We start from the raw sequence: 125,598 nt of genomic DNA, 5'->3' as shown, positions 1-125,598 counted from the left end.
TTCCCGCATCTTCTCTTCCCCCCTTCTCCTTTCCCCCATCTACTCTTCTCCTCCTTCTCCTTTCCTCCCTCCTTCCCCACCCCATTTTCTTCTCCCATCCTTCTCCATCCCATTTTCTCTTCCTCACCCCATCTTCTCTTCCCCCCCCCTCCTTCTCCACCTCCACCCCCACCCCTCTTCTCTCCCCACTGCCCTCCTCCTCCTCCTCTCACTTCTTTCCCCCACCAACTTCAAACTGGAGCTGGTGCCCCATAGCACAAAGGGCATTACCACCCTGCTCTGTTACAGCTCTGAATTAAGGGCTTAATGGTTGGAGTACAAGAGTAAGGAAGTCTTACTACAATTATACAGGGCTTTGGTGAGACCTCACCTAGAGTACTGTGTACAGTTTTGGTCTCCTTATCTAAGGAAGGATATACTTGCCTTAGAGGGGGTGCAACAGACGTTCGCTAGATTGTTTCCTGGGATGAGAGCATCTCTAGAGTTTAGAAGAATGAGAGGTGATCTCATTGAAACATATAAGGTTCTGAGGAGGCTTGACAGGGTAGATGCTGAGAGGCTGTTTCCCCTGGCTAGAGAGTCTCTCTCTCTCCCCAGCCCCCCTCCTCCAACCCCTCTTCTCTCCCCACACCCTCCCCTCTTCTTTCTCCCCTTTTTCCATCCTCCATCAACCCCTCTTCCCCCGGAGGAATTTCTTCACCTCAGGATTGTGAGTCTTTGGAATTCTCTACCCAAGAGGGCTGTGGATGCTGAGTCTTTGAATATGTTCACAGCTGGTACAGATTTTTGCAATCTAGGGGAAATCAAGGGATATGGGAAAGTGGAGTTGAGGTCGAAGATCAGCCCCGATCTTATTGAATGGTGGATCAGGCTCAAGGGGTCCTCTGGCCGACTCCTGCTCCTATTTCTTATGTTCTTATTGTTGAAAAGGAGAAATCTGCAGGGCTATGGGGAGAAAAGTACGAGTGGAATCGAGGAATATGGGGGGAATCGAGGAATATGGGGATCGGGCAGGAAAGTGGACTCGAGGTCAAAGATCAGCCATTAACTTAATGAATGGTGGAGCAGGATCGAGGGACTGTATGGCCTACTCCTGCTCCTATTATACTCTTATAGCAAGGGAGTGGGACTCATTGGATAGCTGGAGGAGCAAAGGGATCTAGATAGGGGTACAGATACACAAATTACTAAAAGTAGCCACGCAGGTTATTAAGGCTATAAAAAAGGCAAATTAAGCACGAGTTCATTTCTAGAATTGAAAAGCAGAGAAGTTATTTTAAACTTGTATAGAACCTTAGACCACAATTGGAGTAACTGTGCCTAGTTCTGGTCTCCCTCTTACAGAAAGGATATAGATGCATTGGAGAGGATACAAAAAAGATTCACAAGGATGATACCAGAACTGAGCAGGAAAGGCTAAACAGGCTGTGGCTCTTCTCACTGGAAAAGAGAAGGCTGATGTGTGACCTGATTTGAGGTCTTCAAGATAATGAAAGCTTTTGATAGGGTAGATGTAGAGAAATGTTTCCACTTGTGGGAGAGTCCAAAACCAGAGGTCATAAGAGTCACTAATAAATCCAATAGGGAAATCAGGAGAAACTTCTTTACTCAAAGGGTAGTAAGAATGTGGAACGCACTACCACAAGTAGTAGTTGAGGCAAATAGCATAAGGGGAAACTAGATAAGCACGAAGGAAAAAGGAATAGAGGGCTATGCTGACTGGGTTAGATGAAATAGGGAAGGAGGGAGTGGACGAATGGCCTGTTTCCGTGCTGTAGTTTCGTTGTAACCCGATGTAGCTCTTCCAGAGAGCCGGCACAGGCACGACGGGCTGAATGGCCACCTTCTATGCTGAATGATTCTTCTGTGATTCTAGCTGGTAGAAGCTCTATTACAAACATGTCATAAACTGTAAGATATACTACAGGAGTACACATGGTATGATCTAAGCACAGATTGATGGAGAAAAGATTCTTTTTACCCAACTTGTCTTTCAGAACACAATTGTCGGGTTTTTTTAAAAATTAAATTAAAAGTCACGGTACCAGGCTCCATTTTTGAAAAAGAATAGAAATAATTGTCTTTCTGTAAATATCTCTTACACATTAAACACTTATGAAAGCATTGAGGCAAAGGCAAGAAGTAGTTACTTATGGCATAGGAGACCTATTAGAGATAGTTAACAAAGGTGCCAAAACAATCACATTAAAATTAACTTACACAGTTCAAGTGCTCTGTCGCACAATAAGGCGTGATATCTTCTCCAAGCTGCTTCCCCAATGACTTAAATAACAGGGAATAAGAACAAGGTACAGAAGTATAATTAATCATAAACCTTCCTAACCAATATTTCTTGACTCCTGATAGTAAGTGTCCCTCTTCAAATGGCACCAAGTTACATACATGTTAATTCACCAGGTTTGTAAACAGGAGTGAGCAATGGTGCAGCAACCAAGATTGTCAAGTGTTAAGTTGACAATGTAATACTTGCCTTTATATTGCACCTCATCAGGTCAAAACATCTTAATAAATTACCTATGAAGTGCAATGAATGTTGTTGAAACTATTTGCATCCCACAAAACAGCAATGAGATGGAGGGCCAATTAACCTTTTTTCTTGGTGGTATTGGCTGGGGGACAGGTGTTGTTCGTTTTCAAATTATGCCATGGGATCTTTAACATCCATCTAAAGACAGTTGCGACTTTAGATTAAAGTTTAATCCATAGCACAACATCTCTGATAATTTAAGTTGACAGTATTGAGGGAATACTGTATTAAGTGCTCAAGTCCTGGCGTAGAACTTAAACCCATAATCCACAAAAAGTGTTACCAACTAAACCAAGCTGCAACCAATGGCGACAAGCTACAAGTACCAATTACCCAGTTTGAATTTTGAACGGCTAATCTTTAGTCCTCAGACGACCCAAAAGATTTTTTGTTGTCATGAATCGACGTGAGTGTTGGGGAATGAAACCTCTCTCAATTTTTGCACCCAATGTGAAATAAAGCACTCCCACTCATGTTAGATACAGGGTAAACCTCCCTCTATTATGTCCCAACAATGTGCCTTTCACAAGAACACCAACTAGTGCACCAGTGTGTGCCCCTTCAGTTTCCTGCACCGTTCTTGTAAGGATATTTTGTGCTGTGCACCCATCCGCTAATAACCAAATGGAAGTTGCCCATATTTATTTCATTTAAACCCTTATAATCCAGGTAAAAGAAATGACATTTAGTCTGTCAGCTTGACTGAAGTTAAAACCAGTATCTAGGGGTGAAAAGGCATCACTCTAAACCCACTGCACCACCTTGTGCTCAGACTCTTGGTGCTCTTAAGCAAAAACTGCATAAGTGTTTGAGATTCCCATCAGCAACAGCACAATATTCAGATATCATTAGTCATTCTATTAGTGTACTCCTATGAGGTAGTTATGCCGGCAGACATTTTCAAGTACCAGTGGCAGGAAGCTGTTGTTGGGTTTTGGATTAGGGCAGAGCCCAAGCAATACTGATTTGCTACCTAATTTTCCCAATTCTGAGGCAGTGCAACCACAACAGTGGCAATCAGACCAGGTAGAACTTGGTCCAGTTTCTCCTGTTGAAAATTCTACGTCCTGGGCAAATATGGCCAAGATCACAGCAGGACAACCCCAACCAAACTTAGTAGGAAAAAGTTTGCAATGTTAAAAGGAAAATCTACTAATCACATAGTTGACACTTACCAACTGTAGTTCTTCATTATTTTCCATACAGCGCCTGAAGAAAATTGAAAATCAAATCACGAGTTTAAATTTGTTACAAAAAAGTTGCAGTTGAGGGGAAAATTCCCAAGTGGCAATGGATATGCTACCACCGGTCATTCTGCTACATATTGTTTAAATATACAGAATCATCCTCCAAAATGTAGCTCCTCCCATTTTTTTTCCAAGTCAGTAAGGGCATAACTCAAAGTTGAGTTTTTCCCCTCTTACTGCAAGCAGCCATTGGCTGCGTTGAGATTGTGAGTAGTTATCTGTCATTGGATGATGTCACACTACTTGCTACTGCTAACTAAACTACTTTGGGGAAAACTAGAAATATCACAGCAGAAGGAGTTTTGAGAGAGTTTGGAAAAAAGTTTTTTTTTTTGCTAGCAGCTTAAAAAGGGAAGGAAAACCTACAGGCATTTTTTTCCCCCCCAAATATAGCACTATAAAGATATTACCTAGTCAGAAACATACCTAATTCTCTGACCTCCCAGTAGGGTTGCCAATTCTGGTTGGACATATTCCCGGAGGTTTCATTGCACAATCTCCTGCCTCCAACAGCCCCACCCCCCACATTTCTGCCATTGGTTGTCCAACATCCTCATGGGGCACCGCCTTCCCACGCCCATTGGAAAGTAAAGACTCATTACCCAATTGGATGATTCTTGGCCGACAGTCAAACTGCCTTTTCTCCTGCATCCCCAATATTTTTTATAACTAATAACTGGAAGTGTTCAAAGAAAATAAAATAAGTTTTTTTTTTAATGCCCCTATGATTTTTCTCCTGGGTGATCACAGCAGTGTCCAGATGATGAATCTTAAATTCCTAGAGAAGCCAAGACAATCCTGGAGGGTTGGCAACCCTACCTCCCAGTGATCCACCATTTTGAATCTCAGCCTCTCAGCAACATCAATTACAAGGAGGGTCCACATGCATCCAAAGGTGAGTCCACCCATTTCTATGGGTCTTTAGCACTTTAGACTGGTCTGGGAGCCAAGTAGGAGTCATCCCAGAAAAACGTACTACGGCAAGGGGTTCTTTAATGTATGAGGCTCTTCCTGTTAATGGGAATCTTACATAATGCAGTGTCACAATACAATTCTTTTCCCTCCCCTCCACAGTCCAATGAGTAAGATAATTCACACCAATCTGCAATTTGATTAACGTGTTCTTTTAAAGTGTTCTTTTAAAGTGTGCCTACATAATATTTTTGTATTTCATTTTACTTCCATGCCACTACAATAGGCAAATATAGCTGGTCAGATTGGCAATCCCATCTCAATTGAGGTTGTAATCTTGTGCGCTTTAAGGGAAATAGTCTCACCGTTTTAATGCATCAAAATGTGCCAGGTTGACGTAACAATGCCTTGTCAATCTTCACTTCTCTGGCTTGTGATTGGGTAAGAACATAGCTAATCAAAGCCAAAGTCAGATTTCAGCACTCCCGGGTCATGTAGAAATGGGTTGATACAGAATGAAGCTCTCTGTAACTATGCCCCAATGTGCCAGAGTCCTAACCTCAAGAAAGCACCCTCTACTGCACTAGTGAGACATTTATTTTGCCTTTCCCATCCCATCCCTTCGTCTGACTGAGATCGCCAATTGATACTGAATTAGGATAGTTTAGATGGTGAGCCCTTACCCACAGAACTGGATTGAGGTTTACCCAAACTCATTTCATATAGACCTTTTCAACAGCCAGTGCTTTCATCCCATCAGTCTGGGCTGGATTTGAACTGTAGGTGAAAAGTCAACGTCCGTAGCCCTTTAGAATTTTCTGAAGTAGATGAAGTTGCCCAGATGACTAAACACTCTCCTTCCCCTCCCAAAATCATATGAAAAGTTCTTATCTCCCAAGTAACAAATAAGCACAACCCCATTTTATTCTGCTCATCAGAAAATGCAGGCAGATTATATTGGACTAACTATGGATAAAGAACGAACTGGAACAAAAAAAAAAATTGAACTCATCTCTTTAAAAACTCTAACTTGAAATTAATGTGCATTTTGTTTTCAGGCAGATTCTGACAGCATGAACTTCAGTTGATCCAAACAACGCATGCATCAGACAATATTTCACAAACACACTCTCCACATAAACTCAAGAAAGAAACCATTTATTCAAAGTTTTGTAAACAAATCAGAGGAACAGAAACCATGGTACCATGCAGCATCTTCTTCTTACAGTTTTACAACACAGGTGTAACATTTCAGAAGCACAAAATCCATTGCAATTATTTAACATGGAAAGAACCAACCCCAGCCCTCCCTAAAAAGCTGCACACAGAGGCTGAACTATGCTCATCTTGTTTACATGACTAAATTTGCCAATTACAGAATAATAGATACCTGAAAGCAAGTTAGAAGTGCTGTAATCTAATGGAGTGCTTCAGAAGATGTTATGAACCACAAAATGAAGTGATTGACCAGAAGGTAGATCAAGAATGAGCTGTATAACTCACTCCCAGTTATCAGTTATCTGATTGTTAACCACTCATTTAAAAATGCAACATTTTTATATATAGCATTCCACAGTGTCCACTCAATAGCTTTGATGGGATCCCACATTTCATGGAATTGTATTACAACTCCTATTGAGGACTACCTCAACCCACATTAAGTTAGACAGGTCATAAGGTTGTGCCTGCAGTGATTTATTGGGTTATTTAAGGGAGAATATATTGCAGTATTTTACTTTTTAAATCATGAGATTATGTCTAAAAAGGAAAAATGCATTATTTCTCTACCCTCTGAAATTCAAATTTTTGCTCCGATCATAATTATAAATCTTGTAAAGTTCAAACTTTGCAATCAAATTCATTACACCTAATAATGAACATTCTAACTCTAAAGATTTGAAATTCATGGAGATAGTATATTGCAATACATTTCTAGTCTGTCTATGTTTTCCAAGGCTGCAATTTGTGTATTCACAATATTTTTTGCCACATGCTTCAACAGTAAATTAGAGGGTTATACATTTCTTTTGTACAATGTAAAAAATCTACAACAGTCACTTTTAAAAGTGATAGTGCAACATTTTACTGCCTGCTGACTTATACAGAGGATAATATAATATTGAAACCTTTGTTACAATTTTCAGTTCCACAAGAGTGGCTATCTGTATCTCACAAGGAATGAAAACCATACCAAAACACTAACATGTGTTTGGTTTATATTTTATTTAATGTCAGTTTGTGTTACAGACATGAGAGCCAATCTTCACCGAGCAAAGTAGATCAGGAGATGTCTAATGTCTAATTCATTAAAAAAAAACTCATTAGTACTCTACCCTCCCTTAAAGTAGTAATAACAACCACCCAGGAGGGTCATTCCGTACCACAGTTTTCAAGATGGTGACCTTTTCTTTCTATCACTATGTTTCAGACTTCTGCTGTTACTGCTCCCTTAGATCCAGCAACTTCTCCACAAAACAGACTGCTCACTCCATACCTGTCTGTAGGTAGCACTGTCCAAGTCTCATTACTGTCCCTGGTTTTTATTTACATAGCAATACACAAGTTGATGGAAACAACAAAAGGAACGTGTGTGGAAATCAATATCCAAACTATGCTTCCATTGAAGACATTTTAGATGAGTTTCATTTGCTGAATTGGGGTCGTCAGTCACAGCATTGATCTATACCTTTTTCTTATGTGTGTTAAAAAGTTAGAATGCCTTCAATTCACCAGAATAGACTCTCATCACCTCTCCCAAAGAACCAAGAGACCATATTTACTGTTTTCACAGCACAATGCAAAAAAACTTCCCTCTGAGCAAAATTAAATCTTATAGATGGCTATACAAGGCAAAATGTTTCAGCTAGTTAGTTGCTAAGTTTTATTGTTTTATATATATATATATAGTAAATTTAAACAGATCAGATCTCAAATGCTACTTTGATTAACCTGAATATAGCAGATTACTGCTAGTCTGGACAGTCATTTTGCTGATTTTATTTTTTGTAATGGTTTAGTGAACTCTGATCCTTTCTCAAAACAAAAACTAATATAAAATCTTCAAAAGTACAAAATATACAAAATAATGTACAGAGGTAAATTAAATTCCCTCCCCGCCCCCGAATGTTTGCAATTATAAATCAATCTAAACAATCTGCTTATAATCTTTAAGAAATATTAGTCTGTATCACTTCCTTCTATTTCACCGGACATTAACACCAGAAGTTCTCAAATTTATCAAGTAATGCACTTGTAAAAAGAAAAGGCCATGGCGTACTGTACAACGATTTTGCGTTATTGCGTTGTCAGAATCAAGATTCCTTCCATAGCTTTTAAACCTGGACTCGGTCTCATGGCACACAGTTACAAACCATCAGCTGCAAAGCGGCGATTTTCATGTACAGCAGGCATATTGTCCCCTGGAAGGTCTTGCTCCTCCTCATCTACCATTGGAAATAAGAGAACCAACAGAATTAGAAAATGTAGCTTCAAAAATACTGTTTTATTAACATTCACAAAATAATACTTTTTTAAAAAGTAAAAAAAATTCGACCAAAATTCTAACTCTTGGATCAAACATCCCTTCATTCTTGACTGAAACAAAGAAAAGGATATAAACCCAAAAAAAAAGCAAAATTCAACTGTAATTAGAATTTGGAGATTCTTTTCTCTACCCCCTCTTCGTGGCTCTAGCACCCCAATGGTTATTAATCATGTGTGAGCTTAGGTTGTGAGCACTGGCAGGATAATCGACCATGGAGGGAATCACAACAAAGCCGGATTCTGTGATTATCCAATGTTTACATGTGCATGCGTTCCAGTGGGGACCACTGAATCACAAATCAGGAGCAGAAACCCTGCAGTTGCTTTTCCTTTCTCAACCTGTGAACACTGAAGCCAACGGCAGTGCACCTAAAGCTATCCAGCTGACGTTCTCTAACTCAGCACAGACAGATTGAACCTGGGGCCTTCTTGGCTGCTATGACTAAGTACTAGACCAAGAATGTTCTTATCCACTGAGCCACTTGAGAACTCAATTAAATTGAAACCTTGCTAGTATCCGAAGAGAGTACAGTAATACAATAGCCACTGAAAGTAAGGTAATTATATAACATTTACTACAGTTATCTAATCAATACAACTGATAATTGCTCATAATACAATGCTTTGGAAAGCAATCAAGACAAGTTACAATATAATGGTGGGAACTAATAGTTTCTGAATATTGTCACATCCTACAATTGCACCTTATAATGGTAATCCCTAGATGGCTATAATTTAAAATGCATTCAGCTCTCAATGAGGTCTAAGGAGTCCTATAAATGAGGACAAGGTATATGATCACAACCCTTTGTGTGTTCATTATGGGCCCGATGTTAGCAGCGCTGCGGGTTCTCGGCCGGGGGGCTATCGGGCGCGTGGGTAACGCGCCTGGTGAAATTAGTCTGCGTCCCGCGCGATCGTAGCAGACAATCCACTAATTGGATCCACTTACCTTGCCTTCCGGGTTCCCCACTGCTGATCTGCGCGTTGAGCGGGCTGCGCATGCGCAGTAAGATCTGTCAGCTGGAGATGCTCTATTTAAAGGGGCAGTCCTCCACTGACAGATGCTGCAACAAATGGCAACAATTACAGCATGGAGCAGCCCAGGGGGAAGGCTGCTCCCAGTTTAATGATGCCTCACTCCAGGTATCAATACATGGGGTGAGGAGGAGGCGGAGGACAGAGATCTTCCTCCTGGCAGGCGGGAGGAAGCGGCCTGCCTCTGCCACCAGGAAGGCCTGGCTCGAGGTGGCAGAGGAGGTCACCAGCGCCACCAACATATCGTCCACCTGCATACAGTGCAGGAGGCGCTCCAATGACTTCAGTAGGTCAGCCAAAGTGAGTACACGTAGTCTTTCCCCTACACTCAGTCTGCCACATCACTGCCCCCACCCCACATCTCCTTCAGCACTGCCAACACTACTCTGTCACATCACCCCTCACACCCATTCAAACCTCATCCTCATCCTCATCTTACCTGCATCTACTCACCTCGCCAGTACTCATCCCGCCACTACCACTCAACCCAATCCTCATACAATCTCATGGCTATCTCATACTCACCCTCTCGTGCATCTGTCATGGCCAGCCTCACTCAACCTGCCACCACCTGTGCTGCAGCCACAGGGCATGCATCACATATGTGCAGTAGGCAGCGTAAGGCAAACGTGTCGTGAGCATGAAGGGGATGCACATGGGTGTTTGAGGGTTTGTCATGGGTGTTACTTATATTGAATTTCAGAACAACTCACATTACATATTATATTGGCACCACTACTGCCATGTCTTCGCGAATCCTGTCTGGTTTGTGCAATAATGCCCGCTCCTGAGGATCATTATGAGGACCCACAACTGATGCCACCCATTGTGTCACTGCAGAGTGGGTGTAGGTGTATTTGCAGGGCTCTTCTGCGCAGACGACAGAGACATCGGCGATGCCCCCGGTTGCACCCTGGAAGGATGCGGAGAAGTTGTTGAGGGCAGTGGTGACTTTGACAGCGACAGGTAAGAAGATGGTGCATGGGCCAGCCAGGAGCAGCTCGGCATGAAAGAGGCTGCAGATGTCCACGACTACATGTCGAGTGACTCTGAGCCTCCGTGTGCACTGCTGCTCAGAGAGGTCCAGGAGGCTGAACCTCTGTCTGTGGACCCTGTGGCGAGGGTAGTGCCCTCTGCGACGCATCTCTTTCTGCGGTAGCCCTCCCTCCTGCTGTACAGGTGGATGTGTCACAGCACTCTGTTGTGGAGCTCCACGTGTCAGAGGTGGACGGCGTGGATGGCGAGGCTGGTGAGGCTGTTCGCCCTCCGAGGAGGTCATGACTGCAGCTACGGCGGCCCCCATCCGTAAGATGTACATCTGAGGGTCCGCAAGGTAGGTACATGTCTCCGGACCCTGGGGTAAGTGTGCAGGTTGGTGACTTTGACTGTCAGGAGGAGGGTGGTGGAGGCCAAACTTTGTCCCAAGTGACAGAGTGGCCTCCTGCAATGGGTGAGGGTCTCCCCCCGCCCCCCCACCTGTCAAATGGACCTTTGCAGCTGCCACAGGCTGATAGCTGCAACACGTCCATTTGACCTGGGAGTGTTTCCCCCAGTGTGGGAAACAGTCCCATTTTGTTCTAAAATCCCACATAATCCCTTAATCAGGTCAGTTAATGACCTGAAACACCTAAATAAATACTGTCAAGTGGCATCCCGCTGGCTTTAATTGCCTGCAGGATTCACACCAGCGGGGGTTGCGCGCGAATGCCAGCGCGTCAGCGGGGAACCCGGAAGTGCGCGGGTTCGGGGCGGGCTCCGGTCCAGCTCCGGAATTCTCCGATTTTCGGAGCCCCCCCCCCCCCCCCGCCAGAAACGCACCCGATAGCGGGTGCTAAAATAGAGCCCTATATATCAGTTTAAATGAGACTGTACCCCAACCACTGCCTCCCAATAGCAAATCAGTAGGATGGGATAAGAAGTTGGCATCTACATTCATCACCTCCTTCCAATGGGAGAAGATTAGGAATTGGCCAAGTGAACTCGCATAACATCACTTCACTGTGCAGTAAGTTAGTAAACTAATGCACAAGACACAAACTGAAAATCTATAGCCAATTTAATCCCTCAATTTTATGTAGTCTTTGTTGTTAGTTTTTAAAAAATCTATTTATTCGTTCTTATTATTCATTCTCAGGTTGTGGGGTTCGCTGGCAAGGCCTGGACTAATAATCCAGAGAATGTGAGTCCAAATCGCACCATAGCATCCAGAGAACCCAAACCCAGCCCCAAAAAAACCTGGAAATAAAAAGCTGGCACCAGCAAAAGTGACCAAGAAGCTGTCAGACCAATGCAAAAAATCAATTGGTTCACCAATGTCCCCAAACTAGGGATGGGCAATACTTTCTAATCACCATATATAAAAGGAAACTATTACCTGCTGTAAAATGTTTACCCCTTTTAAAATACTAAAAGCATAAGAATCCCTTTTTAATTAGCTCCCACTATCCTGGTTTACATTTATAGGATCTATGTGCTGTTGTTTTTAAACTAAAAAAAAAATGAAGCTTTTGAGCCACCATTTGACCAACAGACCCTGCCACATTGTGCATCAATTCTATTTTGATGCACAAACTAAAACAAACCTGTATTTTTAGAAAAAAGTCTGATGCAGATGTACCCAGTGGAGACCACTCTCGCTCCATCTGAAATGATGGAATTGCCCCTTTTTTTGTCTTCAATTCAAGGTCTTGTTCCACACACCTAAATGTCTGACATTTTAGATCAGGACTCGTGAACTGAGTGGAAAAGCACCTTTGCCACCTTTAGATGCTGATCCAACCAAATATAAGTGGAGCTCACGGAAGGAGAGCAGACGCAAGGGACGGCAACCCCAACAAAACATTCCAGCAGTTCTGTTACGTGCAAGTGCCAAGGAACAGTCTTGCGGGAAGTCTGCATTCAGAGATCAAACGCTTTGTCCAAAGAGCCACCGCAGCTTTTGATCCATACACTAAGGAATTCTCCTGTTGACTATTAGCAATTTAAGATGGACTTTGACAGCAAATGGGTAAATTTATCACTTGGAAACTGGTACACACAATGGATATTGCTTGTAAGACAGTAAACAACTGACTGAAGTTACTGTCCTTATTTGGTTGGTAAACATTAAATCAGAAAGCAGCTGCTCCCAGATTTCTAACGATGTTACTTTGTAAACCAGCTGCTAGAAGACACGCAAGAACGGCCAAGTTGATTCAAAGCTGAATATTCCCCCATCATAGAGGAGCACCTTGTCCTCCCCTCAGCAGCTTAACCAAGACTGGCAAAAAGCAGTTTCTTCAGGCACAGGGAATTACTGAATCCCAGGAGTAAAAATTCAGAGCAAGCTCCAAGAATCTTGCACTGCTCTGTCTGTCACAAATCCGCTTGCAGTTCACTCGTTCAACAAGCAATTGTTGTAATCAACATAAAAAGAACAGGATTTCATCTTTAAAATTGTAAATTGCAAGTGGCCACAACATCAGGAATAGATTTAGTGTCTCCCGGTTGAGAGATCAGAGGTGGCAGAGTATATTTAAGGTGTCAAATAGCTTTTAGGAACCATGACACTAAAGTCTGCAAAATCAATGGAGAAAACAAATTTAGTTGTAGAAAGCCAAGACTAATGGCGTATATACTCTGATCAAATGGATCATAAGGGTGCAGTTCAGTAAAGTATTTAAAATAACTAGTAGCAACAAAGTTCCCATAGGAAATGTCGGTTCTCTACAACCAACAAATCAGTTGTCTCCTTATGATGTTGTCGGTGTATCTCGAGTGGCTTTAGGTTAGGAGGACAACTAGTTCCATATAACAGCCATGCCAGATTCAGACAGCTTCTCGAGGGACTATAGATCTATGAGTCAAGGCTGAATAGGCCACTGAAAGTCTTTAAGCATTAATCCCATGGTCCACCCTGAATTTCACCAGGGTAACAAGAAAGGAGCACCATACATGTACATTTTCAGAGTAACAGTCTACAAATGGAATGCAGTATAGATTTGCCAAAGGATTTCTCAGGTAATCTTAGTCTTATAACAGTAAGTGGGCAGTTAGAGAAGATGTAATAAACCTAAATAATGTCAACAGAGCATAAATGGAGAATGAACAAAAAAAATAGCATCCATCCTCTTAAATGTACAAATACTAAATGATTACTCTCTGCAAGTATTATTAACCATAGGAACACACGCACCAGTGATAATCCAAACAGAATTGACATTTTCAAGATAAATGAGATGATGGTGTCGGCCAGGCTAAAAGGGGTCAAACCAAATACATCCCCAGGAATGGATGTTTATTTACGCTAGGGTACTAAAAGGAGACAAGAGATGAGAATGTCATGCTTTGAACTGTACAGTGCTCTGGTTAGATCACTCGGAGAACAAGGGTACACAAGGGAGACATTCAAGCCTTGGAGACTGTCCAGGGAAGAACCACAAGACTAAATCCTATCAGAGGACTCAGTTATGAAGAAAGATTGGAGAAACTTTGACTTTTTAAGCCTTGGAAGGAAGCAACTGAGAGGTGATTTTACACAAGACTAGCCAATCTCCAGTGGCATTACTAATGGTGGAATTAGCAGGAGTAGGCAAGGCTGCATACACAGGTCAGGGATGATTAGGCATGTTGCCAAAGGATTTCTCAGGTAATTTTTCAGTCTTACAACAGTAAACGGGCAGTTAGAGAAGATGCAAGAAATCTAAATGATGTCAACAGAGCATAAACGGAGAATGAGCAAAGAAAATAGTATCCATCCCCTTAAATGTACAAACACTAAATGATTACTTTCTGCAAGTATTATTAACCAGAGATGATGATAGGAACACGCGCACCATAGTGATAACCCAAACAGAATTGACATTTGAGATAAATGAGATGAGGTGCCGGCCAGGCTAAAGGGGGTTAAACCAAATACATCTCCAGGAATGGACGTTTATTTACTCTAGAGTACTAAAGGAGACAGGAGATGAGAATGTCATGCTTTGGCCAAAGTTAAACACTGGCATAAAAAGGGGAGAAAAACTACAGCATAAGAATAGAAAACAGAAGCAAAAATTAGGAAAATGTTTTGTAACTAAAGGGAGTACTCTTGCACACACATACACCCCTTCTCCAAAGACTCACTCAAGGCATTTTCACTCTGGACAATAAATTTGAACACTCTCTGATTCAATAGTTCTCAAACTTTATCACAGCCTGAATGCCACAAAAAGCTCAATCTCTCACACCCCACTAATTAAGGAAGCTGGTAATGGAAGGTCTGCAAAAAATGTCTCTCCTCTTGCAGTTCATTATTGTTTTGCTCTCCTTTCCCTTCTCTATCCTCTCGCTTTTGACTCCTTTTACATTTTACTTTCTTTTTCTCATCTTTCTTTCTGCTTTTACCTGAACAGTTTGCTTTTCACTCTTCTGGGGGTGCTGCACGTGAGGACAAGGGAGCCCAAGCAAACTCTGAAGCCCTGCTCCATGGCAGGTTCAAAGGGAGGATTGAGCAACAGGTGATCAACGGCAGAGGGAGCAGGGCTTCAAAGGGAGCATTGAGCCACAGGGTATCATCAAGGGACTTAAATGTAGGGGGCACGATTAAGAAGTTTGCAGATGATAAAAAAATTGGCCGTGCGCATCTTAGTGAGGAAGAAAGCTGTAGACTGCAGGAAGGTATCAATGGACTGGTCAGGTGGGCAGAAAAGTAGCAAATGGAATTCAATCCAGAGAAGTGTGAGGTAATGCATTTGGGGAGGGCAAACGAGGCAAGGGAATACACAATAAATGGGAGGATACTAAAAAGGTGCAGAGGAAGTGAGGGACCTTGGAGTGCATGTCCACAGATCCCTGAAGGTAGCACAACAGGTAGATAAGGTGGTTAAGGCATATGGAATACTATCCTTTATTAGCTGAAGCATAGAATATAAGAGCAAGGATGTTACGCTAGAACTGTATAAAACACTAGTTAGGCCACAGCTTGAGTACTGTGTACAATTCTGGTCACCACATTACAGGAAGGATGTAATTGCACTGGAGAGGGTACAGAGGAGATTTATGAAGATATTGCCAAGGCTGGAGAATTTTAGCTATGAGGAAAGATTGGACAGGCTGGGTTGTTCTTTTTGAAAGAGGAGGCTGAGGAGTGATTTAATTGAGGTGTACAAAATTATGAGGGCCCTAGATAGAAAGGACTATTTCCCTTAGCAGAGAGGTCAATAACCAGGGGGCATAGATTTAAAGTGATTGGTAGAAGGATTAGAGGGGAGCTGTGGAAAATTTTTTTCACCCAGAGGATGGTGGGGGTCTGGAACTCACTGCCTGAGAGGGTGGTAGAGGCAGAAACCCTCAACTCATTTAAAAAGTACCTGGATGTGCACCTGAAGTGCTGTAACCTACAGGGCTACGGACCAAGTGCTGGAAAGTGGGATTAGGCTGGGGGCAAATTTTCGGCTGACGCAGACACGATGGGCCAAACGGCCTCCTTCTGTACCGTAAATTTTCTATGATTCTAACAGCAGGGGGAGCAGGGCTTCAACAAGCACGTGCTGTCACCACATTGCTAGTTTATTTTCCCGAGACTGAGTGAAAGCAATAATCATAATAAAAGCTAGGCTGAGCCAAGTCTGCGGGAAACCAGAACTTGTTAATAACACTTGTGATGAAAGCCTCTCTCTATATAAGCTAGTCCACAATCTGATCCTGTGGTTTTGCTTATTTGAAAATAGTTGCATTTTTTTTGAATAATGTGGCTGGATCGACAGCAGAGAGCTCCTTCAGCAACAGCGCATCCTTTGCCTAAAAAGATGCTGATGTGCACTTGGGAAGTTTCTGCAGAAGAAAAGCACAACACAGCAGGGTCATCACCTGTCCAACCACAACCAGCATCCCCAGACCCTGACCAGTGTGGCAGCTGAAGGGGCAAAACATCAACTCCCCACATTTACTGCTGGTATTCAACTAAACAAACGGTGGCACTGCCGGCAGTGCCTTGAAACGACCAGGAGGGGCAAAGAGGCAGCACAGAGAGAGGGAATTACAGTAGCAGCGGGAATAGAGCAGAAGCTAGCTGGGTCAGTGCATGTCCCAGGCCCCACTTAACCATTGTTTTTTCCCAGTCAGACAGAAGCTGTTCCATTTAATGGGTCGATACACCGGCTGGGAAGTGGGGGTTTAAGAGAACAGGAAGCAGGAAATTGAGAATCCAGCGCCTATTAAATGTTGGTTGGGCCTTACCCATGCGACGGTTACTGTGGGACCTTTGCCGAGCTAGATTTCAGGTGAATCAGCTTGTTTCAGCCAATACAATATGCAATTTTAAAAAAATATATATAGCTAGTAAATTGTATAGAGAAGGTAAGTCTGGAATATTATTTCAAATTAAACCATGGCATAGGGATAAAGAGCAAAGGTTCAAACCAATAAAGGGGAATTTTAGAACTGATCATCAGGAAGTTCTTAAGATGGGTCAATATTTGGAATGGGCTTCCACTGGGCGACTGGAGGCAAAAGCTCTAGAATCATTTAAGTCAACAGTTGGATGTTATAATGGGATGGATGTGGGGGAGAAGTAGAGACGAGCAGTAGGCTCTTTCTTGACTGCCGAGCTAAAATGGCCTTCCTCTGTATCTAAATTGTGATCCCAGAGGAGAACTTTAAAAGCTTGACAACATACACAGGAATGGGTGATACATTTTTGGCTAGACCCTCAAGGTATAGTGTGTATGAAGACTGGATCATTTTTCATTTTGACAATCTTTTTATTGCATCGATAAATCTACTCATTCTTAAACACAAATCATGGGATGGAAATTGATTTGTTGAAGTATTATATTTCTCAGCATCAAGATATTGCAACAAAAAGAATGCACAAATAAATGAAAATTATGATATCAAGCTTGTTAAATGTTTCAATGTACCATCCACAAGGGGCAGCTTTGAAAGTCAGAAAAAAATGACGATCTGGGGAAAAATAACCAATGGAATTAAGGATCTGGCCCCAATCTGGCACCATGCCCATTTGGCATAAAACACCATCTCAAATTTCAACAAATGATTACACTTTTAAAAAAAAAATAAACAGAATCCACATTCATTGAGAAGGTAGATACAATGGAATCCAGTTATAGTAACTGTTTAGCTTGTAACCCCAAATACCACTAAAAGTGAATGTACAAACGATTATACTGCCAAGCAATGCTGTTCAGCATTCACCAGCACTTTAAATAGACGGGCACTGAGCAGCAGATTAAAACAATTTTTTTTTTTTTTAATTGCCATTAAAAGCACCAAAATGGTCAACGGGAGGGGAATCTGAGGAGCGCATCAGGCTGAGCAACTGATTAATCATTTGTTTACTGTTCTGCTAAGCACCCCCTGTCAGTGCAAACAGTTGTACAGTCGCTGAGTTATCCTCAGGATCCCTCATTACCCATTCATCTGCTAACAGTGCAATCATACGCCAACCTCAGGGTCCATTCATATGCAGACTCCTGTAGTTCATTAATGTGTACAATTCAGGTAATTATCTTTCAGCAGAATGGGAGGTGATCATTACAACCAAACTAGGCTGATTACTATAAATGCCGGCAATAATAAAGCATAAAGTGTTTCTGGAAAGCAGATTTTGATTATAAACGAATAAGTACTACAATCAGTACATCAAGATTGCACGAGATATGGGACTGAATTTGGTGCAATGCCATTTGCCAAGATGACTAGGAAATCATCTTGAATTAAATAGAATTCCATTTTTGAGAAGGGGAAATTAACCTAATGGTGGGGGAAATTATTTTGTATTAAACACAGGGTAGACTCAGTTATTGTGCTCATGATTCCACAAATTCTCCTCTCTCCCTCCACCCCACCCATTTTACTGATTCTTCTAACGTTTTATTAATCGATCTTTAACTTTATTTACGGCTAAATAACTTGCAAGACAAAATAACTAGTAAAACCAATGAACGAAATAGTCAAGACACAAAGACAGAATAACTTCACCAAATTCAAAATGACTACAATGATTAATGCGAAAGCATTATGCACATTACATTCAAACTAGTTACACTAGTGGAATGCAGCTAGAAATATAGGAGATGGAAAGATGGTGAAAAAAAGATAGAAAGAAAAAAAATGATGCCATCACATTTTTGAGGGGCCGTGGTTTGCATGCAGGTATCAGTGGGAAAACTGACCATAGGCAGACTTAAACACATGCAGAGAAGCAGATGCCAACATGCAGACAAAACTGAATCTAAATCTAAACGTGTTATCTGCATGATTATATACTTTAAAGAGACCATTATCCATTTGCTAGACTTGCAAATTGGTATACAATGCTACCAATTTATCTAGGTGAGAACGAGAAAGGATTTAAAAAGTAAGCTTATCTGGGCATTTGGACATACTAGAGGGCATTTAATCCATCACGCACTCCCCCTTTAAGTATTTTTAAAAATCTTTCCTTTATTTATCTTGTTTAGATACCCCATTTGTGCAGATCCCATCAGGGAGGTTAGGCAGGCAACTTGTATATCTTCTAATGGCCAGAAGTACAAGAGCAGGCCCGAGTAACTGCCTTCCTTTCCAGTCTGTCTGAAAGGAAGTGCTCGACCTATTATAACTCCTTACCGTCTCCCCACCCCCCCATCCCAGTCAGCTAAGGAAATAGTTATTATTTCCCTGCACTTTCAAAAAGGGAAAAGTAGTAAAAATAAAATGTTGTTTCCTTAAATCAACATCGCAAATTATACTAAGAATCAATCTGAATTTTTTGTGTCTCTACCCAATCCATGCAAGGAGACAATACTTCATCTCTTGTCAACACTATGCAATCTCAAGGTAGTAAGATGAACCACAGCCATATCCAAAAGTTTGACCAATGCCATTCTGAAGTGAGATGTTAAGAGATGCCAGTCACGTAATGGAGACACAGATGCTGCCAGGTTTTTCACTGCAATGACAGCAAGGCTTGCTTCGTACAACATCTCACCTAGTGGCCTCACAGATAATCTGAAACAGTGAACTCTGGTAGGTGGATTGTGAAACCAGACAATATCTATAAATAAAAACTCACATTTTCCTGCGTCTCCAAAATAGGTTGTTAGTTTATTGTCTGTTCTGTCCTTTTACCCATTAGAAACTGAGTTGAGATTGCCCAAGCTCATTTCAGACAGAAAGATAAAGAGAGAAAGGGAAAAAAAAAAGACTCCCTTAAAATACCACAGAGAAATTTAACCAGCATGATAAAAATAGCAGAAAAATGAAAGAAAAAAAAACAAAACAGGTAGAGAGAGAGAAAAAAAAGAAAGAAACAGGAAAGGAGAGAAGGAATGAAAGAAGGAACAAAAGGAGGGGGGAGAGTGAGCGAGAGAGAGAGAAAGAGAAAAAAAAATCAGTCAGGGCTGGATTCAAACTAGTCCCAGGAGGAATGGCTGAGTTCTGACACCATCATTTATACCTCAAAATAGGTGTTTATATGAAGCAAGGTACGGTTTGGTGGGGGAAGAGGAAAAAAGAGCAGGCAGGATAAGAAAAAAAAGTATTCTAAAATTAGGACTGACCACCTCACCTGATGGCTACTTGGTTGGTCGCTATAAGTTTGCAGATGTTTTCTTGAATTTGACTAATTAGAGCCACAGTGTGATAAAGTGTATATATGGTTTTAAATATAATAAAAGGCAACAGATTGGAAAAAGTACACCAGTCTGGTTGAAAATGACCTGCCCCTTTGGAGCCCTAAAGCAGGTATTCAGCAGATAACACACTCAGATTTAGCACAGCTCAGTTTCAAGGAAATAAGGCCCAAGCTCACCTTGGACGTCTTCTTCCCCACCATCACCATCCTCTTCCTCATTGTAGGCCAATTCGGCCTGCTTGTCTGCCTCGTACTCACCCACATTACCATCATCCCCATTATAATCCGCCACTTTAGAGTCATGCTGCGGATCAGCTGGGGATTCATTTTCATCAAAGAACTGGCCTGAGGAATCCAAGTCAGAAGCGAGAGAGAAAGCAGAGGGGGAGAAAAAAAAGAGACAGAAATCCATATTGAAAATGGAGAACAAAAGAACTCTAATTGTTATCTTTTTAAAAAAGAGGGTGCCAACAGAAACTGGACTATCTCAAACCTTTCCTTTTTGAATTTCCTGGAGTTTCAATCATATTTCATCCATGTGCTCATCGGGGCTAGTGCACATGATGCAGCACAACAAAAATCATCAAAAGCATGGGGTAATGGACTAAAATCACAGGCAAGTGGCAGGGTTTAAATTTCTAGTAGCCCCTTAAGCTTTCCCCTTTTAATCAGCAACAATGTTTTAACATGCTGGTGTTCACTCTTGAGCAGGCCGAGAGAGACAGAAGGCAGTTTCCAGCTGGTTAATACAGCAGTTTCTTGTACAGTCGGGCACTGTTTACAGTTAGAATTTGAACGAAAGTACCAGTGAGTGGAGTGGAGCCAAGCCAAAGTGAATGCACGACAACTGTACAAGCAGCAGGAAATTTCCTTCACTCCTTGGCAAGTTGAGGGAAGCAGAACACCGGTACTGAAACACCGTGATTAAAACTAAACTATACAGAATTAACAGCACAGAAACAAGCTATTTGGCCCAACTGGTCTATGCCGGTGTTTGTGCTCCACACGAGCCTCCTCCTACCCTAAACTGATCAGAGAAAAACTCAGTCAATGTTGTTCGATTAATGCATCAAGACAGATAACTTGCCCTAATCATGGCTCGAATGCTTAAGACTTTTATTGATGGGCTGGTAGAACAGGGAAGGGAGATTGGAAAGTTCACCCCATTTTCCAAACCTAAAGTGGTAGTTTTTTTTTTAAAAAGGGAAAATTGTGCTCAAGATAGTATTCATTTTTACCAAATATTATTACTGAAGCTCAGAAAAAACACATTTTAATCTGGTTGCTTAAATGCTTGCCACTAGCTCTGGAGGAAGTGCAGAGAGCAAGTGAGATCTGCTCAGTAACTACTTCGCACTGATTTATACCAACAATTGTGCCTTGTAAAGATTCCGGTGTCTAATATGCATAAAAATGACACACACACACGTTAAGTCAGAGATTGCAGTCGCTCTCTTACCCATCTCTGCTGTATTCATATTGCTGTTTCTCTCCCTCCTCCTCCTCCTCCTCCTCCTCCTCCTCCTCCTCCTCCTCCTCCTCCTCCTCCTCCTCCTCCTCCTCCTCTCTCTGCCTGTAACTTTTTTTTCACTTCCCTGTCTTTTCCTTCTCTCTTTTTGGGTGGTGGGTAGTGTGGTAGGGAAAAGAACTACAGGCTGCATTTGGGGTTGGAGGTTGCAGGGAAAATGTAGCCTTCATTGGTTCTCTTCCCACTGCCTCCCCCAAGCGCTCATGCTTCCCCCATCCCTTCGCTCCAATCGTGTCCCCTACCCTTCCCACCACACCCTCACTCCCATCAGGACGTCTACCTCTTCTCCTTTGAATGAGCCACTCAACCTTTATCCTCCCCACTTCTTGCTCCGCTATCACTCACCTCACCCGTAACCCTCCCACCATTCTCAATTGCTCTTTGCAAGGGCAAATGGCGAGACCCCAAAGGCCTCATCTTCAAACAGTTTCCCTCAAAGAGAATTTGTTTGCTTTCCAAATTCAATTAATAAAAACAAATTAGAATAAGGAAAGAAACCATTTGCCTTTCTCTGTATTTGTATCTCTTCACAGTCACACCCACATCTCAGGTGTTAGAGAAATTAGGATCTATCTCATCGCTCTAACCCGTAACATTGATCTTTTGTCAGCAAAACATGGGAGAGATAATTACAGGGTTCCAAAATTCAACTTTTTTTTTTGAAAACTTATTACATGAAGACATACTTTATCCCCCTCTCTGTTTCTAAAGATTACAGAACACAAGTCAAAGGCTACAACAGATGTGTAATCAGAAGCCATTTTCCCCCTCACACAAACTTTAAAAAAAAACTTCCTATGAACTTTACTTCAGTAAAGCTTTTGAAATTTGTCAGCTAGCTTTTCTTCAAATCATTTTGAAAAACTTGAGTAGAAACTAAAGAAAGATATCCCTTACTGTAGCTGAATGAACTGTAAAGATGCATCCTGGGAAATTAGGAATACTGCATATGCTCAGACTAAGCAATCCAATCTGGGCAAAAGTGTCAACTCCAAGCCCAGGCTTGTGGAAGAGGCCAAAACCTTCAAGTAAAAACTTTAATGAAGGCATTAAAAGACACAAAAATTGATCAATTTGTTCAACATATTGTGAAATGTATAATTTCTTTATTTTGGTTAAACCTCTATTTTGGGCATTGGAAATTTTTGTTAAGGAAAAAAGGACAGATGAAAAACATTTTCAGAAAGCATTGAGAATTCAGTGAACCCAGTGGCTAGACTGCACAGTGACAAGTTTATTTAGTCATTTTCCATTATAAAATGTGGGCACAAGAATCTATAATGGAAAAGTTAATACAAAGTGACAAAAACATGACAACGGGAAGTCAAGTGGCACAGAGAACATTTATATATTTACATATACACACTCACCATTTTATGCCATACACACCATGCTGTGTAGTCAGAAAATGGTGATAATTTCAGCTAGGAGACCACTCCACCATGAAAAAGAGCCAGCCACACGAGGGGGAAGTTTATTTGAATGCGATGGGTTCTGCATTTCATGCCATTTAATGGTTCCATCTTGTAGCCAATTTTAGATGTTTTCATTTGTTTAATGGCATTTAAATATTTATTATGGAAAATGTCTCACTTGTTCCCCCTACTGTTTTACTTAGTGAAATCACACACCCTTTAAAGGCAGTCTTCTTTTAAGTATCATCTCCTTTTCCAATCAGCTGATTCTGGACTCACTGTAAAAGATGCTCTCTCTCATCACACGACAGTCACACAGAAAAATGGCAGCCAAAATGTTTGCAGGGATGGAAATGTGAATTCAGGATCAATGAGGAAACTAAAAAGAACCTTTAAAGCATACGGAATATAACAATTTAATTGACGAGAAATGTCGTCAAGACTAAGACATTCTCTGGAGATGGCGTAACTGTCATTTTTTCATATAATTTAAAAGTTTGTGGGATATACTTGAATATAGAACAATTATTGTTATACTGGCCTTAAACCATGCAAGGCCACATAAATATATGTCCCCAGCTAATCTATTATTCTATATGGGTTAGACTAGGATATCGTTCACTTCCAAACTTGATAGCTAGAGATGTCTATCTATATCTATTTCGAACATATTGTGCACACTTCTTGGGTACCTTGTCTATTATAAATGTGGATGTAGCAATTTATAATAGAAAATGACTTTGAAAACTTGTCACACTAATTGTACCAGTGGGGGCACTATAGCACCATCATTGGTGGGAGGGAGGATGTAATTAGTTTGACAAGTTTACATAGTCAGTTTCCATTGTAAGTATGGACATGGGGCATAGGAATTTATAATGGAAGAGGTAGACAAGTGTGCACGTTATAAATAGATACAGACATCTCCATCAAGTCTGGTATTGAAGGATATTCTAGTCTAGTCTAAAAATAAGGACAGAATTTATGACTGTAAATTAAGTCTGCTCTTGCTCTTAATTATCTCCTGGACTCTAAACTTGCTTCACCTAATGTCTATTCTTGGTCTCAACTTCCCATGTTCAACACCAGGGACCATCGACCACACTGTCAACTTTTCCATTGTAAATCCCAATGTCCAGGCATTAATTACACTTTCCGGCCAGTGAGGTGCTGCACTCACACCACTGGCAGGAGGGTGTAATTACACTTGACAAGTTTACACAGGCAGCTTTCATTATAAAAAAAGTCAACACAGAAATTTACAACAGAAATGAACAAAAATAAGGATAGAATGTATGACTTTAAAATGGATTACATCTGCATGCCCTGGTCCAATTATCCCTGAACCTCTAACCCTGCATCACCTGAAGACTATACTTGGTCAACTTCCCATGTTCAATTATATTATAATAAGTCTTGCATACATAATGCAATTCCTGTCATACTTATTTCTTGTCACATCTGTCAATCATGATTACATTTACCCATCATTTTACTTATCTTATTGAGATTAGTTGCCAAGATAGACAGTGGCATCGCATATTTATCTTTGAGACCTCCTAGCTACGTGCCCAAGATGTCAATGCTGTCCACAGCATTGAAGCTGCTAAAATTGGGCCCGTAGCCCACCATTACTTTCCCATCCAGCCCTCCACCGCTGTTCCTGCCACTTACTAGGGCAGAATTGTACCTCGAGCCCCAAATGTTCTCCCATCCCTGTAACCAGGCCTCAAAACCCCGGCCCCGCCCTTCAAATCGGCTCTTGCTCAGTCAAATTTAAGCACTTTTAACATTTTCTGTTGATTTTTGAAGAACTCTTAAGCAAGTAAATCCTCTTCCCAAAAAAAGGGGAGGACAAGGCAGGATTTCTTAACAAGGTTTCCTCAGCAGTGACGTGGCAAAACTTTAGTTAAAATAAATACTCTGACCATGCATTTTATTTGAGGTTTGTCTAGTGTACGGTTAGGGAAGCCTCCAATTTAAAATACATACTTAGCAGGGGGAAACCCTTTTCTATACTACGAAGTGGAGGGAATCAATTCTGCTTCATCCCTCTCACCTCCATTTGCACTCGCAATCGCCTGGAGAACCCATACATCCCCCGTCTCCCAGCTCCCTACCACCTCTCGCCCCGAGTGCCTGAACTTTCCAGCTGCCTCTTGCTACTCTCCTTGTTGAGCACCCATGCCTTTACAGCCACTCCCCACTGCCAACCCAACCCCCCAAAAACCTCCTTTCATCAGCAGTATCCCACAACCCCCTTTTTAATTTCCTACTCCCCAGTATTCCCAAATCCTGCAGCCGCCATCCAAGTGCTGCCACACCCCAAACCTACAGTCCCTCGCCAAACCTGGCAGCCCTCTCCAATCCTATAATCTAGGACATCATTTTTATTCAGGGAAAATAATTAGCACAATGGAGCCTCTGTAATTAATCTTTCATAACAGAACCTGGTTTTTAAAATGAAATATATATAAAACCAAATTCTATTATGAAACTACCCAAGCTAATTTATCACATACTCAAATAGCCTGAAACTCTCATCATATCTACCACCAGGCAATGTGAAGTCCTCAAGCAAATAGGTACATAGGAACAGGAGTAGGCCACTCAGCCCCTCGAGCCTGTTCAGTCATTCAATAAGACCGGCGCTGATCTGGATCTTAACTAACTACCTGCTACACAGCTCATTTCTAGACCCATTTAAACGTAGCAGCTTTGAAATGTGATACTGCTGTAAGTGGCAATAAATCAATCCTAAAAAGGTACTCTTCAGCCCACAAAAATCAGGGAGAGGTTTTCCTCTTTACAGTCTTTTGCTACCTGCTGGGATAAGTCCAAGTTGGTTGTAATACAATTTAATCTGTTGTGGAACAGTTGCTGTAACTCCCTGTGGATTTATTGAATTGATGCAAAATTGCAAGGTGCAGCTGCAGCAGCTTTTGGTATAAGGTGATGAAGGCGTTCCTTAAAACAGTAATGATTCTTGCTATGGTGATCAAGTTATGGTGTTATACAGGACTAGACCACATGGCAATATGTTTATTAATTCAGCACAAACCACTGGTTCTGGGATCTAGTCTGCCTCATTATAACTCTCCAACTCACTGATGCAGGGAGCCAAATGCAGCGTGCTCTGGTTTCCCGAGGATTTTGTCTGGGCATGGGCGTTGAATCCTTCTCCAAGGGAGGAGTTCCCAATGAAAATGGCACGAACAGGGACGACGCCAGTATACGTTGTGGTGGGTTATCCATCCTCTATAATGGGTGGGGGTGCTGAGAACACAAAGGTGGGCTCACCTGGAGCTGCTTTCTTGGGTTATGGTTTGCGAGGCTACCTATTGTCTCAGGGAAATACTTGTGCTTCATTTTAACCAGTCCTCAGCAAGTATAGTCCAAAGGATATTCACTGATGACTAGCGCAGCAATTGCTTCACTGGTGCTGCTCCAGGCATTGCTGGGACGTCTAAGCAGTGGGATCCCTGTTTGAGGGGCGACCTCCATTTACCGAACAGCTACCTCCTTTGAGAGATGGGTGTAATCTGATCTTAATTTACATAGAATTTGGTGCTGGTCAGTACTCACAATGGCAAATAGAGGTTCAGTGTAAATTGGTGCTGGAGGTTTTCTCTGTGCCAATGAACTCTCACATTAAGGGGCATAAAAGGGTTCACATTCCCAATTGCTGTCTGTACACGGTGGCATCATGTTACAGGTAAGTGTCCAGTATAGGCTCAAGTTAAGCCCTTGGCACATGTAATGCCGACGTTTCCCCAACATCCATCAGTACCTGTGTCAGACTCAATTGGACATGACTGATTTTTCAGTCTTATACACTTGCCTAGTTTGTGCTGAATAACAGAGGAAACACAGTGCAGCTGTTCCTTATGGATATGGTTCTACGTAACCAAGGCAAGTTTGACAAGTCGTGGTGTCATGTTATTTTGCAACTAGTCTTTTACACAACAATGATAAATGTCAATGATTACAAATGGATGTTGAACTTTGCACAGTATTTAAAATCTTTGGCAGATGTTAGTGCAGACATATAACCCGTCTACGGGGACACAGTTTATTTTTGATGCAAGTGACATATTACTTGGTCAGTGCCAAAAGGCAAAATGAATAACCACATGCTCTGTATGGAGTGTAAAACTTCAATTTGTAACATAGCCCTGTAAAGGTTAATGCCCTTCTTTGTTTTTTGTTTCCCACTTGCTTTAAATACGATTGTCTAGGAAGCACAAGACTGGTTACGGGCATCACTACAGGACCTAAACAGCATAGCTTCCCTTTCTTTTGTAAGCTTGTCCTGTAAGGACAGACAAGTATGATATGTTTGGAAGCTTGTCATCTGATGATAATCAGTGTGGTCACCCAACTCTCCAAAGAAACATGAAAAGATACAGAAAAACCCAGGCTGCCTGGATAAATTAGCAGGATTGTTGATACACTCGTCTACTGATCTAACCTACTCCAGTAGACAGGCTGAAGACTTGAACCAAGTTTTTGATGGCAAGTAATCCGACACAAGGAGCAAAGAATCACTGGCTGCTGAAAAGTAAACTGATTTAATGACACAGGAGATACGCGCGCCAACTCTCTGCAACATTTGTGTGTGTCCTCAGTGCATGGCTTCCCAGAATCTATCAAGCTGGTTATACTAGTGTTGTGCAGAAAATGAAGAAGAATCCTAGTTCATTATAAACACTGTAAACATCAAAAGCAACAGAACTTAAAACTGATTTCTTGCTATCTTGATATTAATGATAAATCAATTTTAAAAATACTGTCTCCCTTAAAATGTTCAAATTCATGATTTTTATGTTCTGAAAGAACTGACTATATTTGTAGTGACATTCTGTTTATTACATTTTAACATGGCAATTAACATGTTACGAAAAACGGGTGCCACTACACAGGAGTAAAAGGACTAGTTCCCCATTAAATGCATACGTTGAAATTAATACACAGATGATGACAGGATTAAAATATATGACAAACAAAGAAATACCTACCTTGTTGACCTTTAGGATGCTCTCCTGGTTCATTTGCTTTCTCGCGTTCTTTCTCAAAAAGATTTGGCAAGGCTTGGCCAGGAGCGAAACGTACAGCTTGATTAGGCGGTGGCTGCATAGCAGGTTCCTTGGCTAAATGATGCATTAGTTTTCCTTGATGTTCTTTATCTGGGGCTATATTTGTACATTTTAGGAAGAGGAGAAAGATCAGAATCAGGAAGAATCCAGGTGATATTGGAAGGCTGATAACGCTGAGTCCCAAGGACATCAGTAACATTTCTGTACTGAATCCAATATATTCAGAATTTCCCGCAGACTGCACTCCAACATGGAATTGTTCCCTGTCCATTATTTTATGTAAATAAAATACAAAAGCCTAGATTTTCCAATTGGGGTGTATCTGACAGGGTGGAACTTCTTCCCCCGAGCCCTGGCCACCAACACATGGAGATAGTGGAAGCCCTGCCAAAATCGGGGCGGAGAATATTAGTGGCAAGCCTCAGAGACCTGATGCAGCACCCGTGGGTGCCAGCAACCTCAGAGCTACCGCTAACATTTTAAAACCTTCTTGCCATTTTCTTCTTCCTTCAGGGTCCCGTGCTTGGCAACGGGTGGACAGCCATGGCACAGGAGCTCGAAGCTGGCACCAGTATTTTGGTCCCTAACAGGCAGCCTATGGGTCCAGCTCTCTACTGCCAGCAATGCCAGGAAATACGTCGCAGGCAGGCTCATTCTATGTTGCTGAGCATGCCTGCTGGGAAATGGGAGGTGATGGTGGGAATGCTGTGCAGCAGGTTGTACGACAAGGTGATAGAAGGCGGAATCACTCTGCAGCAAGAAGCACAGGTTTTAACAAAATCACATTGGCATCTGAATATGGATTATGGACTGGGATTTCACTGCAAATCACTGCCATACCAGAGTGGCATTCTAGTTCAAGTTGGTGCCATGAACTGAGACAACCAAATTGGGAATGAGTGATTTAGAGGCATGTGTGTGTAGATGCTAAAGTAATTTCCTTATCATTTGAAGGAGACAAAGACCAAAACACTCTACAGAAGACTCGTTTACCTGGTTGGTGATTCTGAGGTTCTCCAATTTCATCTGCTCTGATACCAAGGTCTTCATCTTCTGCAATGGCTGGTTCCCCATGGTCTACAGGATTTGGAATACTTAGAACAAATGGTTTCACGATTTTTACCATGTTTTTCTGGTTATCATATGGGTCAGCAGGGTTTTGGGGAACCTGCATAGCCGGACCCCTCTCAAAACGACGGACAGACTTCACTTCAGTGTCCACAAACAGCTTGTCTCCAGGAATCCCACCACTCCTAGACACTGGTTTCTCAATTCCTTCAAAGATCATTTTGTTTTTCTTGTGATCTAAGGAAAGAATTTATTTAGTGTAAAGATAATCATTTTCCGCCTCACCCATTTTAACTTGTGTGCATTTAAGACTAATACAGATAAAATTAAAATATAAATGATCCTATAGGGCGAAGTTGTAGTACCTTCCGATACATATACACTGCTATCCTACTTTTAGGAATACCTGGCAATTATCTGAATATTGAAAGCCATATAAAAAAAAAGTTTTGGGAGAAAGGGGAGAAAAGGAAAAAAAAACAAATGCCGATGAACAATTTAAAATAGTGTACATACTTGCGTACAAGACAACCCATGCACAAGATAACTCCACTACCACTTTCAAAATAACCCCCCAAAAAAATCTACGAACCACATATGATATCCTCGTCACCAGGGCTCCACAATGAGTAAGAAATTTGATTTAAATGCACACAGACTTTTTCAAGTGCTCGCAGAATGGAAAGCTGTGCGCAAGTGGGAGCTGGAGAGAGGCAAGTGGTTGTGGAGAACTCGGACTAGCCAGGACACACAAAACTGAGCTAGTTCCATGCACCACAGTGGCTTGAATATAAGAAGCCCCCAGCCCAAATTTTCAACCAGTGGCCTAAATTCCTAGTCTTGTGGTGCAAGTGTGTGAGAGATTGGCCTATTTAGGGAAGACACGAGACCTGCATGCCCCGTGGCAAGAGGCTTTCATCAAGGATACCTGGAGAACCATATCCATCCTCAGCACGGAGTTTGAGCAATGCGCAACCTTGCAGCGGAGAACCTGGCTTCTAGGTTGAAAATTGTTCAAATCATTTGACAGGACAAGATTTTGCATGAAAGAAAAACTAAAATTACAATTTTAGTTCAGAATATGATAAAAGACCCTTTGAGATCTGATTGTAATAGTATTCAGAAACACACAAACATGGAATTTCCCCATTAGTAAGCTGGCACTAGCATGTTAAGTGCTAGTTTGTTCCCATGCAATTCACGTCTACATTGTACAGCAGAATTAAAGATCTAAACACAGGCCACAGCACTCTGACACCATGGAGTGGGAGGTGTGTTAAGAGTATTGGCTGCAAAATGAAATATGCTTTTCACTATATGATCAATCATTCCAACATTGTTAATTTAATATCCCAGGATCTCATCATTCCTGGTCTCCTGCACTACCTTCACTCACCACCCCCTCCCCCAAAAAGTACCCATAATTATTAGCAGTGCACTGCAAAACTAACTGGACCTATGATCAAACTATAGAGTGCTCTAGTCAGACGGCACTTGGAATATTGCATCCAGTTCTGGTCACAAGAAAGAAGAGAGACATTCAATTGCTGGAGGCAGCGCAGGGAAGAGCCTGGAGGCTGATCCCCAGTGTCAGGGGTACAAGTTATGAGGAAAGACCAGAGAATCTTGGACACTTCAGCCTGGAAAGGTGGCGAATGGGAGGTGATCTTATCAAATGAAATAAGATTGTTATGGGTATAGAAAAAGTTAAGCCAGAATATTACCTTAAATTAAACAGTGGGAGTAGAACTAGGGAACACAAGTTCAAACTAGAGAAGGGTACTTTTAGGACTGATTAGGAAATCTTTCTTCATAGAGTGATTAATGTGTGGAATAAACTTCCAGATAAGAAGTGGAGGCAAAAATGTGTGAATCATTTGAAGATAAAAAGATCTTGCATTTATAAAGCACCTTTCACAAACTCAGAACATCCCAATGTGCTTCACAACCAATGAAGCACCTTTGAAGTATCATCACCGTCTTAATGTAATCCAATTTGTGCACAGCAAAGTCCCAGAAACAGCAATGAGATAATGACATGATAATGAGCTGTATGGCCTTCCTCATACATAAATATCTTGTTATTTTATAAAAACTGCTTGAATTCCATATATTATTTTTATAAATTTTCTCACTTGCAGAGTATTGCCACAAGGTGGCAGTGAGTCTACAGTCTTTTGCAGCAATGGTTTGCATATGGCCCTCTCCCAACCCCTTCAGGTTCAATGTGGAGTACTACACAAAGCACTCTCAAAACTGCACCCAAATTCATTATGAAGTTAATGTGTGTTAAGTAAAGTTTTCATACTTTTGGCAGGCTCTTTGTCAAGTGATGACAATAAAACATGAATTATGAATGGGTTTGACAGGTTAGACATGAAGATGTTTATACTTGTGGGGAGTCCAAAACTAGGGGCCATAAATATAAGAAAGTCACCAATAGATCCAATAGGGAACTCTGGAGAAATGTCTTCAGCCAGAGAATGGTTAGAATGTGGAACGTGCTACCACATAGAGTAGTCAAGGTAAATAGCATAAATGCATTGAAGGGGAAGCTAGAAAAACATGAGGGGAATGAAATAGAAGGATATGCTGATAGGGTGAGATGCAGTAGGGTGGGAGGAGGCTCGTGCGGAGCACAGACCAGTTGGGCCTGTTTCTGTGCTGTAAATTCTATGTAAAGTCCTTTTTCTAAGTTTGTAAACAAACTGATTTAACTTTGAAACTATCATTTTGACCCACTACACTAGGAGATGGAAACAAACAAATCTAATCAGCTGATGGAATGTCATTCCATATAAAATATTCCATATTTTCATTTTTGTAATGGATTCCAGTTTGTCAGTGACAATGTAATTTAGCCAGTCTGCTCTCATTTTGAATGTTTCAAAGAGACGGGTTTAGAAGTCTTGCACACTGTGCCTCAAGCAGGACGCAGAAATCTGAGGAAGCATAAACCTGGGCTACTGCTGTAGCCAGTTATGGAGCATCAGAGTCTTCGTATTTCTAGTTGGAGTACACTGAGGCTCGTGAGCCAACCAAGAGAAAACAAAATCAAACTCAAAGCAAAAATCCGTGAGCATTTATTTAAGAAGAGAGGAAGAGAGGAAAAGTAATGTAATATTGCTGTTAGAATCAAAGGGAGGCAAAAACTGGACAGTACAACACTCCGACTTCACCAACTAGTCACATGGTTAGGTCGCTAGCGTCTAATGGAGCGGTGGTGTGGAATAGTAGAGATGATTTTGTTTGATAGCGCTCCCGTGAAGTGCCTTGCAACGTTTCACTACGTCAAAGGTGCTATGTAAAGGCACGATGTTGTTGTTGCAGTACAGGGGTGAGACTGCACTTGCACTTTCCCCAACGGAAATTCTATTTACTCCAATGCTAAATGACCTGGGGAAACGCCAGCTCACGACTTGGGACGTAACTGGATAAAGAAATTGATCTTTTCTCCCCCCATATGCTCCACTTCAATCGTATAAATATACGTGAAAGTTACATGAATTTAATATGAAAGCCTCTTCCTCTTTGTACATACCAAGGAAACGGTCCATGGGTTTAGCTTGTTCATTTTCTTCTATCCCGGGCATGCCAGCATCATCATCTGCTTTGCCCAGATCTGTAAAAGGCAATACTGGAATTTTAGCAGCATAATCATATTTTAAAAAAAAATCTATATATCATTTGTTTAAAAACAATAATTTAGGTGCAAAATAGTGATCAAGTTGACGGATGCTTTAAAAAAAAAATTTGCTTTTGGAATGTGGGCGATGCTGGCAAGGCCACATTTACTGCCCATTCCTAGTTCCCGAGAAGGTGGCGGCAGGCCTTCTCCTTGAACCGCTGCAGTCCTTGAGATGACGGTGCTCCCACAATGGTGTCAGGCAGGGAGTTCCAGAATACTGACCTAGGCACTATGAAGGAATGTCACGATGGTGTGTGACTTGGAGGCGATGGTTTTCACATGTTACTGGTGTTGACCTGCTTGGTGGCAGACACCCGCAGGGGAGCGAGATGTAGTCTAAGTAGCCTTGGTGAGATGCAGCAGTGCAAGCTGCAGATCGCACACACAGCGTTCACAGTGCGGCGGTGAAGGGGATGGATAGAGTCCAGTGGCAGGGGCATCGATCAAGCAAACTACTCTCTCCTGGATCTCTGCACTCCTCCAACTTTGGCCTCTTGCATATCCGCGATTTTCATCGTTCCACCATTGGCGACTGTGCTTTCAGCTGCTTGGCCCTAAGCTCTGGAATTCCCTCCCTAAACCTCTCCGCCTCTCTACCTCTCTCTCCTCCTTTAAGATGCACCTTAAAACCTACCTCTTTGACCTTGCATTTGGTCACCTGTCCTAATATCTCCTGATGTGGCTCGGTGTCAAATTTTGTTTGATAATCGCTCCTGTGAGGCGCCTTGGAACATTTTACTATGTTAAAGGCACTATATAAATGCAAGTTGTTGTTGTTGGATGGTACTGAGCTTTGAGTGTTGTTGCACCCATCCAGGCAAGTGCTGAGTATTCCATCACACTGCTAACTTCAGCCTTGTAGATGGTGGAGTGTTTGAGCGGTTAAGGGTCGTACTGCTAAATAGAATCTCTCACTTTTTAAAGAAAAAACACACTTTCAGCATCCAAAAAGGTAACCTATGTGTGGAGGCGGAAGATGTGGGTATGGTTCTTAATGAATGCTTTGCACCTGTCTTCACAAAAGAGGGGGACGATGCAGAGATTGTAGTTAAGGAGGAGGACTATGACATCCTGGCTGGGATCAACAGAGAGGAAGTATTAAGGGGTTTAGCGTCTTCGAAAGTAGATAAATCGCCAGGACCGGATGAAATGTATCCCAGGCTGTTAAAAGAAGCGAGGGAGGAAATTGCGGAGGCTCTGAGCATCATTTTCCAATCCTCCCTTGCTACAGGCGTGGTGCCGGAGGATTGGAGGACTGCTAACATTGTACCGTTGTTTAAAAAGGGAGAAAAGGATAGACCTAGTAATTACAGGCCAGTCAGTCTAACCTCAGTGATGGGCAAATTATTGAAATCAATTCTGAGGGACAGGATAAACCATCATTTAGAAAGGCACGGATTAATCAAGGACAGTCAACATGGATTTGTTAAGGGAAGGTAATGTGTAACTAACTTGATTGAATTTTGAGAGGATATAACAAAAGTCGATGAGGGTAACACATTTGATGTAATCTACGTGGATTTTAGCAAGGCTTTTGACAAGGTCCCACATGGCAGACTGGTCAAAAAAGTAAAAGTCCATGGGATCCAAGGGAAAGTGGCAAATTGGATTCAAAATTGGTTCAGTGGCAGGAAGCAAAGGGTAATGGTTGACTGGTGTTTGTGTGACTGGAAGGCTGTGTCCAGTGGGGTGCCGCAGGGCTCAGTAGTAGGTCCCTTGCTTTTTGTGGTATATGTTAATGATTTAGACTTAAATGTAGGGGGCATGATTAAGGAGTTTGCAGATGATACAAAAATTGGCCGTGTGGTTGATCGTGAGGAGGAAAGCTGTAGACTGCAGGAAGATATCAATGGACTGGTCAGGTGGGCAAAAAAGTGGCAAATTGAATTCAATCCAGAGGAGTGCGAGGTAATGCATTTGGGGAGGGCAAACAAGGCAAGGGAATACACAATAAATGGGAGGATACTGAGAGGTGTAGAGGAACGTTGGATTGCATGCCCACAGATCCCTGAAGGTAGCAGGACAGGTAGATAAGGTGGTTAAGAAGGCATATGGGATACATTCCTTTATTAGCCGAGGCACAGAATATAAGAGCAGGGAGGTTATGCTAGAACTGTATAAAACACTAGTTAGGCTACAGCTTGAGAACTGCGTACAGTTCTGGTCATCACATTACATGAAAGATGTGATTGCACTAGAGAGGGTACAGAGGAGATTTGAGGATGTTGCCAGGACTGGAGAATTTTAGCTATGAGAGAAGACTGGATAAGCTGGGGTTGTTTTCTTTGGAACAGAGAAGGCTGAGGGGTGATTTAATTGAGGTGTACAAAATTATGATGGGACTAGATAGAGTGGATAGGGACGACCTATTTCCCTTAGCAGAGGGGTCAGTGACCAGGACTCAGATTTAAAGTAATTGGTAGAAGGATTAGAGGGAAAAGCTGAGGGAAAAAATTTTCACCCAAAGGGTGGTGGGGGTCTGGAACTCTCTGCCTGAAAGGGTGGTAGAGGCAGAAACCCTAATCACATTTAAAAAGTACTTGGATATGTACTTGAAGCGCTATAACCTACAAGGCTACGGACCAAGTGCTGGAAAGTGGGATTAGGCTGGGTAGCTCTTTCTCGACCGGCACAGACACAATGGGTCAAATGGCCTCCTTCTGTGCTGTAAATTTTTCTATGTTTCTGTCAGGCACTCCCAGGTCAGGTACAGCATACACAGTAAATTTCCCTCTGCTCTGCCCTAAACAATGCGTTTTAACCTCTACCTCGGAACAGCACCTCTACTAATATGATTTTTCCACTTCTCCCACCAAGTACTTTTGAGACAGCTCAGCTCATGCTGAACCGTGGGCAATTTTGTGTCAGACACACTCACCCACTAGGAAATGGACTGTAACTACCAAAACGTGTTTCACTTGCAACCTGAAAGAGAAACTTTATGTACTACAAATTGGAACACCAAAACAGTTAAAGTTACCGTGAATATGTCACACTTACAAACCTGTGGCTGTAACTTATTCCCAGCGCAAACAGCCTCCTGGTAATGCCCTGCATAAAAGCTGGTGTGTTAACAAAGCTGGTGTAGATGCTGCAATTATTGGAACAAAGACACCAGATTTTGCAGAACAATGAATGTAACTGGGATTCTCCCTCATACTGAAAACAAAGTAACCAAAGAAAATCTTGTAGAACTGAATCATCTTAAGTTTGCATCAGACACACAGCAGGACTTGATACTTTTACCAAAATGTAAGCCACAGAGTAAAGCTGTGTTTATAACTTATGTGGTCAGGAAGGCAACTTACACAGTTCACTGGTGGTTTGTCTCAGTTTTTTTTTAAAACTTAAATTGAGAAAGGTGAAGGGATAAGGCTCATAGAACAAGACACCACCAAGGCTGAAAAGGGCAAGAAGGAAGCAACAGGAGGAAGGAAAAACTGAAGGGAGGCAGTTCCATTAAGGAAGGAATTGCACAATTTAGAAGCCCTGAGAAAGTACACGTTAGAGCAGGAGACATACTGATTTCAACACAGTGAGAATGTATGGAGGAGTATTTGTAGCTTAGGAAGGAAAAAAATAAGCACCATAGGAGAGGGGGAGGAGATTACCAGATGACGAATTTTTGTGTTGTCAAGGAGTGCAAGGGACATGTTAAGAGCATCTCCAGAAGATGGAAATGGGAGTCCAGTCTTGGACAGACATGAGCTATAATCGAGTTAAAAATTGAGAGGAAAAGAACGTTTGGCATGAAAGAGAAAACCAACTTCTTGGAGGCAGCTTTAGCAATAGAGATTTGGGAATTCCATTTAAGAGCAGGGGAGATATAGTGAGGCTAAAGATGGCAACTAATGGAAAAGTACTTGGATTGTAGTCAAAGGTTAAGAGGTGCAAATTTCGCAAGAGATATGAAGAAACTGTCAAAGTGATGCAAGAAGAAATGAATAAGCAACGAGGCGCAGAACAGTTGGTCCATTGTCTGCGACGTCTCAGCTAATTCCCAGCACTTGTGGAAATCAGATCAGATGTAGCAAAATCAGGTGGGAAAACACCAAAAGATACTAATAAAAGTTAGGCAGGATAAAGATGTCATTGGAATATTTGTATTTAATGTTTGGATAAGAATCAAGTATGCAACAGTCACATATTTAACCAAAATGCCTCTGCTCTCAGGTGTATGGAACGAGGACTTCGTTGCATGCTAAGTTGCTGTGTAAATGAATGTTCCATCTGTAAGTTGTATGGAGTCAAATGTACTATGAGAGAGACTTGAATATTTGCTCATCAGAAGGTCATTGGATTATTATTCGTTCCACTCTTTTTTTCCATCAGCAAGTTTTCATTTTTGTGAAACATCACACACAGAGTCACGGTCACAAAGTCCATCACTTTGCAAAGGTGACTACCCATAGTGTAACTACAGATCTAAGAGGGAACGAATTACCCAAAAATTCTGGTCAACAACTTGCTGGAGTTTGTAGTTTCATTATAACATTTTATTATAAAAGTATCAGTAATGCAATCCCACTTCATGCCTGAAATGCTGTTAAAAGTGTTCTGTATGTAACTTTTATTTTACGTACAATTCAATTTTGCAATATAAATGGAGCAATAATAGGTCCAAAGATCAAATTAGTTTTTCCAAAGCTCAGTTACACAAACACCAAAAACAAATCATACCCCAGAGGCAAACTGCACTGAATCTATGAAATCAGAGTGTTTAGTATCTGCACACAAAAACAACTATTCAGACGTGTTATCTGACAGGCAGTAGTTCCGTTGCTAGATTACATAACTGCACTATTTATTTAGAAGTCTCTCTTACGTGGTATTTTCTTTTCATTGTCTAGGTGAGGCTGCAGTTCATTTCCATTATTAAGATTGATGCTGGGTTTGTTATTCTCAGTTGTCTGCTGCTCCACCTCAGAATTTACTTTTGCTTTGTTGAAATCCCAGTCAGATTTCCGAGGATTAGCCACTTCCTCCTCCACTCTGGGCTGTGAAACCAAAGCAAAGAAAAATGGTAGATGCGATTAAAGGCAGAGTAACATTAGCAGGTGTCAACAGTGCTCGAGACACTTGCTCAGCAGACAGATTTCCATTGGCTCCAACATTCTGTTTGTCAAGGCCTTCTGCTATGCATCTTTGTGTCCTGCTTGGACTCCCAAGCGATTCAGGAAATGCTACTGAAAGGAGAGGTCATTCTCAAAACCGGTCTATTCATTATAATGGCAGTTGAATGCGTTCAGAGTAAAAGCAAGGTTAGAATTGCCCCTCCCTGTCTCTAACCTCCTCCAGCCCCACAACCCTCCGAGATCTCTGCATTCCTCCAATTCTGGCCTCTTGCACATCCCCGATTTTAATCGCTCGGTCGTTGCCAGCTGTGCCTTCAGTCATCTAGGCCCTAAGATCGGGAATTCCCTCCCTAAACCTTACTCTCCTCCTTTAAGACACTCCTTAAAACCCACCTCTTTGACCTCACCTGTCTTAATATTCCCTTATGTGGCTCGGTGTCAAATTTTGCTTGATAATGCCCCTGTGAAGCACCTTGCTACATTGAAAGGTGCTACATAAACACAAGTTGTCTGACTTCCAGGAGCATTCCCTAAATTTTCCGTACCGTGACAAGAAACATCAGTGCACATGCACTCATGTCTGGAAGCCAGGAGAGGCAACAGAAAGGTGTAACAGATCAGAGGAGGTGATCAGAAGCATGATAGGGCATCAATAAGAGAAGGGAATCAGAGATAGGTAATATATGGACATGGAAAATAATGCATTGACATCATTGTCTTTTTGTTTTTCAATTAGATTGCACAGTTCAAATGTGATTTATTACTGTACCACCTAGGAGGCTACTTCTAAGGATATAAAAAAGCAGATGGGGATGGCCCATCAACACTCACCTTATCCAGAAGGTTCAATCTCATGCACCTGCCTCCCCAACTGGGACCAATGCTAACTCCTGGGGAGAGGAATACCCTGGGAAAATCCTCCCCAACTCCAGAAACCCATCCAAACATGCTTCAGGAGACCATCAAAAATGACAAATTGTGTTCTCATTCTTAACTTCAGCAGCAGGAGAGTAATTTGGGCACGTAAAACATTGAGTTCTTACCTAAACAGCATCTCCCCTCAAGATTCCCCAATCTGCCTGTGGGGGAAGTGGCTGGGTTTTACTCAGCACAAAGACATTAGTCAGATCTGGAAATCACGTGAGGAGCTGTAGGTATGAAGTCTCATTCCATTGCACTGAAGCTCCATAATTAGCACTTTGCGTGCATCTTAAACATTGCGTAGAGGGGTACTTGACTGCAATTAATCCAGTTTTTAACAACTGAAGTTACATACCATATAGCAGCATGAAATGAAGCAAATATTTACCATTATCAGTTGAATGGAACTGAAAACATTGCTCTACAAAACTGTGCAGCTTACCTGGTTTTGTTTATTGGGATCTTCTTGGCGTTTTGCAGACTGGTCACGCACTTTCCCTAAAGTCATTATCTTTTCTTCACATTGCTCCTTAAGTGCACTGATCTGCTGACCACATTGCAGGCTGCAAGACAACAGCCCCAAGAACAGTAAGCAGTGCTCACAAAACAGCAACTTGGATTTCTAAAGCACTTCAGATGCAGGAAGACATCTCAAATTGTTCCTGAATTCACCCAACAAAACAAATAGGCCGATTTGGCTTCAATGGGAGCCAACTCGAGCACGGAACTATAAAACAACAGTGCAAATACACTCAACACTGGAAACAGCAACTGAGTTTACAAAAAGCAACACTGCTGCTGGCAAAAGCCATGGAAATGTTTGCATAGAGAACATACTTCTATTAAACTCATGGTAAAACTGTCAGGATTCTAATTAACATCAATGAGCTTTCTCATATCTTAACAAGCTGCCAGCAATTCATTTATTCACTGAACTGGAGAGAATAAAATCCATTGTGGACAGAGGTCAGATACCTGTAACACGCAGATATTCCACCTTTCTTATTCCCTCCAATGTTTAACTCTTTGGAGGTACATTTTCACACCACCCCTCTCCTCCCCTCCCGAAAATATATAACATGTATTCTACGGATACTGCAGTACATTAATATACACGATTCACCCTCCAGCAAATTCCCCATCGGGGCTAAGATTGCAAGAGGACAGTCTTTGCGGTTTTAAACAGAAAGGCAAACAGAAACTGGAGGGAGGTTCCGCATGCTGTCCTAACAGAAGGTACATTGAAGCGTTGGTCTGAGCATCCCCATACCTGGTGAATGGTACGTGACACTTTGTGCCCATGGTGATTCTATAAGCGGGGATTTTTCCTTCTTAAATCAATTTTTAGCCCCAATATAACATGAAGTAGGAATCCACGGTTCCCTATGGTAGCAATGGTACTCTGCTGATAATATACGAGTCTTCCAATCTATCCAGAGGGACAGATCACCTGTGCTACATTTTAACTCCCAGTGTTGCAGGCAACCCTCCGAGATGCACTGCCCCAGTCAGGAAGCTTGCCTGTAACACTGGGGGTCAGGATGATGCAGCTAGCTTAGAGGATCTAGACTTGTAAAGATGCAGGCTATCTGGGTAACCAAGTTTTTGGAGAGAGGGAAAGAGAGAAAAGAACAAAAAGGAAAGGGAGAATATACAAATGAAAATATCAAACATAGTTCTATGAGTACAGAGAATCGACCTTATAATATATTCAACAGATCTTTCTTTCAGGTGCATGAAGCAGCAAGATGCACACATCTTGGAAATTTCACAAGACACACCATTCCAAAGAACTAAAATTCTGATATTTGGCATTCTAAAGTATGATACTGTGCTACGATTACCCGGAAATGTTCAGATAACAATTCAAGTGGGTCCTGTCTTTGCATTTTTCAATAAGCACTAAAACTGCATCAACTTTTCAGTGGTCCTAACACAACTGCAATTGTACAAGGAAATGGATGTCATGTTTATTTTATAAATATTCCCAGGTTGTAGTCTGCACTGAGAAATGCCCCTGCAATGTTAACGGAATGCAATTAATGCTTTCTACTGCTTTGAACAGATCTGCCGCTGTGCTCCACTGTCTCCTGAGATTATAGCATCTGTTGCTATGCGACCATTAGAACGGAGACAGACTAAAGATGCCGGCAATGGTGAGACACTCTGCAGCAGCTGGCAGATTTGAATGTATTCAGCCTCAGACAATGACAGGTAATCTAGCTAAGAGTAATTCAAATCAGAAAACTGCTGTGTTGCAGATGAGACTGATCATTACAACTCTGACCAGTCTAATGCCAATGAAGCAGATATAGAGGATGGAATTTCAAGAGTTAAATAAAAGGAGAGATGCTGTAAAATGGGTTATTTCGGCATGAGTTTTATTTTGACAACTGCATCTGGCTTTTTGCCACAAAAATAAAATCCATGTAAAAATCTGTATTGAAAATAATCTTACTGGTAGGTACAAATATCAAAACACAAAAACCCTTAGCTCCCTCTAGTGAAAAGTTGATCTGTACAAACTACATATTTGACATTCATTGAGAAAGTATTTAGTGCTTTAATACCTGCTTCCAGAAATGATTAAGTATTTAATGTCAGTCACTTATACACTAATTACCCTTCTTTTGTGGCACATGCACAGAATCATCCACAAGGACTTTGAAAATCCTCAATTTGCATCATTAACAACCACTTATTGTTCTTTTTCTACTGAATAGCCAACTTTATCCCCACCCTTTTTTTTAAAAAGAGAAAGCCAAATTTATGCATTTCTTCTGAAAATAGCAAATATGCATTTTTTTCTTGCAACTGGAGTTGAGCCAAACTTACTAGTTCTGGTGGAACACTATCAAATTTGGTAAGTTAAATAAAACCATAGTATTCCAGTAGCATAGCTATATTTACTGTAAAATTCACATCTGCATTTTCCCACATAGCAAGTTCTTTTGAACTGGTTTAGGAGGCAGTGCCAACCCAAGGTAGAACATTTCTTCATGCACAGGGAGGGGGAAAACAATGGTGAATCAGTGAAATACATGAGGTTACAACACACAAACATGCCATTCGCCACAACCAGTCGTGTCAGTGTGTACCCTCCACGCAAGCAAATAGTTCTGATCACATTTACCCACCCTGTTCCCGTATCTTTTCAACCCCTTTTCCTTCACCCACCTTTCCAACACCAATTAGCATGTTTCTGTGTTGTAACCTCATGTATTTCAATGATTCACCATTGTTTTCACCCTCCCTGTGCAAGAAATGTCCTACCTCTGGTTGGCACCATCTCCTAAACCAGATCAAAAGATGTGGGAAAATGACATTTATAAAATAAATGTGTATATAAATGAGTCAAACATAATTTACTTTTTTTTTTGTACTAGTCAAAAGTGAAGGATATCAGTGTTGAGGTTTTAGATGACGCGCTCTACTTGCTGCACCCAGTGTTAGAGCAGCATTAGGTTGAAATTATGCCATCTTATTTTTGTTTATAACCCCTGTAGCCAGCAGAGAAAGGGTTTTCATCTCACCATTCTGGGCTGGATTCAAACCAAGGTCCTATGGTAAAGGTTAGCATTCCAACCTACTGTGTTATCCTATGGGACACATTAGCTTTAACTCCTAAGCTATTTAACATACATGGGAATAAATTCAGGCAACTCCTGATTGTTGCATCAGTTACAAATTTACACAGTGTTTAGATGTAGGAATTTGACTGAACCAAGATGACGCGATCATTAACTGAATTTATTTATATCATTTTGGTTAAGCATCCATTGTCGCGCAGATAAGACAAACTAAGCAGCTGTTGATTTTATTTGAAAACACATTATCTTTTTATGAAACCACTGATACACAAGAGGAATAAAGTCCCAAACTAAACAAGAACACTGGACTTACAACAGAACACAGTAGAAAAATAGATACACATTGGGGCCAGTTGCATGAGAAAATCTATCCAGTTGGGCACTTTAAAGTGGTTATCAACTATCAACTAATGCTATTTATCTGTTAGAACAACTGTTCACCAGTTAACTTCAGTTTTGACTAAGTTGGTGTTGGACAGGTTTAGGTTGTGTTCTGTCTAATCCTAATCATTGCCTAATTCTTGTTGACACAAGATGTATACATGAAGCTAAAAAAAATATTGGGTTTTTTCCCCTGAAAAATAGATAATAGGAGGTTCTGAAATAATTATGAACCTTAAAGTTAACACATGAAACCATACAGTACTGAAGTAGGATTTTCAAAAACCTGGTTGATTACATTAAATTATACATTTAATTAGGTGATATCTACTTATGACGACACCAATCATCAAAACCACTGGCATATGTGATGGCTCTCAGCTAAATTACACATTTTATACCTGCATAATAAAATCACAGGTACTGTAAGTTATCAGGTTATTTGAAAAATAGAGCAAACACTGCAGGGTACCATCTAACATTGCAACTATCGATCTCAGATGGTCATCAGTGGATTGTAATGGGTAACTCTCAGACCAGAGTTATAACACTAGTTGTGTATGTTCCAGACTTCATAAAACAGCTCGAGATCATTTTTAAATGTTAGGAGAGCCAGGAGTGGGACTGTATTTTCCAACATTAAAAAAAATCCACACATTTTAAAAAAAAATCCAGCCAGGCCTGCAGACCTTTAAAAAGCAGTTTCGAACAGGCTGAAGTTATACTCCAAGCCAATACAAACACAAAGTGCTGCCTATACAGCCACCTGGCCAGGTCACACTGTTTGACCTTAGTGTGTTTAAGTGTCGGGCAATTATAAAGCCACTTTCACATCTTGGGTATACCTGAAACCACTTTGTGCCAACAGGAAAGTACTAGAAAACTGTAACCTAAAATTTCAATTTAGTATTCAATCATGAACTGTTACATTCTACAGTTGATATTCCCATGGTTCTGACAAGACAAGTCTGTGTGTTCTCCTGAGTACTTGATAAAGTATAGATAGAGATATGATCATCATAATTTTCAATCAGTTTTGTAAATTGAGTTTTGGCCACCTCTTTTCAAGAAGTTAATCAGTACAGCTTTAATCCATTTTTATTAAAAATTCTCTCCTGATCTCATTTCAAACTTGCAAATTTTGTATTTACATCCTCTACTCAACACTAGCAGAAGTCAAAATAATCTGCTTATATCCACATTCTTTATTCTTATCATTTTAAAGAACTGAATCGCATCCCCTCTTAATCTGCTCCCTCGCCTCAAATGAAATCAAGACTATTTCCATCAATTTATCCTCAAGTATACATTGTACTTCCTTCAAAATCAGATGGTTTTATTATGTAACAACCCATTTCCCTGGTTATATTATAGCATTCATAAGCAATATTCTCCAGCAGTTACAAGGTCATTTATTCACACCCTCCCCACAATCACAGAACAAATATTTATTCACAAGTCTACCTCATACCGTTTGCAGGATTTGGTTACACATCAATGCTTTCTCAAAGCACATATACAAGTATTAGCTACTGATGTTGAAAATACACTAATGCATGTTCCTCTGTCACCAACACTTGCAATTCCATTAATATTGATTTTTGCATCATTCTTTTAATGCATGCAGTTCTCAGATAGAAAGGAGCCAGAGTAAACATTTCACCCTTCCCCCTTCTATCCCTGTATTTTGGGGAAAGAGGTAATACCCTTTTGACTTGCACGAGTTATACTAGTGCTTTCACATTATTCATTTTCACTTGCATCATATCAAACTCCCCTCAAAGAACACCATTTTGGATTTATCAATAGAAACACACACTTCACAACCACAGCAAAAGTTGATCAACAACACGACTGTTGTTGCTTGTGAAAAGTTTATTTGTGGAGCAACCAGAACAAAAAAGCCTGACGAATGGATTGAAGGGAAAAATGGTGCATAATCCTGAAATATCAAATGCTGACAAACTTGAAATAGGATTAACTATTTACTCTACATTTAATGACTAGCTCATGACTAATGAGTGAATTAATACCAAAAGGGGAAGAATTGCTTTAGTTACTAGGTACAGCAAGATCAAACATGGTATTTTTGAATCTATTTACAATGTCACTATATAGAGGGAGCACAGACAGAGTCAATACCTCATCATGAACCACAAGCGATTTAAGATTTTACTCAAGTATGAGATAAATTGAGCTTATTGTTCTCTATTGGTGCATTGTTTAAATATTTAACCAAACTAGCTTTATTTAAAAAGTTAGTTAAGAGTTTGGGAATAAAATGGAGTAATTCAAAACTAGTCAAAAACAAAAGTACAAAATTGGTAAAGCACAGTTTGAAGGGTCACATGCTGAAGAGTGTATTTGTTTTTAATTTAAAGGCTCAATTTTACTTTAGGTCCATCTTAAATCTATTGCAACAAGCACAAAAAAATCTGAAACAGAAAACATTTAAGGTGTCACTATATGGAAACTGTGTAGAATGGGTACTTCACCTCTCATATTCTAGCTTCTTCTCCAAGGACGTGGAGTTCTTCCTGTACTCCTGTAGCTGATCATCCCGCCTCATGAACTCCTGTCGTAACTCAGTGAGCTGCTCTGTATAACAGAGAAGAACACCTCAGTTGGACCAAAAATTAACGGGGCAGCAATAACCATTACATCACAAAAGAAGACTTTATTCTGTGGCAGAAATTTTATTTATTTTTTGTTCGTTCATGGGATGTGGGCGTCGCTGGCAAGGCCAGCATTTATTGCCCATCCCTAATTGCCCTTGAGAAGGTGGTGGTGAGCTGCCTTCTTAAACCGCTGCAGTCCGTGTGGTGAAGGTTCTCCCACAGTGCTGTTAGGAAGGAAGTTCCAGGATTTTGACCCAGCGACAATGAAGGAACGGCAATATATTTCCAAGTCGGGATAGTGTGAGACTTGGAGGGGAACATGCAGGTGGTGTTGTTCCCATGTGCCTGCTGCCCTTGTCCTTGTAGGTGGTAGAGGTCACGGGTTTGGGAGGTGCTGTTGAAGAAGCCTTGGTGAGTTGCTGCAGTGCATCCTGTGGATGGTACACACTGCAGCCACGGTGAGTCAGTGGTGAAGGGAGTGAATGTTTAGGGTGGTGGATGGGGTGCCAAGTGGGCTGCTTTGTCCTAGATGGTGTTGAGCTTGAGTGTTGTTGGAGCTGCACTCATCCAGGCAAGTGGAGAGCATTCCATCACACTCTTGACTTGTGCCTTGTAGATGGTGGAAAGACTGTGGGGAGTCAGGTGGTGAGTCACTCGCCGCAGAATACCCAGCCTCTGACCTGCTCTTGTAACCACAGTATTTATGTGGCTGGTCCAGTTAAGTTTCTGGTCAATGGTGACCCCCAGGATGTTGGTGGTGGGGGATTCGGCGATGGTAATGCCGTTGAATGTCATAGGGAGGTGGTTAGACTCTCTCTTGTTGGAAATGGTCATTGCCTGGCACTTGTCTGGCGCGAATATTACTTGCCACTTATGAACCCAAGCCTGGATGTTGTCCAGGTCTTGCTGCATGCGGGCAGGGACTGCTTCATTATCTGAGGGGTTGCGAATGAAACTGAACACACTGCAATCGTCAGCGAACATCCCCATTTCTGACCTTATGATGGAGGGAAGGTCATTGATGAAGCAGCTGAAGATGGACTTATGTATGCACTTATGTGGCACGTTCATATCAGCCTGATGCAGTTGCGTGCTCAATGCAAAATTGGCCCCGAAGACTATGAAATGCACCAAAATGTTGTGGGATGACACTTGCTTCAGGCCATCTCACACTTGTTTGAGTGTACACTGAGTGCAGGGTCACCCCAACCCAAGAAGCACTTACTGGCCACTAAAAATACCTACTTTTCACTTTATTGCACAGTGGCCTTCAACTGAGGTGGTATTGTAATGTTGTTGTAGCAAATGGAGCATTTTGGAGTGTGCCTGGAGTAGCTGTGTGAGGGTAGCAAGCTACATATGAAACAATGCAACTCTTTTGCTCTTTTTTTTTTAAATACACATTGTCCCTCATCTTTACAGGCCCCCTTAGTATCACACACCATTATTCATTTGCAAGGACAGTGTAAATGGACTGCTCCCTGGTCTGTACCATTATAGAACAGGATGTTAGGAAGCATTCACGATTGAACTTGCCATATGAAGGAAGAACTGCTGATGTGACCTTGCATCCTACCTCCCCGCAGTACAGTGTGATGCAGAACAGGAGGCCACGCAACTATGCTTACTAATTAGTTATGAACAGCCTACAGAAATTGAAGACATTTGTTTTGGAAAAAATCTCTACAGAATATATACAATTTTAAAAGTTTAATTGAATTCCAATGACAGACAAGTGGGACGACAGTAGTTGTAACTGAGCCCAAACAGCATAACTGAAGGACTCTAACAAAGAGTCTCATCAACCTGCCTGTCCACAGTTACGACCCATTGTATGCCTGCTTGACTAATATTTCTCAATTCAGGGTTGAAATTGTAGAGTTGCTACACAGGCAGTGTCAATTAATAGTTACATCAGAAAGAAGAGTTTTGGTTTAATTTTAACACATGCAGCAGCCCCTTTAACAAAAGGTATCAAACTAGACCATCAAAACCATGCAAATAATTTATGAAACATTCTTTAAATTACAGCACCAGACATCTGCGTCTGTGAAAGGTTTGGAGACCTTTTTTGCCACTTAGTCATTGCCTCAATAACCAGCTGATAAATGCCCTTTTAAATCAGAGGTAGAAAATTCCAGAACTCAGAGCTGCAACCCACTTTCCCTGGCTAGAACCTGCAGAAAATCCTAATGTTAATGCTAAGGATCCTGCCTGGGTAAAAAATGCTGCTGCTAGTTGTTTGTGTCACTAGACGGAGTGCCAATATTTGAACAGCTCACCAATGAACTCTAATAGCCTACTGCACCACAGCAACAGTTGACAGGCTCCTGCTTAGGGCTTGAATATTGTTTCACTGCTTCAGCGCACGCACACACGCACGCACGCACACACGCACCTTAATAACAATTAAAGGTAACATATCCCTTCTGTTTCCACTCAGCAATTCCACAGAGCAATTGCCAAAAGAACTCAGTGAAACCTACATTCTACAGTAGAATACATTAGATCATTGCCCCAACCTGCGATGCCATAATGCTGCCTTACAGGAATGGTATTCAAATGTGCACTTAGTTTTCAAAAGTGGAAAAACAATACCAATGCAAGCTGCTTCCATGATCATTTGTGAGGAAGGGGACTTAGATGGACTATCTGGTAGGATCTTCATTCTTCAAACTGAAGCATCAACATGCCATAGCAATAACAGCACATCATAAAAGAGTAAAATGACAATAGACATCATTCAGGTGTTTTTGATGCCAATGTGACCCAGAATATTACCCATGGGATCACCCCTTTCTAAGCCATGCAAGGATATCTATCTTCCTTTGGGTTCCTGGAATGAGAGGTTTGTCCTATGGGGAGAGATGGAGTAGAATGGGCCTATATTCTGGAGTTTAGAAGAATGAGAGGTCATTGAAACATACAAGATTCTAAGAGGGTTTAACAGGGTAGATGCTGAGAGGTTGTTTCCCCTGGCTGGAGAATCTAGAACTAGGGGGCATAGTCTCAGGATAAGGAGTCAGACATTTAGGACTGAGATGAAGAGAAATTTCTTCACTCACAGGGTTGTGAATCTTTGGAATTCTCTACCCATGAGGGCTGTGGATGCTCAGTCGTTGAGTATATTCAAGGTTGAGATCGATAGATTTCTGGACTCTAAGAGAATCAAGGGATATGGGGATCGGGCGGGGAAGTGGAGTTGAGGGAATGGCAGAGCAGGCTCGAGGGGCCGTATGACCTCCTGCTCCTATTTCTTATATTCTTCCATGGGATTATACAACAGTTCATTACAAAGTCAGAAATGACAATTATGAAATAACTATTTACAATATGGCAGAACAGGCTTGAGGGGATGAAAGACCTACTCCCGTTCCTATATCTTCATGACATGTACTGCCACCTGAAAAATGACGGTCTCCAGTAAGTAGTTTCCTTCTTCATTCTAGATCCTCAACATACTGCAGGAGGGTCACTAATACAAAGAAGAATGAGGAAAGCCTTTGCATTTCACCAAGACACTAAACAAAACATATCTATTACATTGTAGGTGCATTTGGCCAGAAAAGAAAAAAGAAAATCTAGTAAAGGTACTGAAATTACTCGCAAGTAACGGCTCAAAAATGCTATCTGAAGTGATTGGTGTAAGATTAGTCTAAGAGGCCACGGTCGAACTAGCAAAATAGCACAATAACTGGCCGTCTAAGATTGGTTGGAGAACTAGGTAATCAACAACAATCTCATCCGGGGGGGGGGGGGGTGGGGGGGGGAATTCTTCAGAAGTTTTGTGCTAGCGGTGTAACTCAGAAAAATACAAGAGTTCAGCCTTTTCCAAATGATAATGCTACAAACCAACATGTTTGTAGTCAAAGTGGGAGGATACATGTATAGTCTGGCTATTGCCCAACTACTCTTTCTACCTCCTCATTTTTTCTTCTGAATGTGCAGATTCTTGCTGAGGTATGATTTCACAAGTACCAACAGCTTGAACAGCTATTCTAATCTAGACAATGAGCAGCAGCAGGCTATCTGACGGTGGAATGCGTCACAGCCAAACCCAATTCCAGCCTCACCTGACGTCCAAACATACACATCCAGCAGGAGCCAATGGATAGCAATGAATGGGAAGAACTTTGATGACTTTTCACTTCACTAGTTTAGGGGCTCAGAGGTAATGCCACAAACACTGTCCAGGCTAAGACATATCTCAGTCTCTTGCAGTGTATCAAAAAAATATGAAGCATGGTTCTCCCAAATTTTGGATTATAATTAAATTGTGTTTAAATACAACATGCAGATTACCAAGTCTCATAAGGCTCTTAACTGTGAAAGAATTATTTTTGTACTGGTTGTTCTATTCACAACACAACAGCAATTAGGAATAGTCACCAAAAGGTTAAAAAGGTATCAACTAGTTATGTTCTCCACTCAAGATAATTCTATCATTAGTTTTCCCTTGACTCATCAAAGGCCATTTTGACTTCCTGTTATGCTGTGAAAAGGTGAATTGTGTTAAGTGTATAGTAGAGTTAGAAAGTGTGCTAGGAATGGTGATAGTATTTAGACTCCTAGGAATACTGTAGCATATCGTACTCCTAGGAATTCTTTTTACATTCTCATGATGTAGGCATTGCCGGAAAGGCTAGCATTTATTCCCCATCAGAAGGCAGTTAAGAGTCAACCACACTGCTGTGGGACTGGAATCACGTTTCAGCCAGACCAGGTAAGGACGGAAGGTTTCCTGCCCTAAAGGACATTAGTGAACCAGTTAGGCTTTAACGACAATCCAACAGCATCATGGTCACCTTCACTGATACCAGCTTTTTATTTCCAGTTTTTTTTTAAATATATAAAACTGAATTCAAATTCTCAAACTGCCATGGTGGGAAAAGGCACATTTTCTGGATTATTAGTCCATGCCTCTGGATTACTGGTTCAGTAACAACCACTACACTACTGTACTATTACAGTAGTTCTAGGAACACTTAGTGCTAGGAAGTGTTAAGTGTGGAAATCTACATTGTTAGCTAAAATCTAAACACTTGGCAGTTGGCGAAAAAAAAAATCCCAATCCCTCAATTCTTACCTTGCAACCGATGAATCAAAGACAGCTGATCTGTTACATTATTTTGAAATTTAACCTTGGGGGAAAAGAAAAAAAAATGAAAATCTGTTGTATGGCAAATGATTTTATATATTTAACAATCAATTTACAATATTCCCACACCAAACCTCAATATGAATTTTTCATTATCAAATGATTTTAGAATGGCAACCAATGTTAAAGTGATCTCTAGATAATATTAACAGCACATAGTTCCATATACAGATTACCAAGTCTCATAAAGCTCTTAACTGTGAAATAATTATTTTTGCACTGGTTGTTCTGTTCACAACACAACAGCAATTAGGAACAGTCACCAAAAGGTTAAAAAGGGCTCAACTAATTATGTCCTCCATTCAAGATAATCCTATCATTAGCTTTCCCTTGACTCCTCAAAGGCCATTAAAGCTTTAACTATGCTGACCCAAGCAGGTATCCCTCTTGAATTTCCTAATCACTCAGCGAGTTTATCCAGTATCTCAGGCATGCAGACCAGGAAAGCCCCATGTTTAATCCCTGGTCTTTGCTGAGTTACCACAACTTGCATTTATATAGCCTCTTTAATGTAGGAAAAAATCCCAGTACAATTCACAGAAGTGTAATCAGACAAATAAAATTGAGGCAGAGCCAAAAGAGGAGATATTAAGACAGATGACTAAAAGCGTGGTCAAAGAGGTGGGCCTTAAAGAAGGAGATTGAGGTAGAGGCACAGGGAGGTTTAGGGAGGGAATTCCAGAGCTTAGGGCCTTGATGGATGAAGGCATGGCCGCCAATGGTGGGGCAAAGGGAATGGGATTGTACAAAAGGCCAGAGTTGGAGGAATGCAGTGTTCTCGTGGGAATGGGTTGTAGGAATGGAGAAGGTTATAGAGATAAGGGAGGGTCGAAACTAGGAAGGGGTTTAAACACATTTGAGGCATTGGAGGACCAGGAGCCAATAATTGCTGATCTAGTTCGAAGTGCTACAATTGGCCTCACCATTTCTGCGCTACAGAAGGGAACACAATCTATGTCCTGATTGCTATCTAGTGACTCCTGCTGCATGTGCATGGATGTTAAATGATAAAAGCATGAGGCTAACCTGTGAGGTCCCCTACAGTCAAATACCCTATCAACTCACTGAATCAGGTAACATATGAAGAATGGTCACTTGGGCAAGGCACTGGAAGACTGATGATGCCCACCGAACTATATCGCAGCAGGAATCAGCAAATTCAGGAGAAAGGGAGAAAAATTGATTTAAAAAAAAATCACAGATTATCTTTGTTCCTACTACTTTATTTAATGTAGTAAAGTAAATAAAGTAGCAGGAACAACTACTTTAGGTAGAGTCAGAATTTGATACAGCCCATACCACCCAAAGATTTAACAACATTAATCTTATCCTCTGTCTGGCACATTATATCTCTGGGATTATGTAGCCACTTGATGGTTTGATATGTACTACAGGAAATACAGCATCCATTACAATTTGCTCTGGTATATTAATACTGCCTATAGTATTCACTGTGATATTCCAAAAGTATTTTATGATTGAAAGCTTTAACTCCTTAGAAGACTGGGTGAATCTTCAACCAATGTTTTATTCATTTTTCAAGATTTAATTTAAACTTTGCAGCAGTGACAGAAACTGCGAGTGATTCAAAATTCTTCGATTTTTCTTTCTTTAACTCCATTAAGATACATCTCTACATGCCATATGTTTCATTATAAAATAATCCACAAGAAGTCACAAAAAATAAATGAAATTTGTGCTTTTACTTTTAGAAAAATAATAAAATCCCTCCATAGCAAATTGCTTCCCAATGTTTTTGGGTTACAGCAGGAGTCAGCATTCTGTTGTCAACCAGATCTAAAGAATATGGGCTGTATTATTGTGTCATTCTTAAGACTGAGATCTACATGGATAGCATGCTTCAGGAGGTGGTCACCCCACAGCTTAAGAGCGTGCAGGCAGAGAGGGACTGGGTGACTGCCAGACAGACAAGGAGGACCAGGCAGGTAGTGCAGGAGTCCCCCGAGGGCATCTCGCTCTCTAACCAGTATGGTGAGGGAGAGGATTCCCCAGGGGAATGCAGCCAGAGCCAAGACCATAGCATCATGGGTGGTTCAGCTGTACCGGGGGGGTGGTAGGGAGGAGAAAGGTCAAGAGAGCGATAGTGATAGGGGATTCTATAGTTAGGGGAGCAGACAGGCGTTTCTGCAGCTGATGTGATTCCAGGATGGTATGTTGCCTCCTTGGTGCCACGGTCAAGGATGTCACTGAGCGGCGGCGAAACATTCTGGAGGGGGAGGGCGAACAGCCAGAGGTCGTGGTCCATATCGGTACCAATGACATAGGTAGAAAGAGGGATGAGGTCCTGCAAGCAGATTTTAAGGAGTCAGGAAAGAGATTAAGAAGCTCAACCTCAAAAAGGTAGTAATCTCCAGATTACTCCCAGTGCCGTGCACTAGCGAGTATAGAAATAGGATAGAGCAGATGAATGTGTGGCTGGAGAGATGGTGCATGAGGGAGGGCTTTAGATTCCTGGGGCATTGGGACCGGTTCTGGGGGAGGTGGGACTTGTATAAGCCGGACGGGTTGCACCTCAACAGGGCCAGGGCCAATATCCTTGCGGGGAGGTTTGCTAGTGCTGTTGGTGAGGGTTTAAACTAGCTTGGCAGAGGATCGGAACCTGAGCGCAGATTCAGAAGGGAGAGAAGCAGAGCTGGAAATGGAAGGCAGAAAATTAGTAAGTTTGGAAGGCAGAGGAAACAAAGGTTCGAAACTAGACAACAAAGGAGTTTGGCAACAAAGGAGTATACCTCAATGCAAGGAGTATAGTGAATAAGGCAGATGAGCTAAGGGCACAGATAGACACATGGAAGTACGATATCTTAGCTATTACTGAAACATAGCTTAAACAGGGGCAGGAATGGCAGCTCAACATTCCTGGTCAGAGTTTTCAGACGATAGAGAGGGGGGACAAAAAAGGAGGGGGCGGCAATATTGATTAAAGAAACAATTATGGCTGTGAGGAGGGATGATATGTTGGAAGGTTCATCAAATGAGGCCATTTGGATTGAGCTAAAGAACAAAAAAGGGGCAGTCACACTGCTGGGAGTGTACTATAGACCCCCAAACACTCAGAGGGAGATAGAACAGCAAATATGTAGGCAAATTTCTAGGAAGAGCAGAAGGGCAGGACTGGCTGGTGTCTGCTCGCCCAACACAGACAAATCTGCCTGGGTTAAAGCCAGAAATCGGAGAGTTGGAGCTCTGAAAACTTGGAATTTTCACTGCCCACCTGCCTCCAACCCACCTGTTCTTGGGGGTTAAAATTTACCCCCTGGTATTTGTTCACTAGAATCGACAAGCTCTCGTGTTCTCCTAATCTTCAGATGGCAGAAGAATGAACACCATCAGACCATGCAACTTATTTTCAATAAATCTGCTTCTTAGGTTATAAGCTAACAATTAAACAGCAGCAGAAAGTCAATACAGCAGATTTCACTTGATTACAGAACATGTAGCTACATCTCCTCAGGTATGAGAAACTCAATTGTCCAAGTCTTCTTAATACTAAATCTGGAGCAGTGTCTGCAACATGAAACTTGAGATTTTGTCTAACCACCATGACGTATACACCTCCACATAGGCTGCAGCACTCCAATAGTGGGATAAATGTAAAGCCGCAGGATGCTCTCTGATACAACCCTTATCCCTTTAAAGTTTGACTCTTAACTCAAGTGAAACTTCTTGTACTATAAAGAAGCACCACCTTCCTCAAAAGGGTGGACACCCAACCACATGTGGGAGAATGAACATTCTTATGGGTCATGCCGCAGATTGCTTTGAGGATCTGCTGGTATTAAGAATCTCCAGCATCCACTTCACTGGCTCCCCAAAGAGATCCCATTTCAGCTAAATATCGTAATAATTTTGCTTTCAGGTCCATCTGGAAACTTGAAATGTTACACTAAGCATGCCTGCAAAGCAAGATTCTGCAATCCTGTCTCAAAGGCATCAATTGCAGGTTTTTGCAAGAATGATCTGTATAATGTTGTTCACTTTACTAAGGGAGTTATCCTTAATAGAATCAGGGGGTGCACTAAATGCCACTTACTAGTGGAGAAACTTAATTTTGATGCTTCATAAGCCATAATCCTCATTGAGATTTACCACCCATTTCAAAAAACTTTAAAAAACTCTCAAGAATGAGGTTACATGGAAATTACACTAAAAATAAAGCCACCAACTCCTTTAAATCCACAGCTCAAAACTCTGCTACTGGACAATGTATGAAACTCACCATTTTTAATTTGTTGGGAGATGAAAAAGTTCAGTTTACAACAAATACAAACTGTGAAAATGAAATAAATGTGTTTATTGAAAAGAGAAAAAAAAAAACTGATCGAAGAGTTGCCCCAATTACTTCACTGAGCCAGTTGGCCTGAAAATAGATAGTGCATCCATATACAGCAAAAAAGCATTGCCTCTTAAGTTGCATTTATTACATTCACCACTGCCTCAGAGACCTTTCTCCCAGAAAATCAGCCGCTTTATTTGAACTGAAGAATACAAAATTGTATGCGAGACTTGATAACATCCACAAGCCCACTGATGTCTGCTTGCAAATTTAGAATGCTCATTTATTTTATTCAAAGATGCTGATTTGGGTTTTTTTTTATTTGCTTACTGAAGAAAAGGATGTCCATTCTAGGAAAGGAAATTAAACATATTTTACTTTTTGTACTCCGTATACTACAAATGCAATGTAATCAACTGCCCTAACCATTCTTCAGAAACTTTGCTGAGATTGGTAAAGCTTTCATTCTGGAGGACCTATGAAACATAGGCGGAAACACTCAGCAGGTCAGTTAGCACCTGTGGCGAGAACAGATGAGTTAATGTTTCAGGTGTGGACCCTGTCAGTTCTGATGATGCCTGAAACATCAACTAATCTGTTCTCCACAGACGCTGACTGACCTACTGAGCTTTTCCTGCATTTTCAATTATCTGTTTTGCTTTTCGTCCACATTATATTATATTTTCTTTCAGATAAAATACTTCAGCCACTGCCTCTTCCAGTCTTACAATTTGCACTGCAATGGCTATTACCTGATGTGCAGTGCCTGAACAGAGGGCGGCTAAGAAAATAACTTGACTAGAATGGTATTTGGCAAATGCTACACACCATAACCTCATTCTACCCAAGACAGAGACAAATGGAAAATTGTTGTTGACACAGACATTACCACTGCTAAGAAACATTTCAATCGACAGTGAAATTGTATCACATGGCACTGAGAATATGGTTTAAAAATTGTTGTAGCTACTAAACCCCGCCCCCAAGTTTCAATATCGTCATTTGGTTGAATTCAACAGAACGACGTCTGTTGTTTTTAATATCAATACCTTCTACCAATTATCTTAGGAAGACAAAAACTCAATGCATATGCTATCAGGCAGAAAATTCCACCTCATCAGACTATACACATTTCAAAGATCTGCTTCTTAATCACTTAAATCCCTTCACTCTCCAAGCCTTGCCTGTGTTGTCTTCATTAGGCAGTAGCAGCAAGTCTTTTTAAAAAACCTAGTGAAATACTCTGATGCCCTCTACAATCATTCAGTTTTCTGACATCTTTTCATTCAAGATAGTCCTACCTATGCAACTTACTTTAAATTCAGTCATTTGCTTCCTTTTTTTTTGTTAAGGTCCCATCATGCCATGCCACACAGCAAACAAGCAAACAGTTCCCTGGTCACACTATATCTTGGATGTGGTTCATAAACCTCATTCAGAATCAGTGCTCCTCAGCAATAAAGAGGATTATATATACTTCACAAATGAAATGAAATGTAAACCAAAACATTTAGTAGGAAAGACTGTCACCTAGGCTGTAAAAGTAAATTAAACTCAAGTCATAGGAAGACAGGAAAATATCTCCATCAATGTTCTAACACATCAGGAGCTCAGTTGTGCAATAGGAAAGGCTCATGGCAACCAAGGATTTGATGTGAATTTTACTACTGTTGATGAAAGTACAATATAATGATTCAAAACTTTCTGAAGCTTAAAATCATATGAATTATTTACATTTATTTATCACAAGGGAGCTCAATTAAATGTAGCTCTGAATATTCTATGTTAAAAAGTCTACAAGAGTCTAATGTTCACAATCGTTCTGCATCACAAGAATAAACTTGCAGCACATGGAATCTATTAACAAGTTTCTCTTTACACATTGTAATACTTGGCCAGCATCTTTTAGGAAATGATTTTTTTTTAGTATTCAAGGCTGGGTGAAGTAAATGAAGACTGAAATATTATGTCTATCAAGCATTCGTATGCATCAGACCCTTCTGAAACCACTGGAGATTGAAAGATACAGGATCAGAATGTGTAGGCATGTTTGTTTCCATTGTTACACTGTAAAAATAAATCAAATTGCGACAGATCCAGGTATAGCTACAGTATGTGATATTTGTACTTTAAATCCCAATAAACTTGGGTGAGAAAGGCAGAGTAGAAAGCAATAGGAAATATAGATTTACAGCAGACACCAAGGGGAGTACCCATCAACATGTCAGCTCTCATCTCAAGTGTGCAGCTAAAACATCACAGTGCAGATCAATAGAGTATTCAGCCAAAATGGTTGCAGTTGAACATATTTCAGTGGGGAGGAGGGAAAAAATTGCCACAGTTTTGGGCAAAATTCTATTTCAGTCAGTCACCTTGACAAATGACAAAAATATCAGTGCCTTGTTTATAAAATTGAATGTTGTTATATTCAGTCAGCTCAGCACGAAAGGAGCAGTTTTTTGAAACCTTATTGAATTCAACTACAGTAAAACCTGAATTAAATTGTCAAAGTTGCAACAAAGCAAACTGATTATCTGTGAGGATTTGAAAGGAATGCAGTAACGCCTTTTTGCCCATGCCCCAGGATTATAATTTTCCAATATTCTTGGATTGCACCATCAACCCAAGATGTCTCACACCTAGATTTCCTCTGCACTACATTCCAGAACGTTCAGCACAGTTTACAGAATATCATTTCAACACTAATGAACCAGCAAGAGTGCGAAAGGCTGTAATTTAAGACAAGCAGTTTAATTCAATCATGGTGCTATCAATTAAAACCTACTCAATGGGTCAATAACACCCTAAAAAGCAGTTTTTGGCGTTATTCCAGTTTTGTCCCCCTTGCAATTTTCTCCCCTCATATATGCACTGACTCTTGCTAGGGTACAGCCCAATGGGTGCAGACCCCAGTGGCCAGTTACTATGAATAAGCTGGGGGAGTTTGCCATTTAAGTTATCATTGCTGAGCTGGATCCTGTTCTCGCCCAATATATCCACACACAGGCACTGAATAGAAATCAGCAGCAGAATGTTGGTTAAATGCTCTGCTCCCTAGCCCATAGGCATTGATGACTATCTACCAACCCCAACTGCTGTTCTGGCTGGGATAGAGCTAACTCGGACAGATCAGGACCTGAACCTGGCACCTTCTTGTTCGTATGGTTTAATACAACTCTGGGTACTGCATGTAACTCTATATAGATTTCAGTATTTAAGTATGAGCTGTGATTTAAGTTGAGCACTATCAAGCATAGCGGAGTAACAGTGGATTATAAATCAGAAAAGACAGCTTTGACTGAAGGAATAATATCCAGGGCAAAACTTTTTCAATCAAATAGATGTTATCAGTGATGTACAACCATCATTTTAAAGAATATACAGTGACAGATTGTGAAAACATTTGGTTATCAAAACCAGCTCTGACCTGTCTTCCATCATCTCAAGAGCACTTGTTCATTTTTAGCCTCAATTCTGCCTAGTAGCACCCAAGTTACAAGAAACTAGTTTTTAAAAAGCTACACTCCTGGTTATTTGCTTCTCTAACATTAGGGCTACCACCTGCTGATTGATTATACAGGGAAAGACCAGTGCTCACATCAGCACGTGCCCTGACTCCATCTAATTTGGATAAATGACAGCCGTAGGGTTTAATGTCAGAGGCAGCAGTGTAAAAGGTTAGTTTTCAAATTGATACTGGATGTAAATCTGTCCCCATATTTTTTGGTTAGTTTTTTCTCCTCCCCCCACCCCCCCTCCCATAACCTGTTGTTAAACATTACCATTACTAGCAGCAGGCTCTCAAATCAAACTGCTGCCTCTGGCTTTAGGCTAACCTAAAAACCACTTTATTCAGCCATGCCCTCTATTTTCTCCCCCAGGTTTTTCCAAATCAAAAGTGGAAATTACCGTGGTCAGGAAAGGTACCCAACAATAATAGAAGTTAGAATAGCAAGCTTAATAAAAACAGGAAATTCTGGAAGTACACAGCTGACTTTTAAGTAGGGGCCCTGGTGAAGGATCACATCCAAATCATTAAATCGGTCTTCTCTTTCACAAGGTCACACATCTGCGGTGCACTTCCAGCATTCCCTGATTTTATTTCTGATTTCTAGGATTAGGTTTTTCTTTATCTTCAGAGTAGTAAGTAGTGGAAACCCAAAAAAACAAAAGGACCCTTTAAGGACTGAAGGATTTAAGTGGTTGACTGTTAAATCCTGGCAAACAATCCCCGATTCTACCAAGTATCAAGCTTGCTTATAATTTTAACATCCATTCTGCTTTTTCCAGAATGTAATATTGAGACACCCTCAAGTAGTGGCATAAAGAAATGAATATACCACACTCCAGTTACAAACTCCTTCAAATATTACATTCTTCATTAAAATGTGTATGTTATCCCTAGGAGGTTAACTTGTGTGCACTCTTCCACCCCACTCAAACATCCTTCAAAAAAAAAATCCTGCCTGCCATGCAACCATATTTTGGTTTACAAAAAAAAATGTTTCGGTGCAGACCTAAAATTTGTGATCTGCTTCTTGAACTCAATAGCTCCTCCCAACTGGAAATGATTACAGTGATTTAGGAGACAATCTTCTATTTCACTCAGTGACGTCCTTAACCTGACAACTGCTACTGTATATTTGTAACAAAATTTATAACAAAATTGACAAATCGTAGGGTGTCATTTGGGGTACAGCTGATTTAAAAACTCAGAAGTGAATGCATTTTTTGACATTAAGGAGTGAATTTCTAAAATTGCACCAACCTGAACAGGACCTAATCTGAACCCCACAGGATAGTCTGACACTAACCTCAATTTATCAATATGGTTAACAAGCACAGATGTAGTTTGTTCTCTACACATTTTGTCAAGCAAGGGGCTTCTTAAATGGAGATTCTTGGAGGGTCAATGTATTTTAGAGTGCTTTTCATTTAAGGGAATACAGTTCTTTCTCTTGCCAATTTTGTCTCTTCCTTCTTTTCCTGAGAACATTGTCTCCTTGCTAGGGTACGGTTAATAGCCGCTGGGCAGCATCACCAAGCAACAATTATTTTTGTGCAAGCCTCGACCCTGAGTGCTGGCAGGCTCTTTGAACCTGGGAGTACAATTTAAGACATTTTTGTTATTCCAAGCATATGTTTCATTTTGATCCTGATTAGCTTTGCTAGTGGAGAAGATGATTTGCTAGTGGCTGTGACACCAGCAGCAAAAAAAAACAGCAAAAAGGTTAAATTACAGCCCTGGCAACTCTGAATTATGTATGACAGTAATTTGATAGCTGGAAAGGAAATTCACTGGTGAGGAAGTTAGATCAAATCAATTTATTTCACACTGTACAGCTTAGAAATTTTATTTTGAAATAGTTTAAAACTAGTCAGCTTGCATTTTTACTTGCACTGAATTACAAAGTGACAAGTGCATCACAAAATTCATTTCACTGTAGCCTGTGATGCTGAACTATTAAAGCAGGCTCATCATTTCCCCATCTTCAGAAACAGGACACATTGCACTACTATGCTGCACCTGCATGCTTCATTTATTGGTTATATTTTTTAGCAATTTAAAATTTCATAGCAAGAGATGGCTCTATATAAATGTCATTAAAAATGCAACAAGGAAGCTTGTTCAATTTTCTGTTCTCCATGGAACATTTAGCTTTGTCATAAACATAACCATTTTCATCCTCCTAGAACAAACAGCAACTTGGTTAATAAAATGTACACCGGAGATAGTTCTCAAAAATCAAATCAATATAGCAGCTCAGTGGCATAACTGGCTGGTATGCTAAAGTCGTGCCATGGAGTGTAAATTATGGGTTTGCTTCTACTATTTTCCCTCCACGCCAATCCCCATGTTAAGTTCCCAACCTCAGCCCACTTGCCATGGGAAAGTCTGGAATGGAGATGAATGGCTTCACAAACATGCAGAAATGTTGCACTTGGGTTTTAGGGCAACACAGCGCTATAGAATGTTCCCCAACTTTAGTAAGGTTGTGAAGGGGATGCGCCAAGCAAGGAACAAGTGCTTTCTAAGAAGGAAAGCAGAAAAAAAAGTTGGCAAGTCGCCTAAAACCTTCTCCTATCAAGCTGGGCCAAAAAGCTACATTGGCAGATTTTGTGAGCCTGTTGTCTGACAATGTGTTCAAAGAACGGTATCTTGGAAGGGAGGCAAAGTGACAAATAAAAAAAGAAATCATTATTTGTATAAAACAACATGATTAAATTAAATGCAAAAGGAGCAATCCTTAAGGGATAGTAAATATCTGATTGAATACTGCATGACTTTGTATACTGTTGATGTGGAGATGCCGGTGATGGACTGGGGTTGACAAATGTAAGGAATCTTACAACACCAGGTTATAGTCCAACTGTTTTATTTGAAAATCACAAGCTTTCGGAGGCTTTCTGGGGGGGGGTTGGGGAGGGCAGAGGGGGATTTCACTTGGTGTAATGTCCTTTCCAGTTGAGTGGACTATAGCAGTGTCTGGTCTCACATAGGAAGAATACCATTTGGATGAGGCATTGGAGGGTTGCTATTAAGTTGGACTATAACCTGGTGTTGTAAGATTCCTTACAATTGTATACTGTTGGCCTTGGTATGTACATTATGACCAGAATATAATGTCATTTCTAATATGAAGACGTTCCTCTTACCTTCTCCTCAAAGCATTTCTTCATCAAATTCTCTTTATTTTGGAGCACGTTACCCAGATTATGACATTCATCCTCTTTTTCATCAAGTTGCCTCCTCTGAGTATCCACTTGTCCCATGAGCTCAGAGTTCCTCTTCTCTAGACGACTTTTAGCAGTCTCTGTCTTCTTCACCTGGTGGAGCAGACAGATGCAATTTACTGCGCAAAGTAATGACTTGGAAAATTTGATAGGGAACCGTGGGATAAAGAATTGAAGAGATGGTTATAAATTAAGATTCCCTGATATCTTCATGGGGAACTCGTGTAATACTATTATATTATGGGAGATGGGGGCGAGGAGAAGAGAGGATTTTTTTTGGGGGGGGGGGGCGGAGGGCAGAGGGGGATTTCACTTGGTGTAATGTCCTTTCCAGTTGAGTGGACTATAGCAGTGTCTGGTCTCACATAGGAAGAATACCATTTGGATGAGGCATTGGAGGGTTGCTAGTAAGTGTGGAATCATACACAAGTAAGAGCATGATCTTCATGAGAGGGAGCAAAGGGAAAATAAAATTAGGTGTGGAAATCTGTGTTCCACAATCCCCCGTTACATATTCTGCTTATCAAAAACATTTTATGTAATAGAACAGTGTGGATTCTTTAAAACATTTTATTCAGCTTTGACAGGTGGTTATTAAGTGGATATACCATGCATATTTACATTCCATAATTTGTATATTGACACCAGTAATTCTCAAACTACGTGGAGCCCCCTGAAAATACTGACACATTTTCAAGGACACTGTGTCCTAACTTCCAAATGATAGCATCAGCTACCTAAAGGAAAATGGTGCTATCAATGCAGAATTTTTTTTTGTTAGCATACAGCAACACAGATACGCAAGACAAAAAAATCTAAAATATACAAGACTGATGACCTGCCAGGTCTCGAGGCTCCCTGGGAGACCCACTAAGGCTTAGATTTTCAAACCTGGGTCCATAAGGAGATCTTAGGGGTTGCAAGGTCAGATTTCTGCATTTACATTTCTGCATTTTTTGACCTACTGGCATGTTATTTCAGTTCCTGCTTATTGAAAAAGAAAGCATTTCTCTACTCGTACCATTGTTTTCTTTTGGGTAACTGGCATTGTCTTTCAGAAGGATGGAGGTCCCCAAGAGTATGTCAATATTTGCAGAGGGTTTCCCCACACAGGAAATTTGAAAATCAATGTCCTTGAATCTGTAAAGCATAGTTTGAAAACCTATAATTTATACAAACCCTAAGAACTTATAAGTATACACCATTTCAAGTCTCCTTTCACATTCGGAGACGTCTTGATGAAATAGGTTGAAGATGTAACTCGTGTATTCTGACATTGCCCAGAAATTAAGTCTTTAAGGCCACCTGAATCCTGATATGCGGGTACCTAAGCCAGGAAAGATCAAAAGTGGCCGTGTACACAATGGTACTCAGAGAGAACAAGTTCTTAAGAACATAAAAGCATAAGAAATAGGAGGAGCAGGCCATACGGCCCCTCGAGCCTGCTCCGCCATTCAATCAGATCATGACTGATCTTCTACCTCAACTCCACTTTCCTGCCCTTTCATGTCCCTTCATTCCCTTAGTGTCCAAAAATCTATCGATCTCAGCCATGAATATACTCAACGATTGAGCATCCACAGCCCTCTGGGGCAGAGAATTCCAAAGATTCACAACCCTTTGAGGGAAGAAATTTTTCCTCATCTCAGTTTCCTCATCTCAGTCCTAAATGGTCGACCTCTTATCTTGAGACCATGCCCCCTAGTTCTAGACACTCTAGCCAGGGGAAACAGCCTCTCAGTATCTACTCAAAATTTTCTAACTTTCAATGAGATCATCCCTCATTCTTCTGAACGCCAGACAATATAGGCCCATTCTACTCAATGTCTCCTCATAGGAGAGCCCTCATCCCAGGAATCAATCTAGTGAACCTTCGTTGCACCCCCTCTAAGGCAAACATATCCTTCTTTAGGTAAGGGGACCAAAACTGTATACAGTACTCCAGGTGTGGTCTCACCAGAGCCCTATATAATTGCAGCAAGACCACCTTACTCATACACTCCAACCCCCTTGCAATAAAGGCTAACATACCATTTGCCTTCCTTATTGCTTGAGATACCTGTATGTTTACTTTCTGTGATTCTTGTACAAGGACACCCAAATCCCTCTGAATACCAACATTTCTTAGTCTCTCACCTTTTAAAAAATATTCTGCTTTTTTATTCTTCCTACCAAAATGGATAATTTCACATTTCTCCACGTCCATCTGCCACCTTCTCACCCACTCACTTAACCTCTCATATCCCTTTGCAGCCTCTTTGTGTCCTCCTCACTGCTTACTTTCCCACCTAGCTTTGTATTGTCAGCAAACTTTGATACATTACACTTGGACTTCTTATCTAAGTCATTGATATAGATTGTAAACAGCTGAGGCCCCAGCACTGATCCTTGCGGCACCCCACTAGTTACAACCTGCCAACCTGAAAATGACCCGTTCATTCCTACTCTGTTTTCCGTCCATTAACCAATCCTCAATCCATGCTAACACATTACCCCCAATCCCATGAGTCCTAATATTGTGTAACAACCTTTTGTATGGCACCTTATTGAATGCCTTTTGAAAATCCAAACATACAACATCCACTCGTTCCCCTTTATCTACCCTGCTAGTTATACCCTCAAAAAACCCTATTAGATTTGTCAAACATGAGTTCCCTTTCATAAAACCATGTTGACTCTGCCTAACCATATTATGATTTTCTAAGTGCCCTGTTACTAGTTCCTTAATAATAGATTCTAGCATTTTCCCTACTATTGATGTCAGGCTAACTGGCCTATAGTTCCCTATTTTCTCTCTCCCTTTCACGAATAGCAGGGTTACATTTGCTACTTTCCAATCCACTGGGACCATTCTAGAATCTAGGGAATTCTGGAAGATTAAAACCAATGCAGCCACTATCTTTACTGCCAGCTCTTTTAAAACCCTTGGATGTAGCCCATCAGGTCCAGGGGATTTGTCAGCTTTTAGTCCCATTAATTTCTCCAGTACTACTTCTTTACTAATCTTAAATACTTTGCGTTCCTCAATTTCATTAGACCCTTAGTTCCCCACTATTTCTGGTATGTTTTTTGTATCTTCTATTGTGAAGACAGATACAAAATATTTCCTTATTCCCCATTATAATTTCTCCTGTCTCTGCCTCTAGGGGGCCCACGTTTACTTTCACTAATCTCTTCCTTTTTACGATTTGATTTTTTATATTTCTTGCTAGTTTACTCTCTTACAATTTTCTCCCTCTATCAATTTTTTGGTCATCCTTTTTCTGATTTCTAAAACCCTCCCAATCCTCAAGCTTACTACTCTTTTTGACAACATTGTAAGCATCTTCTTTTAATCTAATACTATCTCTAGTTCTCTAATACTTCTCTAGTTAGCCATAATTGGATTACTTTTCCCATGGAGTTTTTATTCCTCAAGGAAATGTATATTCATTGAAAATTATGAATTTTTCTTTAAATGTTCGCCATTGCTTATCGACTGTCATATCTTTTAATCTAATTTCCCAATCTACCGTAGCCAACTCGCCCCTCATACTTACGTAATTGGCTTTGTTTAAATTTAAGACCCTAGTTTCGGACTTAACTACATAACTCTCAAACCCAACATGAAATTCTATCATATTATGATCACACTGCCCCAGAGGATCCTTAACTATAAGATTACTAATTAACCCTGTCTCATTACCCAATACTAGATCTGAAATAGCCTGTTCCCTAGTTGGTTCCTCGACATGTTGTTCTTCCAGTTTAAGCACTTCTGAATTGGCACCATCCAGTCCAAAGTGCAAAATGCTGGGTAAGTCAACAGGTACTCTATGCCCCACCTGTCACTATGTAATAAGAGCAGCTCCAAATGTGAAAGATGATCCAACGTGGCAGGTCTCCATGAAAGGCAAAATTAATTATTGAATTGAACTTTAAGTTAGACAAATGAAGTAATACTTTCAGTATAAAGTATCGTTTCCCAGGTTTTCCTTCTCTATTATGAATGACATCAAAAGTCAGTGAACGTAGACTTCAGCTGTCTATATTGGACAACCCACACAATCAAAATGAAACAACACTGATCATTAAAGGACTGCTGCAAGCAGTCCTTGAAAAGCAGCGTACATTGCCAGTGATAATCACACATTTGTGTTTAAAAGTATGACTTTGATGTACATCATTCCTCTTCATCACAAAGACCACCTATTTCCACCTCTGCCCATCTGTTACTGCTGAAATCCTTATACGGGTCTTTATTAACTCCAATGTTCTCCTTGGCAGCCTGCCATTTCTCACCTTCCATAAACTCCAGCTTGTTCAAAATTCTGCTGCTCACATATAGCCCGTACTCGTTGAGCTACATTGGCTCATCATCTCCCAATTTTTTTGGGTCATTGTCTTAAAATCCTTCCCCATCTCTAACCTCCTCCAGCTTCTTGTACATCCATCCCTCCTTCCCTCCCAGACTGGTGGCCAAGCTGTCTGCTACCTAGGTCCCATTCCCAAGATTCCCTGCATAGACACCTCTGCCTCCCCACCGCCCTTCCCTCCTTAAAACCCACCTCTGACAAGCTTTGTCACCCTTCCTAATCACTCCTCCTTTGGCTCAACATCCGTTTTCTTTACACCTCTGGGAAACATCTGGGGACATTTTCCTGCGATAAAAGCACTAGATAAATCCTAGTTGTTGATGAAAAAAGTTCAGAGAGGTAAAATCATAAATTAAGTCTTTATAAATGAATTTACAATTTCACTATACTTAGCTCACCGAGGAACCTTCTTATACGTTTAAGTGAGTTTGCAAATTGTCCCACTGTCACTGAACATTTCTTCGACATTAACCACTCTACCAAACATTTTAATTTGGGCCTTAAACTTTTTAACCCAATTGTGTTTATGACCTAATTTTTTAATTTTTGACCCCACTTATATTTTCTATTTAAATATAGGTAGCAGGAGCACTTACTACACCAGGTGGCTGAGCTACAAGAGAAAGCTCAGGTGGATGAAGTACAGAGACTCTAGTGACTATTTTACCATTTGTGGACTGCAGGAATTAGATAGGTAGAACGCCACAACACAGAAACAGGCCACGTGGCCAATTAAGTCTACGTTAGTGTTTTTGCCCACGTGTACCAAGTCTGATCCCACTCTCCTACTTGCTCCTCATCCTGTTAAATATTCCTCCTTTTCAAGCAACTATCTAATTCTCTTTTAAGTGTATTGTAACTATAGACCCTGCTTCAACAACGATTTGTGGCAGAGAACGCCACATTCTAACCACCCTCTCCATAAAGCTTTTTGAACTTCTCCTTTAATTCTAAACTTTGTGCCCTCATTACTGTCTCGCTGACCAATGGAAACAATTCATCACTATTTAATCTATAATAATTCTTCAATTTTCAAGTCTCCTTTCATAACCGTAACCGCTCATCCCTGATAACTACCTAGTAAATCTATACTGCATTGTTCCATTGCTTTTTACATCCATCCTATAAAAAGTGCCTAAAAGTATATATAGTTCAATTACAGCCTAAAACTTTGTAAACGTTCAATATTACCCTGTTGTCTTTGTATTCTATGCCTCCAAATACAAAACCAAGGGCTCCATTTACCTTTTATACAGCCTTATCTACCTGCACTGGCACCTTTCATAACCTGTGTATCTGTACACCAAGGTACCCGTTTCTCTACTGCATTAAAATCTTACCATTTAATGTGTATACATTTCCTATATTCTTACCTACAAAATTACTTCACATTTATCTACATTAAACAGCATCTGTTGCCTATCTGTATCTTCCTGCAGTCTTTCAGTCATCACAATTCACCATATCCCCCAATTTAGTCATCAGCAAATTTCAATAGAGTTCCCTCAATTCCCAAGTCCAGATCATAATCAAATGGGCCCCACACAGCGCCTTGTGGAACACAACTCAGTTTCCAGTCTGAGAAATTTCCTTTACTCTTTGCTCTCTGACTTTCAAACATCATTACCCATATGGCCAGCCACATTCCCTTTAAGTCCATGTGCCATTATGTTTGCCATTAGTTTCTGCCTTTTGAAAATTCACATGAGCCATATCCACTGCATTTCCTTAATCTATCCTGTTATTTCTTCTAAAAATTCTATAAGGTGGTCAAGCACGATCAGCAGAAAGAACATAAGAATGTTTTCTGATTTAAGTTTCCTTGCTTGATAATGTAAGAGATTCCAAAAACTATTCTTAGCATTTTACTGAGTTGAAATTACAGCATTGCCATAACAGATCGATGTGTTTCTAACATCTTAACATTTTTCATTATATTTAGTCCAATATTACACTGAACAGCAGTGAAGGGATAATTATTTAACTTAATAGAACAGCATTTTGTTTTTTAAAAACATGCAAGACTTCTCAGGCTTTTCAGTATCTCGGCATGAGTAATTCTTTTTTACTTGTACAGCAGAATCTCGACTATCTGCACAACCATTATCTACTAGAATTTCAGTGGTTGGGGCTTAGTTTTGTATAAATCCACTAAAATGAATTTTTTTTAAAAAATCAATTTTCCACAGACATCAACTGCTGAGTCAGGAGGATAAGTCCCAGTTATCTGGACGTCCAATAACCGAAAGAACCTCCCATCTATGCAGTTCTTATATTTAACTTTGTGTCAGTGAACCAATGGGAGTCTGAGTTCTGGGTCAGGGCCCCCCTCACCCTGCTAAGAATATCTAATTTTAAAATGAAAAATAAGAGCCATATCTGCTCATGCTGGGAACTTGATTAGGTAATCTAAATATGCCAAAGGAAGAAAAAATTAGCCAAGGTTCCTGCTCCTGATCTCTACCCAGTGCCCTTGCTGGAATGCGCATCTTGAGTTTAAAATGTTTTGAATGTGAAAAGTACCCCATTATTATACTGACATATTTCTGTTAAGTTTCCAATTTCCATACTCATATATTGAACTGCAAATAATGTGCAGAATTTCAATGAAGGAAAAAGCCCTTTTGGTTTTCTCCCTCTAGATTTGTTTTGAAAAGTCAAATGTTTGAACACTGACTAGAATCCACACTAAATTGCTTTTTATGCACTGCAGCAGTAGCCTATATGGCACATAAGAACACCAATAGGTTCTTAGGAACAAATTATAATGCCAAAGCAAAACTGTAAGATAGCCACTACCAAACGCACAGGAACATCTTTAAAAACAACTTTATCTCTGTCATCCTTACTGTAATCAATTTCCTCTATCGCCACTTTTTTGACTTTGTTGCTATCTTGAATTGTCCTCAATTTCCTTCCCTTAACTACTGCAGACCGCCATCTGCACTGCAATGCTCTCCTGGCCGGCCTCCCATCTTCCACCCTCCATAAACATCAGCTCATCCAAAACTCTGCTGCCCGTATCCTAACTCACATCAAGTCCCGTCCACCCCTGTGCTCGCTGACCTACATTGGCTCCTGGTCCGGCAATGCCAATTTTAAAATTCTCATCCTTGTTTTCAAATCCCTCCATGGCCTCACCCCTCCCTATCTCTGTAACCTCCTCCAGCCCTACAACCTTTCAAAATCTCTGCGCCCCTCCAATTCTGGCCTCTTGCGCATCCCCGATTTTAATTGCTCCACCATTGGCGGTCGTGCCTTCACTGCCAAGGCCCTAAGCTCTGGAATTCCCTCCCTAAACCTCTCCGCCTCTCCTCTTTAATACCCTCCTTAAAACCTAACTTTGTCCAAGCTTTTGGTCTACTGTCCTAATACCTCCTTATGTGCCTCGGTGTCAAATTTTGTTTGATAATCGCTCCTATGAAACGCCTTGGCCTGTTTTACTATGTTAAAGGCACTTATATAAATGCAAGTTGTTGTTGCATTAAATCAGCAATCATCCATCCACTACTGTGAAACAAGTTACTACTCCTCAAACTTCCAAAACATCATTTCATAATTAAGGAAAACTTCACTATGTGCGCTTCACAAAATCAGGCAAGAAACTCCCAATACTTGAAACACACATGAACTTGGCGCAACACAAATGTGACTTAGTTGCTTTTCTATTGCACAGTTGGAGCTTCACCAATGTTGCATCACATGTATTCTTTATTTAGTAACCAAAAATGTTTATAAAAACTATTACTGGATCTTCCAGGGCACTGCACATTATCATGCAGAGGACGTAGTTTTAGAAGGACGTTTTATCATGTAACACACAATGCATTATGCTGTTGCTAAAGCACATTATTCTGCTGCTAAAATGCAGGTGTCCCTTTAGGCTGCAAGATATAACTGTTCTCCACTGTAACCAATTACATGCTAATTTCTCTTAGCAGATGCTCAGGTCAATTAGAAGTCAGATTTCTCTTTAAAAAGTGTGACCTTTCAGGGCAATTAAAAGCTACAGGCATTTTGACTCCTGGATCAATGTGGTATTTTCTATTGCTGGGGAAAACTCCTTGATAGATTGCAAATATTTGACCATAAAAAATTATTTAAGTTTAACACAAAATTTGCATATAGAGAAATGCAACACCCAAGTGTGAGGAACAAAGCCATAACACACAAACTTTTAAATGAAAAAAGTATGACTCACAATGGCACCTGAATTTTTAAAAACTTGAAATTCCCAGAGGTAAAAGATAGATGTATACAACCTTGCATAAGACTAAATACAAGGGATTCTATATATTAACAAGATACCCATCTAAACTTTCTAGTTAGTTTTTTTTAGACCTACTTAAAGATGCCATGCTTCTCATCTCATCTGTACCAAATTTACATGACACTAATTTTGGTGGTGCAACTGATGCAACAGGATCGATATTCCACACAATGAACTTTTTCCTTCTTTATGCTGGGAATGCAATATCTCCCACTTTAGATATCCAGTATCAGCACCAAGCACTCCCAGGTTGTATACAGCACAGAAAGGGGCAGAGCAAAACTACATTCTACTCTGCTCCAATAAGAAACCAGCCTCAGAACAGCACTCCTTACTGCAACACTATGGCATTTTTTCCATTTCCTACACCAACCATCCCTAGGCCCATCTGAATGACATTGCAAATTAGTACTAAATTAGAGGCAATTTTGTGCTGTCGGCCTATGGCCACTAGGAACAGATTAATACTGCCAAAATTCATTCCACATAGGAATCTTACATCCAGGAGACTGAGCAGATTTTCATGCCATTAGTCTAGACTGGATCTGAACCCACAGCAGTTCCCTACATAGTGATTTTTTTTTGAAAAATCAGGTGACTGGGTGATCCATTGAGGTTATACAATGTCTTTGAACTGTGGGGCCTAGTTTTGAATGCAGTCTAGACTGACAGGATAAAAATCTCCCACTAGAGTTCTACATGAAATGTGTTTGCAGAGTCTCATCCAGTATCTAGTGGGCACGGGCCCACACCATAAGACTGCTCAAAATTTGGCACTAAATTGGCAATCTCATTCAGAGAAGCCACCTGATGGCTGGTGTAGGAAGTAGAAAAACATCTCCATGATGCTTTAAGATGTAATCCTTTGATGTTGGGGATGAGACACATTGTTGACACAAAGCAGAGGGAGCTTTGCTCTGTATCTAACCATGACTTAGGAATGCTAACTACCGACACTGGGTCCTGAAATGGAAATTATCCTATTTCCCTGCACTAACATTCCTCACCTTGATGCGCATAAAATTCACGACAACAAAAACCGTGTACACAAAAAGAACAAAACATTTAGCAGTGCAAAAGCATTCCAGGAACTGTAGAACTAAAACAAAAATCTTTGCCATCACCAAAGAGGTCGCTTGGTACAATATCAATTTTTCCTCCTTGTTTTTGAAGGCTTCAGATTCGAAACAGATGTTGTCCAATGACAGATTTTGAGATATCTTGTGTGAAGATCATTTGATCATTCATGAAAGTTTAACTCCTGCTTCAGAATCAGCAGAAAACACTGAGGTACAACACCTGTCAAAATGTAGACAACCATAACAGGTGATTTTAACGCAGCGGAAAACCACGGTTTGCCAGTTTCTCATCTTATAGATAAGTATTTCTTTCAGACAACAGGATGATGTAAAACATCCAAGCGAAGAAAAATGCTGTTTGACTCGATAGATTTGGATGAAGGGTTTTCAACTACAGAAGTGGGGAACTTACCCCTCGGAGAGCAAAAACATAGGGGATCCTCAAGGAAGCATTGTATTTTGTATGCACACCGTATACCTTGTAAACAGCTTAATCTGACAGTAAAGAACCTTTCTAATCACATAAAGTCGACATCTGCTTTAGAGGTGCAGGCCGTGGCAGTGAGGGGAGGGGGGTGGGGAGGTGATATGAAGCCAGTAACTGAGCCGGAGGTCAACAAGCACAAGTTGATCCTCAGAACTGTTTGCTTCTGTAATATAGGACAATGGAGCTGCACTCCTCAGGAAGTCTTAGTTTAATAAGACTAATTAATTAATTAATCCCCAACCAGAAATAGTGGAAGAAGCAGAATGCCCAATAGCTTTTAAAAGGGATGGGGATAAATATTTGGCAAAGTAGTATTTTAAAGGTATGGGGCAAGAGCAGAGGAATGGGATTATGTGGAGAGCTCTTTCAAAGAGTCAGCACAGGCAAGATGAGCTGAATGGCCACCTTCTGTGCTGCAAAATTAAATTCTAATAACAATTAGAAATTAAAACAAACAGAACCCCTCAGGCCTAATCCACAGAATTTTCATCTTGTGCGGATATTCCAAAAGTAGGGGCCATAAATATAAGATTGTCATTAATAAATCCAACTAAGAATTCAAGAGAAACTTCTTTACCTAGAGAGTGGTCAGAACATGGACCCCTCTATTACATGGAGTAGTTGAGGCGAATAGCATAGATGCCTTTAAGGGAAAGCTAGATAAGTACATGAGGGAAAAAGGATATGCTGATAGGGTGAAATGAAGTAGGGTGGCAGAAGGTTCATGTGGAACATAAACACAGCAGCATAGACCAGTTGGCTAAATAGAATTTACAGCACAGAAATAGGCTATGTAATTCTATGTAAAGGTCCTCCAGCATCATACCAGAACATGATGATGATTAGGATGCTATGCCTAGGCCTCTGATAATGTTGCTCAGTAACCAGTTGGTATGAAGTATAACAGAGTGGTCCAGTGTGGCTTGCCCTCCAATTGTTCAGGAGGGCTTAGACAAATTAGTAGAATGGGCAGGCTGATGGCATATGCAGAGGGGGAACGGGTCTATACACTCAATGGTAAAATGCTGAAGGGTGTGGGGGAAGAGAGAAACCTAGGGGTACAAATGCACAAGTTCCTTAAAAATGCAAGTGCAGTTGGATAAAGCCATAAAATAGGCTAACCCCACATGGGTTTTACAAACAGGGGCATAGAATACAGAAGAAAACATGTACAATACAAGTTAGAGTTTGGGGCACCCCATAATAGAAGATATTGAAGCCATGAAGCATGTATAATGTACATTCGCCAGAATTATACCAGGGAGAATCTATAGTTATGAAAAGAGACTCAACACGCTGGGACAATTTTCATTGGAGCAGAGAATAAGAGGAGATTTAATAGAGATTTTAAAAATCATGAAAATGGTAAAGTTCATTTCTACTGATTATGAAGTCAGTGATGGGAGGTCACCAATTTAAAATTATCACTAAGAACGAGTGGAGTGTTGTTAAAATATAGAATGCTTTTCCACATAAGAGTAGTTGAATTAGAGAACCATTGCATCACTTAAGGTAAATGATAAATATTTGGAGCAGAGGAAGATACAAGGCTATGAGGAACAGGGCAATGGGGTTATTTTTTGGATTGCTCTAGCAAACAGCCAGCACAGACACAATGGGCTGAATGGCCTCCTTCTGTTCTATAACTTACAAATGAGTGAACGCTTCAAATTTATGATGCAGCTCATGCTACCAACATTTGTTCCTTTCAAAACTTCATTATACATTCTGGAAGGGCAAGATACAGAACAATACTTGTTCTGAATTTTCATAAGAACCTACTCCAAAATATCAATACCCTCTTAGAATCAGAAAAACTTGAGCTCAAAGGGAGGCCTCTCCCAGTGCTGCTCTTGTCACAGTTGGTATCAGACCAAATCAGAGTCACTAGTCCTCTCTTCATTTCCTCCCTGTGGTTTAGTACTTGGCCTCTATATGGCAGACATAGTGACAACATACAGCTTCAGTGTGAAGAATGAACACTTGCACTAGCTCCTGGAGTAAGAGCCCTGGCAGCAGGTCTGCAGCCCATCCTCTTGGCAGGAAAGGTTCACTAAACTGGGACATCATGAAAAGGAAGAAAAATGTTTTTTTTTGCAGTTCTATTACACTAAGTTGAGTGTCCCACTCCAGTCAGTGTGAACGTGAGCCTGCGCGGCCACAAGTCCAGCAACTGTCTAAAACAGGTTTGTCGTGGGCTCAGACCTAACAGTTAGCTGCTGAAACAGGATCATCAGTAAATGTTTTAATCCTTGAATAATACACCCTGCATAATATTGTGATATAGAATATAAGTAGTGCTATATTGCTATTTTGTACATTTAGAATCAAAGTTTTAAAATCAAATCTGCAATCCTTTTAAAGATATTGATCATTAAAGTTATCAGTTTTGACAAGAAGAAAGTTAATCAGTGTGGGGGGGGGGGGGGGGGAAGGGGGTAACATTGTTTTGAAGATACATAATTTCTCCTAGTTTAGTTACAGCCAAAAATGTGGGTGATAACCTGTCCCTAAACCTCTGCTAATGCCCCTCGGAGCATGTTGAATGGAAGCATAACAAAAGCAGACTAGGGCTGACTCTTAGTTTTTCCTCTCCCAAGGTATTCGACCTCTGTTGATGCCTCTCCACAGTACTCTCTCAGAAATCAAGCTTGTGCTCCCTACGCTACTATGTGCAGCATTTTCTTTCACCAATACTCAAAGCCACCACCTCTGCTCTTCAACAGAAAGGTTTTACTGACCAGATCAAAATCCAACTATACTTAAAAAGTCACGGAGTGGATTAAGGAGGGGGGCAAAAAACACAGCTACAGTTCCCATTATCGATTGGCATGCACGAGGACAGGATCAAGCTAGATATTTTGCCATCCCCGTGGACAAACAGCCTGATGAGACTGTCTGGCCTCAAATATGAACACTGATCACTTGGGCAAGGTACTGGAGAGCATTCAGCACTCCTGGAACAATACCCCAAAAACAAATGAAAATGCTCGAGGGCAGATAGAAAGAGTAGAAAATTTACAGAAGGGAAAAACTAGGAGTAAAACAGTTGATCAAAAATCACCAACATCAGATCCCAAAGAAGATGGAGATGTCAGAAGTTATATATTATTTAAATGTTTGAGAAATTAGTTTTATTACATCAGAAATCCTTAATTCATTTTAAATATCATTTGAGGGATAAAGGTAGAATCGACATTCATTTTTATTAAAATCAGATTTCTTTAGAAGTGCACTTTCTTCATGCCCCACCTGTATTTAAATTGCTAAACAATAATTCCAGTAGAGCAGGGTGTCCTTGGCTTATCAATGCAATAAAACCTTGCTGAAAGTCCACCCACAAATGTAATGTCAACTTTTATAAGCAACCATCCTGTGCTACCACAATAGGCTTAATTAGAATACACCTCCCCAGTTACCCCAACACCACACATTATCCAGAGAGTGCTTCCAGGCCTTTACTAATGCCACTACCTAACTATGTGCTAAGTGTGTGAATAAAGATTAGGGTTGATTTTCCCTCTGTCCTTGTGAGCAAGTACCACTTGGCAACCCTTCCTCAACAGTGGAACCCAACATGTGAGAAACATGGTAGACGGCAACTTATTGTGCCACAAAGCCACTATAATAAACCCTAATTGTCGTGCATTATACACAAGCCAGACTTGAACAGCTGATGCAATATTACACAATGCAGGATGTGAAATGCAGAGTTTTTTGCATTTATTTTATAACTATCACAATTAACTTTTTGCAAAGTCATTGCAAGCACCAGCTTTTTTTTTATTCATTCATGGGATGTGGGCGTCGCCAGCGACGCCGGCATTTATTGCCCATCCCTAATTGCCCTTGAGAAGGTGGTGGTGAGCCGCCTTCTTGAGCCGCTGCAGTCCATGTGGTGACTGTTCTCCCACAGTGCTGTTCGGGAGTTCCAGGATTTTGACCCAGCAACGACGAAGGAAGCTGTGTTAATTTAAAAAGTTAATGGTTTATCGCAAAAACTAAAATATAAATAGAACTTTTATTTTTACGGTAGTACAGTAATAGAAAATAATTCAATTTGTGGAATCAAGAAGGACATAAACCACTTGGCCTTTGGGCTTGTGAGCTACATTTCCGACAATTGGTGAATTAGTTTTCATATTGCAGCAATCCCTGGTCTACCCCAAAATAATATTTTCTTCACTTCTCTATTCCTGATTCTGTTGCAGCAAGCACTGGACCCAATGGGCATGTACCTTGCTCCCATACCATTTGCAGTGCTCTAAGAACTGATTACAAGGTAGTACAGTAGTGTGGTCTCCGATGACTGCTCTGCAGTCACATGACCATTCTGTTCCGATGGGCATCACCACCTTCTCACACTTGTGTCTCATTTCAAATGCCAACCATGGAGACCCTATCAGCCGTGCTATAAATTTTATTCAACCAAATATGGGCCTATGTCTCTAGCACCATCTTTAGCCCCCGCCTCAAGCTTCATACCCTCGCTGCCAATTCCATACCCCACCCCAGTCACTCTCTGGTGGAACCAGACCGTTCGCCACCTCAGCATTATATCTGACCCCAAGCTGAGTTTCCAACCCCACAGCATATAGATTGCCTCTGGCTCAGCCCGTCTGCTGCTGAAACCCTCATCCTTGCCTTTGTCATCTCCAGGCTTAACTAATCCACTGTTCTCCTGGCCAGCCTCCCATCCTCCATAAACTTCAGCTCATCCAAAACTCTGATGCTCATATTCTATCCCACACTAGGCCCTGCTCACCCATAACCGCTGTGCTTATTGACCTCACTGGCGCCTGGTTCCTTTACGCCACAAATTTAAAATTCTCATCCTCGTGCTTAAGTACCTTTATAGCACATGCCTCCCTGACTAACATTCTCCGGCCCTACTAGAACTCTGTTCCTCCCACTCTGGCCTCTTGCGCATCCCACATTACCTTCGCCCCATCCCAACCGTGCCTTTAGTCATCTAAGTCCGATGCTCTGGAATTCTGGCCCTAAATCTCTCCAACTCCATCTCCTTCTTTAAGGCTTTCCTTAAAACCCACCTTATTGACCAAGCTTTCAGTCACCCCACCTAATATCTCCTGCTTTGGCTCGGTATCCAGAATTCCAGAGGCTCACCACCCTCAGTGAAGAAATTTCTTCTCATCTCAGTCCTAAATGTCTTACCCCATATCCTGAGACTGTGACCCCCCCTCATTCTGGACCTCCCCAGCCAGGGGAAACATCCTCCCTGCATCCAGTCTGTCTAGCCCTGTCAGAATTTTATATGTTTCAATAAGATCACCTCTCATTCTTCTAAACTCGAGTGAATACAGGCCAAGTCGACCCAATCTCTCCTCATACGACAGTCCTGCCATCCCAGGAATCAGTCTGGTGAACCTTCGCTGCACTCCCTCTATGGCAAGTATATTCTTTCTTAGGTAAGGAGACAAAAACTGCACACAATACTCCAGGTGTGGTCTCACCAAGGCCCTGTATAACTGCAGTAAGACATCCTTGCTCCTATACTCAAATCCTCTTGCAATGAAAGGCAACATACCATTTGCTTTCCTAACTGCTTGCTGCACCTGCATATTTGCTTTCAGTGACTGGTGTAAAAGGACACCCAGGTCCCTTTGGACATCAACATTCCCCAATCAATCAGCATTTAAATAATACTCTGCCTTTCTGTTTTTCCTTCTGAAGTGGATAACTTCATTTATCCACATTATACTGCATGAAAACTCATCTGCAGTTGTGTCAGTATATGTGACAAAATCTATGGGATGTTTTCACAAAACTAATTCACCAGTGATGCTGGATATTTCATAATGAATTATTTTCCCACATTTTGCTACTCCCAAGATACAAGAGCAATTTATTTTCAACACTTTGCATAGTACAAAACAAGGAAGGGACATATTTGGGGCATGCCTGATGGTCCCAAAGGTCTCAGTCCTGTATATTCTTATGTACAGTAATCCTTATATGGGCCTGCTGCCTTCAATGTACATAACAGCAGTTGTTAGGTAACCACATGTTCATTTTGCACAAGCAGTTGCATCAGGAACCACACCTTTCTACCAATGAAAAATAAAAACCTCGATGAATCGACCTGTCCCATCTGCATCTTGAACTTCTGATGCATATCCCAAGACAGTCTATTCCAATCCCCACTATGTGACTATTATTGTAAACCTTACCTAAGCATAGATGTATCTGCACCAGGTAGATTGGCAAGGATGAGGTCAAGCAGGTCATGTTGGTTGTCTCACCATCTGCCAGTCTGGCAGCTATGTCCTTCAGGACTCGACCAGCTCAGTCAGTAGTGGTGTTACTGAGCCACTCTTGGTGATGGACATTGAAGTCCTCCACCCAGAGTACATTCTGTGCCCTTGCTACCGAAGGCTTCCTCCATAGGATTCATCAGCTGAGGGAGGGCGGTAGGTGATAATCAGCAAGAGGTTTCCTTGCCCATGTTTGATCTGATGCCATGAGACTTCATGGGGTCCAGAGTCAATGCTGAGGACTCCCTAGGCCACTCCCTCCTGACTGTATACCACTGTACGGCCAACTCTAGTGGGTCTATCATGCCAGTGGGGCAGGAGATACCCAGGGGTGGTGATGAAGGAGTCTGGGACATTGGCTGAAAGGTATGATTCTGAGTATGGCTATGTCAGGCTGTTGCTTGACTAGTCTGTGACAGCTCACCCAATTTTGGCGTTTATTGCTAGGGGGATAGAATATAAAAATGGGGAGGTATTGCTGCAGTTATATAGGGTATTGGTGAGACCGCACCTGGAATACTGCATACAGTTTTGGTGTCCATACTTAAGAAAAGACATACTTGCTCTCGAGGCAGTACAAAGAAGGTTCACTCGGTTAATCCCGGGGATGAGGGGGCGGACATATGAGGAGGTGTTGAGTAGATTGGGACTCTACTCATTGGAGTTCAGAAGAATGAGAGGCGATCTTATTGAAACATATAAGATTGTGAAGGGGCTTGATCGGGTGGATGCGGTGAGGATGTTCCCAAGGATGGGTGAAACTAGAACTAGGGGGCATAATCTTAGAATAAGGGGCTGCTCCTTCAAAACTGAGATGAGGGGAAACTTCTTCACTCAGAGGGTGGTAGGTCTGTGGAATTTGCTGCCCCAGGAAGCTGTGGAAGCTACATCATTGAATAAATTCAAAGCAGAAATAGACAGTTTCCTAGAAGTAAAGGGAATTAGAGGTTACAGGGAGCAGGCAGGAAATTGGACATGAATTTAGATTTGAGGTTAGGATCAGATCAGCCATGATCTTATGAAATGGCGGAGCAGGCTCGAAGGGCCGATTGGCCTACTCCTGCTCCTGCTCCTATTTCTTATGTTCTTATTAGTGAGAAGGACCTTGCAGGGTCAACTGGGCTTGGATTGCCTCTGCTGCGTCCGGTGCCTAGTGGTCTGATGCTGGGTGGTCCGTCCAGTTTTATTCTTGTATCTTTTTGTAGCGGGATTGTACAACTGAGTGGCTTGCTAGGCCATTTCAGACGGCAGTTAAAAATCAACCACATTGCTGTGGGTCTGGAGTCACATAGGCCAGACCGGGTAAGGACAGCAGGTTTCCTTCCCTAAAAGGACATTAGTGAACCAGATGGGTTTTTACGACAATCCAGTAGTTTCATGGTCACCATTAATGATACTAGCTTTTTATTCCAGGTTTTATTTAATTAACTGAATTTAAATTCCCCAGCTGCCGTGGCAGGAATTGAACTCATGCCTCTGGATTATTAGTCCAGGCCTCTGGATTACTAGACCAGTAACATAACCACTATGCTACCATGCCAGTGTACCACACCACACATTCCTTGGAGACAAAATCCCGTCTTCACACTGAGGACACCATCCTTCGTGTTGTGTGGCACTACCACCATGCTAAATGGGATAGATTCAAAACAGATCTAGCAGCTCAAAACTGGGCATCCATGAGGCACTGTGGGCCATCAGCAGCATAATTGTAATCAACCACAATCTGTAACCTCATGGCCCGGCATACCCCTCACTCTACCATGACCATCAAGTCAGGGGATCAATCTTGGTTCAATGAGGAGTGTGGAAGAGCATGCCAGGAGCAACACCAGGTAGACCTAAAAATGAGGTGCCAACTTGGTGAAGCTACAACACAGGACTATGTGCATGCCAAACAACGGAAGCAGCATGCTATAGACAGAGCTAAGCGATCCCACAACCGACGGATCAGATCAAAGCTCTGCAGTCCTGCCACATCCAGTCGCGAATGGTGGTGGACAATTAAACAACAACCGGGAGGATGAGGCTCCGTGAACATTCCCATCTTCAGCCAGAAGTGCCGAGTGGATGATCCATCTCAGCCTCCTCCAGATATCTCCACCATCACAGAAGCCAGCCTTCAGCCAACTGGATTCACTCCACGTGATATCAAGAAACAGCTGAGGACAATGGATACAGCAAAGGCTATGGGCCCCGACAACATCCCAGCTGTAGTGCTGAAGACCTGTGCTTCAGAACTAGCCGTGCCTTTAACCAAGCTGTTCTAGTACAGCTATAACACTGGCATCTACCCAACAAAGTGGAAAATTGTCCAGGTATGTCCTGTCCACAAAATTAGGACAAATCCAATCTGGCCAATTACCACCTCCTCAGTCTACTCTCCATCAGAAAAGTGATGGAAGGTGTCGTCAACAGTGCTATCAAGCAGCACTTACTCACCAATAACCTGCTCACCGATGCTCAGTTTGGGTTCCGCCAGGACCACTCGACTCCAGACCTTATTACAGCCTTGGTCCAAACATGGACAAAAAAGCTGAATTCCAGTGGTGAGGTGAGAGTGAATGCCCTTGACATCAAGGCAGCATTTGACAGAGCGTGGTATCAAGGAGCCCTGGTAAAATTGAAGTCAATCGGAATCAGGGGGGGGGGGGGGGGGGGCAAACTCTCCATTGGCTGGAGTCATACCTAGCACAAAGGAAGATGGTAGTAGTCGTTGGAGGCCAATCATCTCAGCCCCAGGACATTGCTGCAGGAGTCCCTCAGGGCAGTGTCCTAGGCTGCTTCATCAATGACCTTCCCGCCATCATAAGGTCAGAAATGGGGATGTTCGCTGATGACTGCACAGTGTTCAGTTCCATTCGCAACCCCTCAGATAATGAAGCAGTCCGAGCCCGCATGCAGCAAGACCTGGACAACATCCAGACTTGGGCTCATAAGTGGCAAGTAACATTCGCGCCAGACGAGTGCCAGGCAACGACCATCTCCAACAAGAGAGAGTCTTAACCACCATTCCCCCCCCACCCAATCCCACCCCAGGGGACAGACGACCCCCCCCCCCCCCCCCGCGGTGTACATTGGGAGGGGGTCACGCCAGCCCCTCCCCCCCCCCCCCAGGTGTAGATGGGGGACAGGTTTGCAGCAACCCTACCTGGACCTGGATCTCCAGCACCTCCAGCTGCAGTTTGCTGTTCCTTGTCGACATGACCCAGTAGTTGAAGCCCAGGATGGCCATCACCACCAGGAGCCCGATCGGCAGGAAGGAAGGCATCCGGCCTCCGCGGCGGCTATTGCCGAACATCATCACCGCGTAACGATGGGAGGGAAGTAGGGAGGGCGAGGGGGGGAATAATAATAAAAAATCTCGGACCTCACAACAAACGAGAGAGAAAAAAAATAAATAAAATTATCTTTTTAAAACCAATCCCCCCGCCCCCCCCCTCTCCCCGGCCGCCGCCTGCCCACCTTTAACCGCGGCACATCTGGAGCCTCGCGGCCGGGCCTACTGCCGATTTACGATGGGAAAACCAGGCGCTCGATTACCTCATCCCTCCCCCTCTCAAAGGAAAGAAAAAAGAACTGAACCATCAGAGGAGAGGGAAGCCGCGGCCGGTGCCGGTGCCCAGCCGCCCGCTCATGGCGCTCGAAACGCCGCTTCTCGAACAATCTCCTCAGCCTCGCTAAAAAAAATTTAAAAAAAAATTTTTTTTCTTCCTGCTCCCGACCGATTAACGTTTATCGATTGAGATTTGCCCTTAATATTAATTATAGGTTCTTTAAAAAATATATTTTTTGATTATTATGCCCGCCCACCCCTCTACTGCTCAACGATCCATCCGGTGCCCGAGCCTCTCTGTTGTGTTCACCCGCCCACGCCCACCGCCGCTTATAAATAGTGCGCAACCTAACCTGCTGAGGGCGAGCATTGTGACGTTGGCGGGAGGGGGCGGTGTTTGGAGCGCCACTTTGACCAATCAGTTCCCGACTCGGTTAAAGGCCCGCTTTTTATTGGCTCCTCGCCCTCTGATTGACGTCAAAAGAGGGCGGGCAGCCTGCAGCATCAAGTTAGTCCGAGCGCGCAAACGACGAGCGCTACTTCCGCATTCGTTGAACTTGCCCTGGTTGGAAGGTTCCTGTGGGTGTGTTAACATCTGTCAGTGTCAACATCAGCTCCCCTTCTTTTCTCACGGATATGGCGTTGTGGACGAATGCCTCACATCACCCAATCCTTTCTTGCTTTGCATTTTGCAATTGCCTTTCGCTCAAAATAAAACTGCCTCCTTAAAATATTGTAAACAATTTTACAACACCAAGTTATAGTCCAACGATTTTATTTTTAATCCCACAAGCTTTCGGGGGCTTTCCCCTTCCTCAGGCGGTGTGGAAAAGACAATTTCGAATCCTTTGCATTTTAAGATCTTAAAAGGGGAAAGCCCCCGAAAGCTTGTGGGATTAAAAATAAAATCGTTGGACTATAACTTGGTGTTGTAAAATTGTTTACAATTGTTAACCCCAGTCCATCACCGGCATCTCCACATCATCCTTAAAATATGTTGAAGTTGGCAGCCTCTGGTTGCTGTTGACTATCCCAGCAGGTGCAATGAGCAAGAGGGTGTCATGCATGGTGTCATTAATTTATTTACATTCCCGTTAACATTACATTCTTTACTTAATCCTCACTCATTTATGTTGCACATTTTCAATGACATAAAATTTTGCCCTCTCATAAATTTAAATATTGTTAATGCAGACTGATGAGAAATCTTCATCCCTCTACTGAATGGATAATTATGAATGATCTGTGGCACACAAATCTGGCATCAGATTAACAATTTGGTTACATCTCTTTCTCAAGCTGTTTGATCCACTTTAATTTTGATTGAAATCCTTAGACTTACATATTAATGAAGAGGCACAATCTTGATGAAAAATAAAGAAAAATAAAATAAAGATAAATTAAAACCGCACATAAATTAAAGAAATTCTTGATATTCATCACCAAAGGTATAATAATAATATAACAATTAATTATTATTATTTACTGACTTCAGTCTTAGGTGAAAACTCAGTCTCAACATGTGTATCAGGAAAGATTAAACAGGATGGGGCTCTTTTCTCTAGAAAATAGAAGACTGAGGGGTGACCTGATAGAGGTCTTTAAGATAATGAAAGGGTTTCATAGGGTAGATGTCGAGAAGACGTTTCCACTTGTGGAGGAGACCAGAATTAGGGGCCATAAATATAAGATAGTCACTAATAAACCCATTGGGGAGTTCAAGAGAAACTTCTTGAATAGATATTTTGTATCTGTCTTCACAGTAGAAGACACTAATAATATACCAATAATAGTAGAAAATCAAGGGGCAAAGGGGAGGGAGGAACTAAAAATAATCACAATCACTAGAGAAAAAGTTTTTATTTTTTTTTATTCGTTCACGGGATGTGGGCGTCGCTGGCAAGGCCGGCATTTATTGCCCATCCCTAATTGCCCTTGAGAAGGTGGTGGTGAGCCGCCTTCTTGAACCGCTGCAGTCCGTGTGGTGACGGTTCTCCCACAGTGCTGTTAGGAAGAGAGTTCCAGGATTTTGACCCAGCGACAATGAAGGAACGGCGATATATTTCCAAGTCGGGATGGTGTGTGACTTGGAGGGGAACGTGCAGGTGGTGTTGTTCCCATGCGCCTGCTGCCCTTGTCCTTCTAGGAGGTAGAGGTCGCGGGTTTGGGAGGTGCTGTCGAAGAAGCCTTGGCGAGTTGCTGCAGTGCATCCTGTGGATGGTACACACTGCAGCCACAGTGCGCCGGTGGTGAAGGGAGTGAATGTTTAGGGTGGTGGATGGGGTGCCAATCAAGCGGGCTGCTTTATCTTGGATGGTGTCGAGCTTCTTGAGTGTTGTTGGAGCTGCACTCATCCAGGCAAGTGGAGAGTATTCCATCACACTCCTGACTTGTGCCTTGTAGATGGTGGAAAGGCTTTGGGGAGTCAGGAGGTGAGTCACTTGCCGCAGAATACCCAGCCTCTGACCTGCTCTTGTAGCCACAGTATTTATATGGCTGGTCCAGTTACGTTTCTGGTCAATGGTGACCCCCAGGATGTTGATGGTGGGGGATTCGGCGATGGTAATGCCGTTGAATGTCAAGGGGAGGTGGTTAGACTCTCTCTTGTTGGAGATGGTCATTGCCTGGCACTTATCTGGCGCGAATGTTACTTGCCACTTAGCAGCCCAAGCCTGGATGTTGTCCAGGTCTTGCTGCATGCGGGCTCGGACTGCTTCATTATCTGAGGGGTTGCGAATGGAACTGAACACTGTGCAGTCATCAGCGAACATCCCCATTTCTGACCTTATGATGGAGGGAAGGTCATTGATGAAGCAGCTGAAGATGGTTGGGCCTAGGACACTGCCCTGAGGAACTCCTGCAGCAATGCCCTGGGGCTGAGATGCTTGGCCTCCAACAACCACTACCATCTTCCGTTGTGCTAGGTATGACTCCAGCCACTGGAGAGTACTAGGTAAACTAATGGGTCTGAAGGCTGACAAGTCCCCTGGACCTGATGGCTTGTATTCGAGGGTCTCAAAGGAAGTGGCTACAGAGATAGTGGATGCATTGGTTGTAATCTTCCAGAATTCACTAGATTCTGGAAAGGTCCCAGTGGATTGGAAAACCGCAAACGTAACACCCCTATTCAAGAAGGGAGTGAGACAGAAAGCAGGTAACTATAGAACAGTTAGCCTAACATCTGTCATTGGGAAAATGCTAGAATCCATTATTAAGGAAGTAGTAGCAGGACATTTGGTGACTCATAATACAATCAAGGAGATCAACATGGTTTTATGAAGGGGAAATCGTGTCTGACAAATTTATTAGAGTTCTTTGAGGAAATAATGGTCAGGGTGGATAAAGGGGAACCAATGGATGCAGTATATTTGGATTTCCAAAAGGCATTCGATAAGGTGCCACATAAAAGATTACTGCACAAGATAAGAGCTCATGGTGTTGGGGGTAATATACTGGTATGGATAGAGGATTGGCTAACTAACAGAAAACAAAGAGTCAGGATAAAAGGGTCATTTTCAAAATGGCAATCTGTAACTAGTGGGGTGCCGCAGGGCTCAGGCTGGGGCCTCAACTATTTACAATATATATCAATGACTTGGATGAAGGAACAGAGTGTCTTGTGGTCAAATTTGCTGGTGATACAAAGATAGGTGGAAAAGCAAGTTGCGATGAGGACACAAAATAGAGTCATAGAGTCATAGAGTTATACAGCACGGATAGAGGCCCTTCGGCCTCTATCCGTGCTGTCAATATCCCTGTCTGCAAAGGGATATTGACAGATTAGGCAAATGGGCAAAAATTTGGCAGATGGAATATAATGTGGGAAAATGTGAAGTCATCCACTTTGGGAGGAAAAATAAAAAAGCAAAATATTATTTGAATGGAGAAATACTACAAAATGCTGCGGTACAGAGGGATCTGGGTGTCCTCGTACATGAATAACAAAAAGTCAACATACAGGTGCAGCAGGTAATCCGGAAGGCAAACTCCATCCCCCTTTATTTCTAGGGGGATGGAGTATAAAAGCAGGGAAGTCATGCTACAACTGTACAGGGTGCTGGTGAGACCACACCTGGAGTACTGCGTACAGTTCTGGTGCCCTTATTTAAGGAAGGACATACTTGCATTGGAGGCAGTTCAGAGAAGGTTCACTAGGTTGATTCCGGATATGGAAGGTTTGTCTTATGAGGAAAGATTGAACAGGTTGGGTCTATACTCATTGAAGTTTAGAAGAATGAGAGGAGATCTTATTGAAACATACAAGATTCTGAGGGGACTCGATAGGGTAGATGCTGAGAGGATGTTATCCCTCATGGGGGAATCTAAAACTAGGGGGCATAGTCTCAGAATAAGGGGTTGCCCCTTTAAGATGGAAATGAGGAGGAATTTCTTCTCCCAGAGGGTTGTGAATCTTTGGAATTCTTTACCCCAAAAAGCTGTGGAGGCTGAGTCATTGAATACATTCAAGGCTGAGTTAGACAAATTTTTGATCAGCAAGGGAGTCAAAGGATATGAGGAAAAGGCGGGAAAGTGAAGTTGAGGTAAAAATCAGATCAGCCATGATCTCATTGAATGGCGGAGCAGGCTCGAGGGGCCGAATGGCCTACTCCTGCTCCTATCTCTTATGGTCTTCTTTGCCCAGAAAGTGATTCGAGTTTGGAACTCGCTACCACAAGGAGTAGTTGAGGGGAATAGCATAGATGAATTTAAGGGGAAGCTAAATAAACGCACGAGGGAGAAAGGAATAGAAGGATATGCTGATAGGGTTAGATGAAGTCGGGAGGAAGGAGGCTCATGTGGAGCATAAAGATGGACCTATTGGGCCAAATGGCCTGTTTCTGTGCTGTACATTCTATGTAATTCTATGTATAATAAGACCTAGCAAAATCATGAACTCATGGCCGAATAGGATAAGACTATGGAGTTTGTTCACATAACAGTGTTCTCAGTCTGCAATATTAACAACTACAAAAATAACAATGACAACTTGCATTTATATCCCATTTCTCTACGCAGGAAGCCACCTCAAAATACTTTACAGTAAGAACGAGAAGGATGACAGTGGGCACTAAGCATTTGGAAAAGGGAAAAAAAAGCAGAGGCTAGGATGGAGAACCAATGGTATGGTTGCAGAGGAATTTGAGGAGGTTTTGAAAGCAGAGAGGGAGATAGTAAAATGGAGCATACTGGGTGGAGAGTTTCAGAGGGCAAGAGAATAATGGTTGAATGAGCGACCACTGACAATGGAGCAAGGGAACTAAAGGGTGAGAAACTCTGTTAGAAGACTGGACTGTGCTTGCAGCAAATCCTGAAGGTAGGTTGGTAAGAGGCTATGGAGATATTTAACATCAAGGACAAAATTTTTGTAATTGACACACTGGATAAATGGAGCTTGAAGAGGATGGGGATGATGGGAACGTGGGTGCAGGTGAGTACATGGCTGCAGCATTTTGGATAAGTCGAAGCTTTTGGAAGGTTGAGGAGGGAAGGCTGTCAATGAAGACTTATACAAATCAAGCTTTGAAGTGCTGAGGTCATGATCTAGGTTTTCAGTAGCGGCAGGAGAGGTAGGCACAGAGGCATGTAGTGTTGTGGGGGTGGGAGAATGTAGTTTTGGGAAGATAATAGATGTGCGAGAGGAAGCAGTGCTCAAAGGTCAAGGTTCAGAAGGGCAAGGTTCTGGACCTCCTGACTGAGTTTCAGATGGAGAGGTTGATGCAGTTGTGGCCAGAGGCACAGAGGTACCGACAGGAGCCAAAGACGATGGCCTCAGTTTTGCTGACATTCAGCTGGAGGAAGCTTTGGCTCATCCAGGTTTTGGTATCAAACAATCAATTTGAGAGTATGGCAATAGCCTTTGGGTCAATGGAGAAGGCAGAGAGGCATAACTGGATATCGATGCCATACAAGCGGAAGTTAATCCTGTGGAAGAGAGGGTGGAGTCAATCCCAGAGCGGTGACCAGCAGCAGCCTGCAGTACTTTTGTGGAGGATCACTTTCCTTGAGGACCGCTGGTTGGGCCACTGACCCCCCCGATACCAATGGGCAGAGTGTGGGTGGCGCACACTCTGCCCATTTGTACCTGAAAATTGCACGTGGGGTCCAACAACCTGCTTAGGATCATAGAATCATAGAATCATAGAAATTTACGGCACAGAGGTAGGCCATTTGGTCCATCGTGTCTGTGCCGGCCGAAAAAGAGCCATGCAACTCTTGGTCCGTAGCCCTCATGTGCATATCCAAGTACCCTTTAAGTGCGATGAGGGTTTCTGCCTCTCCCACCCTTTCAGGCAGTGAGTTCCAGACCCCCACCACCCTCTGGGTGAAAAAACTTCTCTTCTAGATCCCCTCTAATCCTTCTACTAATCACTTTAAATCTATAACCTCTGGTTATTGACCTCTCTGCTAAGGGAAATAGGACTTCCTATCCACTCTATCTAGGCCCCTTATAATTTTATACACCTCAATTAAATCCCCCCATTTGCATATTTAAGCAGTTACCTGCCTGCTTCAGGTGAGCCGGCTGTTTTCCCATTTACAGACCTAATTTTTAAAAAAAACAGATTAGTACCAAGTCTTAATTTTAAGTTTGAGTCTAATCTACCAGATCGAATATCAAAATCTCTGATCCTTGCCATTGTGCCCCAGAAAGCTGGTGCTCCTGCAACGTGATACAGAGAGAACACATAGACAATTTGTTGAATTTGATTTAATCTATTTATGAATGTAGCAAAGCTTATTGTGGACAGAAGATAAAATGACAGTATTCTGGTCACCCTATTATAGAAAGGATATTATTAAACTAGAAAGAGTGCAGAAAAGATTTACTAGGATGCTACCGGGACTTGATGGTTTGACTTATAGGGAGAGGTTGGATAGACTGAGACTTTTTTCCCTGGAGAGTAGGAGGTTTAGGGGTGATCTTATAGAAGTCTATAAAATAATGAGGGGCATAGATAAGGTAGATAGTCAAAATCTTTTCCGAAAGGTAGGGGAGTCTATAACGAGGGGGCATAGATTTAAGGTGAGAGGGGAGAGATACAAAAGGGTCCAGAGGGGCAATTTTTTCACTCAAAGGGTGGTGAGTGTCTGGAACGAGCTCCCAGAGGCAGTAGTAGAGGCGGGTACAATTTTGTCTTTTAAAAAGCATTTGGACAGTTACATGGGTAAGATGGGTATAGATGGATATGGGCCAAATGCAGGCAACTGGGACTAGCTTAGTGGTATAAACTGGGCGACATGGACATGTTGGGCCGAAGGGCCTGTTTCCATGTTGTAAACTTCTACGATTCTATGATTCTATGACTTGCATACTCCAGTAAAACAGATTGAAGCCAAGAGGAACATCCTGCTGAATTAGAAATCAGTGACATGAGTGGCATTTACAACACTGTGACACTTTGATCATTTTGGCGTGGCACATGGTAATTGCCTTTCAGTATGTTTTAAGGTGCAAGGACATCTAGGAGGATACTGTAAACTTAGCTTGTATGACGATCCTATAGCAGTCTGTGCTACTGGTTCGGAGTAAGTGAAAGGACAATGCCTCAAAGACTAACAGTTGAAAGGCAGAAGCTGAATGTTTCAGTATACATAGAATTACATAGAATGTGCAGCACAGAAACAGGCCATTCAGTCCAACAGGTCCATGCCGGTGTTTATGCTCCACACGAGCCTCCTCCCATGTTACTTCATCTCACCCCATCAGCTCATCCTACTATTCCTTTCTCCCTCATGTGTTTACGGAACAGAATATGAACACACTGCTTTTCTATATCCAAAGGCGCACAAGTGGGGACAAGGGAGGCAAGTATCTCCTCTTAACAAATTCAACTTTCACCAAAGAAGAACGTCATATCCTGGCTCCAAAAACACAGAGCGGCAAATGACACATGATCAAGACAATGGAGGCATTGAGCTTAAAGGGGTTAAGGTCCTGTAACAGTAAGAATGAAATGAATAGAGTTTTTTATACCATGTTATTTTATACTATTATTTAACTGTGGGATTTTTCTCTCTCAACGTGTTGGTGGCAGGTAAATGACGTTGCCAGCATGTCAGCCAAGATAGAGTGGGACGGCTATAAACAGCTTCAGCATCTCTGGGCTAGAGAGAGAAAAATAAATCAGCTGACTGCCATCCAGTGACCCCTGCTGATGCCCCCCATGGTTGATTAGCCTGCAAATACCCAATGTTTGAGCTCACATATGAAGCAGGGCCACAAAAGTGAGGTTCAGACCCAGATCAAATCAGTGCCTTCAGTGCAGGATTCCTACTTTAAAAGGGGTCCTGATTGGGAGATTTTCTCTTTTGAATTTAAAGGAGTTGTGAAAACTGCCCAATGTACAATTAAAATGCTGAAATTTCATAGCACTTCCAATGAGCCCTAAAAGGGATTTTGATGGATATATTTTGAATTTTTGGAATGGCTTAATTTTAAGGGGAAGTTAAATAAGTACATGAGGGAGAAAGGAATAGAAGGTTATGTTGACAGGGTGAGATAAAGTCGGGTGGGAGGAAGCTCATGTGGAGCATAAACTCCAGCATGGACTTGTTGGGCCGAACGGCCTGTTTCTGTGCTGTAAATTCTTTGTGATTCTAGGTACTAAGCATGTATTTCTTGCTGTCTTTGAATTACTGGGGATAATTTGGGAATAACGGAACAATAGATATTTAAAGAAAAAAACCAGGGGAGCATGCTTTCAGTTTTGCCCGACTTCTCGCCTCAAAGGATGGCCAGGAGATCAAACAAAGTTTAATTATATAGCAAGAAACAGGTTGAAACAAGAAACATGTGGATTATTGTTCTAATAATAAATTACCACAGCATGCATGATTCACCATGATAGCTCAATTGGTCGGGAAATTAGCAGCTGACCTCTGACCCTTTCCTTGCCCAGGGGTTGACCAGTAGGGCTGCCAATTCAACAGGCTACCTCCCCGCCCAAGAGTGGACTTTCAGCAGACCCCCCACCCTCCCACCTCCTTATGCCAGGCTCAAATGAAAGATCATCCCAATAATGATGGGTGTGGGTGTTTGTAGGAAGCCTGAAGTGAGATAACAAATTAACTATTGCCCCAGTCATTGTGCCAATATAGCTTCAATGCGTCACGCATTAACTTATAAATTCCTCTTTGTCTAAGCAACTACAGCTTATGTTGCAAGAAGAATTTCAAACCTGTGTAAATTCACTTTAATTTAAAACACATCACATAAATGTAACTCATTTCCATATCTCATTTGTGGAAAAAGAACGACTTGCATTTATATTGCACCTTTCATTATCTCAGGACATCCCAAAGAGCTTTACAGCCAATGAAGTACTTTTGAATTTTAGTCACTGTTGTAACGTAGGAAACGCGGCAGCCAATTTGCGCACAGCAAGATCCCACAAACAGCAATGTGATAATGGCCAGATAATCTGTTTTTTAGTGATGTTGGTTGAGGATAAATATTGGCCAGGACACTGGGGAGAACTCCCCTCCTTTTCTTTGCAATAATGTCGTGGGATCAAAAAATCCCAAAACGTAATATTCCCCATGGAAAAAATAAACCTCATACATGATGGGCAATATACCCACGTCTAAAACTGCTAATATACCACTGATAAAAAAAAAATAGGCTGCCCCCTATCCAGATAGTCCTGTTTTTGAGACGCTTGTCTGAAAATTTCTAAAATGTAACCTGAACATCAAAGGTGACTCAGCACCAAACTCAAAAATGTGCTGCTACTGCACCAGTGCGAAATCCCATTTCCCAAACATACATCACGTGGCTCCTCTGAAATTAACGTCAAATTAGGAACTGTTTTTATGTTGTGCCCGGGACTGTCTGTATCAGGATGCCCAAATTCTTAGCATCCTTACAGTCAGCCGACAGAAAGTCCTTCATTCCATCAGCCTGGGCAGGATTTGGACCCAGGTTCAAGTCTGATTATTAAAATATATTTTTCCCCATTTATTTCTGTGTCATATGAAATGGAAGCATTGGTTATTCAGCTTATTAAAGTTTACAACAAACTTTTATTGTCACTGTAGCAAACCTTAGAACTAAAGTTCCACACGGAGTGTGAGATTTTGCAGCCCCTGTTTCACTATTTGAAAGGGCTGCTACTTAACATCTGGCTCCACTTCAGTCCCCCGTACCTGACTTTTGGCCGTCCGATACAGAGGAGGGGCTGGCAAGTTGGAGAACCTCCTCGTGGGTCTGATCCTGGGCCTAGCCAAGGTGGCCATCCACAGGTCCACAGGGAGATTGTGGGGGCGAAGGGGGGGATCGGGAGATGGGTGGTGGTGGTGGGGGGGGGGGGTATCGGGAGATTGGGGGTGTCGGGAGATTGAGGGGGAGACTGGGGGGGGGGAATCGGGAGATTGTGGGGAGGAGATTGGGGGGAGATTGGGAGATTGGGGGGGATTGGGAGATTGGGGGGAAATTGGGGGGGATTGGGAGATTGGGGGGAGATTGGGGGGGGGGTCAGGAGATTGGGACTCCTGGGGGTGATTTGGACATATCTTCCTTCACCATGACATTGACTACTAACAAAAACACTATCCAAAGCAAAACAAGACCAGCCCCTGTTAGCTCAATTTATTCTTTACATATCCAGATTTGCTCTTCTGGATCAGAATTCTTGCAGGATTACCCCTCCCTTCCCCACACAATTCCCATTGCTGAATTGTGACTTTCATCCCGGTAAATCCAATGGTTGCAGGATTTGTGGCAGTGCTTTGTCTGTTTGTTGTATTGTTTGGATTGTTACTTCCATCGTAGCTTTTAAAAGTGTCTCTCTTTGCATGTTTTTTACACAGACATGCTGAAGAGGAAATAAAGAATTTGCATTTCTATAGTATCTTTCATACAATGAGTCCATGTGGTGAAGGTCAGGTAGGGAGTTATAGGATTTTGACCCAGTGACAATGAAGGAATGGTGATATGTGTCCAAATCGGGGTGGTGTGTGAGTTGGAGGGGGAACTTGGTGGAGATGGTGTTCCCATGCACCTGCTGCCATTGCCTTTCTAGTGGTGGAGGTCCTGGGTTTCTCTGGCAGCTATGAATTGTTACATGGCCTCGGATGGGTCCAACCTATGGCCAGGCAGAAGTTTCTGAGATAATGAAACATATGAGACCCTGAACTTATGCCCAACCATTCAGGACATATGCTGTACATCTTCAATACCTCACCGGAGTATGCGTGACTCTGAAAAGTAAGTCAAAGTTTCCCAATGATGTGGGTATGAGATGCCAGGCTTGGCGTCCCTCCCTCCAGGAAACCACTTGACCGGCTCAAAATGCCTGAAATCTGAGTTTCACTCTCATTCCAGTTATCCTTTTCTCCCCCCCCACCCCCACTCCCCCACTTTTCCCACTATTACCCCTTCCCTAGGGACCGCACCATGACCTGGTGGGAAGGCTTGTGTGCTCCTGTGGCCATGTGGTGAAGGTTAGGCAGGGGGTTCCAGGATTTTGACCCGGTGACAATGAAGGAACGGTGATATGTGTCCTAATGTCTCCTTCTTCGGCTTGGTGTCAATTTTTGACTGATTCCGCTCCTGTGAAGCGCCTTGGGACGTTTTCATTGTGTTAAAGGTGCTGTATAAATGCAAGTTGTTGTTGTTGAATTGGCCTATTCCTGGCCATACTTTCTCGTTCTCTTGTTTTCAGCTTGCTGCACAAAACTAAGGTTCTCTTTCCGTACAGCAACTGATAATAAATATCACAGGAAACATACTTGTGAACGTCACAAATTTTTAAGGGCAGGCTTAATTTTCAAATGTTTCCTCTCAATTCCTAATTTTATCTTGTTGCATCCTGAACTTCAAATTAAAACTTGCCGTACTTGTTTCTTTTGCTTCTTTTGTTTCTCTTTCTGCCTCTTTTCTTTCTCCCAATGCTTGTCTTGTAGAACCCACAAGATATCAGCTCATTTACTATCCTCCAGCTAATTTATTAAATCCCAGTTGTACCACCTCTCCTTTACTGTTGCACCTTTTGGTGGTGGTGAGTTTTCCACAGTCTCCAAGCATCACATTCAAGGTCAGACTTCAATTTATAAAATGACACAAGTAGAAAAACTATACAATGGGAGTGAAGATAAGAGAAGGAAATGACATTTAAAGGAGTGTTACATCGCGGGTAAAAAGAAAAGAAAGATAAACTTTCACGGAGGTTATCTTATGAGGAAAGGCTGGGCCTGTTTACATTGGAGTTTAGATGAATGAGAGGTGATCTTATTGAAACATGTAAGATCCTGAGGGGACTTGAAGGGTAGATGCTGAGAGGATGTTTCCCCTTGTGGGAAAGACTAGGACTGGGGGACACAATTTAAAAATAAGGGGTCTCCCTTTAAGATGGAGATGAGGAGAAATGTTTTCTCTGAGGGTGGTGAGTCTGTGGAACTCCCTTCCCCAGAGAGCGGGGGAGGCAGGGCCATTGAATATTTTTAAGGCTGAGGTAGATAGATTCCTGATTAACATGGGAGTCAAAGGTTACAGTAGGTAGACAGAAAAGCAGGGTTGAGGTCGGAATCAGATCAGCCATGATCTTATCAAATGGCAGAGTAGGCTCGAGGGGCCGAATGGCCTACTCCTGCTCTTAATTCATATGTTTGTATGTTCATTTATGTAGCGCCTTTCATGACCTCAGGACGTCCCAAAATGCTTTGCAGCCAATGAAGTACTTTTTTTTGAAGTGTAGTCACTGTTGTAATGCAGGAAACGCGGCAGCCAATTTGTGCACAGCAAGATCCCACAAACAGTAATGAGATGAATGGTCAGTTAATGTATTCTTGGTGCATTAGGAATGTTGGCCCAGGATACCGGGAAAACTCCTGGCTCTTCTCTAATTGGTGCCATGGGATCTTTAATGTCCTCCTGAACTGGCAAATGGGAGCCTCAGTTTAACATCAGGCCTGAAGAACAGCACCTCCAACAACACAGAACTCCCTCTGTGCCGCACTCAACTGTCTGTTTAGATTGGGTGTTTAAATCCTCCGAGTGGGGCTTGAACCCACAATCTCCTGATTCAGGGGTGAGAATGATGCCAACAGACCCAAGCTCAGTTCCAATTAATGTACCGTCCAGTGAGACCAGAGCTCAGTAGAGGAAGAAAGAAGTTTAAACAGAAAGTCATTTAAAACAAAAGAATGTATGTGCTTGAGGTTCTTCAGATCAGATGCATAATGTTCGTTGCGCACAATCAATTCCTCACAAACACCTACGAGGAGGAATGGCCTTTAGTCTGGCTCCTATCTTTCAACCTGTCTGGCTTGGTGGTCCTACAGGAGATATACTGTCGCCAGCATAGCCCTCAGGGTCACAGGAGCACACAAGCCTTCCCACCAGGTCAAGGTGCGGTCCCTAGGGAAGGGGTAATAGTGGGAAAAGTGGGAGAGTGGGTGGAGAAAAGGATAGCTAGAATCAGGGTGAAACTCAGATTTCAGGCATTTTGAGCTGGTCAAGTGGTTTCCAGAGGGAGGGACGCTGAGAAGGAAAACCTACAGGGGAATCAGTCTCAACTATCATCTTAAAATTCTTTTAGCCTAGTCTGGCGTCTTATACCGACATCATTGGGAAACTTTGACTTATTTTTCAGAGTCACGCATATTCCAGTGAGGTATTTGAGAAGCACGACATATGTCCTGAATGGTTGGGCATAAGTTCAGGGTCACATATGTTTCATTATCTCAGAAACTTCCTCAGTAATTTTCTGCCTGGGCCACAGGTTGGACCCATCCGAGGTCATGTAACAATTCATAGCTGCCGGACAAGGGCTGCTCCAAGATGAATCATAGGCTTCCTCAACTGATATCACATCTGGTCAACAGTAAAGAAGCAAAAATATCATATTTTAAATGCAGGTGTGAGTAAAATCAGATTAAAGGACTTTAAAAGTGTTATTGAATCCCCGAATTCGAACTCCCGTGTAATCAGGCCTTGCTTGCTTCTTCTGATCAAGGTTGGACTTTCTCATCAGCAAGGTTACCAAGCACAGACTGATCACCTCACAATAATGAGTTTAGAGGGTTGAGGGGTGATCAAATCGAGAATTAGGGGTTACGGGGAGCGGGCAGGAAATTGGACATGAATTTAAATTTGAGGTTAGGATCAGATCAGCCATGATCTTATTGAATGGCGGAGCAGGCTCGAAGGGCTGATTGGCCTACTCCTGCTCCTATTTCTTATGTTCTTATGTTCTTATAAAGGGATTCGATAGGGTAGATACAGAGAGACTATTTCCTCCGGTGGGGGGAATCCAGAACAAGGGGGCATAATCTTTAAATCAGAGTCAGGCTGTTTGGGAGTGAAATCTGGAAGCACTTTTTCACACAAAGGGTAGTGGAAATCTGGGACTCCCTCTCCCAAACAGCTGTGGATGCTGGGGGTCAGTTGAAATTTTCATGACTGAGATGGATAGATTTTAGTTAGGTAAGAGTTTAAAAATAAGGGGTCTCCCATTTAAGATGGAAATGAGGAGAAATTTTTCCTCTCCGAGGGTTGTGAGTCTGTGGAACTCCCTTCCCCAGAGAGCGGTGGAGGCAGGGTCATTGAATATTTTTAAGGCTGAGTTAGACAGATTCCTGATTAACAAGGGAGTCAAAGGTTATAGTAGGTAGACGGGAATGTAGGGTTGAGGTCGCAATCAGATCAGCCATGATCTTATCAAATGGCAGAGCAGGCTCGAGGGGCCGAATGGCCTTCTCCTGCTCTTAAATCATATGTTCGTATCAAGGGATATGCAGCAAAGGCGGGTGAGGCACAGATCAGACATAAAGAAAGAAACAAAGGAAAAACTTGCATTTATATAGCGCCTTTCACGACCTCAGGACGTCCCAAAGCGCTTTACAGCCAATGAAGTACTTTTTGAAGTGTAGTCACTGTTATAATGTAGGAAACACGGCAGCCAATGTGCGCACAGCAAGATCCCACAAACAGCAATGTGGTACTGAGCATATAATCTGTTTTAGCGATGTTGATCTAATTGAATGGTCGAACAGGAGCTGAAGGTCTATTCCTGTTCCTATGTTCCCTCTAGCATGACCACACGGGCTCATTTCCTAGAGTAGATCACCAGGCTACCAATGTATAGCTTAACGCTGACCAGGTGGAAAACGACAAGCTGTTATTTTTAATAAGCGGGTGTTGCTGTGAATTTAAACGGTAATTGAAAGGCTGTGAGTTCAAGTTACAGGACTTCCTGTCACTCATTTTCTTTTTCTTGAAGCAAATGAGTTTCATCAGTTCTCCACAAGCCTGCTCTGAATGAACTGAGGAATGGCTGCGTTGTTCAGTGAATGGGTCACTGAACAGGTGTTAAAGGCCAGGGGGGTGATTTTAACCCCCAAGAACGGGTGGGTTGGGGGCGGGTGGGAGTTGAAAATAGTTGTTTTTTCGGGTCGCAACCGCAAAACTTTGGGACTTTGCATTCCCAGAGGGAAGCCTGTACTTTTACGAGCCCAAGTTAAACCCAGAAATAAAGCCGGGTTGCAGTCGCGACCCAAAAAACAACTATTTTCAACTCCCACCCGCCCTCAACCCACCCGTTCTTGAGGGTTAAAATCACCCCCCAGGTGTTCTGGCCAAAATTTATCCCTCAACCAAAATCAATAAAACGGATTATCTGATCATTTATCTCATTGAGGTCCACTCGGGACCCCTAAAAAAATGAGCCCCATGATTTTGGCAGTGGGACCAGCGCCTGCACAGGTTGGGTGCAGGCCGTCCCACTGCTAAATTGGTCTGCTTTGCGCCTGTTTTACACCCGATAAAGCTGTCACGCACATCCCAATTCCTACCCCTCACAGCAATAGGAAGAGCCCAAAGGTTCTGATTGGCTTTGAACTCAAGCCCAAGAGGTGTCATAGAGTCATAGAGCACGGATAGAGGCCCTTCGGCCCATCGTGTCCGCGCCGGCCATCAGCCCTGTCTACTCTAATCCCATATTCCAGCATTTGGTCCGTAGCCTTGTATGCTATGGCATTTCAAGTGCTCATCCAAATGCTTCTTGAATGTTGTGAGGGTTCCTGCCTCCACAACCCTTTCAGGCAGTGAGTTCCAGACTCCAACCACCCTCTGGGTGAAAAAGTTCTTTCTCAAATCCCCTCTAAACCTCCCGCCTTTTACCTTGAATCTATGTCCCCTTGTTATGGAACCCTCAACAAAGGGAAAAAGCTCCTTAGTATCCATCCTATCTGTGCCCCTCATAATTTTGTACACCTCAATCATGTCCCCCCTCAGCCTCCTCTGCTCCAAGGAAAACAAACCCAATCTTCCCAGTCTCTCTTCATAGCTGAAGCGCTCCAGCCCTGGTAACATCCTGGTGAATCTCCTCTGCACCCTCTCCAAAGCGATCACATCCTTCCTGTAGTGTGGCGACCAGAACTGCACACAGTACTCCAGCTGTGGCCTAACCAGTGTTTTATACAGCTCCATCATAACCTCCTTGCTCTTATATTCAATGCCTCGGCTAATAAAGGCAAGTATCCCATATGCCTTCTTTACCACCTTATCTACCTGTTCCGCCGCCTTCAGGGATCTGTGAACTTGCACACCAAGATCCCTCTGACCCTCTGTCTTGCCTAGGGTCCTCCCATTCATTGTGTATTCCCTTGCCTTGTTAGTCCCTCCAAAGTGCATCACCTCGCACTTTTCTGGGTTAAATTCCATTTGCCACTGTTCCGCCCATCTGACCAACCCATCTATATCGTCCTGCAGACTGAGGCTATCCTCCTCACTATTTACCACCCTACCAATCTTTGTATCATCAGTGAACTTACTGATCATACCTTTTACATTCATATCCAAGTCATTAATGTAGACCACGAACAGCAAGGGACCCAGCACCGATCCCTGTGGTACCCCACTGGCCACAGGTGAATGAACAATATGCTAACTGACCCGTGCCAAATCCTGTGTCGCTGGATTTAACCAACACTTGACACGATGATCGTTACTCTGGTGACTGCTGCTTCGTCTTAACAGCTGGCAATAGTTAAGTACTGAAGTAGTAATGACATGCAGTTCAAGTCACCCCAAGTCTCATTAAACTAGGCTGTGGCATCTCAGAGGATCATCATGAGCTCAATTTTAAATTTAAATTGCGGGTGGGTTGGGGGCGGGGGGCTGGGAAAATTACAGAAACGCAGAGCGGCTTCGGACACCGGCTCCAACCCGCCGACTTCCGAGTTTCCCACAGACGCACCTGTGTGCACGCAGGCGTCCCGAATCTGGAAGTCTCGCCGGCGGGATGATAGTTAAAGAACAAATGTACCTCACTGAGGTACTTAAGGCACTTTACTTGTAACATATTAGGTAGTTAGAACAATTATTAACTTACCTGGGCGGCTTTCCCATGTCTTCTGATCCACGCCTGGTGAAACCAGGGGGAGGTTGGGGGGGACATCGGGGGAGAAACCAGGTGTGAAGGGCCGGATCAGGGAAAAATAAATTAAATAAAAAACCATTGCACAAAGTTAAAACACAAAATCAACCTACCTTTCCACCCTGCTCCGATGTCCAATGTCTCCCTCTCCGATCTCCCCCTCTTCCCCCCACCAATGTCCCCCTGATCTCCCCCTCTTCCCCCCGATGTCCCCCCGATCTCCATGTCTTCACCCCCCACTGATGTGCCCCCGATTTCCCCCTCTTCCCCCCCAATTTCCCCCGATCTTCCCCTCTCCCCCCCATGTCCCCTGATCTCCCCCTCTTCCCCCCCGATGTCCCCCCGATCTCCATGTCTTCACCCCCCACTGATGTGCCCCCGATTTCCCCCTCTTCCCCCCCAATTTCCCCCGATCTTCCCCTCTCCCCCCCATGTCCCCTGATCTTCCCCTCTTCCCCCGATCTTCCCCTCGCCCCCCGATCTTTCACTCTTCCTCCCCCTGATCTTCCACTCTCCCCCCCACCCCAATTTTCTGTTCCAGCGCCGGATGACGTCTCGCTCTCTCCCTTTCTCCCCCCCCACACCCAGCCCCCCCCCCCCCGGCATTGCAGCTCCTGTTTGCAGCCAGCCTGTCAATCAAGGGCTGCTGGACGCGAAACCCAGAAAGAACTTTAATCACCTTCAATTACATTGCAATCGCATTGGAAACGGTAAGTTTTTTTTATTCAGGTTTGCCACACGCACCTTCAGTACCCCCTCCACTCTGCCAACCCGCCACCAATTTAAAATTGAGCCCCCTATCTCAACGCACTCAATTGTGTCTATAGTCACTTTACCATGATTTGCTTCAGGCAATGGGAGCTTAGTGAGACCCTACAACACGAAAGGGGCATTTGCCAATCTATTGCATCACGACTGAGTGCATCTCATTGATAAACCCCCTGAGGGTGAGTCATGGTGTGGGGAAGTCAGATGGCACACGTTGGCAGACTCACTTAAATAAAAACCAGACATAAGGAGGCAGCCAAAATCGGACAGGGAAATTGAACACTTCGAGTCAATCCAGCTATTTTCCAGTCCTTTATTTCAATCCATGTTTTTTTTGAGCAAGCTCCCTACTCTTACCAGTCTAGTTTATCCCGTACAAAATTACAAACATTGAGTCACAATTATATTTTTAATCTTTGCATGTGATGAATGGCAGCAGTTTTGAGAGCAGGAAAACACAGCATCCTGAAATGTTTGATTTGATATTCAGTCTGACAGGGACAATGCTGTTAAATCCAACTGACTACAAATCCTAATAAAGACACAGCTTTAGCTGATCTCACCCAGCACTGCAATTGGTCTTAGTGTCTCTGGTTCATGGAGAATTAAAGCAAAACTGAGATTGATAGATTTTTGTTAGGCGAGGGTATTAAGGGTTATGGAACCAAGGCGGGTAGATGGAGTTAAGATACAGATCAGCCGTGATCTAATTGAATGGCGGAGCAGGCTCGAGGGGCTGAATGGCTGACTCCTGTTCCCATGTTCCTAAAATCTACTGTGTTTACTGCTCCTGATCACTATCCAGTGACTTCTACTGGAAAGCATGTGTGTGAGTGAGGACAGGATCCTCCAATGGTAAAGCATTCACTCACTGCCGAGGCTCACACATGACACGTGGCCCAATTGAAGCTGAGTTCCCGAAACCGTCTACTCCGAAAAACTTACCTTAAACCTTAGCGGGCAGGTGCTGCAATGTACTGAGGCGTGATCATTTGTTAATTAAAGACTGTCAACAATCTGTCCGCAGTGAGCAATGATTACTCTCAGCAAAGCGAGAGCCTTCACTCCCAGGCAGCCTTTTATTGTGCCGCTGAAATTATTAAAATGGATTAATGATGGAAATTATCATTTGTTCTCTTTCTCACCCTCTCCTCCCCCTTCTTTCTCTTTTAAGTTGCTATATTTCCCCCCCCCTCCTCCCCAATGCCTGCACTGATCCTGACTGAGTGGACTGAATGGTATCCTGCTCCTGCACCATTAGGAAGATAGGAACATGAGGAACAAGAGGAGGCCATTCAGCCCCTCGAGTCTGTTCCGCCATTCAATTAGATCATGGCTGACCTGTATCTTAACTCCATCTACCCACCTTGGTTCCGTAACCCTTAATAACCTTGCCTAACAAGTCTGACGTTGCCTTCCCCCCACAGGTCAGAAGCATGCAGAACATTCTCTTGGCTGAGCTAATGAGCTGGGTGTTCTGTGGAAGGGGAATGTTTGATGAACTGTACGACCTGTCCCAACCAATCATCCTTATTTCCTGAACATCAGAAAAGGTGGAACAACAACAGACACATGGGGCCCGATTTTAGCAGGGCTGCGGGTTCTCGGTGGATGGGCAAGCGGGCGCGTTGGTAACCCGCCCGGTGAAATTAGTGGGTTTCCCGCGTGATCGTAGCAGGCAAACCACTAATTGGATCCACTTACCTGCTCCTCCGGGTTCCCCGCTGCTGATCTGCGTGTCGGGCGGGCTGCACATGCGCAGTAAGATCTGTCAGCTGGAGGCGCTCTATTTAAAGGGGCAGTCCTCCACTGACAGATGCTGCAACCAATAGCAAAGATGACTGTATGGAGCAGCCCAGGGGGAAGGCTGCTCCCAGTTTAATGATGCCTCGCCCCAGGTATCAATACATGGGGTGAGGAGGAGGGGGAGGACAGAGATCTTCCTCCCGGCGGGCAGGAGGAAGCGGCCTGCCTCTGCCACCAGGAAGGCTTGGCTCGAGGTGGCAGAGGGGGTCACCTGCGCCACCAACATATCGCCCACCTGCATACAGTGCAGGAGGCGCTCCAATAACCTCAGTAGGTCAGCCAAAGTGAGTACACGTAGTCTTTCCCCTACACTCCGTCTGCAACATCACTGCCCCCATCCCACATCTCCTTCGGCACCGCCAACACTACTCTGTCACATCACCCCTCACACCCACTCAAACCCCATCCTCATCTTACCTGCACCTACTCACCTCGCCAGTACTCATCCCGCCACTACCACTCAACCCAATCCCCATACAATCTCATGGCTATCTCATACTCACCCTCTCATGCATCTGTCACGGCCAGCCTCACTCAACCTGCCACCACCTGTGCTGCAGCCACAGGGCATGCATCACATATGTGCAGTAGGCAGCGTAAGGCAAACGTGTTGTGAGCATGAAGGGGATGCACAAGGGTGTTTGAGGGTTTGTCATGGTTGTTACTTATATTGAATTTCAGAACAACTCACATCACATATTATATTGGCACCACTACTGCCATGTCTTCGCGAATCCTGTCCGGTTTGTGCAATAATGCCATCCCCTGGGTATCACTATGAGGACCCACCACTGATGCCACCCATTGTGTCACTGCAGAGTGGGTGTAGGTGTATTTGCAGGGCTCTTCTGCGCAGACGACTGAGAGACATCGGGGATGTCCCCAGTTGCACCCTGGAAGGCTGCGGAGGAGAAGTTCGGGAGGGCAGTGGTGACTTTGACAACGACAGGTAGGAAGATGGTGCATGGGCCAGCCAGGAGCAGCTTGGCATGAAAGAGGCTGCAGATGTCCACGGCTACATGTCGAGTGACTCTGAGCCTCCGTGTGCACTGCTGCTCAGAGAGGTCCAGGAGGCTGAGCCTCGGTCTGTAGAACCTGTGGCGAGGGTAGTGCCCTCTGCGACGCATCTCTTTCTGCGGTAGCCCTCCCTCCTGCTGTACAGGTGGATGTGTCACAGCACTCTGTTGTGGAGCCCCACGTGTCAGAGGTGGACGGCGTGGAAGGCGAGGCTGGTGAGGCTGGTGAGGCTGTTCGCCCTCCGAGGAGGTCATGACTGCAGCTACGGCGGCCCCCATCCGCAAGATGTACATCTGAGGGGGTCCGCAAGGTAGGTACATGTCTCCGGACCCCGGGGTAAGTGTGCAGGTTGGTGACTTTGACCATCAGGAGGAGGGTGGTGGAGGCCAAACTTTGTCCCAAGTGACAGAGTGGCCTCCTGCAATGGGTGAGGGTCTCCCCCCGCCCCCCCACCCCACCCCCCCCCCACCTGTCAAATGGACCTTTGCAACTGCCACAGGCTGACAGCTGCAACACGTCCATTCGAGCTGGGAGTGTTTACCCCAGTGTGGTTCAAAAATCCCACACACTCCCTTAATCAGGTCAGTTAATGACCTGAAATACCTAACTAAATATTGTCAAGTGGCATTCCGCTGGCTTTAATTGCCTCCGGGATTCCCACCAGCGGGGGCTGCGCGCGCACGCCGGCGTGTCAGCGGGGAACCCGGAAGTGGGCGGGATCGAGGTAGGATCCGGTCCCGCTCCTGGATGTCCCGATTTTCGGGGCCCCCCCGCCGAGAACCCACCCGATAGCGGGTGGTAAAATTGAGCCCCATGGAGTCCATTCTTTCTCATGACCATGCCCAGATGTCATGGAATCTATCCAGCCTATTTCATCAGGTACAAGGACATCACAGGTTTAGGACAAATTCCAGGAACAGAGTGTGCTCGGGACAGGTTGCAAGGATCCGTAGTTACAGCACAAAGGACAATGAACTTATTTAAGATACAGCGAGATCCTGTAATGCAGACACTGTAGTCATGTGGGCTGAGGGCCCTTTCTTTGTCCGAACTCTTGGGGAAAGGCCTTTGCAAGGTTTCTCTCTGCCCCAGAGGGTATTCACAGAAAATTCCAGAATATCTCTCTGACCTTGTGCACACCTCTGTGTCAACATCCCATTGCCCCGTTAACAGACTTCCAACAATTCCAACTGCTGAATTTTCTGATTGGATGCTTTCCTGGAGGTGTCATCACATGACCTTCTGCCTCCAACTGCCCCGCCCCCATACTCCCGCCATTGGTCACCCGACATGTCCACCCTCGCGGTGCACTGCCTTCCTGCGGCCAATCGGAAAACGAACAGACTCTACGTTACCCGATTGGATGATTCTTGATTGTCAGTCAAACAGCCTTTTCTCCCATGTCCAATATTTTTACAACTAATAAACAAGTGTTCAAAGAGAATTTTAAAAAACAACAATTTTGTTTAATGTCTCTATGATTTCTCTCCTGGGTTTTTTTTTTGCTCGCAGCAGGGTCCTGGAGATTAGTCTTTAATTCCTGGAGACTCCAGGGCATTCCTGGAGGGTTGGCAACCCTAGTCCCCATTCAAATTGCTGGCCTAAAATCAATTATCCTTTTATGTCAAGCGATTCACAGTTTTCAGTGCGCTTCTAATAACTGGCCGTGCATTGGGTTTACGTTTTTGGAATAAATAATTGTAATTGCGTCGGTTTAAGATTTTAAAAATGCAAATATTAAGAGAAGGAAACTCTGAGAGTCTTACATGAGCCTTCTTTCAGACGTTGTTTGCTTCTAAATGAGTTGAACGTTTATGTGTAGTACCTGGGGATTAAAGCCGGTGGGTTTTGAGCTGCAGATAAATTTATTTCAACAACTGGGAGGCTCCTTATCTCCAGCTATTCAACCATGGGTGGCAGCGCTGCTTGTGAGGCAGAGAATGTCAAACATGAACAAAACCTCCAAGTGAATCCTTTAAAATTCATTTTATTTTCTCTGCTCTCCCCCTGCCTCCCCTTTTAGATCTCCTGAGATCACATGCCACCCCTGCCAGAGATGGTGACCAGGGTGCCTGGAATCAGGCCTTTGTCAATTTCCTTTCAGGTACAATATTAATGATTTGAAATGACTTACCCACCCAGTGGTCTTGGCCTAGCATCTTCTAACAGCACGGCCAAGATAGGGAACTCGCTCTAAGGGGAGTCATGTCTGAGGCACGACACAGGGTGCACATCCCTCAGCCCTCGTGGTTTATATTCTATCAATATTAATTTAAACAAAATGATTATTCTAACACTTCACAGGAATACACATTATTCTCTATCATTTTTCTCAGGAAAGCAGCCCACTTGATTGGCACCCCATCCACCACCCTAAACATTCATTCCCTTCACCACCGGCGCACTGTGGCTGCAGTGTGTACCATCCACAGGATGCACTGCAGCAACTCGCCAAGGCTTCTTCAACAGTACCTCCCAAACCCGCGACCTCTACCACCTAGAAGGACAAGGGCAGCAGGCACATGGGAACAACACCACCTGCACGTTCCCCTCCAAGTCACACACCATCCCGACTTGGAAATATATCGCCGTTCCTTCATCGTCGCTGGGTCAAAATCCTGGAACTACCTTCCTAACAGCATTGTGGGAGAACCTTCACCACGCGGACTGCAGCGGTTCAAGAAGGCGGCTCACCACCACCTTCTCAAGGGCAATTAGGGATGGGCAATAAATGCCGGCCTCGCCAGCGACGCCCACATCCCATGAACGAATAAAAAAAAGACTAGTGCTCATGTGAACGATCGACACAAACACGGGCCAGTTGGGTTGAATGTTTCCATGTTGTAATTTCTATGTAATCCTTGAACAGTTGTTGTCCTTGAGATTACACATAACAAAATGAGGCACAAACCCTCCAAATGTTACAAAGGGACAGTGATTGCCCATAACACAAGCAACATCAGAGCAATGATGCTATATTCAACCATAGAATAAGGGCCCGATTTGCAGGGCTACGGGGATAGGGCAGGGGAGTGGGAGTAACTGGATTGCTCTTGCAGAGAGCTGGCACGGACTTCTATGGGCCGAATGGCCTCCTTCCGTGCTGTAACCATTCTATGATTCTACAGTACAGCAGTGAATACACTTCAAAAGTGCTTCATTGGCTGTAAAGCGTTTTGGGACGTTTCATTGCAATTTGCTAGAATAATTGTTTACCGGGTCTGGTGCTAGGTGAGGTTATTAGTCCCAATTGTTTGCTGCTATCAGAACAAATTTGTTTTGTCTTTTTCTCTTCTGAGATTTTTTTTTCCCAAATTGTTCTCTCACTCTTTCCATTTGCCATTTTAATTGTGCCCTCGACCTCTCGATCGCTGCCACTTCTCAGCACTTTGCAGTAAGGAGCACTCGGTGCTGAACAATGTGTTTGGAATTCTTGGTTTCAGCACACTGCCAGCCAGTGGCAGGAATGGAGAATTCCAACAATATCTAACTTGTATTTTAAACATTTAAAATTGATTCAGTGATCCCCCAGTAGCAAGAATCAAAGGCCCAGCAATATAGTTAAACTCACTGAAAACACAGGGGTTCAAAGGAAGATCTTCTGTTGGTCTGGACAACAAAGCCATTATTCCAGACTTTGGGTCAGTAGAGTTTTGAATTATAGCTTTTTCTATGTTTTATTGGTAAAAGTAAATTTGTGTTATTCACAAATGGAAATGCTACTGACAATTGTGGAGCCCAGAACTGTACACAATATTCCAAGTGTGGTCTAACCAAGGTTCTATACAAGTTTAACAAAACTTCCCTGCTTTTCAATTCTATTCATACAGAATTGTACCCAATGCTTTGTTTCCTTTTTTTTATGGTCTTGTTAATTTGCGTCGCTACATTTAATGGTTTGTGAATGTGTATCCCATGATCCCTTTGCTCTTCTATTCTATTTCAACTCTTATTTTCCAAGGAGTATTTGGCCTCCTTATTCCAAAATGTACCACCTCACACTTAGAACCATAGAAAAGATACAGCACAGAAAGGGGCCATTCAGCCCATCGTTTCCGCGCCGGCTCGAAGAACATCCAGGTGCCCATTCTAATCTCACCTTCCAGCACCCAGTCCATAGCCCTGCAGCTTACAGCACTTTAGGTGCAGGTCCAGGTACCTTTTAAAAGAGTTGAGGGTCCCTGCCTCTACCACCAATTCAGGCAGCGAATTCCATACACCCACCACCCTCTGGGTAAAAAAAGATTTTCCTCATGTCCCCTCTAATCTTTCCGCCAATCAGCTTAAATCTATGTCCTCTAGTTCTTGAACTCTCCGCTAGGGGAAACAGGTACTTCCTGTCTACTCTATCTGGGCCCCTCATAATTTTGTACACCTCAATCAAGTCTCCCATCAGCCTCCTCTGCTCCAAGGAAAACAACCCCAGCCTATCCAATCTCTCCTCGTAGCTGCAATTTTCAAGCCCTGGCAACATTCTTGTAAATCTTCTCTGCACTCTCTCCAGAGCAATTACGTCCTTCCTGTAATGTGGTGACCAGAACTGTGCACAATACTCCAGCTGTGGCCTTACCAGCGTTTTATACAGTTCCATCGTTACATCCCTGCTTTTGTATTCTATATATCGGCTAATCACGGAGAGCTTTCCGTATGCCTTCTTCACAACCTTATCTACCTGTACTGCCACCTTCAGGGACCTGTGCATGTGCAATCCAAGGTCTCTCACTTCCTCTACCCCTCTCAATATATTCCCGTTTACTGCGTATTCCCTTTTACTGTTTGCCCTCCCTAAGTGCATTACCTCACACTTCTCTGGGTTGAACTCCATTTGCCACTTTTCCGCCCACTCCACCAACCCATCGATATCTTCTTGGAGTCTACAGCTATCCCCTTCACTATCAACTACACGGCCAATTTTTGTGTCGTCTGCAAATTTGCCAATCATGCCCCCTATATTCAAGTCCAAATCATTAATATATACCACAAACAGCAAGGGACCCAACACTGAGCCCTGTGGCACACCACTGGAAACGGATTTCCATTTGCAAAGACATCCATCCACTTTTACCCTTTGTTTCCTGTTACTGAGCCAATTTTGGTTCCAATTCACCACATTTCCCTATATCCCATGGGCTTTTAACTTTCTGACCAGTCTGCCATGTGGGACCTTGTCAAATGCCTTACTAAAATCCATGTAGACAACATCCACTGCACTACCCTCATCAATCCTCCTTGTCATTTCCTCAAAGAATTCAATCAGATTTGTAAGGCATGACCTCCCCTGAACAAATCCATGCTGATTATCCATGATCAAACCATGCCTTTCCAAGTGACAGTTTATCCTATCTCTCAGTATTGATTCTAATAGTTTGCCCACCACTGAGGTAAGACTGACCGGCCTATAATTGTTCGGCCTTTCCCTCGTACCCTTTTTAAACAATGGTACTACGTTTGCAGTCTTCCAGTCCTCCGGTACCTCCCCTGTATCTAGTGAGGATTGGAAAATGATCCTCAGAGCATCCGCTATTTCCTCCCTGGCTTCCTTCAATAGCCCAGGAAACAATCCATCCGGCCCTGGTGACTTATCAACTTTCAAGGATTCCAGTCCCTCTAGTACTTCCTCTCTCGTTATGTTTACCTTATCCAATATTTCACACCTCTCCTCTTTAACTACTACGTCTGGATCATCCCTTTCCTTTGTGAATACGGAGACAAAATATTCATTTGAAACCCTACCCACATCCTCTGCTTCTACACACAAGTTACCCTTATCATCCCTGATAGGTCCCACCTTTTCCTTAGCTATCGTCTTGTTCTTAATGTACTGATAAAACATCTTTGGGTTTTCTTTAATCTTACTAGCTAATGTTTTTCATGCCCTCTCTTTGCTTTCCTTATTTCCTTTTTTATGTCATCCCTGTACTTTCTATACTCCTCTAGGCTTTTTGCAGTATTTAGTTTTCTGTGACAGTCATAAGCTTTCTTTTTCTGCTTTATCTTGCCCCGTATACTTCTAGGCAACCAGGGGGCTCTAAATTTGGCGGTGCCACCCTTTTTCTTTGAGGGGATGTGTCTGCATTGTACCTGTAGAATTTCACTTTTTAGTGCCTCCCACTGGCTTGCCACTGATTTCTCCTCAAGTAGTTGTGTCCAGTCCACTTCTGCCAAATCACCTCTTAGTTCTGTAAAATTTGCCTTTCCCCAATTTAAAATGTTTACTCCTGATTTAACTCTGTCCTTTTCCATAATAATGCTAAAACTAACTGAATTGTGGTCACTATCCCCAATATGGTCACCCACTGTCACTTCACCCACTTGCCCATCTTCATTTCCCAGGACTAAATCTAGAATTGCATCCCCTCTTGTTGGGCTTGTCACATACTGGCTAAAAAAAAGTTCTCCTGGACACCGATCAAGAATTTTGCGCCCTCTGTGCCCCTCACACTGTTTGAATTCCAGTTGATGTTAGGGTAGTTGAAGTCCCCTACTATTATTGCCCTCTTATTTTTGCACTCAGAAATTTGCCTACATATTTGTTCTTCTATCTCCCTTCCACTATTCGGGGGTCTATAGTACACTCCTAGTAGTGTGACTGCCCCTTTTTTATTTCTTAGCTCAACATATATGGCCTCGATTGATGATCCATTTAGCATATCATCCCTTCTCACAACTGTAATTGATTCTTTAACCAATAATGCTACACCCCCTCCTTTTTTATTACCCACTCTATCCTGCCTGAAAACTCTATATCCAGGGATATTGAGCTGCCAATTATCCCCCTCTTTAAGCCAGCTTTCCGTTTTAGCAATGATATCATGCTGCCATGTGTCTATCTGTGCCCTTAGCTCATCTGCTTTGTTTGTAATACTCCTTGCATTGAAGTATATCCCCTTTAACCCTGTCAAATTCCTGTGCTGAACACTATTTAACCTTTGCTTCTTTTGCCTTTCTGAGTTGCTAACTACGTCACCAACTGTTTTTCTACTTCCTGTTTCCTGGTCTGAATTTGTCCTATCTGTTCCTGCCCTTTGGTTCCCATCCCCCTGCCATACTAGTTTAAACCCTCCGCAGCAGAACTAGTGATTTAGCAACAGAACTTATCTACATTGAAATTCATTTGCCATTTACACGCCCATTCTGCAAGTTTATTAATGTCTTCTTCTATTTTGTTGCATTCTTCCTCAGTATTAACTGTACCCTCCAATTTGGTGTCATCCGCAAATTTTGAATTTCTACTCCACCCCTATTAAATGATAAAGAATTCCCATGGTGACGGGGCAGCATGATTCAAGAGTTATGGGATGTTGCTTTTATCAGACCCCTCCTAATATCTCCTTCTTTGGCTAGGCATCCATTTTTTCGATTGCACCTCTGTGAAGTGCCTTCTACATTAAAGGTGCTATATAAATGCAAGTTGCTGTTGTTCTTACATAGAATTTACAGCACAGGAACAGGCCATTCGGCCCAACTGGTCCATGCCGGTGTTTATGCTCTACACGAGTCTCCTCCCGCCCTACTTTATCTCACCCTATCAACATATTCCTTTCTCCCTCGTGTGTTTCTCCAGCTTCCCCTTAAATGTATCTATGTTATTCGCCTCAATTATTCCTTGTGGGAGCGAGTTCCACATTCTCACCACTCTCTGGGTAAAGAAGTTTCTCCTGAATTCCCTTTTGGATTTATTCATGACTATCTTATATTTGTAACCTCTAGTTTTGGTCTCCCCCACAAGTGGAAACACTTCCTCTACCTCTACCCTATCGAACCCCTTCATAATTTAAAGGACCTCTACTAGGTCACCTCTCGGTCTTCTCTTTTCTAGAGAAAAAGTGATTCTTCTTTTATTTCCTTCCTGAAGTTGTCCCCAATGAATGAAGCTTTTCCCAACAGAGAGGACAGCTGAAAGCCTGGTCCGAGAGTTCCCCCTCTGTTGCTCTGTAGCTGAGCTGCTGGAAGATGTTACACAAGAGGCCTTTGGTGTTTGCCTCTCTGATTTTTCACGACTCTGCTTAAGAAGCAATGGCACAGCTGAGATGCAGAAATCACTGTGTGGGAACTTTGGCAACAAACCTTTTTCTTATGACGCAGCGCAAATTCACCAGAACGATACCGGGACTAAAAGGGTTAAATTATGAGGTTCGGTTGCATAAACTCGGCTTGTATTCCCTCGAGTATAGAAGATTAAGGGGTGATGCACTTGAGGTGTTTAAGACGATTTAAGGAGTTGACAGGGTAGATAGAGAGAAACTATTTCCTCTGGTGGGGGATCACGAACAAGAGGGCATGATCTTATAAAATTAGAGCTCAGCCGTTCAGGGGTGATGTCAGGAAGCATTTCTTCACACAAAGGGTAGCGGAAATCTGGAACTCTCTCCCCCAAAAAGCTTTGAGGCTGGGGGTCAATTGGAAATTTCTATACTGAGTTTGATAGATTTTTGTCCGGTGAGGGTTTTAAGGGTTACGGAATCAAGGCGGGTAGATGGAGTTAAGATACAGATTAGCAATGATCCAATTTAATGGCGGAACAGTTTCGAGGGGCTGAATGGCCTACTCCTGTTCATATGTTCCTTTACAGAAATCAGCTTTCGACGCCACCATAAATAGGAACATTCCAAATTAGGGAGGAAATTGCGGGTCCCCTAGCAGAGATATTTGAATCATCGACAGCTACAGGTGAGGTGCCTGAAGATTGGAGGGTAGCAAATGTTGTGCCTTTGTTTAAGAAGGGCGGCAGGGAAAAGCCTGGGAACTACAGACCGGTGAGCCTGACATCTGTAGTGGGTAAGTTGTTAGAGGGTATTCTGAGAGACAGGATCTACAGGCATTTGGAGAGGCAGGGACTGATTAGGAACAGTCAGCATGGTTTTGTGAGAGGAAAATCATGTCTCACAAATTTGATTGAGTTTTTTGAAGGGGTAACCAAGAAGATAGATGAGGGCTGTGCAGTAGACGTGGTCTACATGGACTTTAGCAAAGCCTTTGACAAGGTACCGCATGGTAGGTTGCTACATAAGGTTAAATCTCACGGGATCCAAGGTGAGGTAGCCAATTGGATACAAAATTGGATTGACGACAGAAGACAGAGGGTGGTTGTAGAGGGTTGTTTTTCAAACTGGAGGCCCATGACCAGCGGTGTGCCTCAGGGGTTGGTGCTGGGTCCGCTGTTATTTGTTATTTATATTAATGATTTGGATGAGAATTTAGGAGGCATGGTTAGTAAGTTTGCAGATGACACCAAGATTGGTGGCATTGTGGACAGTGAAGAAGGTTATCTAGGATTGCAACGGGATCTTGATAAATTGGGCCAGTGGGCCGATGAATGGCAGATGGAGTTTAATTTAGATAAATGTGAGGTGATGCATTTTGGCAGATCGAATCGGGCCAGGACCTACTCCGTTAATGGTAGGGCGTTGGGGAGAGTTATAGAACAAAGAGATCTAGGAGTACAGGTTCATAGCTCCTTGAAAGTGGAGTCACAGGTGGATAGGGTGGTGAAGAAGGCATTCGGCATGCTTGGTTTCATTGGTCAGAACATTGAATACAGGAGTTGGGATGTCTTGTTGAAGTTGTACAAGACATTAGTTAGGCCACACTTGGAATACTGTGTACAGTTCTGGTCACCCTATTATAAAAAGGATATTATTAAACTAGAAAGAGTGCAGAAAAGATTTACTAGGATGCTACTGGGACTTGATGGTTTGACTTATAGGGAGAGGTTGGATAGACTGAGACTTTTTTCCCTGGAGAGTAGGAGGTTTAGGGGTGATCTTATAGAAGTCTATAAAATAATGAGGGGCATAGATAAGGTAGATAGTCAAAATCTTTTCCGAAAGGTAGGGGAGTCTATAACGAGGGGGCATAGATTCAAGGTGAGAGGGGAGAGATACAAAAGGGTCCAGAGGGGCAATTTTTTCACTCAAAGGGTGGTGAGTGTCTGGAATGAGCTGCCAGAGGCAGTATTAGAGGCGGGTACAATTTTGTCTTTTAAAAAGCATTTGGACAGTTACATGGGTAAGTTGGGTATAGAGGGATATGGGCCAAATGCAGGCAACTGGGACTAGCTTAGTGGCATAAACTGGGCGACATGGACATGTTGGGCCGAAGGGCCTGTTTCCATGTTGTAAACTTCTATGACTCTAAATTTCTCAGTGTTCCCAGAGCTGTCCTTTACATTTAATAAAAGCTTTTTATCTTGTTAAAGAAATACGTAATGTCCACTCCAAACTGAAGTCTTTCTACGCTTAATTACAAGCCCGTTCTTTGCTTTCCAATGCACCGTTCAGTAGAGTGTGTGTGGGTTCCAGTAGAGGGCAGTGTTTCTCACTCCCTCCGAACTATAGATACTGGCTGCCTGACACTGGGAGAAATGCAGGTCTGAATTGGATAAATTCCACTCCAGAAACTCAGACATTGCACAACGGAGTTCTAAATATCAAAGAGAAAGACTGAGACAAAAACAGCCCAACTGCAAGCAATAAATAAAGAACTTTTCAAACCTTATGCCTTTGTGCAGAAAAAGTAGTCTACGTAAACTAAAAACCACCTCCTCGTGGTAATCCTTTATTAACGGGATTGATTTCAGTCAGTGCTCCTTAAAAGAGCTGGTTTGCTGCTATTTTTTTTCTTACAGCAGGAAATAATTTGCAGACGTAAGGGTACGTAGTGTAGTGGTCATGTTACTGGACTAGTAATCCTAGAGGTTTGGACTGATAATCCAGAGAACATGAGTTCAAATCCCTCTATGGCAGTTTGAGAACTTAAATTCAGTTTAGAATAAAATTGGAAATAAAAAGCTGGTCTCAGTAAAAGTGACCATGAAGCTGTTGGATTGTTGTAAAAACCCAACTGGGTCACTGATGTCCTTTAGGGAAGGAAACCTGCCGTCCTTACCCAGTCTGGGCCTATATGTGACTCCAATCCCACACCTATGTTGTTGACTCTTAGCTGTCCTAGCAAGTGGCCTATCAAATCACTCACCACATTCTCAAGGGCAACTAGGGGATGGACAATAAATGCCGGCCATGCCCACAGCCCAAGAATGAATTTTTAAAAAACTGCCACAAAGTTTATTTAAAATTTTATTTAAAAAACATTCACTGGGGAGAATCCAAAAGCTATTCTTGCTCGTTTTGCACCAATTAGCCAAGTTCTTGAGACTTGAGCACATAATCCAGGCTGAAACTCCAGTGCAGTACTGAGAGAGTGCTGCACTGTTGGAGGTGCCGTTTTTCGGATGAGATGTTAAACCGAGGCCCACGTCTGCCCTCTCAGATGGACGTAAAAGATCCCATGGCATTATTTTGAAGAAGAGCAGGGGAGTTCCCCCCGGTGTCCTGGTTAATATTTATCCCTCAACCAACATCACTAAACAAACAGATTATCTGGTCATTATCTCATTGCTGTTTGTGGGATCTTGCTGTGCACAAATTGGCTGCTGCTTTTCCTACATTACAACAGTGACTACACTTCAAAAGTACATCATTGGCTGTAAAGTGCTTTGCGACGTCCTGAGATCATGAAAGGCTCCATAAGGCACGTTCCCCTCCAAGTCACACACCATCCCGACTTGGAAATATATCGCCGTTCCTTCATTGTCGCTGGGTCAAAATCCTGGAACTCCCTTCCTAACAGCACTGTGGGAGAACCGTCACCACACGGACTGCAGCGGTTCAAGAAGGCGGCTCACCACCACCTTCTCGAGGGCAATTAGGGATGGGCAATAAATGCTGGCCTTGCCAGCGACGCCCACATCCCGTGAACGAATAAAAAAAAATGCAAATTCTTTCTTTCTATCTTTCATTCCATTATTTGTTTTTTTACACAAGGAAATTTCCTTCTCATCATCTCTCCAGAATTCTCTCACACTCACTCAAAAAAAAAAGAGCACCTTGTCTCATCATCAAATGTCTCTAACCACTGCAAACAATGAGTTACTTTTGGAGTGTAGTGACTGTTCTTACGTAGCCAAATACAGCAGCCAATCTGTGCCAACCATGTCCCACAAACGCCAACGAGATGGATGACTGACTGATCCAGTGGTTTTTTTTTGGTCGAACTCTCCACTCTTCTTTACGAACATAGGAAAATGACGGGTAGGAAAAGACCAGTTGGCCCATATCAAGCCTGCCCCACACATTGTGATGGCCTAAACACATCCTCCCTCTGCTCCGCTCCGCATCCCACTCCCCCACCACCATGTGATCTCCTGGGAGAGGCAAAAGAACAGAGACAAGCCCAGGACCAATAAAGGAAAAAATACTCTGGAAAATTCCTCTCTGACCCCCTCAGGCGATTGAAACCAAATCCAGGAGATCAATAGTGAATGCCATGGGATATTTAACACAGAACAGCTTTTAACATCTCATGTACAGGATGGCACCTCCAACAATGCAGCTCTCTCTCAGTACTGCACTGGTGTGTCAGCCTAGGTTATGTATTTAAATCCTACACATAATCTCGGCTGGCACTGGGTGGCGTTGGGAGCAGATGTGGGACAATGCACCATCACTCATTCCGTAATTCCAAAAATTGGCTATCAGTCTGCACAATTACTTTCTGGGCACGGACGATCTTGGGGGATTTTAGTATAACCCTGTCAACCATCAGGCTCGAAGATGAGCCTTTGGAACCAATGAAAGGCTAATGTTTTGAAAGTTATTCCACCTATAAAACAGACAGTGGGACCAGGGAGAAGAAGAAATGGGCTTATCTGTAGATGAACCAAGCCAATCAGAAAGGTCCAGCTTCAATTCCTGGTCTACGTTGAGTTACTGATCTCAGGCAGGTAGCAGTAAAATTGTCCTCAGTATTGACCTGGCTCACCTCTGCATCAAGTCTGAAGGACGCAGACTCGAATGCACCGGAAAAATGCGAGGTGTTCTTGTTTTGAGGAGGAGGGTGAAATTAAAATAGAGAGCGGGTAAAATTCATGTTTCGGCGGGAGTGTACAATGGTCAGTAGGGGATCGACCTCCACAAACTCCGTTCCCTCATCACCGAATCCACCCCTCTCCCTGGCCACTGTCTGAGGCTGAACTGGACCGTTCACAACCTTGGCCTTCTACTTGACCCTGAACTGAGCTTCCAATCCCATCTCCTCTCCATCACCAAGACCGCCTACTTCCACCTCCATAACATTCCCTCCTTAATCCTCTCTACCTCTCTCTCCTCCTTTAAAACCTACCTCTTTGATCGAGCTTTTGGTCACCTGTCCTAATATCTCCTTATGCGGCTCGGTGTCAAATTTTGTTTGAATTTCACCGAGTTACACTTCTCAATGGTTTACTATCAATAATTGTTTTTAGAGAAAAAGGGTTGGAATAAGGAGGTTAAACTAGATTTTTAAAAAAGTAGGATAGAGGATGAAAGGGAAGACAGAATGAACAGGATCAAAGCCTTTTTTTATTGCCCTACATTACAACAGTGACTACACTTCAAAGATACTTCATTGGCTGTAAAGTGCTTTGGGACATTCTGAGGTCTTGAAAGGCGCGATATAAATGCAAGTTCGTTCTTTCTTTAAAGCTAGTGGTAAAGAGTTAACATTTTCCAACTAAAGCTACTCCTGACATTGGAGAGATTTTATTGCTACAATAATGTGCTCCATCTAAAAACTAGCTGGCCAGGGAAACTGTAACTTCCTGAGACCCACCAGAAGTCCAAGGTATTTAAATTGCTCGGTGCAGTATTAGTAACAGATGTGTTAACACATTTGTATGAAATTCCTTTGTTCGCTGTTTAACAAACCGTCGAGTGGGTGTGTTAATACATTTGTTACTCGTGTTGCACAGTATGGGGGTGGTTATAACATTGTGCGATGGTGTCAAACGGGAGATATCGGATCAGACTCCCTTTGTACATCTCTCCCCATTTTCTTTTCCAGTGACTTCAATCGGGAGAGATGTAAAACGGCCGGCTGATCCCGTATTCCCCGGTTTACACTATCGCACAAAGTCAAAAATTCCCCCTCACGATTTCAAAAGAAAGAACTTGCATTTATATAGCGCCTTTCATGTCCTTGGGATGCCCCAAAGTGCTTCACAGCCAATGAAGTATCTTTGAAGTGTAGTCACTGTTGTCCCAGGATGAGAATGCAAAATCTAACACTCCAGGGCACAGCCAAAGATTGAGTGCTTTTCCAGCACAGGTTATATTTTATTTTATTTCAAACAAAGCTTTACTCTAATTGAAGGGTTCTGATGCCTCCTACAATAAACATTGAGTATTGGTATTGATTGAAAGCTTGTAATCTGGTTGAGTGCCTCCCATGACATCATACCCCACAAACCTGAAAATTTTATGCTTCTAATCATTCTCCGCTATTTATTATAACTTATAGTATTTCATTTTTATTAGACCTGTAGGTTTTATTTAGCTTTTAATCAGCTATTGAACTGGCTGCAGCTATCAACTTGCTCCATCTCAATGATATGTGAAGACTTTCCCATCAAGAGATTAACATCACTGAAATAATCTGCAGTTCCTTACCAGGAAACTCGAGGTCCAGTACAAAACTATATTTCATAAATCCCAATTTGTGCCTCTATGGTGTTATCCTGCAGTGATGTTTGGTGAAGAGATTAATTGCGACAAATAAACATTTTCACAATATAACATTGCTGCTGAAATTAGGACAATAAAAAGTTACTATTGTTAATAAAATAAACCAATGCACTGTCCCCAAACCATGGTTATGTTGAGTTAATGTCATTATACCAAACAATATTGGAATTCCATATTATGGGATGGGGTATGCAGGCTTGGGCCCGTGGTTCCCTCGTGCTGTTCCTCGCGCCCCCCCATCTCTGTAACCTCCACCAGCCCAACAACCCTCCCAGAACTCTGCACTCCTCCAACTCTGGCCTCTTGAGCACCAGATTGTAGCACTGTCGGGGGGGTGGGGGGGGGGGAGACTATAACACTGTGGGTGGGGGGGAGACTATAACACTGTGGGGGGGGGTGACTATAACACTGTGGGGGGGGGGGGGTGAGACTATAACACTGTGGGGGGGAGACTATAACACTGTGGGGGGGGGGAGACTATAACACTGTTGGTGGGGGGAGACTATAACACTGTTGGGGGGGGGAGACTATAACACTGTGGGGGGGGGAGACTATAACACTGTTGGGGGGGGGAGACTATAACACTGTGGGGGGGGGGGAGACTATAACACTGTGGGGGGGGGAGACTATAACACTGTTGGGGGGGGGGAGACTATAACACTGTTGGGGGGGGAGACTATAACACTGTGGGGGGGGGAGACTATAACACTGTGGGGGGGGGGAGACTATAACACTGTGGGGGGGGGGAGACTATAACACTGTTGGGGGGGGAGACTATAACACTGTTGGGGGGGGAGACTATAACACTGTGGGGGGGGGAGACTATAACACTGTGGGGGGGGGGTGAGACTATAACACTGTGGGGGGGTGTGAGACTGTAGCACTGGGGGGCTAGGGTGGGTGAGGCTATAATACTGTGGGGGGAGGGTGTGGGACACTGTGGGGGGGTGGGGTGAGACTGTAGCACTTTGGGGGATGTATGAGGTGAAACTGTAGCACTGTGGGGGGGTTGGGGTGAGACTGTAGCACTGTGGGGGGGTTGGGGTGAGACTGTAGCACTGTGGGGGGGTTGGGGTGAGAGTGTAGCACTGTGGGGGGGTGGGGTGAGACTGTAGCACTGTGGGGGGGTTGGGGTGAGAGTGTAGCACTGTGGGGGGGGGTGAGACTGTAGCACTGTGGGAGGGTTGGGGTGAGAGTGTAGCACTGTGGGGGGGGGGTGGGGTGAGACTGTAGCACTGTGGGGGGGGGTGAGACTGTAGCACTGGGGGGGTTGGGGTGAGACTGTAGCACTGTGGGGGGGTATGGGGTGAGACTGTAGCACTGTGGGGGGGTTGGGGTGAGACTGTAGCACTGTGGGGGGGGGGTGAGACTGTAGCACTGGGGGGGTTGGGGTGAGACTGTAGCACTGTGGGGGGGTTGGGGTGAGACTGTAGCACTGTGGGGGGGTATGGGGTGAGACTGTAGCACTGTGGGGGGGTTGGGGTGAGACTGTAGCACTGTGGGGGGGTATGGGGTGAGAGTGTAGCACTGTGGGGGGGTATGGGGTGAGACTGTAGCACTGTGGGGGGGTATGGGGTGAGAGTGTAGCACTGTGGGGGGGTATGGGGTGAGAGTGTAGCACTGTGGGGGGGTTGGGGTGAGACTGTAGCACTGTGGGGGGGTATGGGGTGAGAGTGTAGCACTGTGGGGGGGTATGGGGTGAGAGTGTAGCACTGTGGGGGGGTATGGGGTGAGACTGTAGCACTGTGGGGGGGTATGGGGTGAGAGTGTAGCACTGTGGGGGGGGTGTAGAAAGTATACCTAATTAATAAAACATTCCAGTGCATACTGCAGAGAACTGTAATTGGTTGATAACAAGTTCTGCAGAAGGGACCTCATACAGGCCGAAAAGCTCCCTTTGTTCATTCATAAGGAGAGGGGTCTTGAAGATAAGCACCTGCCTGAGAAAGAATATTGGGGAGTTATGCCAGTCTATGGAAGGAGTTTGGTAAAACTAAAGTTATTGATAAGGAAGAAACTCATTAAAATTCACCTTGTATGGAATTGTATTCGGTAAGACAGTAAAGTGTGATTTGTCACATAGAAGGGTTGGAAAAAAGGTATAAAAAGTGAGTGTTGGAATTCAATTAAGATTCGATCAACCTGAAAACCTGAGATCGGAACTATAACGTGTTTGAATTCTTCGGCTAAAACCCGCAAAGTTTTGCTGTAAGTGCTGCTGTTAAGTGTATGTTTAATTATTGTTGATAATTATTATTGTATGCTTAATGAATCTGTGACATCTAACATTTAATACTGTGAACCCTATTATTTTGAGGAGTAGATTATAAGAACATCCTGTCCTCTATGTTCTGTCCTCATACTTTGGATCTGATCTGAGCCCCTGACTATTTATCGGGACATAAAATTACATAGAATTTACAGCACAGAAAAGGCCATTTGGCCCATCTGATCCGTGCTGGTGTTTATGCTACGCATGAGCCTCCTCCCTCCCTACTCCATCTCACCCTATCACCATATCCTTCTATTCCTTTCTCCCTTACGTGTTTATCGAGCTTCCCCTTAAATGTATCTATGCTATTCGCCTCAACTACTCCTTGTGGTAGCGAGTTCCACATTCTCACCGCTCTCTGGGTAAAGATGTTTCTCCGAAATTCCCTATTGGATTTAGTAGTGACTATCTTATATTTATATATAGAGAGGGAACTAACTGGAGTACACCTGGCCTGGGAGTACTTGACACTGATACCGGGTGCCTGAAATGGAAAGTGTTCGAGGAGGCTCGTGTGGAGCACAAACACCAGCATGAACCAGTTGGGCCGAATGGCCTGTTTCTGTGCTGTACATTCTATGTAATTCTACATAATACTCTGCCTGGACAATGTGCCTGAGCCCTAACTTCAGAGAAGTAGTGCACCCGAGTGACATTTCCCACTTCCCACACCAGCCATCCTGTGCCTCTCTCAGTGAGATTGTCCAGTTAATCCCGATTCGTATAGTTTTTGTGCCAAGGGTCGATGTTCAGTGAGAATGGGATTGAGACTGCCCACAGTCATTTTATGTGGGACCCTTACAGCCAGCAGGCAGGTGAGACTATCATCAGATCAATCTTGGCTGGATTTGGAGTCAGATCCCAGAAAGGTCAGCGTCTAACCCACTGCACATTTTAATCCTGAGAAAATAAGAAATTTTTGTGAAATATTTTCAATTATACTCTTTCTAAAATTGCACCCTACAAAATATAAAGCTAGGTTGGTTGAGTAATAGCACTCTTATCTCTAGGGCAGAAGGTTATGGGCTCAAATCACACTCCGGGACTTCAGCACATAATCCAGGCTGACACTTCTTTATAATACTGAGGGAGCGCTGCATCGATGGAGATGCTATCTTTTGGATGAGACGTTAAACTGAGGGCCTATCTAGTTATATTGGTGGACATAAAAAATCGCCTGGCACTATTCAAAGAAAAACATGGGAGTTCTCCTGATGACCTTCACAACATTCATCATTCAATCAACACTAAAATAGTCGACGTGATCATTTATCTCATTGCTGTTTTATGGGATCTTGCTATGTACAAATTGGCTGCTGCGTTTGCCAGATAACAGCAGTGACTAAACTTCCTCTACTCGACATCTCCCTGCTTATTACAGCTCCAATCGGCAATTAGGACCTGAACCTACGTTTGACCATATTTTCATCTATTTCTTAAGGTCTCCTTGGACCTGTATTTTGCTGGGAAGGGGGAAGGCAGATTTCTCTTTGATACCACTAACACAAAATTAAAATCTCCCTATGGTTCTAATTGGGAGTGTCAGCTCGCTGGCGAGCTCTCTCACCCCTGAGTTAGTAGACTGTGGGTTCATAGTCCTACTGCAGGGATTTGACCGCATAATCTGGGCTAACACTTCAATGTAGCCCTGTGGGAGTGCTGTGTCTTTCAGATGCGATGTTAAACTGAGGTCCCATCTGGTTGTAAAAGATCCAAGAACTTCAGATTTGGGAACTTTTGAAGAATCGCATTAAGGCAAATTACTACATTTTAATTTTCTTATTTATGTTTTTATTATTATTTGAGAGTAAATGTGTTTCTTTTTGCCAGACTCTGCAACCAATGTTGGCACCTCACTCAATGAAATAGTTTTGCCATTGCTTTGTTCACTTTGATGCACTACATGCAATCTGACTTTTTCTTTAGGCGAGACATTTCATGGCATTAATAATAATGAGGTTTCTGAGTTTCAGTTTGGGGTTTATCTGCAGTTTGACTCTCCAACAGAGTTCTTTGTGCCTCCTAAATGATTTTGGGCATCCAGCTTTGCTCACTCAAGTCGTAATAATATATTTATATATGCAAATTGATCTCCCTTTGGCTAGTCATTACGCAACGCGATAATAACTAATAATAGAGCATCTGTTTGCTGTGTTATGGCTGGACGGAGCCCAGCCTGCCTTAGCTTGCTTGATGCTTCCTTCTCTCCCGTCCTAACCTTTGTTTTGGGGGGAGTGGGTCTCTGTGCTTTGTGCCCCCTCCCCGTGGAGGAGAGCGCCCGACGCCAAAGGACGTGGAGCAGCTCCAGTGTTCGTGGCCAAACCCCGTCTCACTCCGCTCCCTTTCGCCGGTCTGCGTGCTAATAAAGGGAGATTTATGCAGAACCGTATCCGAGGGTTGTGCAGAGGCGCTGCAGGGAGGGAACAAATTAAAGCCAGTGCTGTCGGTGCTATCATTATGCAGCATTCGGCAGGCAGCAAGGACAATAGGAAAAAGCAGAAAGCGGATAAAAATGCAAATACAGGCAACTGCAATAAAATGGCTTAAAACCCTGGGATGCACAGCGGGCAAATCAGTCATTATTTATTTGATGCAATTAAAAAAAAGAAGAGATTTCCCCGCACGAATTGCAGAAGTTTCTCTCCATAATTCAGGCTGCGACCCTCTCCATTCACCCCACTGGAGAGACTCCCTTCCCCGGCCAGGTTATCCGCGGGGAAACCACCCAGCACCCGCCCCCCTCGCCTGCTATTGGCTCATCCTCCGATCCTTTGGACCCGCCCTCCTCCTCCTTCTAGCTCGGGATTGGTGAGAGCCGACGCCAGTCACGGGAGGTTGCGCGGTGATTGGTGGAGCGGGCTGTCGGTCACGGCGGCCGAGGCCCCGCCCACCCACCCTCCCTGATCGGATACTTTTTTTTTTGGGTCGCCGCTACTTTGATGTTTATTAAAAGCCCCCGCAGCAGCTGCAGGAAAAGGGGGGCAATGAGGAGCGGGCTCGGCCACAGGGAGCCCATCCCAGCGGGAACAAGGGGCTGAAACCTGCGGGAGGAGGCAATAAAATAAATAAAAAAACAATTAAAATTAAAAAACCTCGAAAAATAACAATTCGCTCCTTTTCGTTTTGTTTCTCGATACCATAAAAACCAGTGAAAGATGCTGAGCAGGTTGAGGAGCGGCAGCACCAGGAACCTGGACCGGGAGCTCGATTGCACCGTCAGGCTGCTGGACGATTCCGAGTATCTCTGCACGATCCAGGTTAGTTCCATCCTGGGAGATGTGTGTCTGTGATGGGGACACGGACACGGGCAGTAGCTTTTGATTTAATTTGCAAGATGCGAACCGGGTGTGTCTGTGAAACACTTTGCGCCTTTTGTAACTGCATGTATATTTTGCTGGTGTATGTGTGTGTGTTTTATATATATATATATATATCTCAGTTATTGTGTGTACACCATAGAACAGCTGTCTTGCCTGCTCTGTCAAGGGCTCACCTATTAACTGAGTGAGATCACGGTCATCTCAAAGCCTGATTGTATTTAGCAGAAATGTGCTTAACTTTTTTTTGATCGAATGTTGGTCCCCACACCATCCTTCTAATGGTTGTCGTAATGAAGGTTGAGCGAAGTGGGGTTATTTTGCTTTAGTGCAGAACACCCGAGTTTGGGGGAGGGGGGCGTCACTTATATTACCATCTGTGTAAAATGCCTCTCTCGTAGCAATGGTCAGTCAATACTAAGGCTCCCTTTATTCCTCGTCTTGCTGTCGGTAATCATGCTATATATATATATATATATATATGGGATGGGGGGGTTTGTATCTCAGTACTAGGGAATGGAGGGATGGTCCAAACAGTGACAACTCCTGGAGGACTGGCTGGTGACGAGAAGCAAATCAAGCCAAGATGAGTAAGAAATCTGGGTTTTACAAGTATGGTGATTCCAATCCTATAAAGGGGCAAAAAAGGATGTATTTCTTTCTGAATGGGTGCCTCTTGTACAGGCTAATTTAAGACACTTCCTTGCACCACTATTTAATGCTGGAATACCCAGTGTCTTTATGTTACTACTACGATGATTGTCCATCAACACCCTTTCCATCTCCTCCTCCCCTTCCAAAAACAAGCAGATGGATGTTGGCAGTCTCTCGAATGAGCATGCATGAACTACCTTAATGGAAATTATTTTGGTGAAATAAATTTTATCCTCGGTGTGAAGGGTCGCCACACATGGACCTGCTGTTGGCAGAAGCTCGGTCAAGTAAGAACCCGGATCTTTCTGCATTAAAGGAGCATTGTTGCCGGGTAAAGCGTCTTACGTAATGTTTTACGAGGGATGTAGTAAGATCCCTGTGGTGGTGACACATGGCCGTGCCGCTGATCGTATCCCCTTGCTGTAAACGATAAACGCCTTGAGTAAAAACCAAGTGAAACGCTGCAGTGTAAAAGTTGGCGCTGCAGCAGATCGAGTTTGTGGCATTGTAAATCAAAAACAACAACAACAATGTGCATTTATATAGCGCCTTTAAATGTAGTAAAACATCCCAAGCCCCTTCACAGGAGCGATTATCAGACAATATCTGACATCGAGCCACATAAGGAGATATTAGGACAGGTGACCAAAAGCTTGGTCAAAGAGGTAGGTTTTAAGGAGCATCTTAAAGGAGGAGAGAGAGGCGGAGAGGTTCAGGGAGGGAATTCCAGAGCTTAGGGCCGAGGCAGCTGAAGGCACGGCCGCCAATGGTGGAGCGATTAAAATCGGGGCTGCGCAAGAGGCCAGAATTGGAGGAGCGCAGAGATCTCAGAGGGTTGTAGGGCTGGAGGAGGTTACAGAGATAGGGAGGGGCGAGGCCATGGAGGGATTTGAACACAAGGATGAGAATTTTAAAATCTGGAGGAGGTTACAGAGAAGTGAATCCACTCCAGCGGGCAACACGCCGTGCCCTCTGAGGAGAGTTTTTGGACCGGATAATTCTAGGGTTTCTCTGTTACAATGAGAACAGCCCTTTAAAAAGGACAGCAACCGCATGTAATTTGGAGAAAGAAGCCAGCAAAGGACATCTGCGAGCAACCCAGAAGAATGTCACCTTTGCTGCTATTGTGTTGACGTGTTTCTGTGTGAAGCTGCTGAGCATGTGCGTTATTAATCCATGCTGCAGTCTCCGTCACAAAAGTCATGCTGTAGTGTGAGCTCATGATGGCTCACTTTGTAGGTGCACCGCCAAGAATGGAACTCAGCCCATTTGGACTGGGAATGTCTCTAATTCAGCCTCCAGGCTGTGCTGAGATCTAGGAACAGGAGTAGGCCATTCCACCATTGAGCCTGTTCCAGCATTCAGTTAGATCATGGCTGATCTGTGTCTTAACTCCATTTAATCGCCTTGGTTCCGTAACCCTTAATACCCTTACCCAACAAAAATCTATCAATCTCAGTTTTTACATTTTCAATTGACCCCCCCCCCCGGTCTCAGCAGCTTTTTGTGGGAGAGAGTTCCAGATTTCCACTCCCCTTTGTGTGAAGAAGTGCTTCCTCACATCACCCGGCCTGGCTCTAATTTGAAGGATATATCTCTGATCACAGGACCGGTGTGACATTTGGCCCCAGGGTTTTATTCCAAATTCTGCTCTAGGTGTCCAGCCACCGGCCCCCTGCTGAAAACCGCTCGTGCATCTGGGCCGTGCGAGGAAAGGAACTGGTTCAGCCGCGATGGCTCCTCGCCATTGAACAGTCTGCCGACACTCAATATCGTACCTGACACGGGAAGAATGACCACTAACACGAGAGAACGTTTGCTCCTGGGAGGAAATCGGAGTTTGGGGAAAGTGGTGTTGTCATCAAGACGTTTGCCAGGCCTAAAGCTGTTGAAGTCACAAGGACAAGCCGTCTGTTACTAACTCGCACCAAGTCCTGTTCACCCTGTCACCCCCTGTGCTCGCTGACCTACATCGTCTCCTGGTCCGGCAACACCTCGAACTTAAAATTCTCATCCTCCACCATTGGCGGCCGTGCCTTCAGCTGTCTGGGCCCCAAGCTCTGGAATTCCCTCCCTAAACCCCTCCGCCTGTCTAGCTCTCTCTCCTCCTTTAAGACGCTCCTTAAAACCTACCTCTTCACCTGTCCTAATATCTCTTTATGTGGCTTGGTGTTAATGTTTGTCTGATAATCACTCCTGTGTAGTGCCGTGAGACGTTTTACGATGTTAAAGGTGCTATATAAATGCAAGTTGTTGTTACAGATGGGGGGTGGTGGGGAAAAGGTGCGAAAAGAATATTAGGCACATCAGTGCTCGTCTTGTTCACTGGACAGTGTAACCTCGCACACTGA

The 125,598-nt window shown here is 43.0% G+C and overlaps 2 protein-coding genes across 6 annotated transcripts in view; one reads left to right on the top strand and one right to left on the bottom strand.

The window, feature by feature from the left end:
* Positions 1–5,849: 5,849 nt before the first annotated feature.
* On the bottom strand, positions 5,850–81,770 carry golm2 (golgi membrane protein 2). Of its 4 annotated transcripts, none has more exons than XM_067971290.1 (12): positions 81,387–81,770; positions 81,073–81,208; positions 61,378–61,548; positions 50,355–50,409; positions 45,146–45,248; positions 39,122–39,242; positions 37,509–37,680; positions 32,537–32,617; positions 28,921–29,232; positions 27,850–28,023; positions 20,066–20,233; positions 5,850–8,150 (listed from the first exon to the last, which is right to left on the bottom strand). In XM_067971290.1, the coding sequence occupies exons 2-12, from the start codon at positions 81,190–81,192 to the stop codon at positions 8,071–8,073; spliced, it is 1,557 nt and encodes a 518-aa protein (XP_067827391.1). In that variant the 5' UTR covers positions 81,193–81,208; positions 81,387–81,770; the 3' UTR covers positions 5,850–8,070. The 4 variants fall into 4 exon arrangements, with proteins under 4 accessions (XP_067827391.1, XP_067827392.1, XP_067827390.1 ...); XM_067971291.1 differs by having other exon boundaries at positions 81,735–81,751; XM_067971289.1 differs by having other exon boundaries at positions 81,073–81,770.
* A 40,442-nt stretch (positions 81,771–122,212) lies between these two features.
* LOC137301706 (novel FERM domain containing protein) overlaps positions 122,213–125,598 on the top strand; it is a 187,086-nt gene continuing 183,700 nt past the window's right edge. The window contains exon 1 of one of the 2 annotated variants that reach the window (XM_067971285.1): positions 122,213–122,533. In XM_067971285.1, coding sequence (XP_067827386.1) covers positions 122,432–122,533 — 102 coding nt within the window. In that variant the 5' untranslated portion in view covers positions 122,213–122,431. The remainder of the gene's footprint in view (positions 122,534–125,598) is intronic. The other variant, XM_067971284.1, reaches the window with a different exon arrangement.

The sequence above is a fragment of the Heptranchias perlo genome, chromosome 34 (genome assembly GCF_035084215.1).
Source record: "Heptranchias perlo isolate sHepPer1 chromosome 34, sHepPer1.hap1, whole genome shotgun sequence".
NCBI classification, from domain to species: Eukaryota; Metazoa; Chordata; class Chondrichthyes; order Hexanchiformes; family Hexanchidae; genus Heptranchias; species Heptranchias perlo.
Note: the sequence above shows the minus strand (reverse complement) of the source record. Positions and strands in the feature narration are given on the sequence as shown.

Excerpts from the sequence above, each read along its gene's own strand:
- golm2 (XM_067971289.1), bottom strand. The coding sequence starts at position 81,225 with ATGATGTTCGGCAATAGCCGCCGCGGAGGCCGGATGCCTTCCTTCCTG. Across the intron at positions 50,410-61,377 it reads AGAAATGCTTTGAGGAGAAG|GTTAAATTTCAAAATAATGT; the intron begins GTAAGAGGAACG and ends TTTTCCCCCAAG. Across the intron at positions 8,151-20,065 it reads TGGGGAAGAAGACGTCCAAG|ATGAGGAGGAGCAAGACCTT; the intron begins GTGAGCTTGGGC and ends TTCCAATGGTAG.